We start from the raw sequence: 144,179 nt of genomic DNA, 5'->3' as shown, positions 1-144,179 counted from the left end.
TCTATCTTTATTTTTAAATTGATTTTAAAAGTTTGGCTCTGAGGAAAATTAAGGAAAATGCGGTTAAGTATTTCTTTCTGTCATGGCGTGTTGAATTTTTTTGGTGGTGTATAAATAGTAAAAAAAAATATTCTCCACTGCATCTCTTTCATTAAGATAAACAATTTTTATCATAAGGGTACATATTGACATAATTTAGCAAAGTATGGACAATGTTTTTAAATTAATACATATTTTGTGAATCTAAATGTAAATGTATGCTTATAGCAGCAAGAGACGAAAATTGAAGTTATGGGGTATGCTTGTATGTTGGACTGTAACAGTAAAAATAATTTGATTACATCAAGTTTTCTTGTGTTTTTCTGTTTAATGAGATGTTTGTTTGTAGATTAAAAACCGTTTTAACTGAATTGCACAGATATAATCAAAAGCAGGGATGTACCTTAAGTTACGATAATTGTCTGTCTTACTAAACTTCGTATCGGAGCTACTTTAAGTAAAGATTTTATGTTTTACGCACTTCTAGATATAGAAGAGGGAGGTTCACTAGAGTTTTGTACGTGGTGTCCAAGTACTCAACCACTCCTCATAATACAGCATGCTTTCAAAGACCGTAGCTCGATTTATGCCATTCTCTCGTTTATTTATTTGTATTCAGTTTATTCTTAAAATAGCAAAAATATGTACATGTTAATTGGGCATATAGCTCGTGAAATAAGCGTTGCCTATGTTCCGACATCTATCCTTATTATATAAATGTAACTGCATAACCTGTGTTTTATAACGTATGCAAAAAAACAATTTAATCAAATCGGCCGCTAACATATTTAGCATGTCAAAAAGTACTTTTACAACTCAAAGCATTCATGCAAGGAAAGCACAGGATAATCAAAGCTGAAATAGTGATTTTTTTATATTTCAGGCCGTCTTCAAAGCAAAATAAATAAATATTTTTGAAAATTTAATAGGGGGGGGGGGGCTGGGGTAGGTAAACTTTTTTTCAGTGTCGACTACTTTTAGTACCAATTCTTATACTACATTTTCGGTACATTTCTAACAGTGGGGGGGGCCAAACAGGCTTTGAATTAACATTTCCTATAGTGTGTGTAAGGTTGGGGAAAAAAGTGGGGGGGCCAGGCCCCCCCTGGCCCCCCCGGATACTACGCCCCTGTTATGAATTGATGTTTGTGAGAACCCCATAACTCTTTTATCGATGTTGCGATGTCTTCCCTCCTCTCAACGCTTTAGGGTTTGCAATGTTAAATGCATAAATGCTCGCAATTAAGCCAAATAACACTTGGGAAAATTTTCCACCAAAAACTTTTTTCATTGTTTCTTGAAGGATTGACGTAAATTGAGAAAAAAAAAAATGAACATTGGAATACAATTTTTTTTTTATTTCAGAGAATGGAATTGATCTTTATTTCAAAAGAAAAAGATAAAATAACAGTCCTAAATAAAACGTCAACAGGCTGGCATCTTTCCCAATAGCACCACTCGCATTTTCTGCAATTAAAAAATAGTGATTGGATTGACAACAAGTGTGTGAAATAGGACAGTTGTCGAAATATTTATTTCTTTTATGTCCTTAATTTTATCACGTGATATTCATTTGACATTTGTCATTATGGGATGCGCGTTTATCATTTTTAGCTCTACTGGTCAGAGACCAGAAGAGCTTATGCGATAGTCATGCGTCCGGCGTCCGTCCGTCTGTCTGTCTGTCCGTCTGTCTGTAAACAATTTTTCAAAATGCTACTCCTCCTACAGTTTTGGTCTAATTTCAATATAACTTGGCACACAAGTAGACTACACTAAGATACATAATTCTGTATATCGGTTTTTGATTTCATCGAACGGTGTTGCCGTGGTTACTAAAAATAGAAATTTCTGTGAAATTCTTTCAAAATGCTACTCTTCCTACAGTTTTGGTCTGATTTCAGTATAACTTGACACACAAGTAGAATACACTAAGATACATAATTCTGTGTATCGGTTTTGGATTTCGATGAACGGTGTTGCCTTGGTTACTAAAAATAGAAATTTCTGTGAAATTCTTTCAAAATGCTACTCCTCCTACAGTTAAGGTCTGATTTCAGTATAACTTGACACACAAGTAGACTACACTAAGATACATAATTCTGTGTATCGGTTTTTGATTTCGATGAACGGTGTTGCCTTGGTTACTAAAAATAGAAATTTCTGTGAAATTCTTTCAAAATGCTACTCCTCCTACAGTTTTGGTCTGATTTCAGTATAACTTGGCAAACAAGTAGAATACACTAAGATACATAATTCTGTTTATCCGTTTTTGATTTCAATGAACGGTGTTGCCGTGGTTACTAAAAATAGAAATTTCTGTGAAATTCTTTCAAAATGCTTCTCCTCCTACAGTTAAGGTCTGATTTCAGTATATTTTGGCACACAAGTAGACTACACTAAGATACATAATTCTGTGTATTGAATTTTAATTTTGATGAACGGGTTGCCGTGGTTACTAAAAATAGAAATGTCTGTAAAATTGTTTCAAAATGCTACTCCTCCTACAGTTTTGGTCTGATTTCAGTATAACTTGGCACACAAGTAGACTACACTAAGAACATAAAGAGACTTTATCAACGATCATTATTCTATTTATTGCTGTTGTAAAGTTTCAAATCCCAGCTGCTTAAGTACTTTTCTCTTCCTTTGCTATAAGTTCAAACCAGTAGAGCTTCAGTCTCGACAGAGACTTCTAGTTCATTACATATTTGTGATGTTCATCTGTCGTGCAACTTACATCTGACATCATCCATTGTTCAGGAAGATGATAAGAAAGACTTAAACGTTATTTTCACGGTAAAGAATGCACATCACGAAAAGATGTGTGTACCACAATTTTGATTGATTGATTGTTGTTTTACGTCTCATTCGGTAATTTTTCACTCTTATAGAGACTTACCATATACCGGTGAGGGGCTTCTAATTTTGACCTTTACTCGGCATGCAAGGCCATTGAGCAGTGAGGAATCTTGATCGTGCCAACGCCTGCTGTGACACGGGACCTCGTTTTAAAGGCCCGCAAATTCCACCTCAGTTGCCGAGAGCATGGCGAAAGACCAGTTGCTGCCCTTTTTTATCGACTTTGGTCAGTCGCGGCCGAGAATGAAACTCACGACCTCCCGATCACGAAGCGAGCGCTCTACCGTCTGAGCTACCATAAACGGTTCAAGGCTTTTGAACATGAGGTAATGGCTATTGAAAATACATGATCTAATGAAATATGCATTTAAAATAATGAAAGAAACACACCACATAATGACAAAGGGCAAATCTGGTTACAAAAATATCAATGATAAAATCAAGCAACATGAATAATAATGCACACCACTTGTTGACAAAAGCACATCTCATACCGATAAAAACGCATTGTATCATGGATGCGGTATTTTTCCTTTGAAGTTGCCTAAATGTTAAATCCAGTTAAAATGAAAGGGGGTGGAGCTTAAGCATGCGTTAACTTCCAATGTGATAACTTGTTATTGCACACTTTTAAAATAAAGACAAAGTGCTAAAAAACATTTTATTTTTTTTCACAAACCAACAAAAAAAAAAAGTTGACACATGTACTGTCATGTACACAGGAAAAATGTCCACATGTGTTGAACATATGTTAAACATGTGTTTAACATATATTTTTTACACATGTAAAACACATAAAAGGAGCACACATGTATAGGGTGTTTATTTTTACACATGTTAAACATATGTTTCACATGTGTTTAACATGTGTAAAAATAAACACATTGTATATTTATACATATGAAACATGTGTTAAACATGTGTTTTATATATGTTATACTTTATATGTGAATTATACGTGTATAATATTACTGTTGTACTTTTTATCATTTTTATACTTTTTTCATGTCTGTCCACATATGTGAATCATATGAAAAGGGCAGCATATGTAAATCATATGAAATAGTTACATGTGTTCTCTTTCAATATTTATCACAAGGAAAAACACATTCTTGTACACATTTAAAAATCAGATATTTCTGCTTTAGATGAAAATCCATTACATTCCAATGATCTATCTTCATGGGTTAAATATTTGAAAATTAATATCTTAAAATTCTTACACAACTTTTTTGATAAATAATTTTCATCAAGAGAAATAACTTATTTTTCAGTGTACTTTCTAAACAGGAAAGTATACAAACAAGTCAGTAGCATTTGTCGATACATATATTTTACATATTCTAAGTTGAGTACAATTAAAAGATTTCCACAAAATGATTAAATAGTTAAACATGCATACATGTACAAATGAATAACATAATTAGTCCATGTACTTTTTTATAATTTATATGATTTGACATGAAAGTGTCCAAAGCAAAATTGAAATATCACATATAACATTTCCCATGTATTATCTATTGTAAATTTATGAACCAGAAGTCTCTGTCGAGACTGAAGCTCTACTGGTTTGAACTTATAGCAAAGGAAGAGAAAAGTACTTAAGCAGCTGGGATTTGAAACTAAATAGAATAATGATCATTGATAAAGTCTCTTTATGTTCTTAGTGTAGTCTACTTGTGTGCCAAGTTATACTTAAATCAGACCAAAACTGTAGGAGGAGTAGCATTTTGAAAGAATTTCACAGACATTTCTATTTTTAGTAACCACAGCAACACCGTTCATCGAAATCAAAAACCGATATACAGAATTATGTATATTAGTGTAGTCTACTTGTGTGCCAAGTTATAATGAAATCAAACCAAAACTGTAGGAGGAGTAGCATTTTGAAAGAATTTCACAGAAATTTCTATTTTTAGTAACCACGGCAACACCATTCATCAAAATCAAAAACCGATACACAGAATTATGTATCTTAGTGTATTCTACTTGTTTGCCAAGTAATACTGAAATCAGACCAAAACTGTAGGAGGAGTAGCATTTTGAAAGAATTTCACAGAAATTTCTATTTTTAGTAACCACGGCAACACCGTTCATCGAAATCAAAAACCGATACACAGAATTATGTATCTTAGTGTAGTCTACTTGTGTGCCAAGTTATATTGAAATTAGACCAAAACTGTAGGAGGAGTAGCATTTTGAAAAATTGTTTACAGACAGACGGACAGACGGACAGACAGACAGACAGACGGACGGACGGACGCCGGACGCATTACTATCGCATAAGCTCTTCTGGTCTCTGACCAGTAGAGCTAAAAATCAAGTTATTTGATATTACAGCATACAAATAAGAATGGGAATTAAATCTTTACAGGTCAAATACAGACAAGATTGTGTACATCCTCCCAATTTCATAATTATTTCATATATTTTCTTTCATATATGTTCTTTTTCCTTCTGTATCTTTCAGTTTTCTTCAGTTGTCCTCCCTCTGATCTTCCATGAGCTTGACCATTTTGAACTATCTTTGAACTGTACCCAAAATGCAAATCCACCATTTCTCCCTTTCCAGAACAATTTCTTTGTGGCACAGAATGGTCTCTACAAAAATTTCAAAAGTAAAAATAAAACAATTCTTAAATTACAAAATCAATTCTACAAGTAATATTAAAGTTCAGCAAACAAATGTGTGCCCAATTCACTAACAGAGATATGATAAGAGATAAAACTAATGTTAAATATGTTATACTAGGTGTTTTGTGGAATCCTATGATGTAATTTTCAAGACAATTACACTGTTGAAAGATATGCTTCACAATAAATTCATAAAAAGCATTTATTTTTTTGACAATTGATTTTGACAATTAAATTTGGAATGTTCAAACAGTATTACTAATTCATATTGACAAAAATTAAGAAGATTCTGACACAAATATTTTATTTTTGGACAAAAAAATACTACAGAGAAGTAGACAGGCAGAAAAACAGACAGTGTGATTCCAGGATATCCCAAACGTTGTTGGGAAGAATATAACAAAGTTTATTTAACAGTGTGTAGTTACCTTAATTAAGCTTTTAAGCAAGTCTTGGATCTTGGGATTTATTCTTGTGAGACGCTGACTGTATATTGAACCTGTAAAACAAATATTCACGCAGTAGATATCTTCTTTGCATAACTAAAACTTAATTAAACTACAAAACTACAACTACAACCAGAAGTCTCTGTCGAGACTGAAGCTCTACTGGTTTGTACTTATAGCAAAGGAAGAGAAAAGTACTTAAGCAGTTGGAAATTGAAACTTTTCAACAGCAATAAATAGAATAATGATCCTTGATTAAGTCTCTTTATGTTCTTAGTGTAGTCTACTTGCATGCCACATTATATTATAACCAGACTAAAACTGTTATTTGGAGTAGCATTTTGAGAGTATTTAACAGAAATTTCTATTTTTAGTAACCACGGCAACACCGTTCATCGAAATCAAAAACCGATACACAGATTTATGTATCTTAGTGTAGCCTACTTGTGTGCCAAGTTATATTGAAATCAGACCAAAACTGTAGGAGGAGTAGCATTTTGAAAGAATTTCACAGAAATTTCTATTTTTAGTAACTGCGGCAACACCGTTCATCGAAATCAAAAACTGATACACAGATTTATGTATCTTAGTGTAGTCTACTTGTGTGCCAAGTTATATTGAAATCAGACCAAAACTGTAGGAGGAGTAGCATTTTGAAAGAATTTCACAGAAATTTCTATTTTTAGTAACCACGGCAACACCGTTCGTCGAAATCAAAAACCGATACACAGATTTATGTATCTTAGTGTAGTCTACTTGTGTGCCAAGTTATATTGAAATCAGACCAAAACTGTAGGAGGAGTAGCATTTTGAAAGAATTTCACAGAAATTTCTATTTTTAGTAACCACGGCAACACCGTTCATCGAAATCAAAAACCGATACACAGAATTATGTATCTTAGTGTAGTCTACTTGTGTGCCAAGTTATATTGTAATCAGACCAAAACTGTAGGAGGAGTAGCATTTTGAAAGAATTTCACAGAAATTTCTATTTTTAGTAACCACGGCAACACCGTTCATCGAAATCAAAAACCGATACACAGAATTATGTATCTTAGTGTAGTCTACTTGTGTGCCTAGTTATATTGAAATCAGACCAAAACTGTAGGAGGAGTAGCATTTTGAAAAATTGTTTACAGACAGACAGACGGACAGACAGACAGACAGACAGACAGACAGACGGACGGACGACGGACGCATTACCATCACATAAGCTCTTCTGGTCTCTGACCAGTAGAGCTAAAAAAGAGAGAGTACATGTTTGTAGGTTCTTAATAGTCTTAATTAATATCTTACATTTTACCAGAAACTATGTTCTCTAGTGTTGGAAAAAAATAATAAATGTCACGTAATGAATACCGGTACATAATAGATGTAAATATCCAATGGATTAGCTAACTGATGTACTTTCAACAGTCAACACATATGCACATGTACTTGTACCTTGAAAGTTGGATGTCACTGTTATTATTAATTTTTAACTGAAATTCAAAAATTCAATAACCCCCCCCCCCCCTCCCCCCTGAAGTCATTTACAGTACATGTACCAGTTTCATAGCTTTTAAAGCCAGCAAATTCTATTCATACTTTCCATATCTTAAAAGTGCACTGGATTAAAACTGTTTTATAATATAGAATAAAATTATTGTAGTACTGAGTTGACTTATTATTTATGAAGTGGTGCAAACAATATAATGTAGAATTATAAATTTAAGGAACAAAAAGAAATTACAATGTATCAAGAAATATTTTGTCATGAAGGAGTCATTGCAGATGTTTACTTTGATTTTTTATTGCAAGTATTTATTTTTACCTTTAACATGTTTAATATTGTGAAGATGCAGTCTTCTGTCAAATCAGCTTTAGGATCAATCGCCAGTCTTATCAGCTTTGGGCTTTTTAGACGCAGCAATGTGACACGTACTGAACTCAAGTTACTGCATGCATCTATAGGCCATGAAAACAAACACTTGTTATTAAGTTGAAAGAATCGACTTGACAGCCATCTCAACATACATAAACACCAACTGACAGTCACAATGGTTTCAAGGTTTCTACTTTCACTTTCATATCAGTACGTAACAAAAGGAAAACCAATAATGCCTTTAAAAATAGCCTAACATGTAATGTTTACGTTCATTCAGAAACAAATTTATCCAAAATTACTTTAATACCTGTATACAAATTATAAAAAATAGTAATGCCTTTAGCCTAACATGTAACCGCTTACATTCACGGGCACTGGAAGTTAATATAAATAATATAGTATGTGTATGTATAAAAAAAGAAGGGTCTTTTTTATACATACACATACTATATATTTACATTAACTTCCAGTGCCCGTGCTTACATTCAGTCAGAAACATTTTTCACCAAATTTACTTACAGATCACTATCGTTAGGTTTACGAAATGCATGACAAGTCACAATGATAAGAGTATTACATGTATAATATATAGAAGTTCATACGCATGCACCTGTAATTATAATGAAATGATATTTTAACAATATGAATTAGGCTAAAAGTCTTTTAAAAAATGTTTGGAGATCACTTACCTTTCCAATACACCCAGGACGTCTGCTGCAGCAGTGACGTCAAAAATGACGTACATTTTCATCCGATAGAAGACAAAACCGGTCCGGAGACAAATACGGAATTATTTTAATTTTACTCAAGAAGTAAGCCAAGCCCAAAAGATTTAAAATGAAAAGAAAATGAATTCATTCTTTATCAATTTTGTCTGATAAATGCATTATTACAGAAAAAAAATTGTGAAACTTTTTTTTTTTTAGAAGGGAAAGGGGGGGGGGGGATAAACAAAGTAAAACTTTACATGAGTAAACTTTTACTAACATTTACAAATTCTTTTGAATTAATGTACACACACATATGAGATAAAACTTAACATGTGTATAACATGTGTATATGAATACACATATATTTTATATAAATTAAACATGTATAATTCATCTGTATTTTCGCACACATATATTACATATATATAATACGTGTTATACATGTGTGGTGAAAAACATGTGTTTAACATATATATTATCTCACAGGTGTATAACATGTGTATATTATATATGTTTTACATATAAATGAAACACATATTTTACATGTGTTTATTTACACGCATGTATTACATGTATAAAACATGTGTTGAACACATGTGAAACCAAACATATGTTTAACACATGTGGACATTTTTCCTGTGTATGATTTAAACCAAATTTTCAAATTGTTCTGCATTAAGCCATGTCACAAGCGTTTGTCTCAAAAATTGAACGAAATTTTACAGTTTTCAAACTGAAACTTGTTGGTCAAATCCGCCATTGCCCTGTTGTCGATTTGTTTAGACGAATTGCTGCTAGAGGCCATAGACTGCAAACTCTCACAGACTTTTTCCAGCGTTTTTCAGCACACATAGGTTCTTGGTTATCATTTTCGTCATACGGTGTTTCCATTTTCATTGCTTTTGGCGCCGGTGGATCAAGTATTTTGCTGACATTCTCTGCTACCTCTGGACATGATCGTTTGTACTTCCGCACTGCTCGCTCTGACCTATGTCCGGTTCGCTCCATGATCGCCTGTTCATCCATTCCAGCGCTGTACAACTGGCTAGCACAGGTGCGCTTTCCACTGTGGTTAGTAAAGTTTCCAACGAGACCCCCCTTTTTGCAGATGATTTTCATGAAGGTTTTAATCTTATTAACACCAACAACTTGTGCACCATATCGAATAGGGTTCCCTGCAATTGGACGTCTGTAAAACTCCCCCTCGTTTCCAAGTGCATCAAGGTACTGATGAAAATAGTCGGCTATGCATCGATCTCCTTTAAAAAAAAGTAACAAAAATAAATTTATATTCATCAATTTGTAGTTTTAAATGTAAAAAAATCAATCTAAAGGAAAAATACCGTACCTGGTTGACAATAGTGCCGAATGTCTTTACTTTGCAGAGATGGGTGGGCAAGTCCTCCCTTAAGGGGGACCTATGTCCGAAAAGTCTTTGTGTGAAATTTTCAAAACTTTGACATTTCTTTCCTGACCACTTGATCTTAATTTTTAGGTATTAAAAACAATACCTTTATATGCTTATTTTTACACAGGAGCACGTGCAAAAACAGTGTGAAATGCTAAAAATAGATTATTTTTCAGACGTTATTGTTCTACTCCAAATATGCGCTAAAAAGAACCAAAAATGTCAAATCACATTCGAAATCAACATGTATTTAATTTATATGACTTGTATCTTTAAAATGAAGGCAAATTCATTGTAATTCATCTCGCATGAAAAATTATACAGGAGCACAATGTAAGTATCACCCCGTTTTTCTTGTGGTATTTTTTACAATTCCGACATGCATAACAGGTTATATCTTAAAAAGTCTTTGTGTGAAAATGTGGTAATTCATATTTTTTGAAAGAAATTACCCCTTTCTTTATCTTAACAAGGAAAAAAGTATACCTTTATGATAAAATAAACGAGAAATATAACGTTTTCTTTTATTTTCGTACTCTATTGTCATAAATTTTGACCTTTTTGCACTAAAAAAAAGGTAAGTTAGCACTGACAAACATCTGAATGTAAAACTATTTTGCAAAACACGTGTATTTTGTTTTGATAAGAAATAATTTAAACAGATATACTCTTTTTTTTCTTCATTCTAATCATTCTGCCCCCCCCTCCCCGTCAACAACCAACACCTAATAGGAATGACTTTATACAATAAAATCTACATACACTATAAATCAATAAGTAAATATAGGTACAAGTACATTTCTTTATTTTCCTTAGTTTTATCCAGAAAATACAATTAATGGTAATCATAAAATTAAACATATTTCCCTAATTTAAGCCGCTGTCTTTGCTGAATTTTATCTTATATTTTTTGCATTTATATATCAGCATATCATAGAGGTACTTCTTCACAACTGAAATTGCTATGAATTATCAACCAAAGGAAGAGAATTCTGATATTATCAAACTCCATAAATCAAATAAAACTGTTTTAAATGTTGAAAAAAATTTCTTTTTGAAAATGTGCACGTTTTTGATTAAGAACAATGTTATGCATATAATCACAGTTGCAAAAGTCAGCGGGAAAAAAAAACAAACGTCGCTATTGTGACGTCACATAACGCTGCTTTGACGTCGAACGACATAGGTCCCCCCTTAAAAGTCTTGTTTGAACCGCCGCAAAAGTGGATGTATTTACCTCGCCCATCCTCACCAATCGTGACGTTTGCACATGTCAAGTCTCTATGCTCATCAAATCCCCGCAACCCGAATAATTTACACATGTAAAAAAAACACTGTATACTGTAGCGTCTCCGCGGACTTGTTTCCCAGTACTTCTCTTTCCCAAAGCAGTTCTTCGTCTTCTTGAGTTATTGGATCTGCCTGTTTGACTTTAGTTCCCAGTCCTTTAGACAAGAGGGATTTCATTTGAGCATCCAGCGTTTTTCTAAACTCTGCAAATTTCAAGTCTGAAAAGAAATTAATGTCATGTCTCTTGTTGTCTCGCAAATACCTTAACAATCCACAAACAAGATAGTAGACCGACTTAGGTGGGTATTCACTTCCGTCCTTCTTCCGTGCGTCGCATACAAAATGTGTCAATGAATAACTCATAGTAGAAACATCCATGTGTAGAAGTTCCGGTACTGCAAGTTCAAAAGGCAGATTCTTGTTTTTTTTCTTGGCGCCACTTTTCGAAAACCCCAAATGCCCAACGAGTATTTCTCTTTGTATTTTGATTTTCTTGACTAGAAATCAACTTCTCAATTTCGGAATCAGAAATTCCCCCGAAACGCTTGGTCGACTCATCGCTGTTCGTTTCACTGAATCTATCGGTGGCACCTCCGTCCATGCCGTCCAAATTAAAATCTCCAAACAGATCGAGGTTCAGCGCATTCGCGCCTGTCGGGTTAATGTCAAAGTGATTCATACCATCAATCAGTTCCTCTTCTTTTTCAATGGCATCACATATCTGTGATAGAGTGAAATCATCCTCGGTTATTGCTAAAAAGTCAATCTCATCAAAATTGATGGTGCCGATTTTGTCGTCCATTTTCTCTCGCTGTTATACTGGAAATGTTCGTCTGCACACGAGTTGCGCTATACCACAATGCTTTGCGACGGTGGGCGGAGTTTATCAAGAAAATTCTAGACTTTTCTAGATATTAACTTGTTTCCGCTGCACTAACGCTATATAAGGAATGTAGGCGGAGTTATGCATGATACAAGTTATTTATAGAACAGTTACTCGTAATAACTTAATTTATCGTACATCCACATTGGCCGAGACTCGTTGCTGCGCAACTCGTCCCGCCCTAATGTGGATGTACGATAAATTAAGTTATTACTCGTTAACTGTTCTCTAAATATCACTCATGTAATAACAAAAGTGTATCACAATGACAAAATGCACACCATATAATGGTAAATATTCATCATATATTTAATTCTGCTGTGAAAAGACGACCCATGTGTTCCATACCCTAATATAAATATGTTTTTTTAAGGATAGACTTGTGTTAAGAAACTTACCATATCCATTCCTTGATCGTATTTGCTTTAGCTTATTAATGGTCGATTTCGCTTGCATGATAATCAGCATTGCGTTAGGTGCATGTGGGTTAGTCTTACAGTCAGATATTTGTTGTTGTGCACAAATATCCTGGATTTTGTCACACTGTTAATAAAAAAAGGAATGATTGAATGATAAAAAAATGCTATAAATAGAGCAAGTAAAAATTAATTAGAAGGAAGGGGATACGATTTTGAAAAGTCATTTTTTAAATCAACAAGCAAGAAATAAATGAAATGAATCGAATTTTTCTGATCATTAATAAACCTTCTTTTATGCAATTATATTGAGGTTCGCCCAATGAAAGATTATACCTTTTATTGCATTTAATATATAAGATTAATACTAATTAGGACTTGATTACCTCAAAATATTTTGATAATACTATATATACTGAAAGGATTAAGTAACGCAAATTAAACTTTTGAGTTAAATTAAAGCGATTATTTCAAATATGTTTTCCACCATTGTTATCATACATTTTAATCCATCTTTATTCAACAAGTTACCAAAATTTTGTGTGATTTTGAGTGATAATTCCTGAGATATTGATATCAATATGTCGACACCCCCCAAAAATAAAACTAAAAATTCTCATAATCTCCCTTTCGCATCAGTAACAAACTTGATTTTCCTGTGCATTGAGTTCACCAAAGTAGTTATCTTTTTCAGAGCATTATTATTCAACCCTTCCGACGGTAGTCTTAATGAGTGAGATAAGCTGTATTATTCCAAAGCCAACAAATCCCCACGCCCATTCGAATACGAATTTTTGATTAAGGATAGAATGTACAGAACCCAGTAGGTTTGGTACACGTGAATGTTTGTAAAAAAGTCTCGGCAAACACTAGCTAAATTTTTCCAGTGTAAACATGCTAAAAAAAAAATCACGCAAAAGACGCGTACGTGCGCGTTTGAGACTAAAATAGACGTAAATTGGCCAAGCTCGCCCCCAAAATTAGAGCAGAAAGTTTCTGTCAATTTAGGATGAAAAAAATGAGTATGATCGTCTGCTGTATAAATATCAGTTTCAGTGATAATGCCTTGACAATAACCGAGGTGGCATGATGAAAATCCCTTTCTTGTTGTGACGTTGTTACGCGCCAACATCGCCGTCATGGTTGGTTGGAAACAATTTAAATTAACTCTCTGACAACAAAAAAAACAACTTTTATTGGGTTTGAGAAGTTGAAAACAATCTGTACAGCAGCATGTTTTTGCCTTTTAATTCACTTATGCAATATTGAATTCAATTACTAGACCCACATTAGCTTCCGTCAGCCATACCACGATTGCAAGAAATTTATACTGACTGCAAATATGCAAAAATGATGTCTAAAACTCTATTGCATCGTATGGCACTACAAAATTTTATCACAAAATTATCATCATCAACATGCACGTGTTTTTGACTTTTTATCATTTCCCCTACGTGACACCATACATTTCATGGTTGAGTAGTTTTGACTAGCGATTTTAGTGCAAAGTAACCAAAATACACATCTGACCAATTTTCAGATTTTTCGGCCACATAGTCAAAAAATTTTCCCATATTATGTTCTTATGCGTTTCTTTTTCCTTTCAGTATATTAAACAGGACATTTTCTAGAGTCTTTCAAAGCAGGTCGAGATATTAAATTGAAGGGTTTTTAAGCTTGAGAATCGTATGTACTATAGCTATCTATGTGTGAAAAAGTTGACGTACCTGCAGACATGTCCTTTAGAATCCGCTCGTATTAAATGATCCACTACGTCTGCCTCGCATGGTCTGGAGAGGGAACACTGGGCATCACATCCTACAATACCGAAAACCGTACATTATTGATCTCACTGATTCAGTTTACGTATACATTTAACTTAAAAGCCTTTATATTAAGTCGTTTTATCTACCTTTAGGGAAAATGTTGGCGAACACAAAACATGTCAGAAAGAAAATTATTGATTATTTGTTCATATTCATGGTTTTCCTTCAAGGAGAAATATATCTTTTCTTAATACTGCTAAAATAGTCCTGTACAGTTTGAAATAAGTTTTCTGTTACATTTTTATTTTTCAGAGTAGACAATGAACATATTTATTGATTTGAAAAAACAAAATGTCTTTTTTCAAAAATAAACAAGAATCGTTTACTTACTAAATCCCTCATACATACGTATGTAATGCTATTTTTGAAATCCTTACGTTCGCCGTAGCTGACAGATCAAGTGTTCCCTCCACAACCCTCCAGAAAAGTTTAATGATGTTTAAAGAAGATATGTAAGTTTCTAACTGATTGTATAATCTGTCTTTATAATTATCTTTATATTTTGTGTAGAGACTTAAAATTTCAAAAGATTTTTTATCTCTCTTAATACATAAACTTCTGTCTAGGTTACAAAAACAACATCATAAAAGAAAAAGATATATATTTATAAAAAGTTGCAATGAACACATAAAAATGTAAATTATGATAATCATGAAAGTACATACAAGTAATCACCGAACATTGTATACTTTTTTGTTTTTTAAAGTTCATGTTACCCTTTAAGAACTTGTTTTCTTTGGATAATTTTCAGAAGACAGAAAAATTATGCAGGTTTAAGATAATTCTTTTTCGTAATACTCGTAATAAATTCATAAACAATTTTACCGAGAAAAAAAATATCTGAAAAAAAATCCTATTGCAATTTCAAAAGAAAAAGTACAGTTTTCCTAAGTTATTTCTGTTGACAACGACAACACTTGCAATGATCAATATTAATCAGTTAAACACGTCAGGTAGCTCATGGTTGTAGGAAAATGAAGAGGTTACTCTTTGATCCCTTTACTTAGTACACATTGTGAAATCGAAATCGAGTTCCGAAAGAGTCATCATAGATTCTCGGCAATAAAGATAATAAACGAATGTAATATTCAAAGTTTACTTTATTCTTAAATATGCCTTTGATAAAGTGAATATTTGACACAAATTAGCAGACTTTCCTTCAAATTATATGTTTAGTATGTTTTAAACTCAATTTCGAGCAAGTTAGCAAATAATACAATTTCAAAATATTTGATTTCTAAACATTTCAACATCGCAAAATATATATGTGTTTCTAGCAAAAATCGTGAAGTCTATCCTTTTCTTTATATTTCTTTTTATAGTTCTTAGTCTTCAAAACTGCAGTTCTCAAACTAATTAGAGTCAGTTTGAGAAGGTTATATTTATATGTACAGTTTGAGAAGCAGGAAAGAAAATCCAAGTCCCGTCGTCAACAGGCTGGTTGCACCTCCTCTAGCTCCGCTTGTTTGTTGCGTTGTTGTTTCATGTACTGATACATCTGTAAAATTAAAATATTTATCTAAGAAATACGTCTGTTATACATCATTTTTTTCATTAATTTTTCTTTTATAAAATTTAGAAAGATTTGTGTATTTTAACAGATTGAATGATGTAAAAAGTGCATGAATATTCAGGCTTATTCAGTAATCGTGCAGGTTGTAGATTGGATTGTTTCCTGTTGAATGCATTTTTACCTCAATGTCTAAATTAAATCAAATTCATTGTGTTAATTATTCATTATAATTCAGCTTTTTTTTTTTAAACTTAATGTTTGTTTTGTTAGGTTTTGACAAAAACGTACATGTATTTGAAAAAATAAGTTATCATTTTTAAACATATATGTGTTAAGACAACATGCCATCATCACCTTTCATGTGCATGCACGTGCATTTGCTTGCAACACGTTAAATGACAAAAAGTTGATATCATTGTAGCATTTAAAATTCTTTTAAGAAATCCTGCGATATTGAGCATATACTAAAAAAATGTTCTAAGGGAAATTGGCACAAAAAGGGATTTGGGGCGCGTTTGGGGAACATCTGTAACGGTCCCCATTACAATTAGAACTAGTGCTAATTGTAACGGGGACCGTTACAGATGTTCCCCAAAGCTCCCCAACTCCTTTTTGGTGCCATATTCCCTGTAAGCTTCATTAAATAAGACAAACTCTCTGCATTTTAACTTTAACAACGTTTTTCTCAGAAGGATACCAATTATATTCAAATTTTAGCATTGCACCCGTGCGCATGTGAATGCATGTGCGTTATGATCATATCATCTTGTGTACACTATCTATATATTTTAATATACAATATATCAAAGCATTCAGTCCAAAAGTATGAAAAATCACTCTTTCAAGTGTATTTTTCATTTCAGTCGTTCCAAATGCATGCACGTGCGTGCACGTGCATGATGACCATACCTTCTTGTAGGAGTCCCTTACATCTATCTATATTCTAAATCCCATTCTGTTTGGTTGAAAAACAAGGGAGTTATAGCCATTTCAAGTTTAAGCCAATCAGATTGCAGCACACGTGCATGCGCGTGATTTCATTACTTTTTTCTATATCATATTGTAGAATGTCCTAATGCATGACAATGTTTTAAATTTCAAAGCATTTCGTCAAAAAACAAAGTAGATATAGCCATTTAAAGTTTCAGCCAATCAGATTTCAGCACACGGGCATGCGCATGCTTTCATTAAAATTCTTATATATCATGCTGTAGATCTTCATAATGTAGGTTTATGTTCAAAATTTCAAAGGATTATGACAAGAAACAAGAAAGATATTGAGACTTTAGTTTCAGCCAATCAGAGCGAAGCACACGTGCATGCGCGTGAGATCTTGCTATTTTGACCATGTCATCTTGTGCATACTACTAATATATACTTATAAAATGAGTTTCAAAGCATTTCATCAATGATTTTAATAGTTACGTCTGTATCAATTATATTGGACATTTCTCGTGTTGCACGTGCGAGCTCTTGCAAGCACATGTGCATGCACATGCTTTCATGATAAATCTTATATTACAGGCTGTAGATCTCCCTAATGTATGACTATGTTCAAAATTTCAAATGATTTTATCAAAAAACAAAAAAGATATTGAGACTTTAGTTTCAGCCAATCAGAGCAAAGCACACGTGCATGCGCGTGCGATCTTGCTATTTTGACCATGTCATCTTGTGCATACTACTAATATATCCTTACATTATAAGTTTCAAAACATTTCGTCACAAAATAGAGAAGTTACGGTTATATCCATTATATATTGGTCATTTTAAGTTTTGCACGTGCGCGCTCTTGCAAGCACGTGCGCGCGAAATGACCTTGATTCCGCAAATCTACATAACATGCCTTCTTACCCTAAAAAGGTTTCACCTAAGTCGGATGTGTAGTTTACAAGATCACTCGCGGACAAAATTTTCCCAGGAAGAAAAATAATAATAATAAGAATAATAATAACTAGTGCTAATTGTAACGGGGACCGTTACAGATGTTCCCCAAACGCTCCCCAACTCCCTTTTATAATCATATTCCCTGTAGGCGTAATTAAATAAGACAAACTCTATGCATTTGAGACTTTAACAACGTTTACCAAGAAGTGTACCATGTTCATTCAAATTTTATTATTGCACACTTGCGCTTGTGAATGCATGTGCGTAATGACCATATCATATTGTCTACACAATCTATATATTTTAATATGTTCAATATAATCCAAAAGTATATAAAAAAAAACGGTCATTCAAGTGTATTTTTGATTTTACCCATTTCACGTGCACGCACGTGCATACATGAGCATGGTGACCATGCATTCTTGTAGAAGTCCATTACATCTATCTATGTTCTAAATCCCACCCCGTTTGGTTGAAAACCAAGGGAGTTATACCTGTTTAAAGTTTCAGCCAATCAGATTGCAGCGCATGTACACGCACTTGTATGCATGTGCATAGTGACCATACCTTCTTGTAGAAGTCCAGTATATATATCTATGTTCCAAATCCCATCCTGTTTGGTTGAAAACCAAGGGAGTTATGGCTGTTTAAAGTTTCAGCCAATCAGATTGCAGCGCACGTATACGCACGTGTATGCCTGTGCATGGTGATCATACCTTCTTGTAGAAGTCGATTATATATATCTATGTTCCAAATCTTATCCTGTTTGGTTGAAAACCAAGGGAGTTATAGCAATTTAAAGTTTCAGCCAATCAGATTGCAGCGCACGTGCATGCACGTGTTTTCATGATAATTGCTATATACCTTGTTATAGGATATCCTTATGCATGGCTATGTTCAAAGTTTCAAAGGATTTCGTCAAAAAACAAGAAAGATATAGAGACTTTAGTTTCAGCCAATCAGAGCAAAGCGCACGTGCATGCGCGTGAGATCTTGCTATTTTGACCATGTCATCTTGTCTATAGTACTAATATATCTTTACACTATGAGTTTCAAAGCATTTCATCAAAAAATAGAAAAGTTAAGGCAATATACATTATATTGGTCATTTCACTTGATGCACGTGCGCGCTCTTGCAAGCACGTGCGCGCAAAATGACCTTGATTCCGCAAATCTACATAACATTTCTACTGACCCTAAAAAGGTTTTACCTACATCGGATCAACAGTTTACAAGATCACTCCCGGACAAAAAAGTACCCAGGAAGAAGAAGAAGAAGAAGAAAAATAATAATAATAATAAGAAACAGAGTAAAAACAATATGTTCCCCAACTTCGTTTGGGGAACATAATAAGAAACAGAGTAAAAACAATATGTTCCCCAACTTCGTTTGGGGAACATAACTAGTTATTATTTTTCTTCCTGGGAGAATTTTGTCCACGAGTGATCTTGTCAACTAAACATCCGACTTAGGTGAAACCTTTTTAGGGTCAGTAGGCATGTTATGTAGATTTGCCGAACGAAGGTTATTTTGCGCGCACGAGCTTGCAAGAGCGCGCACGTGCAACACGTGAAATGACTAATATAATGTATATTGCCGTAACTTTTCTATTTTTTGATGAAATGTTTTGAAACTCAGAACGTAAAGATATATTAGCAGTATAAACAAGATGACACGGTCAATATAGCAAGATCTCACGCGCCTGCACGCGCACTTCGCTCTGATTGGCTGAAACTAAAGTCTCAATATCTTTCTTGTTTTACGTCATAATCATTTGAAATTTTGAACTTATTCACACATTATAAAGATCTACAGCATGATATATAAGAATTTTCATGAAAGCACGTACATGCACGTGTGCTAGCAAGAGCACGCACGTGCAACATGTGAAATTACCAATATAATGGATTAAGCCTTTACTTTTCTATTTCTGGATAGAATTTTTTGAAAGTCACAATGCATGGATATACTGTAAATTGGCAAATATTCACGATGGTTTTAATTTCGCTATGTTCGCGATTTATTAATTTTCCACGAAATTAAACCCATCGTGAATGTTATTATTAGTTTTTAATAATGTTAAATTGCTAATAGAAAATTTTGAATTAATTTATTGCAGCGTGAAATTAAAGCCATCGCAAATGGTACTTTTTGAGATATCGTGAAATTTTAACACCGTGGAATTAAAACAATTTACAGTATTGGTAGTATTAACAAGACGACTTGGTCAAAATAGCAAGATCTCACGCGCATGCACGTGCACTTCGCTCTGATTGGCTGAAACTAAAGTCTCAATATCTTTCTTGTTTTATGTTATAATCCTTTGAAATTTTGAACATAGTCATGCATTATGAAGATCTACAGCATGATATATAAGAATTATCATGAAAGCACGTAAATCCACGTGTGCTGCAATCTGATTGGCTGAAACTTTAAATGCCTATAACTTTCTTGTTTCTCAAAAAAATAGGATGAAATTTAGAATATGAATAGGTATCATGGATTCCCTCATGATACTGCTATCAAAATTGAATGCAAGGACGTGTTTGCATGTACCTGCGCAAGCGCAATGCGTGAAATGAACAATATATTAGAAAAACAGTTATTGTAACATTTACATTTTTATGACTTTTTATTGATTCTTGGAATATAATGATATGTTAATAGTTAAGACAACATGCCATGATCACCTTGCATGTGCATGCACGTGCATTTGCGTGCAATGCATTAAATGACAAAAAGTTGATATCATTGTAACTTTTAAAATTCTTTATGAAATCCTGCGATACTGAGCATATTAAATTTTTTTTAAAAGGAAATTTGCACAAAAAGGGAGTTGGGGAGCGTTTGGGGAACATCTGTAACGGTCCCCGTTACAATTAGAACTAGTTGTTAATTGACAATACGTCGTCGATGTATCTAAATGTCGAGTTGCAGGCCACAGCAAGAGTTCTCATTTTTATTAAATAAGCAGCTGTCGATATCAAAAGCCCAGACTTTAATTTATCATGGGGAATGGTATAAAGTTGAGAAGTCATAAGTTTTTAAGCTGTTAATTTTGGTAATTAAGATCTTGTGATTGTCAAATTGTCCAAATTTCCTTGGAATTTTTAAGTATCCACATCTGATATACATTTACACCATTTCTTGAATATAGTGTTGTACAGTCCTCTTGAAGTTTTACCTTCATACAATTATAACCTTATGTGAATTTCAACACCGTTTTACAAATATTATGTGTTAAACCTCAGATGTCATAACAAATACAAATAATAAATTTGCATGCAATAAATAATTTTAAATAGTCAATTCGAAATTTTCAAGAAATTGATTAATGAGGTCATATTATTTTAACACGAGCAAAAAAGGGTTTTTTTGTTTTTCGATTAAAACTGGTTAAAAAATAACAATGACGGGAAAAAATTCGAACTTGAATATTAAGAACTTCTATCAAATTCCAATCGTTTTATCTGAATTAAGCAAATCAAGTCTATTATACACTAATAATTTAGTGAATCAAAACTTTATTATTATTTGTAATATATTGTAATATATTGTAATATATTGTTAATATATTGTTAATTTAAAAATGATGCTTGAAATTGAGGTATTTTTCATGCTACAAGCCTAATAATAAAAACAAAATAATAAATCAACAAAAAACAATAAGTTTTTTTCCAAGTTTGTCATTGCATGACTGTAATTTAAGCAAATCCATCCTTCTAAATATCATTTAAATATTAGGAATTTTTCAAAAGAAGTGTAAAATTCAACTTTGAAATGAAATTGTTTAAAAAGAACTGATAAATATAATTGGACTACTCCCATTTTTAAAAAAAGGTATTCTTATTAAAGACTTGCTTATTTAAGTATTTAGAATTAAAAGAAAAATAATGAAGTTGAGACAAGAATTTTCCATTTATCACATGTATTATCACTTTATAATACTAAGACATTGAAACATTGCGTTATAATAATGGTTACACCTGACAGTTGTGTAATATCAACTTTTAACGTTAGTATTTTTAATATTTACAAGCTCTGTAATAATAAATCAAAATACTACATAAAATGAAAATGGCAACAGAGAAAATGTGATCTTTTGCACTGAGAAGAATGTTTGACATAGTTATACCACAGTTGTTTCAAAAAGTATGACATCTCCTTATGTTATAATTACTCAAAGACAGTTTATCTGTCATGGATACATGTAAATGATATGGTAAAAAAAAGACATATCTTAAAGTATAACATGAATTGTGACTTTTCTGCACTTTCAAATATGAACATAAATAAAGAAAATTCTGAAATTCCCGGACACTTTTCACACATAACGTACGTGTTGAGTGATCTTGAATTTGCGCAGACACTACACATTTCGTACACTTTTCTTTTTAGGTGTTATATGTCAGTGATTTTTATTAAATCATTGATAATTTAATAGATGGATCATCCATGCAAGTTTTTTCAATATAGTGGATACAGTTAGTCGGAAATAAAACCTGCAGAAATAACTTTTATCTCCTCACTCATTTGAAAAATGTAGGTCAGACTCAGCATCTGAAGCTGGACTAGTAGTTAATATGCATTCTTAGATGTATCAGTCATGAAAACTTGGTCAACATATTTACGAATCATCCGTGAAATGTAGGTCAGATCCAGAATCTGAAACAAGCCTGGTAGTATGCATCTTTAGATGTAGAACCAGTCAAGTTTGGTCAACAAAGGGCTTATAGTTACTCAGAAATAATACCTATACCAAAATCTTGAACCTACCGGTATTTTCTCATCCGGAAAATGTATGTCAGATCCATCATCTAAAGCAAGTTTGGTAACATGCATCCTTAGATGTATCACCCAGTCCCAGTCAAGTTTGGTCAACATAAGTCTTATATGCACATGTACATGGAAACGAGGCCTGCAACAAAAACCTTAACATGCTCAAAAAGCATTAACCTGGTTATTCCTCATCTGAAACCTTAACTGGTACAATGAAACACATTGTAGAAGCATCTTGCATGCATCTCTGATCAATATACATGTAGGTCATAGAAAAACTTAAAGAGAGAACTGCACCAAATACTTAAACATCGGACGCCGACGTTATCACATAAGCTCTCCTCAACTTCGTTGAGGTGAGCTTAAAATCTAAATTGGCAATAAAATTATTTTGAAAAATTTAAAAAAAAAATTGGGGTCAGTGATGCAAATTTTGAAATATTGGTCAAAATATGCGATTTTCAGGCAAAAAAGTGTAAATGTTAATCTTATCTTGACTTCATTAATATATCTTCATTTTTATGCAAAGTTTGTTGAGGGAAGGTGTAAAGTTGAATATAAAAATATGATTGAGACCTATACTTATATAAAAAAAATGTTTAATGGTTTAATTAAAGGTATGATAAAGTTTACAATTTTTTTTTGATAATTTCACAAACTTATAACTCTATCTGTGAAATGGTATTTACCTTATGTGCAACTTGCTAAATTAGCTGAAAGCCGTAAAAGATTTATACAGAGGTATCAAAAGGGAGAGCACCAAGGACAATCAGTTATTTGCTTTTTGCAAATGATACTAGTAGATACTTATCAATGCGCTGCGGCGTGCATTTATTCCACGCTCCTGTTCCTTTGCTAAGTGTGACTCCCACCACAACATTTGATCAACCAAGGCGTTAACTATGATACACTCTGAACCACGTGGTATAGTCCGCTCAAGGCACTAGTTTACGACTAGGAAGATTCCACTAGCGAATGAATTTTCTAAGATGTACTGGGTTCGTTATGCAGAGTTCAGGTCCTTATGAAATGCTTGAAAATATCTATGCCTCTAGTTCAACAGTACAAATGTTGACGGGAAAATCTTTCTCAAGATCTTTACGAGGTCAGATGATGGTTGACTGTGCTTTACATATTCTTTATATCTCAAGGATCTAAAATTTTCCTACACCGTGTAATCTTGACAATAACACCAAAGAAACCAATGAGGACGATACACAAGATAACAAGCACCGTTGAAAGCAAATTTTGAGAGGGCGATATCGTCAGTTGCTGTGCGAGTCAGTATGTCTTGATACTCTAGTAAACGCTCAACTTCTGGAAATGGAGCAAAGTATTAAGGAAGAAAAAGACAGACGTTCCGAATGGATACAGTATATGGATATGGTCTACATTATTAAACGCTTTATTAGAGCAGATTGAACAAGGAAGCGGCAAATGCATTTAAAAAAGAAAAATGCTACCTTTTGCAGCAAAGGACACAATTTGTACAATTATTGGAAGCTCATACTTGGTACGGGATTGTTGCAGCTGCTTGTTCAAGATAAGCGATATTAAAAGTATACTAACAGGAAAAAGAAACGCATAAGAACATTATATGCGTACATTTTTTACTATGTGCACGAAAATTATGAAAATAGGTCATATGTGTATTTTTGTTACTTTGCACTAAGGTCGCTGGTTAAAACTACTCAACCATGAAATATATGACGTCACGTAGGGGAAGTGATAAAAAGCCAAAAGCACGTGCATGTTGATGATGACAATTTTAGGATCACATTTAATAGTGCCAAGCGGTTCATTTGAGTTATAGACATCGTTTTCCACATTTGCAGTCAGCATAAATTTCTTGCAATCATGATATGGCTGACAGAAGTTACACTAGGTCCAGTAATTGAATTGCGTAAGTGAATAAAAAGGCAACAGCATGTTGCTGTGCAGTTTGTTCTAAACTTTTCAACAAAAAAACATTTTCAGTAGTCAGAGAGTAACTTAATGACGTTGGCGAGTAACAACGTTACACCAAGATAGGGCTTTTTCATCATGCCACCTCGGTTTTTGTCAAGGCATTATCACCAAAAAATCATACCCGTATTTTCCACCCTACAATTAACAGAAACTGTTCTTATTTGGCCCGTGAGTTTGGCAACTTTACGTCGATTTTACTCTCACACGCGCACGTACGCCTCGTATGCGTAATGTTTTTAGCATGTTCATCACACTGGAGAAATGTAGCTAGTGTGTGTCGAGACTTTCTCACAAAAACTCACGTGTACCAAACCAGCTTAATTCAGCAAATTTTATCTTAAAACAAACATTCGTGGGATTCACTTGGCGGGGGAATTTGTTGGCTTAGGAATAATACAGCTACTCTCAACCATTAAGACTATCGTCGGAAGGGTTGAATAATTATCCTTTGAGAAAGATAAATGCTTGATTAAAGTTGAATTGATCATGAAATGTTTGATAACAATACTGGAAAACGATTTCGAAATATGAGTTTTAATTTAATTTAAAAGCTTAATATGCGTTTTTTTCCTTCAGTATATAATATTATACAATTATGGACTTCAGTATAGGTCGATATATGGTTATAAGGACTCATGGCAATTGATACTGACCGAAGACAAAGAAAGTGATAGCGACCGAGCCTGCCTTCTGTGTCTGGGTCAATATCAATTGCAATGAGTCCTCATAACCACATATTGACCGTTCACTGAAGTTTATAATACTTATATAATATAATCACTCAAAGTGAATGCACTGACGTACACAAAAGGAGGAATAACACGTGACGTCCTTTCAGCCAATGAAAAGTACGAAAATAATCTTATAATATTATTTTATAACAGAGTTTACTATTCTAGAGAAATACCACTTCTGTTCACAAAAATTAAAACACAATTTGCTATCACATCGACAGCTTGTTTTATTTATTTACTGACATCGTAATATATAAATTTATCTTCAGTATTCTTTGCATGTACTGTAGATCACTTAATTTTCGCGACACCTTATTTTAGCAAGAGAGTCATTGACTCTTTATTAGCGAGACATAATTTTCACGAATTGTGGTCATTGCTCTATATAAGCTTAAGGAATTCAATTATACACGAGAATGAAATTTTCGCGAGCATACCCTCGCATAATTACGCGAAAAAAAAGTTCTCGTGAATAAAAAGTGATTTACAGTATTTAGAAGTTGATACAGGTGAACTTCGGTTCCTCGAACTGGCATGGCTCAAATATCCAGATCTGTCAAAACTTTTACGTGATTTGTACAGTAAATCAGAGCACTTTTATACATGTATATGTCACTCTCAACATCTCGAATTCTAAGACATCTCCATTTTTATCGGTAATAAGAAGATCGAGATAACAAGGTCTGTATCTTTTTCCCTTTGGTCATATTCTTTCATTTATGAAAGAATGAGTGGACTTAACTGGCCAAAAAAAATGCTAAAATTTAAGTTTCATATAATATTTATTTTTTTCATCATATAGACCCCCGATATCTTAACCGTGTATTCATGGTACGGATCTGAATTTAAAACACTCTTTTCGAGGTAAACTAAATAAATATCGAAGGCATGGTACCTGAAGATTTCTTGAATATCAATAGATAATCAGGGTCACGCGTTTTTCGTCGTCTGAATACATAGTCAGCACATGTTTGTCGGCTGTTCTTAAGAAAACTTTAGTTGTATATTGAACAAAATAATGTTATATTAAAAGGAGGAGAGCTGACAAATGTGTGCTCATACTTAATTTAACAAAAACATGTTCAAAACAAACTTCTCGCTTCCATTGTTATGTCTTCGATTGACCTGTTAAATATTACAATTCATCACATGATGTCCACCTGCGAGTGTACTCGTGAAAACAGTTACATTGTATTCTTCAACCTGACCTCGATCTAAATCATGTCTTTGAGCGTGTTTTGTTGCGATTTTCAGAATTTAGGAAATTAAATATTGTTTTTAATTTTTCGTGTCATCACATTTTCAAAATAATTTCATATTGACATCGCTGTAGTATGCTAAACACGTATCCGAATTTTTCGAGAGAGAGAGAGGGATAGAAAGATAGATGTCAACAATGACGTCGATCGATAGCCTCGCCTCCTATAAATATTGATTGTGTGGCATAAAAACCACTCCGGGTACATGTCGAATTCCGGTAGACGACACTCATGTATTGTTGCTTTAATTTTGATACATGACAACAGGACATTGTTTTGCACAAATGTTCCACCTAATATAACCAAGTATATGTAGCTCTTTCTATTGCTCGTGATATATTTTTGATTCACTTCATTTACAGCTTGATAGAGGAGTCGCAAAAAAGTCCAAAATAGGGCGATAAGTCCACCCATTCTTCGTTTTATTTCAAACCAAGTTAACAATTAACTCAGAATTCTTAAATCAACAACTCAGAGGTTCTTCTTTCATATTAAAAAGCATTTATTTTTATTTTGAAAGCATTTAATCACAATTTTAGGTTTATGCTTTACACAATACACAGTTTTAAAAGTACAATAGTGTTATCCATTATTTGAAATGAAGAACTTATTTCCTTTTTAGTACATATGCATGAAAAAAGTCTTAAATAAAAGTTAAAATATAAAAAGTTTGGAACAGAATAACAAGAGACAAATTACCATCAAATATAGGAAGTCACACAGATTATGCTTTATACGTACACTTTTGCACAAAGATCAAGGTCATAAACAGATAATAGACATACGTCAAAAACTATATTTCAAATATCTCGTACTAAAATAAACATAGTTAAGTGCTTAAACGACTTGAGCATTTTGAGTGTCATCAAAATACTCTTACATGATGAACATTTTGATTAGTTTTTTTAACTGTGCAAAATTTCTACTTAAATTCGTTCTCAGTTTATGGTCAAGTGCTATGATTTAACTATATCTGCAAAAGAGGGCCCTGAATAACCAATCGGAATGAACAAGATCTTTCGATTCTGAAGTTTTTAAAATTTTGTAAAATATTTCTTTAATACAAAATATCGTGATAGATAGCAATCTTAATAAAATCAAAAATTCTTAAGGACAGATTATACAATCAAACTTTTGTCAAAGAATTTGAAAATAACAATTTGGGTCATGTTTAAATGAATAAAATGAATAACTTTCACCGCGTAGTTTTTCATTTTTTATTCAAATTTTCACAAAAATGGAATTTAAAGTGAAAAAATATTTCTATAAATTAATAAGGATGGTTTCAGAAGGACACATTTTGGAACATCACAGAAGGTTTACAATTTCTTTATATTTTAGAAATTTATTATTTGCATCATTTGCAATGAAATAAGGCCAAGAAATATATACCAATCCAGGCATCCTTTTTTGTTTGTATCATGTGAAAAAAAAAAAATCATGAACATAATAATATAAAATGGGTCAGCAATTCTAAGGCATGCCTTATTACTAGTGATGGGAATCGGTAAGAATTTAATAATTTAGGATTGGGTTACTGTAACTAATTTTCGATTACAACCGGACAGTTGAAGTCTATCAATTTGAACAAGTAAAGGTTAGAATGGACAAATGACTTCTTTCAACGGTGGTTCAGCTGGTCCTCCATTTATTTTATAAAACTTAAAGTACGCCTATACCCGGGAAATTGATTTGTTATCCGGGTATAAATACAATTTCGTGTTTATCTGCACCATTACGTTACATAAATAGTTAATGGTTATGTGGTAGATTTTCAAGTATTTTATCATTTTAAGAAACCTGAATGAAGAAAATATACACTATCATATTTGTCCAGTCACTTTAAGATCTAACATGCATTGAGCTCTATTATGCATTAAGATTAAAGAGTATTTTTAAAACATGTATGTCCAAATAGTATCTTTAAACCATATAAAAATAACTTTTTTAATCACACATATTTAAAATAAGCCTACTTAAGATGTTAACATCCAAATATTCATGAAATATGTCTTAGTCACTTTTTCTTCTCTCCCTCTCTTCAGTTTTCATTTTTCTTTGGGATTACTTGTTAAATATCGCGTATATTTCTCAACAAAAAATTCATGTTTTTTCAGCGGGTGCTCCATACTTTCCCAGTTTGTTTTGAATGAGTCTGCAAATCTTTTCACTAAGAACTTGCCAATTTTTCTATATTTAGTGTTGCCTTTTTCTGGATAAGGAAAACAACAGCTGAATTCAGTATTGCCGCTCCCAGCAGGTCTCATCAGTTGCAGTAAGAATTCTAGCTCACATTTCTGAACAACTGGCAAGAAATCTGCATCAACATGTGAAGTAGCTTTGAGTAAAGCTATATTCAGCACTTCATGACGAAGTGTTACACTACCATTTTCAAATCGTATGAACCCAGGAAAGTTTGAAGCAGTTTTCTGCAAATACTCTTTTGATACAAATGCATTAATTGAAATTGCCCATTCGGCCAATTCATTTCCATATTCGTGTTTTTTTCTAACACACATCAAGTAAACAAGGATGTAATAGTCTATCGCTGAATCACTTTTCATTTTCAGAAATCGTTGTGTTAATGTCTGAAGAGGGGCTTTGGTGAAAGCTACATCAGAAAATAAATCATGATGATGGCAGTACATCAAACTAAGAAAAGGACTTCCAATATGGCCCTGGTTTTCTCTAAGTTTATCCAGAACATTGGTGGTATCAACTGTTTTAAACCAACAATTTGGATCTGTTTTACAGTGACCATCATTTTGTTGCTCTCTCATAATAAGCAGCAATTCTGATTTTGTTAGTTTGTCCAAATCAACAGTTATGTTTTTATTTTGAAGGAGTTTTAGATTATGATTTTTTTTTATTTCATCAAATACATGTTGGTGGATTCCAACAGCAACTTTAGTATTCCTTGATTTTTCACGCATACACTCCAGTAAATTTTCAAAACTTAATAATCTACTTGAGGAAAATATATTACAACCAAAACTTCCAAAAAGATTGTCACAAATCAGAATTGTTTTATCTTCCATATTTTCCTCTAGAGGAAGTAAGTTTTCCTCCATCCATCTTACTTTCCATCTTTTCTCTGTATATTTGTTCTTGATTGCTTTTAAAGCATGAGTTTTACCACATCCTATGGCCCCTTTAAAGATTACGACATTCCCTGTTTCCAAAAGCTGAATTGCTGACTTTATCCCTCCAGTCACCACAATGCCTTTCTCAACATAACAGTCTGGATTCAGCTTAATACCTAGGCAAATATATACACAAACAGACTACAAATAATCTGCATTTTCTCATCAACATCAACAATTAAAATGTCACTTCTACAAAATTGAGGAGCAATTTTTTTTAAAACATTATTTTTAGAAAAAGAAAGAAGAAAACTTGTCTCCATTTCATACTTACTGTGTATCTTTTCTTTTATCTCCGAAAAACCTCCCAACGCATCTTGTGCCTTATTTTGTGATTCTATATCATTCTGAACAGCTACAGTTCCGTATTTATTCCTCATTCTGTTGAAAACATCATCTAAATTCTTAAAGTCATAGTCATTATCACAGTATTTATTCCACATAGATCGTATCCTTTCAATGTCAGCACCAACTGTCCGTTCATCCTCTGGAGGTTCATAGTCCCAGCCTTTCGTCGGTGGTTTAAAATTTACACAAAAGTTTCTTAGTAAAGCAAATACCAGGGACATGTCTAGCTTATTGTAATCATCAGACTTCTCAACTCCGTAAAGATCCTGCAAAACCGGTTCTGTGAAATGTTCTCCAAGGGATTTAGAATGAATGATGGATTTTTCCTTTAGATCCTTAACATCTATTTCCCTCCTTAAGATGTGAACCAGGTACTCTTGAAGAATGTTGAGTTTTTTAATTTTCATTTTCATTTCCTCTGTAAAAGATTCAATCAATAAGAGGTGTTTAAATTTTAAGAAGCATTAAAATAAAGTTCTCGCGATTAAAAAGTGATTTACAGTACTATGAAAAACGTTTCAGTGAAAATAACAGCCAACACATTTTATATGTTTTTCCTGGTATACAGAAAAAAAGAAACCAGTTATATTTAAATTATTTAAATTTATCCATATCAGACAAAGAAACACTTAATCCGAACTGCCCACATGCAGTGTTTCAGAAAATTAATAACCTAGACATAAAAAATGTAATTGAATATTGATAAATAAGGCATGTTTTAATTAAATATTGCTAAAAATTATCAAGTTTAAATTATGTTATATTGAAATAATTATTTCAAGGTGGTTATTAATGCATTTCAAAGTCAAATAAGATACATGTAGAAACCATGTTTTAAGTAAATATTGATAACAGTTTTCAAGTTTTGATTATGTTACATTGAAATAATTATTTCAATGGTGGTTGATAATGCATTTCAGTACTAACATGATGTTGAAACCATTATAAAGTTCATTAATAATATAGTTACATATAAATAGTTATTAAAATGTTTTTCTAATATGAATATACACAAGTACAGTTACAAAGATTTTGTTAAACAGATGCATGAATAAAGAACATAGGCGTCGGACCCGGGGGTGGGATCTTAGCCCCTCCCCTCTTTTTTACTTTTTTTGCTAAGTTAAATATAACATATGTATTGAAATTTGAACTTACTTTTTTTACTTTTAATTACCCACCCCACTTTCAATTTGCTTCCGAGGCCTACATGTAGTTGTTGGGAAACTGCAACCGTTTACAAAAATTTGTTATGGACAGACAGACAGAAACACACACTCTCACACACACAAAAATAATCATTTCAAGTAAGGTTTAAAGTGCATTTCAAAATTAAAACCGTGTTTCCAAACAGTATTGAAATAATCACTTCTAAAATAATTATTTAAAAAGTTTTTTTCCCTTTAATTTAAGGGGTCTATACTTTAAACTGTATTATTTCCAATATTAGTATTGTTTATAGATTTTTTTAATCCATCACTGTTCGGTATCAGAAAAAGAAATCCTTATTCTCACCTTTTATCATATTGTATATCAATAATTTGTGTAACATTAAAATAAAACCTACTTGTACTTTTTTCTTCATGAATAATTTCCTTTTACATACATGTGAAATAATAAATTTGTTAAGATAAATGATAATCACAACAAACAAGCCACAATCAGTGTAAAATAATTCTTACTTAATCCTTTTTTGACAATTATTGCAGCCCGGAGGACCGGGCTGCTCTATGCACATCTTCCCTAGCAAAATACAAATCTAAAGCTTCAATACAGGTTCTTAATCACATATTTTGAAGATACTGGATGACACCATATCTATTCATAGAATGGCACGTTACCTTACCGATCTTTGTTTACTTGCGTTTTTCATTCCTTAGATTAAAGAGTCAAGATATACGCCGAACGCAGATATCGTCAAATACAATAAACAATTGCTATCATATCTTGATAAAAAAAACCCAACTTTTTTTAACACCATATGCCAAGGGTTCATGAGGAGAGTACGTAGCGTATCAGAAACCCTTGGCTAGCGAAGATGCTCTATACATATAAGTTTAAGTGTTGGTTTATAGGGATTGAGCTTGGAGAAGTTATTCAGAATTAAAGGTTTCCTAAACATTATAAAGATTGTTAATCACAATGTTCTTCCCTTTTATAAATTACGATATATATAATATATTTACTTCCATAAAGAGAATCTGTAAAAATAATTATGTTTTTTCTCATTTGATATATAAAGTTGCTTATCATTTACTATCGAAAAAACGACAGGTCCCTTTTTATAGAACATGTCGCAAAAAAACGTACTCTACACAGTTCGTGTTTTATATAATTAAAGTGATATACATTTTTTAATTTCTAGGTGATGCATGTGCTACACAGTTCGTGTTTTATATAATTAAAGTGATATACATTTTTTTTAATTTCTGGGTGATGCATGTGTCTAGTTTGAACTTATATTTATGCAGCCAACATTTACTTGAGGAATTGATAAAGTTTTATAGGGTATCGTTTTTGTTCGATCTTCATCCGACTATCTGTTTTCAAAATAGTCTCGACTATTGTCTCCATCATTACACGCATGCCTTTTTCACATATATCGAAGCGGTTTGATGATCAAAACTCATTTCCATTGTTTACATTATTTATTTCCCGGGCGACAATTGATGCTTGCATCAATGTTTTCTTGTTTGTACAGATACAACTATAAACAATTAAATGTCATTCTTTGTTAGTATGGATGTTAACACTGTAGCTTTATCAGAAAAATATGATGATAACAAATTTGGCTTATCAACTGATTGATTGTATATTGTATAACATCCCCCTCGAGAATTTTTCACTCATGTGGAGATGCCACCACTTGCCGGTGGGGAGCTACAAATTTTGTCCTATACTCGGCACTCAGGGCCATAGAGCAGGAAGGGATCTTTTTGTGCCAGCACCTACAGCGACATGGGACCTTAGTTTAAAGGACGTGGTGTCCACGTCCAACATTGGGATTCGAACCTGCGACATAAGGATTAAACTTATAACGTTAGAACTCTAGACACACTTTGGCTTAAGATTTCAATTTAAACAAGAGGCCCATTGGCCACATATCTCAACTGAGTAACTTTGGCCATAGTGATCTTTAACAGATTTCACCATTGTAGTATCTATTGTGACCCCAACCTACTCCCGGGGGTCATGATGCTTCCACATAAGTTTAAGCTTTTCTGGCCCAGTGGTTCTTGAAAAGAATTTTTAAAAGATTTTTCCGTTATATTTCAATGTAAAAATTGGATTCCCTTTTGTGGCCCCGCCCTACCCTCGGGGGTCATGATTTTTACAATTTTAAATCTAGACTTCACAAGAATGCTTCCATGTAAGTTTTCAGTTTTTGTGGCCCAGTGGTTCTTGAGAAGAAGATTTTTTAATGACCCCGCCCTATTTTTGTCTTTTCTTAATTATTTCCCCTTGGAAGGGGAGTTGACCCTTTATTTTCATAATTTAATTCCCCCTTCACATAATAATGCTTTGTACTAAGTTTGGCCAAAATTGGCCCAAGGGTTCTAGAGAAAAGGCTGAAAATGTGCAAAGTTTAAAGATAGACGCACGACGGACAAAAGGTGATCAGAAAAGCTTTCAGCTCAGGTGAGCTAATAAGCATTTTATTGAAGAAATAAATTAACTGCAATTCTTATTTCAATATAGGGTGTTGATTAATTGTGGTTTACTGAAAAAATGATCATCATAATTGAAATAATCATTTCATTTGTGAATTTCAACTTTCAGTGGTTCTTGATATGATCTTGTTTTGGATTTGAAATGCATTCTAAACCACAACTGAAATAATCATTTATAATTAGGTTGTCCTAATACTATAACTATCGATAGAATATAACATGATTGATGTAATACACCAGAATCTGGAGGGGAAAGTAAGTTAAGCAGGGATGAAACAAATGCCTGTAAGTCACACAGGGATTTAAATAACAGGCCCATGTGCCACATTGCTCATCTGAGCATTGTGGCTAAGAAAAAAAAAAGCAAAGATCATTTTGACACATTTTGCATATTTTGACAGCAAAGACAGTTTACAATCTATTTATTATTTGGGATTTATCACCGGTTTTTACCTCATTTGTATTCAGAATCCCTAAAAATATATAAAAATCCATGCAACATTTTTTGTTACAGTTATCTACCCTCAATATGCAAAGGATTTAAAGACTGCCTTGCTTTTAATGATTATGGTAAAAGAAATTTAGGTGTTAGCATTGAAGTGATGCAGAAGAAGGAGGAAGAGTGAGTAAGCACTTTAACTTTGTTTTACAAGCATTAAACTTTATCAGCTTTATCACCCTATTTAAAGTGAGTTAGATAAAGGTATTTATGCAGTTTGGCATAAAAGTATGGTTTTAATTATAAAATATGAAAATAATGTACCCTCATTCCATTCATTTTGTTCATTTGAATCACCAGCTGTTACATCTTTTTTATCTTTCCTCGTATCTAAGTTGAAATAAAATGTTTTGCATACGTTTTATGTATTCTATTAATTTAACTTTAAATTTATAAAGTCCAAAGCACAATCCCAATATACATGTATCTAATTTTTACCTTTCTCCCTTGATCTGTCCTTGTTTACTGTAGCATACATCGCTTTATCTACTAATTAAAGATACACAGTAGGTTTCACACAGTAATTAGCATTTCAATAGTTAATGTTTAATTTAAAATAATTTGTAATATATATACTAATAATTAAAGCAATTACCAGTTCAAACTTGTCCACATACTGATAGTATTTTAAGTATTAATGCTTAAAATAATGCTTAATTAAAAAGCATCTAAATTTAAAAACTGAAAATCCAGGGGAGGTCACTGATCCTCCAACCCATCCCGCGCAACCCCCTACTTAATCTGCATTTGTTGATGACTATTTGTTTTTGTTTTTAATTGATAATTTATCCATTGTATTACTTTCAATGTAGATTTTATTTATAGTACTGAAAGTACATAAAATCTAACAGAAAGCCAATTTTCCATGACTGTACTTAATTCATTAAATTAACGCACTTGAATTTCAAAGATATATATAGTAATCCATTTTCCCTAAACTTGTTCATTTGAAAATAAAATATTAATATAGAAGAGACTGGTTTAATGTTGCTATACTAGCAGTCTTGAACTTTTTTTTTATTTTATAAAGTAAAGATGATGTTTTTGTCAAAAGAAATCCCTGCTAAAGAATAAGTGCACTTAAGTACGTCATTTGCAACCTTTTCGGCTACCAATTTTAAGCTTTACATTACAATATATGCTAAATTAATCTATGATTATTGTGCAAGCATATGGTTTTGATATTTATTTATAGAATTTTTTGTCATACATATTTCTATAATTACAGACATTGTAACTGAGAAGAACATGTAAAAGCCCTAAATTCCGGAAATTTGAACGGAACCACTTTCGAATCTAAAGTATCCGCCTAAAGGCGGAGACATTTAATTCGCATTGATGTGGAATGTAAACATTAGCACATATGAATTTTTCGCAATCAGATTTTCACTACGATTTAAAATGGAGAAGAGAGATATTGTGTTGTTTTATGGTGCACAATTAATAAATGATTCTAATGTATAGGGAAAGATGTCTTGCCCTGCAGATCATAATACAGAAGCGACATGAGCGTATACATGTACTCACTAATTACACTGTCATTACCAGAATTCTTTCAAAACACCCCTAATGAAAATTATTAAGTTAAGTAAAAGACATTATTTTCAAACCCTTTTAAAATCTGCACAAAACTTTTTCCATAGTTTGAAGTTGGAAGTACGATAGATACTGTCACAACAGAAACTTAAACACAATGGAATGTTCAATGAAAGCATTAGCGTATCGAACAGTAGAATGTCACATGAGTAAGGTCATTATAATATCAATCGTTGATACTCGGTGACCAGTTAATTTAGTAGCTATCTCGACCCTAGTTTGGGGACATTTTTTTTTAATTAGATATGAGCCGCAACTTGACCGACATTGTCCTCTGGATATGTATAAGTTTATATCAAAGTACACATTCTGTGCAAATGAGACCAAAGGCCAAGTTGTGGCTCAATGTAAACAATGTTGTTGAAAACTAGTATGTATACTAAAAAAAAAGAAAAAGAAACGCATAATGTTTTACTCATTAAAGAAATTTTAAGAAAGTATATTTTATCCTTGGATACCTGTGATCTATTTAAAGGACATGAATTATTTCCCTTAATTAATCATGTTTATTAAAATAGTGTTTTTCATGATTTCTCGTAAATCGGGGGTCTATTTTCAATGATATTTTGCATTTAGAGAAACAATAAACACTCCTGTTTAGCCCATATTTAAGATTTGATTGCAGTGTTGATGCTGCAATGTCACGCCTTAACAAAGATGAAGACGAGGTAACTATGAGGATACCCGGAGCTATGCAATAGGAAGTTGCAAGTGTATTTACTGTACATCAATCGGCTTTGCAGTGGTTAAACTACGTCTTCACCAGCTAAGAACACAGATGACAGACTAAGAACCGGCCGTCAACGGGTTAACACACCAAGACTGGACCGTCAGATCCCCCCATCAGCAATCGATTGAGAACTGCCACACAAACTGCTGCTACTATTACTGGTTGAAGAAATCAGCATAAAAGTGCACAAATTGTACACAAGCGGCTGAGAGGAGCTGGTATTCGTCCACGACATCCGTACATAGGAAACCCACTAGCGTTGAGACGTCCTAAAGTACATATTGTTATGCCCCTTGAATTTGGGGGCGATGAAAATGACATTAACCTAACTTTTCAATTCGCAACATAGGACGTTTGATTTTTATCACAACACACTCTAAAATCACTTTTGAAAAATAGGGTTTAAACTGTAAACTTAAATTACCATGTTTCATCTGAATATGCGTTTCTTTTTTTTTTGTTGAGTATATATGAATTACAAAAGAAACATGACAAAAATGTAAGACCCCCGTCTCAAAAGCTAGTGTTGCTCGGCATTATTCAATATTTTCATGTAATACTTTAAACCAACTTTTATTCGCGCGCGAGAAAGTTTCGCAAGATTCGCAATTAGAGTTTTGTCATTGCGAATATTTCTTGCCGCGAACGGGTCCTTAAATTCTCTATGTCTATTATCAACAGATCCAAAAAGGCTTGAACGCGAAAATTAATCGTCGCGAACTTGTTTACCCCTTGTAAAACGAGAAATAAAATTGTCGCGAATTAAAGCTGGTTTACAGTATAAACAAAAACCTGCACTTAAGACATTGTTTAATACCTATAAAACATAAATTTAATGAATTTTGGAATTTTATTTTGTGCAAAATATCGGAATCCAACTCTCAAAGCTTAAGTGCACTCATTCTTTGGACCATTGTATTGGTATAGGATATAGAGCAGAGTGGAGAATTCAATGAACATGCTAAACATGCTAACCATGCAATTTTGGGGCTCTCGGTGCATTCAATTATCTTCCTTGATGAAAAATGAACCAAAACTAATTATTCAAAATTTCATATCTTCAAAATTTCAGATTCATGCAAAATTTACCGAATTACCTTGTTTCTGTTTTTCTGAGCCATTTACAGGAGCCTCATTACCTGTTATACAGTGAATAAAAGATATTGAAACAATTTTTATTCATTTGTAAAGATTAGAACTGTATATACATCTAAAAATAGAGTCTTCATCTAATTTGTATCAATCTTATTAAATAACCAGCAATTTAAGATTTTAATCGCAGTTTAAGATTTAAATAAAAATTTTAGTCATTCATAAAATGAATATTTACATTTGACTGTAAGTATAAGGTACACTAGCATTTAAAAATAGAAACTAAGAATTTCAACATATTGACAAGGATAATGAATTCAAAATATAAAATTAATATTATGTGTATAAATAATATTGAATCAATTTTGTGTTAAATGTCTGACTTTAAGTCTAATTATTAAGTGCTTCATGATTCACATGATTCACATGGATTTATTATTGTACAGTGAAACCTGTCTAATCTGACAAGCTATGCATTGGAGACATTTTTATTTATGGAATATCAGGATGTAGGTTTAAAATAACAAGAGGCCCATGGGCCTTATAGGTCACCTGAGCATCATGCAACAACTTTACAACGATTGACTTTTGCTCATGTTTTAAACTAGTGTCATAAACAATTTTGAATAATCATAATTATACACTTATCATTTTAGTTTGGTTACAATACCCATAGAGAGAATGTTAAATGTAATATTCAGCAATAATCAGTCTAGTGCCACTACCACACACGAACCCCTGACCCTTGGTCCACGCATTTCACAATTTTGGAAAAGGCACCCTTGCTTATCAAAAATATTTGATTCATACAAAGGACAAGATTTCAATCAATTAATTCATTTCCAGTATATAAGTAGAGTCCCCCCTCCCCACCTATGGTACCCCTGACCCAGGGGCGTTGAAATTCACAATTCAGGAAGAATGGCCCTTGCTCATCTTAGCTATATAGGTAGTTCATCTGTTTAATACCCAGGAGCAGAGAAGATTTTCAAAAAATTTCTGCATTTTCTATATGACCAATAGAGCCCCGTCCTAACAACAGAACCTCTGACCCTGGGGTCTTAAAATTCACAATTCAGGAAGAATGGCTCTTGCTCATCTTAGCTGTATAGGTAGTTCATCTGCTTAATACCCGGGAGCAGAGAAAAAGATTTTCAAACAATTTCTGCAATTTCTCAATATAACCAATAGAGCCCCGCCCTGACAACAGAACCCCTGACCCTGGGGTCTTAAAATTTACAAAGGTATTCTTCCACATCATAACTATATACTAACTTAGTTTAATTAATACCCAATAACAGTGAAGATTTTTAAAGAAATAATATATTTTCACTATACAATCAATAGAGCCCTGCCCTAACACCAGAACCCCTGACCCTGGGGCTATAAAAATTGACAATTTTGGAAGAGGCATTCTTGCTTATCATAACTATATACTTTAAGTTAGTCTATTTAATACTCAGGAGCAGAGAAGAAGATTTTCAAAGAATTAATGTATTTTCACTATATAATCAATAGAGCCCCACCCTAACACCTGAACCCCTGACCCTGGGGCCATAAAATTCACAATCTTGGAACAAGCATTCTTGCTCATCATAGCTATATACTTAGTTAATTCGTTGAATACCCAGGAGCAGAGGAGAAGATTTTCAAACAATTTCTGCATTTCCTCTTTATAATCAATAGAGTCCCGCCCTAACACCAGAACCCCTGACCCTGGGGCCATTAACTTCACAATTTTGGAAGAAGCATTCTTGCTCATCATAACTATATACCTAGTTAGTTTGTTGAATACCAAGCAGCAGAGAAGAAGATTTTCCTACAAATTCTGCATTTTCTCTATCCATTGTATAATTAATAGAACCTCGCCCTATCACCATAACCCCTGACCCTGGGGTCATGAAATTCAAAATTTTGCAAGAGGCATTTTTCCTCATCATAAATATATACTTGGTTAGTTTATTTAATTTACAGGAGCAGAGAAGATTTTTAAAGAAATAATGCATTTTCACTATATAATCAATAGAGCCCCACCCTAGCACTAGAACCCCTGAACCTGGGGCCATGAATTTCACAATTTTGGTAAAGGACTCAATGGTCATTACATTCATCTTAACGGTTTGACTGCTTGATGCCCAGGAGTAAAGAAGAAAATTTTAAAAGATTGCACTAATTTTAGTGGTTTTAGCCCCACTTCTCAAGCCCCAGGGGGACAGGGACCATGAAATTCACAATTTTTGTTCCCCTTCACCCATAGATGCTTCATGTAAAATTTAGTGGAAATTGGTTGAGGAATTGCAGAGAAGAAGCTGAAAATGTTCAAATGTTAACACACACGAACCCGAAAACAGATAGCAATAGGTCACCTGAGTTTACTCAGGTGATCTAAAAAGGAAATGAAAATAAAGATTTTCATTCACAGAGAAGAGAATTGCACAGCTGTTTGGTTAAGAGTTTTTTAATACATATTAAGTTAGCATGTTTGTTTAAGGAACAAGTCTCAATAAGGCTTATCTGTGGTTAATGGTCCCTCATCAAATTTTGAACAATTATTAAAAAACTTAAACAATTCAAATTTTATTATAAACTAGTATCTTTTTCAAGTCATCTTCAAAACTGCTAAACAGTAGATATATAAGGCATATGAAGCTGTTGAAGATGGGTCCTTTGATTTTCATGAATATCAAAAGAAATCACTTGCAGATACACACTTTGTGTTTAAAGCTATCATAAAACAGAGCACAGGTTTTGTTCAGAGTCAAGTTTGAAACATAGTGTGTAAATTATGTGTAAATTATACATGTATGTGTAAAAGTTAAGTGAAAATATCTTTGTTGAACAACCTTGTTCTCTTTATTTTCTAATTAAAAGTATTGTGAATTTGAATCTTTTCATCCACTTCATTTACATGCAATTTAAACTCTTTATGACTTGTTTGGAATCTTAACAAGCCACATTGATTAGTATCGGGGCAAGTGCCCCCCCCCCTTCCTAGAATAATCCTTTGACAAACTGCAACCTGCTGCTGGTTAATCTGTCATACCAATCAGCTGTTCCTTTAAAGTACTTTCAAGCTTTTTACGTCTCATGACGGCATCTCATTTAATTATTAAATGAGTTGATTGGAACCCAGGTCTTCAAAATTTGTATATCCCCAGGCAATAAACGCTTTCAATTACATAAAATTTTAAAACTATAATCAAAACGTTTCTAATTCAAAAAGACCATGAAATCAGGGAATTGTGTTAGTATACATTTATAAACAATATACATGTAACATTTATTTTCTGTATATTTATTACTTTGTAAAATTGATTTCATTCTAAAAACCGAATAGCAATTTTACATACCAATACAACGTTTGATGATTAACTGGTTAACCAGGTACTTATTGACAACACTAATAAAAAAAAACATTTATTAAATAGTTTTCATCTTTGGGGTAGATTCTTACCTGAAAGTAAAGGCTTTCCAGTATCATCTGATACTCCAGCCTCCAAATCTATGTGAAAAATATAAGAATAGTTTGAATCTCTATCTTAAAAAAAAAAACAATTGAAATTTAATATTAATTCTATGCAAGTAAATTCAATTCATGTTTAAATTCTTTTATTTTCTACATTTAAAACTTTCTCACTTTACATCTTTCTGTAAAGTAAATCAATTCATCAAAAAAGTAGTACAGTTGTAGTTGTAATATTGTGCTTTGCACTCATGAAAAAAATCAAAATTCAGAATTCTGTTCCTCTTGTGAAATAACATCATACCCAAACACAAAACACTGAATATCCTATATGTGTTACGTATATTAGTAAGAGTGTGATATTTAGTTTCAAGGTTTTCAACCCATTGTAAATTTCATGAAGGATAGATTCAATTTTAATCATTTAATTTTGTTGAATCCATAAAATTAAAAATAGTTGTGTTATTTGTAATCATCATTTAAATGTATGTTTCTACAAATATGCATTATAACACTGTATTGGTAATATTTGTTTTTATGAAACAAAAATATATTAACATTTGATGAGTAAACAGTTTTTTTGATTCCTAATATTTGGGTGTGAAATATGAACATAAACAAAAAACTGTCCAAATTAACTTACCAGTTCTACCTGAGGGTCTTGTTTCACCCTCTCTGTTCCCCAGAAGATGATTTCTGATATCTATAAGGAGTGAAAACATTCAATTAATTCTTGTCATAAATTCTCATTTTAAATCAGAATTAAAAATTCTTGGTTATGCAGCAAAATCCCATCAGTGATGTTTGCACTACTTTCTGTATGATGTTTTTGACACCTTTGAATACATACCATCAAATAATTGATGCATTTTATCCTTGAAACCAAACATGTTTCTGCAGTAAAACACGACTGACACCACTATAGCCACAGAGATCAGGACAGCAAACACAACTTCTCCTAATCCACCATCGTCGTCTTTTGGTCTGTTAAAATGAATGTCAATCTTAGCAAAGAAAGTCAATCTCTGTTAATTGATCAATCCACATCTTGTAACTAAAAGCAAAAACTACTACACAAAATGTGACGTGACATATATAATGAAAAAATACTTTTACTTCCGGTTTTATCTAGTTTTTACATGTAGGATTTGGTCAGGCACCGCTTATTAGAGAGTCTTACAAAGGTTTTAAAGATATAGTTTTTGCTAAGAGAAAAGCCTGCTGTACACTGAGAGCGACACCCTAAATAAATCATAAACAATGAACACATGGCATGATCACGGAGTGACCGATGGAAAAAGATGTGCGGTTTTTGTTAAATAAAACAACAACAGACGTCTGGGGTTATGTTACATAATAATTCGTAAACAACGGGTGACTGTATGACGAGAAACGTTTAGGTTATTTATACTTTCAGGCTAATCAATCGAGTCTGTTTTGATAGTTGAAATTTTTGCACACTAACTTGAGCGTTTCAGTAATACATTTTCTCATTGTGTATTTATAAATATTGATAAAATAGTGAGCGTTTCTAGTTTTCCTCTTTTATATCTGTCAAGTTCAGTAGCCAATATTGAGTAAACATAGTATGATGACTTATGCGGAGACTTACCAAAGTGTTTAAGTCTCGGGCAACAGTAAAGATAACTCCATAAAGGAACTTTGATACCAACGATTTTGAAAATATTTTTTTTACATCAGTGCATTTAATTTTAATTCAATTTTTTTATGTAATCTAATTCATTGTTTCTTCTTTACAATAGGAGTCTTTATTGATTTTTCTCGAGATGTATTTTTGAGAAAATGAGTTTATATACTTTTTATCAAAAAAAATAAATTTCTGTAAAAAAAAAATGTTGATCGATAAAATTCAGTTTTTATGGTTATTCTGTGAGCTTAAAAATATACGACAGGGTAAGACAACATTTCTTGTGCTAGATATAAAAATGCCTTGGGGAACATTTCTTGAAACTTGTGAAATCTATTATTTAAAAAAATCAGTATAAACTAGAAAAAAATCAGCTTATGGAATGATTAAAAAATATATGAAGAAATAAGCAACAGCAACTGTATTCTTAAAATTTTCAACATAATTCCTGAATATCCAAAAACCTGTAAATAATATCCTTGTATATTTACATTAGGCAATGGCAGTAAAGAACAACCTTTGAAATATATAAACAATAATGAAGTTTGTGTTTGTGTTATATAAAATGCCAGTCTTCAATGAATTACAAATGAAGGCTTGAAACTTCAAAACAAACAGCAGTTGCAGACAAAGTTTTTCATTAATCTTAAAATGACGGATAAAGATAGGCATAAATTTTCTTCAGCAGGCTAGATAATTAATCCTGAGGGATTAATTGTGTTACAATAAGAACTTTTTCAGTGTTAATATTAGAATGGCTTAATCCAACTACCTTAAAAATTAATATTATTCTTGAATTTACATAAAGGGAAAAAAGTAAATATAAAAGATATGTCTTCTTTAATCTATTTCTTGTTTTTAGAATTCAATGAAATCATAACTCATTGTGTAGGTATTTTAACCAAAATAAAGTATAAACATTTATATCTAAATCCACATTTCAGAGTGTTCATAGCATTCCAAATTGACTGAACTTCAAAACAAACTTCATTTGCAGACAGAGGTGGTAATTAATCTCAATGTGACAGATTAATGCTTTGGATTTTCTTCAGGAGGAAAGCTAATTAATCCCAAGGGACTCATTGCAGCATTCAGTTTACAATGGAAACATCTTCAGCAGTTATCTCTCTTTGCCAAAGCATTCTTATATAAAGTTAATATAACCACCCCAGCTCCAAACCAAGGGACATAGAGAAACAAACTTAGCATCAAAATATGTCTTTTTGCCTATTGAACTACCATACCAAATTTGATCTTAATTGGGCAACCATAAAAAAAGTTATTAAGAAAAAACAGGAAATTTGTGGACGGAAAAAAGACAGACGGACAGATGGACAGACAGAGTGATTACTATAGGGCACCCGCAAATCCTTGCGGGGCCCTAATTACATTTTTATCCCTGGACAGTTTTTAAAGGTTGATATGCTTGTTAAAAGTAATGCTCAATAATATTAGAACATAAGCTGTGAGTGTGTGGAAGACCCTTAATGCAGACGTGAACTTTTTATGAAGTTTCATTATCAAGTTGATTCACCTGTCTCAGGTAAGTTCTTTTATGAGGCTCATTTGTAATTGAATACCACTAAAATAAATTTTAAGCCAATATCAATAAATAATAAGATTGTACTAGTTTATGATAATGAATGTCTTTGTCGTTTTTTTTTTCTATAAAATTATCTCTCAAAAATATCAACAGGAAGTTTGTGATAAGGTGGGATTTAAATTAGTAATTATGATATATTAAATACAAGTAATGTAAGACAAATCCAAGTAGAAAACTTCATTTTATGGGTTTTTAAGACTACAAGTATAAAGTTTGCAGTTCATGAGAGACTAATGAGACTTACGTGGAGACATGAAAAATAAATACATGTATTTTACTTACTATTTAATAACTTAATATAATTCTAACGATTATAATTTTCTGTGTGAACTACTAGTGCAGTAAATGTCATTTAAACATTAAACATTAAACCTACAGTGTATCTATTCCAATATTAAAGGGTTATTGCACTTGCATATTGGTGAATATTGGCACAAGTTGGCTGCATGTACAAATGCACAAGCTTGCAAGTGCATTTATACAGCCAAGGAGTGCCAATAATGAACAATATAAGTTCAATAACTCTTTTAATACACAGTATATAAATTTATAATAATTATGCATTCCAACTTAAAACTCAAAAAAATTATTTTTTAGTATCAGTATTCAAATTAAAAGTGTTCAATTTTGCATCATTTCAATTACTCTATCAAGCATTATGATTTGCTTATTTAGGTTTTAATGGGACTGTCTAATAGATACATTTTTACTAAATAGTTTCATTTTTGTGCAAAAAAAACCCCCCACATCTTACCTAGTTGCCACTTCCTTTCTTTTATTTGCCTTTGAGGGACTGACCAAACGACAGGTTTTGTTTGCAATGGGGCATTTGATATGGAACCCTCATATTCGGTCATACTTATTTACATGATATAAACAAATAAAACTAGCGACTTTAATTCTTTTTTAAAAGAGATTAATTATTAGTTACATTGTATATAATACTGAAATATCTTCCGTCTCCAACATAAAAATTATTATTTTTTTTTTTTCGTCCAAATTTTGTGCAGACGATTTCTAGAGATGTGTGGACGGATTTTAAATTTTCAAGATGATTAATTATTTTTTTTAATTTTTGACACTGTATATAATAATTTTTAGTGACCATTTTGTAAATTATTTTATTTTCTTAGATGCATGTTGTAGTTTTGCTTTTTCAAATTTTCGAGTGCATAATTTAAAAAAAATTTTTCAACTTTTTTGTTTTCCAATATTTTTCTTTGATGTGTTAAATACACATATACATTTTCAATTAATTTTTTAAAAATAATTTCTTTTTTAAACTGTAAAATCAAATCTTTTCCCTTCATATAATTTTAGCAGCTTTTAATTGATTGACACATGTTAAATACACATATACATTTTAAATTAATTCTTTTAAAATAATTTTTTTTCATGGTGCAACACAACAGTGCTCCCCATGTAACACAATGTGCTACACTGTATTTCTAATTTATGCTCCCATGCTACATATTTCTTTAACACTGCGAAAAAACACATTTTTTCTACTGTGCAATGGAGAATTATACTCTTGACCTGGGTTGTATTTCAAATGAAACAAGAAAGAAAACTAGCATTAAAAGCAATACACCCATATTGAGGGTTTTATCAAGTCAATGTGACATTGCAATAATTCTGCTGACATAATCTGTTGATAATGTGATAGAACCATTATATTGCCTACACTGAAAACTTTTTTTTCTTTTGAAGTAAATTATAAATGCTTATGAAATACTTGATGTATAAATACAAGAGGCCCATGGGCCTTATAGGTCACCTGAGCATTATGCAACAACTTTTCAGTGATTGAATTTGATTCATGTTTTAAGCCAGATGCTATGGCATTCACAATTTTCAAAGAGACACCATTGATCATCATAACTATACACTTAGCAGTTGCTTAGTTAGGTTACTTAATACCCATAGGCAGGGTAGGGGAACAAAAAATGCATTTCAGCTAATTAGTAATATTCAGCAATAATCAGTAGTGTCCCTACCACACAAAAACCCCGGACCCTTAGGCCTAGATCCACACATGGCACAATTTTTGAAAAGGCATTCTTGCTTTTCAAAAATATTTGATAAATACTAAGGAGTAAATTTCAAACAATTCATTCATTTTCTATATATAAGTACAGCCCCCCCCCCCTCTTTGGTACCCCTGACCCTGGGGCCTTGAAATTCACAATTCTCGAAGATTAGGGCCCTTCCTAATAACTGTATAGGTAGTTTATCTGCTTAACACCCGGGAACAGAGAAGAAAACTTTCAAAGATTTAATGTATTTTCACTATATAATCAATAGATCCCTGCTCTAACACCAGAACCCCTCACCCTTGGGCCATAAAATTCATAATTTTGGTAGAGACACTCTTGTTCATCATAACTATGCACTTAGTTAGTTAATATAATACCCAGGAGCAGAGAAGAAGATTTTCAAAGAATTCATGTTTTTTTCACTATATAATCAATAGATCCCCGCCCTAACACCTGAACCCCTGACCTCAGGGCCATGAATTTCACAATTTTGGTAGAGGCACTCTTGCTCATCATAACTATGTACTTAGTTGGTTTATTTAATCCCAGGAGCAGAGAAAAAGATTTTCAAAGAAATAATGCATTTTTACTATATACTTATTTAGCACCGCCTTAGCACTAGAACCCCTGACCCCAGGGCCATGAATTTCACAATTTTGGAAGAGGATTCAATGCTGATTACAATCATGCAAACAGTTTGACTGCTTGATGTCCAGGAGTAAAGAAGAAGATTTTTAAAGATTGCATTAATTTCAGTGGTTTTGGCCCCACCCCTCAGGCTCCAGGGGGGCAGGGATCATGAAATTCACAATTTTTGTTCCCTTCACCCATAGATGATTTGTGCCAAATTTGGTTGAAATTGGTTCAGTGGTTGCAGAGAAGAAGCTAAAAATGTTCAAATGTTAACGCAAGACGACGGACGAAAACGGATAGCAATAGGTCACCTGAGTTTACTCAGGTGACCTAAAAATCAATCAATCTGATTAAATTCAGGTGTTCTGATACGCTACCACTTGTGAACATGGTAGCACATCAGAACACCTGATTATATTGAAATTGCAAATCAACGACAATTTTTTTTTTTGAGAAGCCTTTCAGATTCCTTTCTCAAATATCAATTATCATCTTTTCTCATATACAGAATCAGCAAAATTATGGACAACTTCACATTAATCAATTACAGCTGCATACAGAAAAACAGATTGTGAGAAATATAGGCTCTATTAGATGTTTTGCATCATAGAATGAGTTAACAAATGCAAAATTCTACCTCTCTTTTTCTGTTTTATTTCTACAAATGATTACAATACATCCAAATCTATAAATTCCATGCTTCATACATGTAACATGATTACTGTTGTATCTCTTAATTTCATGGGGTCAATTTTTTTCTGGTAGGAGGAAAAATATTAGTAATTGGTAAAGGGGATTTAATTTTGTGGTTAAAATCAGAAATCATACAGCAGTGTACTGTCCTCACATTTCCTGGGAAATATGAATTTGGGTCTTTTCATACCATGAAAAAACAAAAATAAATAAACCCCACAAAAAATGATTTCTCAGTCACTCTCAGAGACTACTCATTAACTGTTTAGTAGTATGAAATATTAGAGATTGATGCTCAAAAATCAGTTCATTTGATAAAACAATCTTACAAACAAATTAAAAAGTAACTAGAATGCAATTCTCAGCTCATTAACATGATGAAGATATTGCAAATCTTTGAATTGTTGCATCTTTCGTAAAAAAAAATGTGTTAATTATTAGTCTTAGAATTTCACTTCAAACATGCATCACAACATCACCAAAACTATTGAACCAAAGACCTGAGATGCATTCAAACAAACTAGCAATGAAAAAATGCCATTTATATTATTGAACTTCTTTACAAACCACACAAAAAACATCTTTGCCATCTATGGACTCTGTCTATTGTTCAGAATTTTTTGTAAAATTTGAGTAGAACGAGCTGAAAAATTATCTAGATTTTACAAATATTGTTAAACTGCTTGATAACTTTGTCGAACAAAAAGGCATCAACTCTGGAAAAAATTTAATATCACCCAATGTGAAGCCTTTCTATGTCTTGAAAAACACTAGCAACAAGCTAATTCAGAGAATTTGTGTCCCCCGCTTTAAGTAAAGGTAAACCATGCGCAGTTCGGGGGGAGGAGTCGGATCCTCCAGACTGAAATTGTAGAATTATCAAATGTATACATGTATACTGAAGTAAATAAAATATGTTAGTATGGATATAAAGATCTGATTGCTTATTCTTAATTATGTGTATAGAAGATTCTTTTTGTATTTATTTATCACACTTATAAAGAACTATATGATGATTATTATCAAATTTTGAAAACTTCCTGTGTGCTGTTCAATAAATTGTATGGGAAATATAAATTAACAGAAAATATTATAGTGTCAAAGCAGTGTATTCACAATTTTTGTTTTTATGACGTCACAAACTACGTTTTAATACTTTCCATTTCACAATTTTAGCTTTCAAATTTACAGGAATACTATCATTTATTGATTTAAAAAAAAAAATATTGGAACACAGATTTTGGAAAAAAAAAATTCATAAAAAACTTAAATTTACGTCATGTTCGTGACGTCATTACGTACATATGGCGTCATTACTTATGAAATCATTCACTGCTTTGAAGTCAGCATATACTCCCCTGTTTAAGAACTCTAATTAAATATATCTCACAAAGTTTGATGAAGTTATTACCGAATAAAGTTCTTTATCATTTCACATGCTGAATACTATCATTTAGTTTAAAAAAAAGGATTTCTACACCATGGAACCGCTATATATTGATGAAATTATATGCAGATATGAAGTCACATACATGTATATGTTCACGTTCAACATTGTCAAAATTTTACGCAATGCATGGTGTCTAATTTAACCTTTATTAAACAGTTTTAATAAATGTATACGAATATAAAGTCCGCCTAGAACCTGTTTTATACGTAATAACTCTCCTCATGCACCTGTGCTAAAAATAGCGACATTTAATACAATAAATACTAATAAAACAAACGGGGCGGGACACTTTGAGAGGAGAGAGAGAGAGATCCTAGGGAGTTTTGGTATAAAATTACATTGCAAAAGCTCAAAATCCTCTTGAAATATCGCCCGGAAAGGATAGTGTTACACACAGATATAATGTATAAATTTACGACCTTGAACTTTGACCTTTTGACCTCAAAGTCAATAGAGGTCTTCCTTTGGCCACAGGGAGTTGTTATGCAAAATTTCATTGCAAAAGCTCAAAGGGTTCTCAAGATATCGTGCGGAAACGAAAGTGTTATAACAGACAGAATTTGCAACTTTATGACCTTGACCTTAGACCTTTTGACCTCAAAATCGATAGGCTTCTTTTTTAGTCCACAGGGAGTTGCTATGCAAAACTTCATTGCAATAGCTCTAAGGGTTCTCGAGATATCGTGTGGAAACTAAAGAGTTACAGACAGACAGAATGACGGACAGCTATACGGACGGACGGATGGACAGACCCAAATTAATATCCCCCACTTTTCAAGCGGGGGACAAAAATTATCCAGACTATATGACCATACAGAGAACTACATGTGTTCATTGAAAAGTACAAAAAATTCAACTGCTGCGAGACTGTCGTGGATATTTTGTGGCTGACTAAATTATTTCTTGCCAAATCATAGCAACTTCTTAATTTTGTGATATATTTTGAGCCCTTTTTTTAAATCTTAAACTTCTTATACTTTTCTTTAAGGTTGAAATCTGAATAACTAGAATCCTTTATTTCAAAATGTTAAAATTTCCTTAAAATTTTTATATGGTTAATGAGGAAGAAATGTCACACAAAGCAACAGGGATGTATTTATTAGCCCTGACAAACACCTGAATAATACATAGATGTATAGAAGCATTTATCAACATTAATTTAACATTACAATGACTCAGATTCATTTGTATTGTAGCAAATGACACTGACACATACCCTGACACTTGAGGAGCAGTTGTCTGGACTGTGGTAGTGGTGTGAGGAGCTCGTGTTCTATAGAAACATCATTTACAACTATGATTAACACTGGATCTTTTAATATAACTTAAAAATAAAACTTCAAGCTTAAAACATGTTATTTCACTTAAATCAGTCACATTTTGAATCCCACAATTTTTTGAAAGGTTGAATTTTTACATCTTTGAAAATTGAAGCCCAAATTAAATGCATAGGATTATACATGCATATATTATACTTACGTTCCATAAAAATCTGCATAGCATATGGGATCTAGTTAAAGAGAAATTGTGCAAATATTATTAAACACACAACATTATTTGAATTAATGTTACCTGGATATGTCACAATATGGATAATTTATTGAATTGATAGGACATTTAATTTGAAAATTTTGAACCCTTTCACAAAAAAAATTATGGATGTTTCAGAAGATGATTTTTTAAATATTGTTTGCAGAAATGTGCATTATATATTGGATGTGCATGATTCTTAATTAGCAGAAAATTCAGTAAAATTTATGCATGCTTATTTCTCATCAGATATCCTGTTTCATGCTGAGCATCAGGGTGCAAAAGAATGAGAATAGACTGAAATTAAAAGAACACTCAGTTTGAATACCAAATTAATTTGCAATTTTTCATAAAACATCTAAAACAAGAGGCCCAAGGGCCACATCGCTCACCTGAGCAAATTGGCTAGGAAAAGCACAAATAGATCAGAACTGAAAAGTTTAAAGGGGGGAGGGGCTTGAATTTTAATACTACTTGAGAATGCCTTCATATCAATACAGCATTATGACTTTTTTAATTTTTAAAAACATTTTCATCCGGGGAAAGAGCACTGGGCCACAATGGCCGGTAACAGTTTTACATAAAAACAAATGGGGAAGTTCTTTAAAAATCTTCTTCTCAAGAAAGCAGAGCCATGAATGATCATATTTATATGGAAGCATCCTTAGGTAGTGTAGATTCACATTTGTTCAAACCATGACCCCTGGGGGGTAGGGTGGGGCCACAACATGGAATCCAAATTTTACTTAAAAATAAGCAGAGAAATTCTATTAAAATCTTCTTTTCAAGAATGGCAAAGCCATGATTAGTCATATTCATATGGAAGCATTTTCAGGTAGTGTAGATTCAAATTTGTTCAAGTCATGACCCCTGGCGGTAGGGTGAGGCCACAGTGTAAGTTCAAATGTAAAGGGCAATAAATGCCACAGGTAGTCTAAGAAATATGCAAGTATCCCTAGTTTGTGTAGATTCCAGTTTGTTCATATCATACCCTACTCCCCTTTAAGGATTGGTTGGAACCTGCACTTTTGGGTTTAAACTATTCAATAATTAACCGATTTCTGCTTTTTTCCAAGCTACAGTGCTCAGGTGAGCGATGTGGCCCCTGGGCCTCTTGTTTGTTTTTGGGATTTTCCCCTTTATTTTTCTACGTAAAACTTTGATCCTTCATTATGGCCCCACCCTACCCTTGGGGGTTATGATTTGAACAAATTTAATTCTACACTACCTGAAAATGCTTCCATTATAAATACTAGTATCACTAATCATGGCTTCTTGAGAAAAAGATTTTTTAAACATATTTTAATGTAAAACGTGGATCTCCCATTGTGGCCCCACCCTATCCCTGGGGGTTATGATTTGAACAAACTAGAATCTACACTACGTCTACCTGAGGATGATTCCATATACATATCACTTAATAATGGCTTTGAAGTACTTGAGGAGATTTTAAAAGATTTCTCTATATACTCTTATATAAAACTTTGATCGGCCATTGTGGCCCCACCCTACCCCCGGGGGTCATGATTTGAACAAATGTGAATTTACGCTACCTGAGGATGATTCCACATGAGTTTCATCTTTCCTGGCCCAGTGGTTCTTGAGAAGAAGATTTTTTTTTTAAATGCCATTAATTTTTCACTAATTCATAACTATCTCCCCTTGAAAGAGGGGCGTTGCCATTCATTTGAACAAACTTGAATCCTCTCACCTAAGGATGCTTTGTGGCAAGTTTGGTTGAAATTGGTCCAGTGGTTCTTGAAAAGAAGTTGAAAATGTGAAAAGTTTATGACGACGACAATGACAACAGACAATGGTCAAATTTTGATCAGAAAAGCTCACTTGAGCCTTTGGCACAGGAGAGCTAAAAAGCAGGGTCTGGTTTCTGTGTTCGATCAATTATACATGTACCAACTTCTCATGAATAAGAGTCGTTTTGGTTTTACCTCTGCCATTGTAGCCTTTGTTAGGATAGATAACTTTGTAAATAATTGGTTAATATTTGTTGAATTTTCATTAATTTGAAAATATCTGCTTAACGGGTCATTTATTCAAACATTTTGAAATTCCGGGAAACTGTCTTTTGCCTATAAAAGGTCACACTAACCAGAACCAATGCCAGCTAGCTACATGGTGTCTTAGCTGTTTTACAAAAGAATTAACTAATACGACCAAAACCAAAACTGCAATTCACTATATTAACTTTTGCAAAATTATTGAAATGTTTAAAATTGCTGAAATTTTTTCAATGTTCCTTCTAAAGAGATTCAAACCTGCATTTCAATTCAATGAAAATTAAAAAGAAAGAAAAAATAAAATTTCATAACTTCTGTGAAACAGGCCCTATAGTTTCTGAAAAGGCAAGTGCCAAGAGGGTGCAGGAAGGATATCCCTACTTCTAAACAAAATTTCTTTATACATGCAAATGACATTTAAATGGGTACCATTTTGAGGGTCCTTGTGCATTAATGAAGGTTTTTTTTTTAATATATCTTAAATAAAATTATTTTTTGAAAAAAGAAAGCAAGATAAATAACGTTTTTGCATGTAAATCTCAGAAAAAACTTGCAAAACTGTTAATTTAAGTACTAAATGTAAATTTTTGGACATTTTGACAATATCTGATCAGAAGTTATATAAGCTGAATCATTAAATATGACTCAATCTAATTACTCACCAATTATAGAAACTTATTTCTTAGCTTGTTATGTTTACTAATATAAAAAGTATATTTATAGCAATTTTTAATAAATCTTTTTCAGTTCCGAAATAGAAAATCATATAGGCCAATTGAACTTCTATAGAAATAAGAAACGAACATTGTTGAAAACTAGAAGTGCATATGAAGTGTACGATGAAAGACTTGGAGATGTGTATAAAAGGAATATTTTTTTTCAATACTTCAAATTACATATGTCTCTGAATGGGCATGCCATATATCTTTTGAAAATGATACTGCTACATTTACCTCTTTGTTAGCGGAATTTTTCTACGTGTGATAGGAACTTTATACAAATGAGCCATGCCCTACAACAATTTACATTTCTTAAAGAATAATTGTGTCTATTTTTCAGTACTATTTATAAGTTTATGTCTATAAAAAAAGGATATATATTTTAAACATGTTAAACAATGCAATATATATAATGCATTTTATTATGATCTTAATTAATTTAAATGCATTGTACAGGTATACATGCATTTAAATATTTTACCCTGGCACCCTAGGGTAAATGTTTGAAATTTTTGTGTAAATCATAAATTGTTCATTTTCAATTAGTATATAATAGTACACTTGTAATACATTATTTGTTTCTTTTTTTTCTACTTTAATTAGCAAGTTTTAAAGCAAAAAAGAAACTAGAACTTCATGTTCTAATACTCAAAATAAGAACAGATACACATGTATTTCAATGTAAAATTTTGACTCTATTTTGTGGCCCCTCCAAAACTGAGGAGTCTGTGATTTTCACAATAGCTAAAGATGCTTCTCTGTAAGTTTCTGTTTTTCTAGTCCAGTGTTCTTCCGCAGAAGTTTTTTTTAATTACTCAATCCTATTTTTGCTTTTGCTTTTCCTCACATGTAATTATCTCCCCTTGGAAGGGGTGTAGTTCTTTGATCATTTTAACAAATAATAAAAATTCCAATTAACCAAGATTGCTTTGTACCAACTTTGGTTAAAATTGGTTTAGTTATACTTGAGAATGTGAAATGTTTTCAGACAGACAGCTAAACAGCCTGGCGTCAATTGCTGGGTGATTTGATTAGAAAAACACAAGCTTTCAGTCCTCTTTGTAAAGGGGGAGGGGGTGGCTATATTATGATTGCTTTTGTTTCATTAAAATATAAGTATTTATTACTGCTATTTAAGTTGAAAATAAAAACCACTCTCATTCAAATTATTAATATATAACAAAGATGTTTGTTAAACATTTATGCCCCCTTCCCCCCAAATTTAGATTTCTAAGTCAAAAGGACATAACTCTGTCAAAAATGGTGGGATCGTATCCAAAACAGAAGTTGACCTGGATATTTATCTGATTAATCTGTATACCAAATTTCATTTCAGTATGTGCAACCTCTACAAAGAAAATGAACGGAAACTGCAAATAATTGGAATTTTTCTAAGTCGAAGGGGCATAACTCTTTCAAATTTGCGCAATCGTACCCAAAACAAAACTTGAACTAGATATCAATCTGATATGTCTGCTTACCAAAGTTTCATTTCATTATATTAATGTGCAATGGTTGTGAAGAAAATGATTGGAAACTAAGGGGAAATAAATATCAAATATTATGAAGAACATAATGACTCAATCCGCGTTTGCATATATCATCAATCAGATAATAATATATATCATTACCTCTAGCCTTAGGCACCTTCAAGAATCTGATTGCTTTATATATCTGTATTTATGTATCAAGTAAAAATAAATAACATAAAAGCAGAAAGTCAATTATTACAAATCCTGACCAAGACCTCTAACTAGCTAGGAGCAATAGCTAAAATTAAACTAGCTGTTCCCTTCTTTGGGTTCAGAAAACAATGACTGTTATAACAGTTGAGTCATCATGGATATATGTTTGCCATGACTTCTTTTGTTTTAAGAAATCAAAACTTAACAGTTAACCTTTCACTATGATTGTGTTATACTTAAAGGTACTTGGACACAGATTTGAAGTCAATATTTTCTCTATAATATTACGACATATATATTTTAATAGCATTTCACACAAAAATTAATTAAAAATCTTATTTCCTTTATTAGTTATTAAAACTTCAAATTTTTTGGCGGGTTTGATTGACACATGCTTGCACTTTCACAAATTTTAACCTTATTCTTACTCCTTAGGAAAAGTGGCAATCTTGTTGTGTATTAATGAGAAATATTAAAACTTTTATCCAGAAAAATAATTTTATTCAGAGTAGAAATGTTAGAAAGTAAAACTCCTTCACAAGTATCGGCATTCCGAACAAAGAGTTGCGTAAAGGGTTTAGCAAATCGAGCACACTCGTGTTATGTACACAGTTTTTGTAAACAGGACTCGAGTTCTGTTTTTGTTGATGTTTACATTTCACCGGGTGCGTTCAATCGTCACAGTCTGCTTACCACAACTGCACGGAATGACAATATATTGTGTGTTTTTCTTCCTTTCGAACATGTCTACTCTGAATTTTCTGGATTGTAGTATTAACGTTTTTCATTTATACACAACGAGATTGCCACTTTTTCTAAGGATTAAAAATAAAATTAATTTGTGAAAGCGCAAGGATGTGTCAATCAAACCCGCCAAAAAATTTGAAATTTTAATCTTTTATATGAAATAAGATTTTTAATTAATTTTTGTGTGAAATGCTATTAAAATATATAAGTCGTAATATTGTAGAGAGAATAATAACTTCAAATCTGTGTCCAAGTACCTTTACAAGGAAGTATTCAACTTCCTATCCTCCTTACTTTAATCCTCATAATCAACTAAAATAATCGATGATTCAGCTGTAACCAAATTAAAACATGATGATAACACTAAAACATGTCTAGTGAAAAGTAATATTACAGCTGTTCAAATTCTACATTCAATGTACCTACTTATGTGTACATGTTTACAAATCAAATTTTGGATAAAAAGTTCAAAACATAGGTAATCAGAGATTACAGAGCTCACCTCAACGAATGTTGTCTTAAAGTAAGGCAAAGTCACACAATTAACCAACAATAAGTGTACATTCCAAAAATGAAAATATTTATGCAATTTTGATTTGATACTTTGAAACAGACCTATATAAAAAATTCAAACTTAAGTTCTTCTTCATGAAAATGTAATTAAAATCCAGCATCTGAAGCAAATTTGAGAGTTTTCATCCCTTGATGCATCATTTGTGCAAGTTTGGTTCATACAATGTTATATAAGTCTTATAGTTTTTTGGTAATAGACCTGTACCCATAACATTTACCTGGTCAATTATCTGAAAAATGTACAGACCGTGAAATGTTCTACTTTCCCACCTGAACGGTAACGAACGCTGAACAAACGGTGAACAAACGGTGAACGCAGAGGGAATGTTGAGTGAACGATATGCGAACGCTGAACGCAAGTTTGTGAACGATGTGTGAACGGTGAGTGAACGCAGAACGCGAACGGAGCGCAATGAGAGCGCAAAGTCAACGGTGAACGAACGGTGAACGCAAGATGAACAATTTATTCCGAATGCCTCCGATCTTTTCCTTGCTTTGAATTTATTCTATTATTCTATAATTTTAATTTCAGGTGCTTAAATATAAATAAACAATAGATAAATAAATAAATATATAAATATATAAATAAATAAATAAATAATAATTTTAAAAAGATTTTTAATCTGTACATTTATGTACCTATGTTTTAAATCGATATTTTTATTACACGATTTTAATTGCCGTAAAACATGATTGTGTATTTGTTACCGAACGCGTGAAGTTTAAATATAAAATTAATCTATTCATTTAGTAAATATGCTTATTCTTTTCACTAATAAAAAATGTGGACGTTAGAAGATAAAACTACTACTTATAGAATGAATTAATTACATTGTACGCGGTTGAAACAACTATACATGTATTTCCGTGCCAAGGCGATTCTAGGTAAAAAAAAAAAACGTGTTTTTTTTTTGTGAATTCACAAATGACTCTGTTGACATATCGCATAAAACTCCCGTTTTTTAAACTTCTAATGCAAAATATTCTATATTTATGTGTCTTTTGTATTCTTTTATGATGATTATTTTAGCTAACTTCTACATGTATCTGTAGACATTTCCCGGCCGTGGTTATACTTGATCAAGAATGGAAAGAGGCATTTATGGAACGCCGTCACTGCCTTATAGCAGAACACTACTATTGCATTGTGTCAACCTGCCATTACATTATGTCAACTCTTTATGACATTAACCCACACTGCTATTGCATTGTGTCAGCCTTCCATTACATTATGTCAACTCTTTATGACATTAACCCACACTACTATTGCATTGTGTCAACCTTCGATTACATTACATTGTATGTCAACTTTTTATGACATTAACCCACACTACTATTGCATTGTGTCAACCTTCGATTACATTATGTGAACTTTTTATGACCTTAACCCACACTACTATTGCATTGTGTCAACCTTCCATTACGTTATGTCAACTCTTTATGACCTTAACCCACACTAATATTGCATCGTGTTATCTTTCCTTTACATTATGTCAACTCTGACATTTACACATACTACAATTTTATTTCGTTAACTTGCATTTCGTTTTGTTGACTTTTTATGACAATCTTAGTTTTTATTAACTAATGTGAAAAGCTCGTGCGATACTGTGCACACTCTTCTACATTATGTCGATTCACTATTACGTTATGCGAACACGGGTATCCTCGGCCTTTATATGAGCATAACGTATTTTCCCATTCCGCAAGCACTAAAAATGGCCGGAGAGAAAACTGTCGTAGTAGAGATTCTCAGCGATTTCGGAATGACATCTTTAAATGAAAACTTTAAGCGACAAATGATTGACAATCTTGAAACATGCAAAGCCTTAACACTGCGACTGTGAATTAAAGTCACGTCGAAAATCAATGGTGTTTACTTTAATCTGATAATTAAATAGATCAAATATTATGAGTCGTGCAGCAATCATTTTTTTTCTTTTTATTTTGAATTGTTTTTTTTTATATACATTGTATAAAAGTCTTAAACTTTGTAGGACATTGCATTAGTTTCACATTAAGTTTAGCTGAATTAAGTTGAAAACTTTTTCCTATAAAACTATAAAGCCTGAGAGCTTCTCCGCTTTCCGCCCTTGGTCTCCAACCATATACCGGCCCCTTCCTTGTTCAAGATTCCCATATCTGCCACTGATATGTGCCCATGCATGCTTACGTAGGCATATTCAATTGATTTAGATGAGCGATTGGTAGATTTTATAATAGAATTCTGGCCCTGGAATGATTAAAAAAATTTACTAACTCCAGTGACGTAGCATCTTTTTTGAAAGAGGAGGTCAGCCAGAAAAAAAATCATTTACCCGAAAAAACTTGACAAGCCAAGAAAAAAAAATTCCAAACCCGAAAATCCTATTTCGTGGAGAGGGGTCCAACTTCGATCAGTCCCATTTTTTCCCAGATATATTATATTACCCTTAATGGACTATCTATACTTCAACAAGAAGTGGGGGTGGGGGCTGTACAGTTTCAATGAACATTACATTTCTATAGTAAAGTCATGTCTGGGAAAAGAGGGGGTTTGATATTATGTGCCTGTAATTTGTCCTAATCAATCAGGACCCCTCCCCCCTTCTTACCAGTCATTAAAACACGGTCGTCAACATTCATTATATACTAGATATACAGCTTTGAGATAATGTAAATGTATTTTAAAATCAGGTAATGAACTTTTGGAATCAACATGATAAAGAGTTAACACAATATAAAGATATTTTTAAATCACATAAGAAAGAGTTGACATAACGTAATTATATATCCACATTATGGAATAGAGTTTTGACATAATGTAATAAAGTATTGATATAATATAAAGATATGTTCACATTATGTTATACACTTTTTACACCACGTAATAAAGCACTGACATAAAGATAAGATGAGTTCACCTCATATCATGATGCTATAAATCCATATCACGTAATAATGCTTTGATATAATAGAAATAAACACTCTCAAAAAGGAGTGGGCTTTTGACTTCATGCAATGATAAGTTTAATTATAAAACACAATTTACTTGACGTAATGCATTTTTGACCTCACATATTAAAGAAATGAAATGATGTAAAGAAACATTCATTTCACGTAATAAAGTTTTAACACAATGTTAACACATTATCACTTCACATAATGAATTTTTTACTTCAAGTTATGAAGTGCTGACATAATGAAAGGATGTATTGACTTCATGTAATGCAGCATTGACATGATGTTAAGATATATTTACATCACCTCATAAAAAATGGACATAACGTAAAGATATGTTCACATCACGTAATGATAAATTGACATAATAAATGCATAGTTGTATGCTATAAGGCAGTGATGGCGTTCCATAGGCATTCAAATTATTTGTTATAGATTAAATTTTCAAAACTAAATAAGTAATGTGCTGTCATAGTTTTTTTTTTTGAACAGAGAAATGTATGAGAGAGAGAGAGAAAGATACCCTCAGTTCTCAGAAATCTGTTGTATCAAATAAAAATTCTTGTATTTCTTAAATATTCCAAGCAGTAAAGGTAATCATTTTTTTAGATTAACAAATCCATTTTACAGTAATCATTGCGTGGACCCTGAGGTCCACGCAGTAAATATATAAGCGAGGTTAAACCGGATGCCATGGGCAAACGACAAGCTACGCATGCGCGGGAATGCTAGAGAGTTCGCCCCCTTCGGCAACTTGCCCGTAGAATAATTCGCCCTTTTCGAATCAGAATATGCCATTCAATGGCAAATCGCGCTTTTAAATCCGCATATCGTATTTATGTACTCATTGGCGGATCCGAGTTTCTCTCTTATACATATACTTTTAATAAAAAAGTAAGAAGATCTTGCAGTTTATAGATACATGTAACTTAACAACATTAATAAAAACGTCATTCAACGACTAGTTCTAGCATTTAGAAGATAGAACAAGAATTCACCGGCATTAGTTTTGTGCATCAATGCTCGCAAAATAATTTGATATTTCAGCAATCCAAAAATCCAAATACTGTTTGATACAGGTCTGTAGCAACGGTTTTTAATGTGAGGGAGGGGGTTAGACAAAATAATCTGCGTACTACAGAGCTATGCTACACGTGTACCATCAGATCTATTTTTTCCATGATAGATTTTTTACGTATAATTCCAGAACAGGTGGGTTACATGTATCAAAATACCCGATTTTTTAAACTGACAAAACTAAAGGCTTAATCGGAGATACAATTTAACAATTTTGCTTTGAGACTACAATCAGTCATAAGTTGGCAGATCATTCGACCCATTGAAGAAAATGTGAACAAACCCACATGAATATTCACTACACCTAGAAATTTTCTTAAATTGAATTTCGGTTAGAAACACATGCATATGGTCCACGTATTGCAGTCCTTTTTTAAAGGACAGCAACTTGTTGGCTTTTATTTTCCTTTATCAAGTTCACACGGTTCACAGGACGTCCACGTGCTTGTCCTGTCAATCAAATCATTCGACACAGTGGAGGTGTGGAAATTGCGTTTCACCGAACATGCCGAAGGCAAAGAGTCACTTAATATTTCCAAGAAGTTTTAATATTTTTCCTTATCATTTCTAGATCTGATTTTTGCAATCTTACAGAAAAAATAAAAAAAAAAATAGTGGGAATATATACTTGGAAGGATTAAGTTTTAAATTGAATTTGAAACATATTCCCTGCCAATTTAAAATACTACTGTTGGCACAAGTGTATTCTAAAATACTATTGTTTGATGACTGTTTGATGTTGATTTAAAGACTGATTTTCTTGTGTTACAATGCACATTAAATATTAATTAAAATATACTGAAAATACTCACAAAGAATTTTATTTCGGGAGAAAAGGCACCGGGGGGTCTTAATTATACTAAATAACAAACATATATTTAGGTACGGTGAAGGAAGGAATTTTCCTTCTCTAATAATAGACTATTTTAAACAGTTGGTCTTTTCTAAAATCTCAAAATACTATCAATTTTATTAGTTCAAAAGATATTTAATTAATATTTGCAGTACTGTTCATAATTCTCAGACGTACGTGTAGTTTAATTAAAATACGTGATACTGTAGAATTAATTTTTTATGCATTCTTGCCTTGTAAAAGACTTGGTTTAATTATTATACATCCATTAATGATTTATCGTCTTAAACATTACAACAAATTCTTGCCGTGCGTGAAGCATTTGTAAATTGCCCTTTTTTTAAATTAAATATTTCAGCATCGTTCTACATACCTGTAGGTATTTAATGTATTATTGTCCAGGGAAATTTCATGAATAAAGTAACAGCTGAGTTATAATAATAGAAATATAAATATCATAGATAATTTTTGCAATGAAATAATTATTCTTAAAACACGATATCTAAGTTATTCAATTAAAACACGTATAAATCCTTACCATCAAAAAGATAAGTCCTTTCACTTCGGAGTTCCGAATAACAATGAAGACTGAACAATAAGTGAACGGTGAACGCAAGGTGAACGCAAAGTAAACGGAACGAAGAGCGAACGGTGAACGTTTTGTGAACGGTGAACGCGAGCGCACGGTGAACGGTGAACGCAATACTGTGAACGGAGAGCGAACGTTGAACGCAAACTGAACGAACGGTGAACGAATGCAGAGGGAACGGTGAACGAACAGTGAATGAATGGAAAAATGGGAAAGAAGAACGTTTCAGGGACTGTATGTCGAATTCAGCATCCGAAGCAAGTCCATTATGTACATAATGGCATGTATTGCCCATGCAAGTTTGCTCATTATAGGGCTCATAGTTAATTGGAAATGAGACCTGCATCAAAAACTAACCTTTTCACTCATCCACGAAATGTAGGTCAGATTCAGCATCCGAAGCAAGCCTGGTATTATACATCCTTATATGTATCATCCATACAAAATTGGTCATTGAAGAACTCATTGTTACTTGGAAATGAATCATGCACCAAAAACTTTAACCTGTTCACTCAACCAGAAAATGTAGGTCAGATTCAGCATCCAAAGCAAGCCTGGTAGTATGCATCCTTAGATGTATCATCCATGCAAGTTAAGTCATTATAGGGCTCATAGTATCTTAGAAATGAGACCTTCACCAAAACCTTTAACATGTTAACTCGACCTGAAAATGTAGGTCATGATCAGATTCAGCATCCGAAGCAAGCCTGTTAGTATGCATCGTTAGATGTATCATCCATGCAAGTTTGGTCATTATAGTGCTCATAGTTACTTGGAAATGAGACCTGCACCAAAAACTTTAACCTGTTAACTCAACCGGAAAATGTAGGTCATGATCAAATTCAGCATCCAAAGCAAGCCTGGTAGTATGCATCGTTAGATGTATCATCCGTGCAAGTTTGGTCATTATAGTGCTCATAGTTACTTGGAAATAAGACCTGCACCAAAAACATACACCTGTTCACTTAACCGGAAAATGTAGGTCAGATTCAGCATCTGAAGCAAGCCTGGTAGTGTGCATCCTTAGATGTATCATCCATGCAAGTTTGGTTAATATAGGGCTTATAGTTCCTTGGAAATGAGACCTACACCCAAAACTGCACCAAACATGTTAAAATGCTCCAAAAACATTTACCTGGTGATTCCTTTGCTGAAATTGCAGCATCTGAAACTTTGATTGGTACAATGAAACACACTAGAAGCATCTTCCATGCATGTCCAATCAATATAGGACATAGTACTTAAAAAGGAAAAACTGCTCCAAAAAACTTAACCTTAACCTGGGACGCTGACGCCGACACCGACGCTGACGCCGAGGGTATTACATAAACTCCCCCAACTTCGTTGAGGTGAGCTAAAAAGGTACTTTTGTGTGGAGCAAAAGAGTACATATTAATCCATCCGATGTATATTATTTCTTACATTGGTTATGCACATACAAACTCGCTCATTCACAAGCACATTACTATATCCCCTCCAACCTCATTCGGAGGGGAAAATGAATTACTTACATTTCCACAACTCCGAGGGATAGTAGGGGTTTCTTGGACATCCTGCGGCTGCTTTACAGTCTACAGAGTCCAGATTATGGGTTTGGTTGTTCAACACAGCACATTTTCCTGTAAAATGGAAAGTTATCTGACAAAATAAAACAACATTTGCTCCAAACAGAAAAAAATAATTTTGTTCTGTTTTCAAAATTAATGTATTTTTTTTTAGAGTTTATGCATGTACTTCAATCTACAGCTTTTGTGAAAATTAAAAAGCACGTCACAAATTATTTAGACTGTGATTATTGAATGAGCAGATATAAATCTTAAACCCATTGCTCTGACATGTAATTCCAATTAAGAATATTGGCAATTGATTCTTTGGATATTAAAATGAAACTGTATTTGATCTGCATATCCTGGAAAAAAGTAGGATTGGCAGAGTATGACCAAACTACTATGAGTAAATCCATTGTAAGACGAGCCAAATTCCATTTTCTTTACAATTCTGAAACTTTTTTTTAAACGTTCTGAAACCATTTATATGGTAACCACCACTACTATATAAATGGTGCCTGTTTTGGACAGTACAGTACCGACCGCACACAACCTAACAGAAAGCGAACCCGGAGCGCACCCCGGGTTCGCTCTCTGGGTCTGCTTCGGGTTTGCTCGGGGTCCGCTAGGGCTGACCCCGAGCGAACCCGGAGCGTACCCAAAGCGAACCTGTAGCGGACCCCAAGCGAACCCGAAGCGGACCCGGAGAGCGAACCCCAAAATCAGTAGCGGTCCCAGGTATTTCTTTACAAAGCAATCAGGATTATCGATTAACCAATCAGCGCGTCAACCAATCAAAATAGTATATTGATCTGTCGATTGGGATAAAAGATCGAACGTGTTGATTTAATTCGGTATAAATCTAAACATTGTACATACAAAAAAACATGTGAATGTACAGAGTAAATCTATTATGAAAATTAAAATATTATTTTATATTTATTTGTTTTAATTCCCCGGGTTGTATTTTATATTTATATATTTATTTTCTTTTTTTAATTAAAGCAAATAATAAATTTTATATTTTAATTTTCCACGTAGAATGATACATAAATATTTACGCTTTTATTTTCTTTAGTTTTTTATACCAGTATTTAAAGTCAATGGGTAAATACATCAGTCAATGCGCAAAAAAGGAAATCAATAATAAGTATTACAATTTTTACTGACAAAAAGAGGAGAGAAGAAACATAGTTGGTCTTTGACAATTAATGTAAAATTTCATCATCTAAAGATACTTAAGGAACGCGAAATTCACAAAAATGAGATAAACATAGTTTCACAGTCGATAAACTAGGTTTATTGGTTGTAAACTATAGTTTACGGACTGTACATGTAAACTATAGTTAACAACGTTAATCTATATTTTACATCCGTAAACCATAGTTAACGCGATAATCTATGTTTCACAACCGTAAACTATACTTAACACTGAAAACAAACATTTGCGATTGCAAAACATAGATTATCTGATAAATACAGTTTCACGATTTGTAAACTATAGTTTACAAACCGTTAACTATAGTTAACGATCGTATAAATATAATTTCACGATTTGTGAAACTATGATTAACAACTCTTAACTATAGTTTACGATTGTAAACTATAGTTTACAAACGTGAATCCACGTTTATCAACAAAATCTATTGTTAACGCTTATTACAGACAGATAAACTTAGATTATCATTCGTAAACTATAGAAAACTATTGTAAACAACCGTTAAATATAGTTTTAAAGATGAAAACTATACTTAACGACTCGTTAACTATAGATTACGGTTTGTAAACTATAGTTTACAGTCGATAAACCTAGTTTATCAAATGTGAAACTAGGATTATCTCATTTTTTGTGAATTTGGCGTGCCATAGATACTAACAGTACAAGAATAATTACGTGTTCATTATTTAATTATTTTATTTTCATTTTCTCAATTTACGTGTTCTTTAAAATTATTCAAAAGTCACAACAAAATTATTGATCTTCATGAAAACATTACATGTTCATGCACATTTGCCTGTATATTAAAAAAAATAGCTGCAACAGGCTTATAGAAAACAATTCAAGTACAGAATTAGGAGGACGACTCATAGAAATTTAAGAAAAAGTCATCAGGCTCTATCATTAAAATCTAATCTTACAGTGTATGAGAGTTTACAGTTATGATCTCTCTCTCTCTGGTCTTGATGTTTCCTGTATTTACTAAGTATTTAAATATTTTTAAGATGATTTTTAATTTCATTTAAATGTGTGTGAAGTAGGGGGAATATATGTATATCAATATATTCTAATCGGGCCGGGAGAACAATTATTATTTGTCATTTTTTTTCATTCTGATTAAAATCACACTCGTTCAATAATTCTGAGCGTGAAAAAGATCTGATATAATTTTTTTTTAGAAACTGTCCGGTAAATATTTATTACGAATAAATTAATTTTAATATGTAACTACTATAAATGAAATTAAATATATCACGTGTAGAAGAGGTTATTTAAAGATGCGATATCATAATTCACGTGTTTGACAAACATTTAAACTACGATTTAGCAAAACTTAAGGAATAACAAATATAATTTTAACCTAGTTATCAACTATATAACGCATGAATTTGAAAGGTATTTTGTTTAGATGCTTTCGTCAGTTTCACTTGTACACCATTCGATACATTGAAAGTCAATTCAACACATAACTAAAGAAAAATAAATCCTAAATAACTCGCTGTTAAAAAACTTCGAGTTTCTCGGGATCGAAATTCCGAGATCGGAGAAATCAACGTAAACAATTATACATGTAAATCTACGTCGAATGTACAGTTGAATTTGGACAATTTATCAATGTTCTCCATAATGTCACTGTTTACATGTACAGTGTACATGTATCGATCGCCGCATAAATAACAATGATCGATCCACAATCCAATTACTGTAAAATACAAGGGGCGGGGCTTACTGGCGGCGAGATTAAAGCGGGGTCCGCTTCACGCATCAGTACGTAAAGCGGTCCCAGAAAGCAAACGCCGGGTTCGCTCTAGCGGACCCAGAGCTGACCAAGAGCGAACGCGGAGCGAACCCGGAGCGCACCCAGAGCGGTCCCAAAATTTCTGAAAGAGAACCCGAAGCGGACCCCGAGCGAACCCGGGGTCCGCTTCCGGTTCGCTCTAGTGTTAGGTTGTGTTCGGTCGGTACTGTAGATGTACTTTTATCCACAGGGTCATAATTCCACGGAATCTCTATTTCTGTTGAATCCGCGTGTAGAAATTACGCGGATTTCCTGGACTGTTTCTATTTGCCTTACATTTATATTAAGTATGCGTGGACAAATTTTTGTGGAAAATTTGTGACCGCGTACGTAGCGTAAATTAATACCACATGGAAAAAAAGTACTTCTACAGTAATTACAAATATTAGTATAGTGCATGTGTTTAATAATTTTATTTTTTTTATATTAAGAGAGAATTATTTTTTTTCAATGATTTAAAGTTTAAAATTGACCACCTTTTCCAAAAAAAATTAATTGAAACCAGGTTAAAACATCCGAGCATTTATTTGAAATTTTCATCTACGAGGGTTGTTCAAAAATTACAAGGACTTGTTGCACAGAAAAAATATTTTACGACATATTAATCGGGCAAAATGTCACACATAATATAAAGGATCTTTACGTATATGGTTTTCAAAATTTCATATCAAAATATTGTAAATTGGTATCAATTTTGGGTGATTTATAAGGACATATCATTAAGTCATGGAGCAGCAAAATCTTCGACGTCACGCACTTTATAAAAAAAAAGCACGAGCTTTCATTTTCTCAACATTTTCCCAAGAGGTCCTGTTCAGACAAGCCATCGAAAGCACGTGTTGAAGACTCAACTATTTATTAAGAACACATAATACGTGACGTCATACACAAGACTACACATAAAGGTCACATGGTACACAAACAGCTGATAATGAATGAATGAATGAATGAAACATGAATCCGAAACAGTTCATGTACAGACAGTTTCATAGACAGATAATTACATTGTCTGTATCTATATGTTTGTATAGTACATGTGTACTGTGTCAGCCATTACTCAGAGGAATTTTATTCTGTTTTTTTTTTACTCTTTGGCTCTATAAATCTCAAACTTCTTTTTATTGTCATTGATAAAATTTTATTGATGAAATAAAATGGGATGATCTGATGATTGTTGCACGACATAATACCAAGCAGCACATTTGTATTTGTGTATAGCTCATATAGCTCGAAAAAGATTGACAGAGTGGAAAGCTACAAAATCACCAATAGAAAAGTTTATTGTATTATTCCTGTGCACTGTGAAGAATATTCACTCAAGGAATGACTCTAATTCTTTGGCCATGGGTATAACGTTTTCCAGGTATAACTTTTTTGTATCTAAAATTTTCATAACTGTATAATAGGCCGGAATACCCAGGTAACGTTTTTTTTAAGCTATAACTTTTTAAGGTATAACTTTTCATGGGTACAACTTTTTTGTAACTTTTTCAAAACTTTCCTCAGGTATACATTTTTTGTAACTTTTTCCACTGTTTTTTTTTTTGGGGGTATAACTAAAGTGTAACTTTGTAATTTATATTTATAACTTTTTGTGTAACTTTTAATAAATAAAACCTTTTGTAGTTATTACTTTTTTTGTAACTTCAATGCACTTGTTGTATTTATGTTGAATAAAAGGTGAAAAGTTAAAACAAGAGGTCCATGGGCCACATCGCTCACCTGAGCAATGTGGATAGGTAAAAAGCAGAAATCAGTTTATTATTGAAAAGTTTAAACCTAATAGTGGTCTAAACCAATCCTTAAAAGGGAGAGGATATAATTTGAATAAACTTGAATCTTCTCTAACTAAGGATGCTTGCATATTTCTTTGACTACCTGCGGCTTTACTGCCCTTCACATTTGAACTTACATTGTGGCCCCGCCCTATACCCCCAGGGGTCATGGCTTGAACAAAATTGAATCTACATTACCCAAGAATGTTTCATATGAACAGGATTAATTATGGCTTTGCTTTTCTTGAAAAGAAGAATTTTAAAGATTTTTTTTTCTACATGTTTATATGTAAAAGTTGGATTCCATGTTGCGGCCCCGCCCTACCCCTTGGAGTCATGATTTGAACAAAAATTGAATGTCCACTACCTGAGGATGCTCCCATAAAAATATGATCACTCATGCCTTTACTATTCTTGAGATTAAGATTTTTAAAGAATTTTCCTATATATTTCAATGTAAAACTTTGATTGGCCATTGAAGCCTCGCCCTACCCCCAGGGGTCATGATTTGAACAAACTTGAATCTACACTACCTGAGGATGCTTCCATATAAATATGATGATATATGGGTTTGTTATTCTTGAGAAGAAGATTTTTAAAGAATTTTCCTATATATTTCAGTGTAAAACTTTGATCGGCCATGGTGGCCCCGCCCTACCCCCGGGAGTCATGATTTGTACAAACATGAATCTACACTACCTGAGGATGCTTCATTATAAGTTTCATCTTTCCTGGCAGTGTTTCTTAAGAAGAAGATTTTTAAAGAATTTTCCTATATATTTGTATGTAAAACTTTGATACATGTAAGCCATTGTGGCCCCGCCCTACCCCGGGGGGTCATGATTTGAACAAACTTGAATCTACACTACCTGAAGATGCTTACCTATAAGTTTCATTTTTCCTGGCACAGTGGTTCTTGAAAAGAAGATTTTTAAAACATACAATCAAATTTTCATTATTTCTTAATCATCTCCCCTTGAATAATGTCGTGGCCCTTCATTTGAACAAACTTAAATCCCCTTCACCTAAGGATACTTTGTGCCAAGTTTGGTTGAAATTGGCCCAGTGGTATGAAGAAGTCGAAAATGTGAAAAGTTTACAACGACGACGACAACGAAGACAACGACAGACAACGGACAAATTTTGATCAGAAAAGCTCACTTCAGACTTTGGCTCTGGTGAGCTAAAAAGTTATAACTTTTTTGTACCTAAGTTACATATGTATAACTAAATTATACCTCACTTAAAACAAGCCGTTCCAAGCTCCGATAACTTTTTAAACTTTTTTGGTTATGGAATGATTTGTCACAAAAGCTTAGCCATGCCTGTAACGCGTCCTTCTAAAAATTATTTTTTAATTTATTCATTTTTATTGACAACATACTCTTGCCCACAACATACAATTCTTTTAATATCAATATTTAACAAGAGGCGCATCCGCAACATCGCTCACCTGAGCACTGTGGATAGGAAAAAGTAGAAATTGATTTATTATTAAAAAGTTTAAATCCAAAAGTAGTCCCATGACAAATCATGGCTTTGTTATTCTCGAGAAGAAGATTTTTAAAAAGTTTTCCTATATATTTCTATGTAAAACTTTAGTCGGCCATTTTGGCCCCGCCCTACCCCCGGGGGTCATGATTTGAACAAACTTAAATCTACACTACCTGAAGATGCTTCCATATAAATAAGATGAATTATGGCTTTGCAATTCTTGAAAAGAAGAGTTTTAAAGAATTCTCCTATATATTTCTATGTAAAACTTGGGTCAGCCATTTTGGCCCCGCCCTACCCCCAGGGGGCTTGATTTGAACAAACTTGAATCTACACTACCTGAGGGTGCTTCCATAAAAATATGATGAAATATGGCTTTGTTATTCTTGAGAAGAGGATTTTTAAAGAATTTTCCTATATATTTTTATGTAAAACTTTGGTTGGTTTTTCATTGTGGTCCCGCTCTACCCCCGGGGGTAATGATTTGAACAAACCTGAATCTACACTACATGAGGATGCTTACATATAAATATTGCTTTGTCATTCTTGAGAAGAAGATTTTTAAAGAATTTTCCTATATATTTCTATGTAAAACTTTGGTTTTCCATTGTGGTCCCGCTCTACCCCCGGGGGTAATGATTTGAACAAACCTGAATCTACACTACATGAGGATGCTTACATATAAATATTGCTTTGTCATTCTTGAGAAGAAGATTTTTAAAGAATTTTCCTATATATTTCTATGTAAAACTTTGATCGGGCAATGTGGCTCCGCCCTATCCCCGGGGGTCATGATTTTAACAAACTTAAATCTACACTACCTTGGCATGCTTCCATATAAATATGATGAAATATGGCTTTATCATTCTTGAGAAGGAGATTTTTGAAGAATTTTCCTATATATTCCTATGTAAAACTTTGGTCGGCCATTTTAGCCCCGCCCCACCGCCGGGAGCTTCATTTGAAAAAACTTGAATCTACACAACCTGAGGATGCTCCCATATAGATAAGATGAAATATGGCTTTGTCATTCTTGAGAAGAAGATTTTTAAAGAATTTTCCTATATATTTCTATGTAAAACTTTGGTCGGCCATTTTGGCCCCGCCCTAACCCATGGGGGCTTCATTTGAACAAACTTGAATCTACACAACCTGAGGATGCTTCCATATAAATATCATGAATTACGGCTTTGCTATTCTTGAGAAGAAGATTTTTAAAGAATTTTCCTATATATTTCTATGTAAAACTTTGGTCGGCCATTTTGGCCCCGCCCTACCCCCGGGGGTCATGATTTGAACAAACTTGAATCTACTTTACCTGAGGATGCTTCCCAATAAGTTTCATCTTTCCTGGCACAGTGGTTCTTGAGAAGATTTTTAAAACATGCCACCAAATTTTCATTAATTTCCAATTATCTCCCCTTGAATGAGAGCGTGGCCCTTCGTTTGAACAAACTTGAATTCCCTTTACCCAAGGATGCTTTGTGGCAAGTTTGGTTGAAATTTGCCCAGCGGTTCTTGAGAAGAAGTCGAAAATGTGAAAAGTTTACAGACAGACAGATGGACGCCGGACAAAATATGATCAAAAAAGCTCACTTGAGCCTTCGGCTCAGGTGAGCTAAAAAGGAATCCAACCCATTGTCCTGCAGTAACAATTTTTTCATCCAAACTAGTTTTAAGGACATAATGAACTCTCTTATACTAATCATCTTAAAGCCCCCTTCTTTGTAATTCATTACACAATTTTTCTTTTTAGTCTTGAAATATTACTTCCCATTACAAATGTATACAATAGATTTTCTAATTCTTTCATTTGAATTTCAGAGGGACTTGGGAGAGATGCAAAAACATGATTTAATGTTGGCAATAAAAGAGTTTTTAGAACCGTTAGACGACCAAGAGGAGTAAAATTTCTCTTGTTCCAGTGTTGTATTGATTTTTTTATATTACTTATTTTTGATGCATAATTAAGCATGAATATATTTTTTAGATCTGTGTCAAAGTTAATGCCTAATAATTTAAAGGTTACTTTTCCCCACTTTAACATATGATCTGTACTCAGCGTATCGTTGCTGCCTTTTTTAGACCCAATCCAGACTACTTGAGTTTAACTGTAATTTATATGCAAGCCTGACATATTCGCAAATCTTTTAAGAGTATTGAGACTTGTTTGGAGTGATCTTTCACTTCCATCTAATATTATTGGATTATTGAATCCCCTTTATATCCTTATTGTTTCGAATACTGATTGCAAGGATTTCTGCACAAATGAGAAATAGATATGGAGACAAAGGGTCTCCTTGACGGCAGCCTCTGTGTAGGTTAAAAGATTTCGACAAATTTCCTCGATTAATGGAAGCTGTAATATTTGTGTAAAAATATGAACCCATTTTCTAATAGAATTGCTAAAATTAAAAAATTGAGGGATTTCCATAAAAAAAATTAACCATTAATAAAAAGCCATTCTTCTATAAAAGATGGTTTTCTCATAACATTTTATGTATTAATGACATACTCAATGAAGATGGGACATTTTTGAGTTTGAATGACCTACATATGAAATATGGGATAAAAACACATTTTCTTGAATATAGTGGCAATAAGGCATCAATATTAGAATGGCTGAGAAAGATAAAGAGAGATCAAAATAACTTATCAAAAATAGCTTACCCATATATCCAAGATGTTTATTTGCTTCTGAATGCCAAATCAAAGTACTCAGAAGTACAGAGAGCCGGGCTCATTTACAGAGTCGAATGAATTTCTTACATGAATCACGTTTATATTCTGATGAAAAAAATATTTTAAAACTATCAATATAAATGATAAGACACTGACAGACGTTTTCAATCCTAATACCACGGTCCGATTTTGTCAGAATCAGAATTAATCTGTTCCCGCAGCTGAATGTAAACAAACAGGCCAGTCTGGTTCCCTCTCCTGCTTTACCTTGTACATGTAGAGAACTACGATAACACTGATTATCAAAAATCCTTACGCTAATGAACTATGTTCTTTGACTTAGGACTGAAGTTTTCAAAGTCATTACTGCTAATGTTTATTTATTTAGATAAAACTTCGTTTTATTTATGTTGCTTTATTTAGCGTTTGTATTATCTCAGAAGCGGTTGAGAGTAAGAACTATATTTTTGCACGTAACTTTAAAATGGCGACTATGGGGTTGACTTCCTGCCTTGAACAGGATGACATAAGCCGGCAATTGCTCTTTGAGCAATAAGCCCGGCTAAAAATCACATGATTTACATGAAATACTAATTCGACAAAAAATTGAATAGAATATTTGACTTGAGCAATGGTGAATGGGAGATCATATTTACTTCCATTCAAAATTACAAAAAAACTTCAGTGGTTTCAATTTAGAATAAAGCATAAAATACTAGCGACAAATTCCTTCCTGCACAAAATTAATAAAACTGATAATAAAACATGTACCTTCTGTAAAATGGAAACTGAAACAATAGAACATTTGTTGTGGGAATGTGAACATGTTCAATCTCTTTTAGAGAATTTTGCAAACTACTGTTTCAATAAAATCAATATTACTATAACTTATTCTAAAAAAGAATTTTTATTAGAAAACTGACAAGCTTAAAATTATTATTGCCTTACAAATAAAACATTATATTTATCTGTACAAATGTACAAACAGAAACATCTCCTTAGATGGGTTGATATCCTCCATTAAGACAATGTATGAATTACAAAAAATATATATCTTATAAAAATAATGAAAAAGAATCTTTTGATGAAAGCTGGAGGCCATTGACTGATTTATTTTCTTAACCATCTCTCTCTCTTTCTCTGTCCTTCTCTCTCTGTTTCTGTCCTTCTCTCTCTGCCTCTGCAGTTCTTTCTCTCTCTCTCTCTGTCTCTCATTCTCCTTTCTCTCTCTCTCTCAATGTTTTCCTATTGTAAAAAGTTTTTCAAAAAGCAATAAATTATATAAAAAAAATTAGTTTAATTTTTAAAAACTTTTTTTATTTATTATTGTTACAAAAGTTATAACTATTGAGTTATAACTTTTTTCGGTATAGGAATTTGTATATGTTATCCTTCTCTCAACCCTAGTCATTTCTGCAGGGGATAAAATGGCTTGATTTGCATTGTCAGGAGGATTTTGGAAAATTTTAATTCAAGTAAGTTGATCGTTTGTAGAGATGACTTAACAAAAGGGTTTTGAGGTGCATGGATAAAATATACAGATACCGATTGGTTAAAGAATGTGTCTAGAATTATGGAGGGAAAGGTAGACGATTTGCTAATGTTGGAAAGTGGAGAAAAAGGTCCAAAGCAACTTAAAAGTTGAGACAGATTGGAAATCCATTTCATGACCTATTTTTATCATAACAGGCAATCAAAGTTGTGTTTTATTTCCTGAATCACTTAAAGTAAATTTAAGTGGCACTGATCTAAGATTTGCAAGAAACGTATCTAAAGTCTAAAATTTTTATTCTTGACAAAATCAAGCTGAGATGTTTAGACACAAAAAAATTTCTTTGTGGAAAAGTGATTAGGCCTAAATGTTGCAAGTACTCCATCTGGCACTCATCAAACAATATTTTGTTAATGATTAATTAAATTCTCAACTTATAAGACTAGTATCATTAATTAAATAATTTTAATGCATAAGAACACTTTAATTTTTATGCATATTGTCAAAATTATTTCAGTCTCCCCTGAGCATGTGCAGACGAAATCCACAGGCACTTCTTTGATACTATATGCTTTGTATATATTACATACTAGAAAACGATAGTGTACCGTATGAAACAATTAAGCGCCTGTGACGAAATCCCATTGACATTGCCATGATTGTGTAGCACTGTAAACTGGAATATATATTAAACCTTATTATTTTAATTATTGTTTAACCTGAAGTAAAGAAGCGGATCCAGCCATTTTTGAAAGGGGGCGGGGTCCATGCTTGTGTCCCTCTAACACACGTATGGAATGATCTAAGGTTGTGGTAAATAAAAACTTTGTTTAATGTCTCTTTTTTCTTTGAAAAGGTACCCCCAGTCCAAATAAAAAACAAACTGAAGCCTTGAATTTGAATGGACTTGCAGGATTTCCGAAGACAAAAAAGAATTCTCGTTTAGAATTTGAAAAAAATTTGGGGGGTGGGGTGCGGGTTGGGTTCAAAACAAAGCGTTACGTGTTAGTTCCATCAAAAGATATGATTAAAAAAATGGTGCATATATAGCCAACACGGCCAAAGATAGCGGGAATATCAAATGAAACCTCGCATGTTACATATCATATATAAGATACATAAAAATAAGTACCATTCTCTCATAAAAAAGTAATAGTGAAGGTGAATGGAGGAAACTAAATGTGTGAGAATCTATCTATTCAATACATAAGTTAGTCGTACAAATATTTATTCTCTGAAAATGTTTTATCCTCCCTCTCTCTCTCTCTCCACACTTGGCAAAAAATAAGGGGGGTTCCAATCCCTGAAACCCCCCTCTGGATCCGCCAATGATGTGTGAGAATCTATCTTGTACATGTATTTAATACGTAAGTTAGACTTACAATTATTTATTCTCGGAAAACGTTTTATTCTCTCTCTCTCTCTCTCCACTTGGCAAAAAATCCGCCAATGAAGTATAAAGCTTATTGACATACAATCTTCCTGTCCAGTGCTGCCCTTGATGTCGAGTGTAATAGAAAATATTTATTTATTCATTATTTATTTGGCTATATCCTGTTATTTGCAACGCGTTGCATTTAAGTTTTTACCACAGAAAATAATTGAAATAACATACCCGATCCTTATCAAATTAAATTGTGCTATATTTGAGAAAATAAAGCAAATGATGATATTTTTAAGTCGAATAATTAAAATTACAAGTATGAAACAGTTCATCATATTAATTCTCTGAAAATATTTAGTAAAATGATTATTTCTCCATTTGCAAATAACAGGAGTATATATAGGGCGACGAGTTTTATTTTTCTGTTATTGAAACTATATAAGTGTACATAAAGCTTTCTCCGGGAAGAGGGTTTTCTTGGGGGGGGGGGGGGGGGGGGGGTCATATGGCTTGGCTTTTTTGGGGGGCATCAAGATAAAAATATAGACATTTGACAATAAAGCGCTATTTTATTTTGCATGAGTTGCAATCGCTCCATAGTAAAATGTCCGATTTCTCCATAGAGCGTAACAAATAACGAATATATAGGGCTAATTGAAATATACATACCCGATCCTTGTCAAATTATATTCATGCAGGTATATTTGAGAAATATATAAGCAAATATATAGGAAATATTTTTTTCTTGAATAATTAAAAAAAATGGGACTTGGCTTTTTTGGGGGAAATTAAGATAAAAATGTAGACATTTGACGGAATAAAGTGCTATTTTATTTTGCATGCGTTGCACGCAACGCTCCATAGTAAAGTGATCTATTTCTCCATAGAGCGTTGCAAATAACAGGCGTATAAGGCGACAAATTTCAATGTTATGTTGTTTAAACTTCTGTTTTAAACAACTATTTTCCTGGAAGATGGTTTTTATAGTCGAATATTGAAAACAATTGTTTTATTCAATTCACGTGTTCATTATTTCAACTGAATATAAACAAAATAAAATGCATGTATTTTCTTGTAAGGAATTTTTAAACCGCTAAAAAGTTATTGATCAACTATATAAGTGTATTTTATAATAACTCTCGGTCATATTTTTTTTTTACAAATAGATGAAAGTGATCATATAGGGCCTTTTCTGAGGAAGATTATTAAAACAAAATATAAAAATTTCGAAATAAACTACAGCCATATTGTGTTATAAAAAAATTAAAGTGATGAAAATATATATATATATATATAAATTATGTATATATATATGATTGGCCCCATGAGAAAAGGTCCTTATGGCAATTTTTACACATTTTTAGTTTTCCATGGATTCTAATAGAACAAGGTTAGAAGTTACCAAATATGAATTTTTATGACCCTACGTCAACCCTAAAATTTATATTACTAATACTTTAACAGGTAAATAATGACGTCCTGTTACTTTCGCACTAACGTCAAACGTCAAAAGTTTTCTGAACACGTTTTTAACCTTTCGTGCATAATGAATGTATATCACTGAGTATTCCTAGAATATTTTTTTTTACTTATTAAATCTTTTATTTTAATTATTGTATACAATACAATAATAATTTAGTAGTACTTAGTAATAACTGTTTAGTATTTTTCCACCAATGAAAGTAACTGGTTGTTTTATATTTCACAGTGAAATATAAAACAAACAGTTACTTTCATTGATGGAAAATTGCTGGGAGAAGCAAACGACTTCTGTTCAATATCAATTATCTTTGTAATATAAAGCATACTTTCACAATACTAAAATATTTCTTCGTGTAAAGATTTGCAATTGAAAATCTTATAGAAACTATGGCCCTCGATGCACGTAGGCCAAGCTGTCAACTTTCTTGTTTTAATACAGAATAACGATAAATCTTTCCAAATGTGAAAGAAATTGCTCCCAAATATTTCAAAAAAAGTCGTCGGCAACAACAATGAACAAGATACAACTGGGTTGTGAAAATTTGTGAATTCTTTTTTTTTCTTTCTAAATATAAAGACAGAAAAAAATTGTGAAATACAATTAATTACTGTATACTCTGTACAACAATTAAAGTGAGGTTTTTTTTTGTAAAAATCAAAGAGTTTTAGAAGAACATATATACCAAGTATATACAAATAGCGGGTAATTTATTACTGATTTATTAAAGCCATTCTACATGTACCTTCTAGGGTTTATTTTCATTTTTTTTATAACATTAATCCAAATTTCAAATGAAATATATTAATTTTGTCTTTTTTTAAATTTTGATATGGAATAGAATTTTTGATTAAATCATGAATAACTGTCTAAATTTTGGTTTTATATTTGATCAATTTTGCGTGTTATTTTGCAGAATTACACCGCATAAAATTTTCACACTAGGCAGTTGATTGTTCAATAAAAAATATTATTTTTTCCTTATACATGTATACAGTCATGTACATGATCTTGATTCCGCAAATCCATGTGCTACTGTAAGTCCCGCTTCTGCAATTTGTCCCGCCGCGCATATATAGGTGAAACAATAGATTTATGTAGAAATAAAGTATTTCAACTCTTTGTAATTTTATTGGACAAAGACATTAAATATAAATAGTAAATATCAATAGAAGTACTGTGAACACTGAGCTCACTAAATTCCCCCTCCCCCATACCATGCATTATGGCAAACCATGAAATAAGTGTTAAACCAAAAAATATATTTGAAAATGGTTTATTTATAATAAATAATAAATGAAAGTACTTCATTTAATTTTATTCTATGGTATAGGAGGAGTTGCGGGTTAGTTCAATATTATAAAAAAATGGCGTTGTCCGTGTTTTGTTCAAGGGAAATCCGGTAACCGATAAAATAGGACCAGAGATGTACAATCTTAACTACGTAAAAAAATCTGTGGATTTTCATGAAAATTTATTCAGTGGTATAAGAGGAGTTGGGGATAAGCGGTGTGTATTTTTTTCAAGCGGGGTATAATAATTATGCATGTAAACGCCTTGTTGTTTTGAATCATATACTAAGTAAATTAATTAATACAGAAATTTTCCGTAAGGGGGAAAAGTTAAAGCGGAAATTTGATATTCATTCAATCAGTTAAATGCGATCTAGTTTCGCAATATTTCGACTGCAAAATAACAGAATTTAGCGATCGAGGTGGCATGCATGAAAAATATTTGTTAGCGATGAAGTGTTTAGAATCCTCTTCTTCTCACGTTTTTTCTTAAATATCATTGTTTTAGTCCTCTAATTTAATGTTTATCACGGGAATTATTTTACCAATAAATCATAAAATAAAATCATTTCGCTTACATTATTCAACGGCAGGTTGGGCAATTATATTATATCTAACCAATATCTGATATTATTATAATTTCAATAATAAAACGAGTAATAGATTGATAATAGCACAGAAGTCTGGTTTTTATTGTAAAAAAATATTTAGTTGAGGATGGAATTTTTTCCGGATTTTTTTTTTTTTTGGACGATAAACCTTCAGACTCCTGTGGAAATAGAACTGTACCGCGTTCATTGCTTTGATACTATATAAGACACGGATTGTATATGTTTTGACTTACACGTATGCTATGTATACGACTTAAATCTGCAGATGTTTAAAGCTATAACTAATACTTTTAAACTTTTATTTAATATTCCCGAAAATAAATAGGTACAGGTACACCTAAAACAGTAGAGATACATTATATATTCTGTTGCTTAAATAATTCGATTCTTATTATTGAAGTTTCATTTCTACATACATAAACTGGATTAAATGTAAGCTCTCTCTCTCTCTCTCTCTCTCTCTCTCTCTCTCTCTCTCTCTCTCTCTCTCTCTCATCAAATTAAGACACGAATGTAAACTTGATCTATCTTTTTAATTTTGAACAGTTTTATTTCAAAAGGTAGTTTTTGCTTGTTATCACTATAATATTAATTTGAAGAAAAACAACAAAGAGTTAAACATTTTTTTTTATCGAAAAAATAATTTTAAAATTAAAGTCATTTAAATGTTTTCATATCAAAAGGAGTAGAACTCACGTAACAGATTTTTTGAATTAAAAAATTCGGTTCAATGTTGCATCTAATTCTTATTCTACAATTAATCTTGTAAAAAATATGTTTTTCAAATACTTACAACTGCTGATAAATAAGATTTTTAAAAAGTCTTTTAAATATATAATTCGGGAGCAAATTTCTATGAAGATGTCAGTTAATGTAAAGAATGCCCCTCTCTGGTACCCCTTTAAAAAGTATTTCGATTGTCAGTTATCTCTCCTGTTTTTATTTACAGTTCTGACTGTTATTTGCTGATTATTTTGCAAGATTCGGGAAACTTATAAAAGTTGTAAGAAATATGTTCATTTCAAATTTGTTTTAGCATTAAAGCACTTTACAACAAAAAATTATAAGATGCAATGATGCCATGTTTACATAGATCTAGATTGATGTTTACAAATGTTGAGAATGCTGGAGCGGATCTCATACAGGAAAACAATTTTCTTTCCAGAATTTTAATTAAATGCCCGTGCCTAACACCTAACTTTAATTTTACTATACTAGTATAAAAAAATTGCATTTATTCATCCGCATTATTTAGAAAAACACTTTGTCTAAGCTTCTATATAAACATGTGTAGATATAAAAAAACCTCAAATAAAATTCTAAATAGGCCTACATTTGAATTAATACCAGAAAATATATATATATATATAAAATTATATATATATATATATATATATATATATATATATATATATATATATATATATATATATATATATATATATATATGTATATGTAATGTATATATATATATATATATATATATATATATATATATATATATATGTGTGTGTGTGTGTGTTTCATCATGAACAGACCTGGGGTTAATTACTTTGAAATGTAATGCATTAAGTAACAATTACTTTGGAATTTTTATCATTACAATTACAATTACCATTACTCCCATTCAGAAAAGTAATTAATTAAATTACAATTACTTTGTTAAAGTAATGAATTACATTACACATTACATTTTATAAGAGAAAAACACAAAACGTATGACCACACAATTTATACCTAAAATTAACTTTCACATTTTTTGTTTGATTAATATGCTTTCCTTCAGATCTGTAAATCAGAGCGGAATTTGGATTTTGGATTCATGTATCATGTACATGTAGTTTACCATGGTTTACCAATCGAATCTTCAGTTGACAAAGAAAGTGGATCAGAACATTTTCAATGTTGTAGTTTTGTTCAATATCTGATGTTAGTTTCTCTGTTGTTTTTTTTTTTTTTTTGGATAAATGATTCATTAAACATTTCGTACTATATTTTTTCTGTAAACTAATATTTAATTAACAGAAAATACTATAAAAGTAAAACAGGATTAAAAAGTTAATGAATTAATTAGCACTTTTAATTAGTTAAACAGGTATAATCAATGAAGCTATAAATTAAACACAACCAAAGGTGATAATTACAAGTACCTAAATATAGGATTTGAATTTTGAGGCCTTAAGCTACCAAAAATGAATGATCAATATATCAGTCTATAATTATATTTTGCCTTATGGTTTCCCTTTGTGTCTACAATAAATCACACTGATGTTGTATCATGTTTACCAAGTCTATTTCACCAGAATGAAAAGGGGAAAAAGCGAATATTTTTCTCTGGTTCTCTTCAATTGGTTTTACAATTATCTTGTCAAGAAGTTTTCTATTATAAGAATTATTCAGTTTGTCTATCAATCACCATTTAATAATATATATAAAAAAAATTGTAGGATATAAGATTTTAATTTTAAGACTCTTAACATTAGTATTAAAAAATAACCTCTCAGTGATATTTATTTGTTTCAGATTCAAAAATAAAAAGAGACTAATATACAAAATGTAAATGAAAGGTAATTGAAAAGTAATTGGCCATTACTGAATTTTTTTTAAAGTAATGCATTACATTACAATTACATGCAATTGAAAGATGGATCCATTACACATTACACCCCATTACTTTCAAAAATGTAATGATTACAATGCATTACCATTACTCATTACCATTACCCCAGGTCTGATCATGAATATTAACAAAATACTTAATTTTATACAGTTGGGAGTAATTCCTCTAGGAGTTTATCAACATTAATACCATGTGTTTCACGATTTTCTCTGCTAACTTTCGTTTTTGTGTGAGTGTGTTTGTTTTTCTGGTTAATTTTGTGGTTAATTGTTAATTTTATGCTTTCCTGGTACTTTTTCTTTGCAAACTACATTTTAGGGTTTTGTTTTATTGAATTCGTGTTGTGTGTTTAGGATGGTTTAAAATCATGCGGCTTGTCCCGTAAAAGCGTAAAGAACGATAATTTGCGTTTTCGTGGTACTTTTTCTTTCCTAAGTATAATTGCATTTAAGGGTTTTGATTTCTTTTGTGTGCGTTTGTTTTAGGAGTTATAATATCATGCGGCTTATTCCGTAAAAGCGCAAAATACGATAATATGCGACTTCCTGGTACTTTTTATTAGCTAACTACATTTCTTTTTCCTTGTTTTTTGTGAGTGAGTTTGTTTGTTATTAAAATAGTTAAAAATCATGCGGCTCATTCCGTAAAAGCGTAAAGATCGATAATTTGCCTTTTTTTTGATAATGTTGGACCACCATTCATCTTTTCAAATACAGTTGAAGTGCCCCAAAACCCATATACAACGCGTTGCAGATAACAGGATATAACCATTTATTTATTAAAATCATGGACAAATCAATATTATATTAAAAACAAATAGGCCTTATTCAGTTAAATCTCTGCCTCCTCCTGACTTATAACACAGTGGCCTACTTACTTCCAGGGGAGAGTCCATATTTCGTGCATATTTCCCCGAATTTCCCAACATTGTTTTCTATCGCTGCACACAGATAGTCGGGCGTGTACTCCTGACAATTTTTCTTGTCCGATTCTATTTTCCATGTGTCTGCATTCCGTGGACAATCAGATACTTCCTGAAAATTTTGAGCTGCATCGACCAAGCTCAAGCAGAGATAAAATAGCACCAGAAAAGATGCCATTTCATCTGAAACACAAAAAAGACAGGCTAATGTCATGAGTCACATCTATAGATCTAACGTTACAGTGTTTTAATATAATACACAGGCCTATTTAAAAGCATGAATGGTAATAGTATTTATAAAATAAGAATAATAAAATCGATAAACATACCTAATTTGATGGAAACTACAATTTACTTTTTTTGTGCAACTTTCGGTTTCTGTGCCCTTCTCATTCTGCGGCACCGTGTAATTCATGGACTGGAGGCTTGGAGTGGAGTTATTAAGCGGGATTTGTGTCAAATTTTGGAGTCTATATAAATTTTTTTAACATGAAAGGAAGAACCAGGGGCGTAGCCACGGGGGGGGGGGGGGCCGCCCCGCCCCCCCCCCCCCACTTTTTTACCTACTATAGGAAATGTTAATAGAAAGCCTGAATGGCCCCCCACTTTAAGTGATGTACCGAAACTGAAGTAATCTGTATTATTAGAATTGGTACTAAAAGTAGTTGAAACTGAGAAAAAGTTTACCCCCCCCCCCCCCCCCCCCGAAATAGGATTTTCGACTTTGGGCAACCTTTTTTTTTTAAAATAATTTTCAATAGTATAGAAGGTTTTTATTCTGCATACTTGTTGACCATTTCATGCCTTGTAATTAAAAAGATTGGCAATCATCCTACGACCTAATTAAAATTTGTAAGTCTATGACATGCAGTGATGTACATATATATATATTTGGAAATTGAGAAATTTACAGTAGAAGTAAATAGACAGACATGATACTGACAAAATGACCCCTGCTCTTTCAAAATGTTTGGAAACTGTTGAACACCATATTAATCTATAAATGTTTCCATTTCCAATTGTTTCCTCTATGATAAACACTACAAAAGTGAATCGTGTTAATTTCAAGGTAATACCTGTAGTATGTATATTTCTAATACTACTGAAAGGTCAAAATGTTAACATTCATGTATATCACTGGCGTATAAATACACTAGAGAAAAATGTTTTGTTTAATTGTTTACTAAGTAATTAGATATGATATATCTTTTAAAAAACAAAATAAATAATGAAATTTTTCCGGATCAAAAGAAAGTCACTAGCGCAACTGTCCACTATCAACAAATCGCTAGACCGAGAATTCCACTTCCGTAAACATGGTAAACAGCACATCTGAACCACGTGGAGGAGTCGGGATTGCCACATAGATCTGCACTCCATCATCTAATACAGGCATCGTCCCTCAGTCATTACCATCTGACTTCTTAAGCAACTCAGCTTTCTCTGATATTTTTACATCCACACAAACCTGTTTCCTGACCATGCTGACCAATTCCCGTTTTATCAACTGCAACATTGCATGCAATATGGCGGCGGAGAAGTGACATACTCCTACACGTGTTCATGCTTCCGACAACTTAAATCTAGGTCACATATATAATTAAAGTTAACAATGCAAGATTGCTTTGATCATAGTTTAAAATTCTTTTGTTGTTTGTTTTGTAAATGTTGATATTTGACTACAGTAACTAAATAATCAATGAATTTGTTTCGTGTTCTTAATGGGAGTTTTTTTTTATAGTAAGATTTGACGTCATGGGGCCTCCTGCATTTCAAATCTACAAAATAGACGGGTTTTCGATTTATTTTAAGATTGTTATTTCAAGTAAAAATGGAAATATAAGGAATCACTGTCTAGTTGGGAGACTATGCCAGGGACATCAACAATGGTTGGAAACATGGGATAATTTAAGCATAACGGGCGAAGCCCGTTATGCAAATTATCCCATGTTTCCCACTATTGTTAATGCACTGGCATAGTCCCTAACTAGACAGGGATTCCTTAAATATAGCCAGGTTGTTTAAATACAGTGTAATTGGATGTGTCAACAAACCTGTCAAGAGCTATAAGGTTAAGAATTTATGGAAATTAATAAGTAGGTAGTTTTTTTTAAATGATATACTCACCTATTCATTATCTACCATGTAAAATTAAAAAAAAAACAGTCAGGTTTTAAAAGTTTAATGTTCTAAATTTTGACCTTAAATGTTAAAAATTCAAATTTCCAAAAACAATATTTGGATTTTAAGCTTTTGAGTTTTTAATGTACCGTTTGTTCAGGAAATTAACGCTTAACAATCCAAACTTCAGTTACATAATTTGCTAGTTACATGCTTCTAAATTTCAACTTTGAAACGTTTCAATTTTTTAGAAATTCAGATCTTCGACTCAAACACTCAAATTTCAAATTTTTATCAAAAATTTAATTAGGTTTTTAGTCTTTTACCTCAAATATCCGAAATATCAAATTCCAAAACTGGTTTGAATTTTGAAACTTCTTTGGTTAAGAGCTTTTAGATAGTTAGAATATTGAACTAATATTCAAAATTCTAATCGGGTTTGGAAATTAGATATTTTGGATATTTAAAGTAAATTTCTAAAAACTCAGAAGTGTAAGCGTAAACTATCTGAACAAACGGTAGATTAAAAACTCAAAAGTTTAAAATCCAAAAACTGTTTTTCGGTATTTGAATTTTGTACGTTGGATCATCCGGGATTCGAACCCGGACCTCTCACATGTGAAGCGAGAGACATACCACTAGACCTCGGTTCAGCTGTAAACTGGCGAAAAATATATGCAAAGATGAAGTCACATACATGTATATATTCACGTTCGATATTGTTAAAATTTTACACAATGTGTCAAATTTAACCTTTATTAAACAGTTCTAATAGATGTAATAAGAATATAAAGTCCGCCGAGAACCTGTTTTATACGAAATTACTCGCCTCATGCCCCTGTGCTAAAAAAAGCGACATGTAATACAATAAATATTCTTAAAACAAACGGGTCGGGACACTTTTAGAGGGGTGAGGGAGGTCCTATGGGAGTTTTGGTATAAACGTACATTGCAAAAGCTCAAAATCTTGAAATATCGCCCGGAAAGGATAGTGTTTCAAACAGACAGAATGTATAAATATACGACCTTGAACTTTGACCTTTTGACCTCAAAATCAATAGGGGTCTTCCTTATGCCACAGGTAGTTATGTAAAATGTCATTGCAAAAGCTCAAAGGGTTCTCGAGATATCGCACGGAAACGAAAGTGTTATAACAGACAGAATTTGCAAATTCATTACCTTTACCTTTGATCTATTGACCTCAAAATCAAAAGGGTTTTTCTTTAGTCCATAGGGAGTTGCTATGCAAAATTTCATTGCCAAAGCTCAAAGAATTCTCGAGATATCATGTGGAAACGAAAGCATTACAGACAGATAGGAAGACGGACAGACGGACGAACAGGCCCAAATTAATACCCCCCACTTTTAAGGGGGGGGGACAAAAAAAAAGAAATAGACTACAAACCCTATTCCAAACTCCACTCCATAACTCCACTCTAAGCATCCAGTCCATAAATTACAAGGTGCCTCATTCGCCTGGGTGTACTGGGTGTTTTGGGACCCCGACGTTTCGGCCCTAACTAATATGACTTTTGGGGACTAGGGATTGATTGATTGACTGTGGTACTGTTTAACGTCCTTCTGCAGAATATTTCACTGATATGGAGACGTCACCATTGCCGGTGAAGGGTTGCAAATTTAGGCCTATGCTCGGCACTTCGGCCTTTGAGCAGGGAGGGATCTTTATCGTGCCACACCTGCTGTGACACGGGGCCTCGGTTTATACGGTCTCATCCGAAGGACCGCCCCATTTAGTCGCCTTTTACGACAAGCAAGGAAGTACTGAGGACCTATTCTAACCCGGATCCCCACGGGGCTGGGGACTAGGGACAAGATGGCTCAGGACTTGGGTAAATAATTTTATTATGGTTATATACAGTCGTTTCCTGAATCGTTTCAGTTCCTGATTTTGACCATGCAGTTCCGAATAATTTATAATTTATGATAATTAAAAAATTCAGAAGTGTAAAAATAAATTAATACCTATATGGCAAGAAGGCTTATTTATGAACTTGTTTGAATTATGTGAAGATTTGATTTTTTGCCGTCAGTTTGTGTTCCTTGTACCAAAGGACTGGCGGTCAAATCAGATTTTACTTTGATGTTGCTGTGGTGTGAGGTATTTATAGTCCCAGTTATTGGGATTTAACCGAACTGAAAAAAATCCCGGTTACTGATCTAAAGTGCAAAATGCGCATGCGCTAATGCAGCACCGCAGTCGATATCATCGTCATGGCTGATTCCTCCAAGGACAACACGGTTCAGACAACAGATACCTCCAAATTTGTATGAAAATTGTTCTATTCTCATTCATATCGTACATATTCACATTTTCAACCTTTATTTTTCTTATTTTATTAGTATTTTTGCCATCATAACTTAAAAACTAATGCATTTCCAAGAATTTCATCTTACAACTGAGAAAATTCGAAATGTGCATAGAACTTATGTTTTTCAAGTTGAATATTTTAGGGCAAGTCGCAAATCCTCAAAAATATCTATTGTACATGTATCCTTTACTTCAAACCCATCATAACTTGAACCTTTATATAACCAATGATTTATGGTATTTGCAGTATTTTAACCTTTTAACTTTTGAAAACGAACAGATCCAGTACAATCTCTTGATTTAGCTCTGTGGCTATATAGCTTAATTTAGCTATTTTACTACACTTAATTATTAAAGGTGTAATTTTCACAGTATGTACAAAAAAGCGCATCTTGGTCCAGTGATCACCTCTAGTACAATCTAGTACAATCTCTTGTACTAGAAATCCACAGTCCTGACCTAAAATTTTAGAAATAAAAAGACAAAAGTATACATGGTATAACAATAATTCTTTCTCTCAATAATATGTTGACGGTGCGAACGTTATGCAGAACGCATATATTTATTTTGTTATGATTTAGATCGGGCTCGTCAAACTGCACGTGACATTTAGTACCTCTTGACTCTGACGTCACTTCACATCGTATGTAAGTTACATTTTCCAAAAAGAAGCCTGAACAGTGCTGAAAGTAAATGAAGAACCTTCTGTTTACTATTTATCTTCAATATTTATCCATTAAATCAGGACATGGTTACTGTTAGTTGAACTTTTGCTGCTATTCTCGCGAGAACGTAGCTTTAACAAGTGATGCATTGTGGGTCCAAATTACTGCATCAAAGAAAACTATAAATGAATGTGCCGTAGTCCGAATTTTCTCTTTGGACAGGCTTTGCTTTAGGAGCTCACAGTTACGAACGTCACTTTGCGACACTTGCTGCGCTCGCTATAATTCCTCTGGAAGTTGACTATCTAGAATAATGGTGTTCAGTTGAACACTGCCCTACTTAGCTCTGCAGCGTTTTGGTTTTATACAGGATATTAGTCTTTGACCATATAGCTACATATCCCGTAATGCAAAAATTCTGCAAGTTACGGCGCAAGATTTTTTTGCGCACTGTTTGGAAGAATTTTCCCCTTTCCAACATTGGTAAATTATTAAATTAATACATACATGACTGCACCCATACCAAAAGGAAAGATTATGCAGTGGTCCAAAATTTGCAACTCCACCAAACTCAGTGGTTTTATTTTGCATTTGTTCTATAGTTTCTTGTTAAATAACATGCTTTTAACACCTTTAAGGACTCATCCATATCATTTATATTGCATTTGAAATATTCATCTTCAGGAAATATGTGCTTTGTTATATCCACAAATCTAAGTTATACAGGTCAAAAAGAGGAAGAAAAAATAAAGAGAAGGAGAAGAGGAAAAATGCAGAGATTGTCAAATAAGGTATTAATAAATCATTGATCAATCTCTAGATACATGTATAATATATACTCAATTTTATAAAAATTATCTAAGAAATATGGCATGACTTTTTAAGTACGTATTAAAAGTGCCAAAAATCCTCATATTGATTTTAGATCCGTGAATTTATCTAGGAGGAACCAGAAATTCCTGTTGTCTTCCTCTTCACTTTAAATGGCAAGACTGAGGGACAGGGTAAAGTGATTTTTTTGCCCCACCATTAGGTGCCTGAAATGACCTTGAACCGTGGAACATTTAAACCAGGTCAGGTTTTAATTTGTACATTAGACCTAGAGCAATCTAATTAAAATTAGATGTTCCGAAACCGCGAGAAGGGATAGCAGATTCGGAACATCTTATTTTAATAAGATTGGACCTAGAGTAGGTTTAACCATAAAAATGGTATTTAAAGCGTAAGGTTTATTTAGTATATTACCATTATAATGTGATTTGAATTAATATTGGTTCAATTATTTTTGTAGTTAGGAAACTTCTTTAAAGCAGTCATTATGTTGCTCTTACTTCAGATTTAAAAAAAAAAATGGAAAAAAAATTGTTGAATATAATTCAAATAATGAAATTTTATTCTTCTATAAACCCGAACCAAAAACCCCAAAACCGAACCTAAAAGATTTAGAACCGACCGGATTCGCAAACTTATGGAACCATGACAATCCTACCCGCCATGAATGTTTTGGACCTTGACCTTTCCTTTGACCTTGACCTCACTGTTCTTTAATTAATGTTACTTCAGTTTTAAAGAAACCATCCAAGATAGTGTTGTCAAACGTCATCTGTTAGTACATACTGAAGGAAGCTTTTCAACTACTTCACCATTTTGTTGACCTTGACCTTTCCTAAGACCTTGTCCACACTTCTCTTAAATTAGTGTTTAGCTCACTTTTCAAGAAAAAATATTTTTTATCAAACTTCATTTGCTGATACACTATTAAACAAAGTTTAGTTTACAGGTTCACTTAGAGTTATTATGCATGCCCATAACCTGGACATGAAATTATCAGGACATATAATGTTACCCCTTTTTCATCTATCCCTCCTTCTTTCTGTCACTATTATTCCAATGATTTCATAATAATTTTCTGAATTTTTTCGCTGTGTACAATATTTGGAGATAACAAACACTAATTAAGCTGAAAAGTCCATTCAAACTATTCAAATCAGGACCACAGCAAACACGAATCTTCAAAACATCACAGCAAAGACTAGGTGCTATGTAGGAGCAAGCATCCCTTGTCAACCAGTCACACCCACCGCGCACTCTCTGCCATGACCCATAACTCAAAAATTTGTTTACAAAAAGTCTTTGTAAATAAAAGCCTAGTAATGTAGTATGAAAAATGTCAGTCAGTACATGACTCATTGTACAGTACTGCAAATGTATTTCATCTAGTGTGTACTATATTTGGCGGATATTGAGTTTTTGAACGAGTTAGCGTGTATTTTGATTTTGCGCATTTCGTTATATTCTTATTTATGTGTTATGTGCAAGACATAAAGCGTTGTACTTAACTTAGTGGACATTGCTTTCCTCCAAGGGAAAAAAGAATACTCAACGTTTTCTGTATTTCCTGACAAGGTCATTGTATTCGACCATATTCAACCAATGAAATTTGATATAGAGATATATCACATGAATATATCTAAGACAAGTTCTGTTTTGGGTACGATCCCACCATTTTTGACAAAGTTATGCCCCCTGGACTTAGAAAAATTTCAATTATTTGCAGTTTCCGTTCATTTTCTATGCAAACGTTGCACATACTGAAATGAAATTTAGCGTACAGATATATCAGATGAATATCTAAAGCAAGTTTTGAGTACGATTGCACCATTTTTGACAGAGTTATGCCCCTTGGACCTAGAAAAAATTCCAATAATATTCAGTTTCCTTTCATTTTCTTTGCAGAGTTTGCACGTACTGAGATGAAAATTTATTGGTATACAGAATTATTAGATAAATATCTTGCTCAAGTTCTGTGTTGTTTATAATTGCACCATTTTTGACAAAGTTATGCCCTTTTGGACTAAAAAAAATTCAATTTGGGGGAAGTGGGGCATAAGTGTTTTACATACATATCTTGTTAAAATTTGTTCATACGTAGAGCATGCTTTTGACTCAAACATATAAGCCCTATACAAAGAAGCACACTTAGTGGAAAGTTTTGGCGTTTCTTATTGAATATCAATTGCTATATAATGACAAGACCATTGCTTTAGAAACCAGAAAGAAATATTTGTCATAACACTTTAGGTCACCTTACTCTCTGCAACTAGGAACATGAGTTACATTTAAACTATCAACTTACAAGATAGATTTATAGACCCCACTTCTTCAAGACAGGTATTGCAATGAATATGTACATAATTATGAATTTAACATGTTTACTGAAGTTACCACAACACTTATCGGTCAGACATGCATTTGCTCTGTGTTTATGTGAACTTTTGATTATATATTTTATTATATTAATTTATGGAATACCTGTTTTATAGGTATTCAAATGAATACACCATTTAACCTTTGTTTTTCCTATTTAAAAAAATAGGATGTCATAAGATGACATTTAACTTTTTTTTTAAGAAAAGCTCAAAACATTAAATAAATATGCAGAATTTTACCATTTCAATTTACTTCATTGTATGCAGATGATAAGAGTATTTTAGTGCATAAGTAAGGGAAGTTATACACCAATTACAACAAGTAGCATATCACCTTTATAGAAGTCATTCATATTCTATTGTTTTACCTTTAAAAATTTGTTCCTATACAAATCTATATGAAAAATTCTAACATTTCTAATGCTTTGCCGAGCGGGCATTAAAAAAATCGATGTTGGACCCCTGAATGAGATTTTGGACCGCTGAGTGAGATGTTGGACCGCTTACGTAACAGTGTAAATTTCATTTTCATTTGTTAGTGTTCAAAAGTGACGGCCCTGTTGTTACATCACGAAAGACAGTACAAAATACATGTTTGTAGAAAAAAATAAATAAATAAAATAAAAGGTACAACAAAACATTTATTGACAGAGTACTCGGGCAAAATGCATTTTGTCGACCCTCAAACAAAGCTGTCTGCCTGAGGCCAGACAGTTTGGTTCTTGGGTCCGACAAAACGCATGTTGCCCTCCAACTCAGTCAATAAATTTATAATGTGTTTTGTTTAAATTTTATATCACTCATGCATATTCTAATGTGTTTTTATTGAATTTTATATCGTTTGAAAGTTTCTTTAACTTATAATGACATTGATATTTGGACATTTTTAAGTGTCACCATTGCTCAGGGATTCATCCCATGTCTTTGCAGAGAAGATGTCAGTATGGAACACCATGCTGATATGCTTTTGTCAGCAAAGGGTACGTGTTGATTGATTGATTGATTGTATATTGTTTAACGTCCCTCTCGATAATTTTTCACTCATATGAAGACGTCACCGTATGCCGGTGAAGGGCTTCAAATTTTGACCTTTACTCGGCACTCAGGGCCATTGAGCAGTGAGGGATCTTTATCGTGCCAACGCCTGCTGCTGACACGGGGCCTCGGTTTTTAAGGTCTCATCCGAAGGACCCGCAACTTTCACTTCAAAGTGCCGAGCGCATGGCGAAGGAACAGTTGCTACCAATTTTAACGACTAGGTCAGTCGCGGCCGAGATAAGAACTCACGACCTCCCATCACGGAGCGAGCGCTCTACCTACTGAGCTTCCGTGAACTTTCTGGGTACTTGTTGATACAGTTATGTATTATTTTTTAGGGATACATTTCATATTCATTTGTTTATCTCAGCTGTAATTAGATCCCCACACGAAAGTGCTTGAGCCCTGTAGGAATCACTGTCTGTCCTTCCATCTTTCTATCATTCATCTTTCATAACACTTTTGTTGTGACACAATAATTAAGACAGTTTTCAATGTTAATTTAAATATTGAACAAAAGCACTGTACTATAATGTGTAAATTACTATTATTCATGAGAACATCATGATATATCTTATACCCCGTCATTGGGGTTGGCATCTGCGTCCTGGTTCAAGTTTTTGGAACAGGTCTATTCCAAAGTAACTAGAAGCCCTACCTGGACCAAACTTGAATGAATGATGCATCTAGGGATGGACACTACTTGACTTGCTTCGGATACTTTATCTGACCTACATTTCCAGACGAGTGACCAGTTAAAGGTTTATACAGCAGGTCCATTCCCAAGTAACTGTAATGTTAATCCTTGACACTTTTTTCTTGCCTGATAACTAGGACAGTTATTTACATAACATTTTCAATTATTACATATAAAACTTTTCTATATGAGCCTATTTATTAATTCAAGGGTCATATTATTTTTTTCTATATGTATTTTTGTCTTCTTGGTCCTTTAAACAGCCCTTAGTGAAGCCCTGTATGATATGACTTTCAGTTTTCAAGTTCTAGTTAACTTTTATCACATGCACACTATGTTTATTTGACCCATTTTTATCTTTATACCATTCACAGAATATCAAGTTCCTGCCTCAATGCCAGAAGATTGGAGGCAGATGCTTTCCCTTCAAGCAAGGGAAACGCCAGAAGCTGTACTTCGAAGGCTATTGCCTTTGATAGTTAGGGGCATTGTAAAAGGTGTATTAATTTAAATCCTGAATTGTATTATTAATATCAAACAACCTTTTTATTTATCATTTTGTTGAACATGAAATAAGAGAAATTCAAGATAGATTTTACTTTTTGTATGCATGCATGCATTTATCTTGTGTTAATTAGGAAAGAACGTATGGAAAGGTGAGAAGCCGGAGGGGTGGCCTCAGGAAATTCCAGTAAGACTGCCATCAAATGTAAAATGTGTCATGTTCGGATCTACAGGGGATGAGGTTTGGGGTGTTCAGTCCCCCTTGGAATTTGCATAGTTTTAAATTGTATATATTAATCCAACTAAAAGTTACTTTTTTTACCCTCCTCTTGGAAAAAATTCCTGGATCCGCACCTGTGTGTTACATCAATTATTTTGAAAATTTCAACACATTTCAATTTGTTTTGTAGTCAAAAATAAGAAACTTTCATCGGACAATCTTCGAAAGGTGTTTGTAGGTCTCCAGGCAGCCTACCACATTGTGAGTAATAGTTATTATACCCCACGCAACAAGTTGTGTGAGGTATAATGTTTTTGACCCGTCCGACAGTCAGAGTGTCAGTTAGTCCTGTTTTTTGTCAGCGCAACTCCTCTTAAACCACTGCACAGAATTTCGTCAAACTTAGCACATATTCAGGACACAATGTTTAGATGTGCATATTACCAGGAAATTCCGAATACTTAAGTTTAAGTTTTCAGTACTTTTCAACTTCCATTATTGGGGATATCTTGAATATAGCTATGAATAGTTTGTCATTGCAACTCCTCAAAACCCCCTGCACATATTTTCATCAAACTTTGCAGATATTTATGACACAATGTGTAGATGTGCAGGAAATTTCAATTCCTAATTTTTTTCCCAGATTTCAGCACAGTTTTGGGGGACCGTGGGGTATGTGAGCTTGCTCACTTTTTCTTTCATTAATTCAAAGTACCGGTAATTAATACCGGTACATCAAATAAATATATCTATTAATGGTAAGCTATTACTTAAACAATATTAATTCTTCAATATGTAATCCTAGGGTATACCCAACCCTAACAGGAAATAATATTTTTTTTGTGTTATCCCTGTAATTTGGTTGCCTAGCAACACATCGAACTTAACAACCATGATTTGAATTAAAGTCAATTTCAAGAACATTTATTGACAGAATTGTGTAAGTGGTCCATATTTTTAAACCAACACATAATAAAAATCATTGTATTCTTTTAAAAAAGTAAAATAAAGATGAAAAAAGAATTTTATTGCTATGGCAACCAAAAACGCCCCTAGTAACAACTTAAAATGCAAACAAATATTGCGAGAGAGGGATGTTTATGTACAATGAAAGGGAATTTATAAGGATCAATGTTGGCATCTCAGGATAAAAAGCTGTTTGGCTTTAGAAATCAAAATTTAATCCTCCAGACATTAGAGAAAGCCTTAGCAACAGCATTAGTCATGCAAATATGCGTATTAATTAAGGATATTAAGATTTTTCAACATTTATGTAACTACTGTGAGCATCAGAATAACAAGTATTAATGTAACGATATTTATTTGTATGTACACTGTATATATATATACATAAAGTATTATGTATAGAGTAAAAATTGAACTTTCAGTTACCAAATAAACCCATATTAAACAGAAAAATCCCTAGTAACCATATAAAATATCAAAATTAAAGAACTATGCACGATAACTCTCGATTCCCGCCTCTTTTTACATTTGTTTGATAAAATATTAATGGCAACTTAGCTTATGGCTATATTTAAGTTTTACAAATATTATAAAGTTATATATATCATTATATTGCCTAATATATTTTGCAAAAATTCATATAATTATCTACTAGCATATACACATGAAAATATATATGTTTATATAATTACTTCTATAAATTGACTATAGGGGTAGGCAGTTGAGCAATCATTTGTAGTTATTTTATTTATAAAATTAATATACGTTAGATTTTTTTTAAAAAATAGGGAAATCATAAGCATCTGTACTTGTACCAAATATTTTTCTGTTTTGATATAAACCAGCAATAACTTCTCATTTTTATTTTAAAGTATTCCTTTCTCTTCTGCAATGATTGCATTTTACATAATCACTCTGTATTTGATTTCATACACTTAATTTTACTTATTGTAATGAATAACAGAATATTAGTTTTATGATGAAATATATTTTAATATGCGTACATTACATTTGATATCTTGCTGAAATACAGAATTTCATCTCAAAAGAGTAAGAAATATATATACATATATAATCAATTTTTCAACTACACGGAAATCATGAGCATCAGAATATGTACAATATTTTGAGGGTTTTATACCACTTATACATTGAAGCAGTTTAAGACTTAGAAAAGAAAGGGCTTATCTGATAAGAGATATATTGGTGATTACAATGGAAATAATTTAAAAGTAATTGTTTGTTCAAGAAAAGTCTATGCCATTCTTAAAGCAACATACATGTAGCATGTAGTACAAACAATATTAAGTAACAATTTGACAACATCAATAAAAGAATTAACTTCCTCTTTCTATTTACATATATAATTTTTTGCAGGAAACATATATCACATGACAAATCACAACTCTATTACTTTCTTAAAATTTAATCATTAAAAGCACCCTTTTCTCTTGCAAATTTTAAGGTGCCTCCATACTTATGTACTTATGTATTTTATTTCCAAGTTACCCAGCAAAATAAAATCAATTATCACAAAAATTGTATTAGCATAACTTTTTTTGCAAATTCGAAACATATATTAACAGAAGTGCATGTTTATAAATGCTTCAGAGCAAGTTTAATTAAACTCGATAAAATACCCGGTAGTTAAAGTATGAATTTAAAAAAAACTGTGTATGCTATGGAAAAGCACAAGACTAAAAATAAATTCATTGAGCTTAAATACCTAAATTATCAACTACAATGTCTGTAATAGATCTTGAATATTATGAAAAAAGATCTGATAAATGTTTAAATCAGAATGTACAATTGATCGGGATATTGTACATGTAAAAATACAATAACTTTAAGCTACTCCTCTACAGATGAACTGCACTCAGAATCAGAAATATCACAAGCATCTAATACAGAGTTACAGAAATCAAACTTTTCTGGGCTGTGCTGTTGGAATCTCTGGTACCCTAGGTACCAGATAATACTTGCAATGTGCGCACAGCAGCCTACCACCCTGGCACCTACTTTACAGGTACAATACCATCCACTTATCTGCCCATCTGTAGTGTACTGTATGAAAGAAGTGTGTGAAATATTGTTACAGTGGCGAGATTGAATTCGTACTTTCAGAAGGTTTTCTTTTATTTTACACACTTGGAGCTGGTATTCATTATCATTATTTATGTGTTCTTTGGCATAACGTGGTGCCTGTTTCAGCTGGTAAACCCCAAGTGTTATCTTTCTCAGTTTTTCCTCTGTTAACACTGGAAAGTCCTTTAAAAGGTGAGATAAGATATCTGTATAAATAGTTCTTTTCCTCAACAGCCCCTCATTCTCTACCATGGTTTGAACAAGGTTTCCTTGCCTGCTCTTCTCCAACATTTCTTCAGCAAGCTGGATATCACACTGGTTACTAGCAGGTGGAGAATGGTATTTGTTGCAAATTGCAGCTACTATTTGAAGAAACTCTCCAAGATGTGGTAAATAAAGGTTTGGCACTACTTTATCAAAAAATCGCCACTGTTTCAATTTTCCATTAATGCTTTCAACTATCCACCTAATTTTTGTAATGGTGTTGGCCTCCTCAGTAGTATGCTGCTTAGAACCTTTTTTCAAAAATACTGGCATTTCAACACATAGACCTTTTTCTTCAAGAAACTGAACTACATCACGAAAGCCCCTGTCTACAATGCACAAATCCTTGTCCTGAAGCCAGTCATTCATTCCTTCAGAGTTTACAGTCACCATATGCTTTGTTATTGCTGCATCACTGTTTCTTGCATTTGACAAGTAAGGGCCTTGGACAGATAAAATGTATCCATCTGTCCCCACCACAACCATTGGCTTTACAAGTGGCCGATGTTTATGAAGGTTGTAGGACTGCCGCTGGAACTTGTAATCGGAACTCTTTTGAATAAAAATGTAAGTCCCATCTAAGACTATGATTGCAGTATTATCTTCATTCTCACAAAAAAGTTTTTTTGCAATGGGAGTCGTGTGCTTGTTAACAAAATCTTCATGACTAATGTGATTGAATCCAACATTTTGAGAGACGAAATCTCTGAGAGACATTCTGGCACTGTGAATGCTCCTCTGAATCTGACATTTTTTCAAAGAAAATATAGTTCCAAGGATATGGTTAGGTAGTCCTGTTCGTAATTTGGTCAGCAAAATGGCCAAACATGTATTCACTGATCGAACAGCTGATGGGCGAATTGATTTTGCATAGCATGTTAAATCTTGAAATTGTTCTTTTGTCAAGCCTGTTAGATTGTAGTACTCATCTGTAGATAAGTGGTCGGAATTGTCAAAGTCCAAAATAGATGATCTTTTCAAAGTTAGACGAACATTCTCCAGAAGATTGAATAAATCAGTGCGATTGAAGAATGAGTTTGCATACTTTGCTTGCAATTTTGTTAGAGAGCTTTGCAGCAGATTTTTTCCCTCTAAATGTGAAGAACAACATCGTGCTGATTGTTTGATGAAAATTCCATTGTGGATGAAAGCTTGTGTTCTGGCATTCAGTGGAATTGTGCAAAATTTTACACGTTTACTGCTCTTCTTCCTACATACTACACAGAATTTGTGTGAGGAATGTGTAGAAGGGATGTTCAAATGAATATTTTTTGGACTAACTTCTTTAGAATTGTTGTCTAAATGTTCATCTGCAGACAAGCAAAAATCACTGTCATTGTCGTTATCTAATGTTACGGAAGCAGATGAATGTTTCTTTATTGAATTATAATAATCCTTTCTGCATTTATTGCAGATAACGTCATCATTTCCAGGATCTTGTCCTGCGAGTTTTGAAGCATATTTTCTTAAAGGGGACTGCCTAATTGGACGTCTGATTTTTATGTGATGTTTCCCACATAAAAAGCACTTGTATTCTTTTGGCATCTGTAAAAAGATATTAGAGACAAACAAAATATTTTTAAACATTATATTTTCATTTGTATTTTTTAAATAACTATATTCACTTTCCTTGTTTCCGAGCTTGCTTTAATTAAATACTAGTAATTAACTGGCAAAGCACAAATATCTGATTTAAGAGGGAAAGGGGAGAAACATTGAGAAAAAGATTGACCTGCAAAAAACACATTATAAATAAAGCCTATGGACCAAAATGCCCCCTCGACCCCAATAACTCCCCTTGGCCTTCTTTTCCTACATCACAATATAAAACAAGATGTGTTTGCGAAATACTGATCCCCCCGTTTGGAAGCCTATGGGTTAGATTAAAGTTTCTGAAATGTTTTAAACTCAAAGGTCAGGAGATAGAAAATGTTGTTACTCAAGACAGGTCTTGTCTAAGGAAATATAACAATGATAAGCAAAGAAAAGATCCTGTTACAATACATTAGAGAAATATAAAAGCCATAGCACCAACCGTTCAAAACTTATCATGTGGCCAAGGATAAAGTTTTACAAAAGTTTTACAAAAAGATGTAAAACTGTCATGATCAATTTCTGCATAGTTGACAATTTTTCCAATCTGATGTGTAAAGAAATAGCCATGTAGCATTTTTTTTAAAGTGGGGGGGGGGGGGAAGCCAGAGAAAAAAAATCACTTACCAGAAAAAGTTGACAGGCAAAATAAAAATAAAGAAAATTGTCGAAATTCGAAAATCCTACGTACTTCGGGGCAAGGGGGGGTTAGAGGCCAACTTCTTTCAGTAACTTTTTTTGGACCTACAGTACTACATTTTCCTTATATCACAAGAAGTTTCAAGACTTTCAAGAAACATTTTCTACAGTATAAGCATAATTCAATGTTGGGAAAAAGGGGGGAGGCTCCCCTGTCGCTATGTGCAAGTTAACTGTTAAAAAAGGTACACACAGTCTTTTAAAATAGAAAAAAATATAATGTTGTTATATGCTTTTTTTTTTACATACACTGTATAAGTACTTGTATAGGCGGCCGCTTACCTTGCATTTTCAGTCAGTTGAGCTAGTTTACTAAGTACATAATTTAAGTGCATAGATCCGATATAAAAAGAAAAAAAATAAACTAATAAGGTTATTATTACCATAAAAGTTAGACTGCGGCATGTATTTCATTTCTTTTCTCCTTTTTTTGTGCCTTTAATAATTTTATTCAATCTGAATTGCTAGTATAATGTGTATGTATGCAATACGTAAACAATATAGGTGGGTTTTTCCGTGGATCTAAAAATAGATATCAACAAATGTAGAAAGAATTTAGGAAGGTTTAATCGAAATTTACGGGGATATGCCATAATTATTTCTTTACAGATACAAAAAAGATAGATGAAATTTCTTACAATAGAATTTTAGCTAAATTGTTGAGCGTTGCTCTGCAGCTACATGTACATTGTATGTTAACGTTCGGGTACACTTGTACCACAGCAGGCGACAGTTGTCGATGAAATGAACTAATTACGAGCATGAATTGCGAGCAAGGACAAAAATATCAATGATTTTTTTTAATATAGGCCTAATAATTATCAAACAAATGATTATTTTAATTAGATCATAAATTCTACGAAATGTGACTAGGATATGAAGCGATTCAACGCCTTTCAGCGTCATTCTTTCAGTTTACATTACAGGTTATAGATCATAGTAATATTGTGAGCATAGGCTACAATCTTCAACAATAACACTGCAGAAAAATCATATTTACAGATTTATGCATATCTAATGATATTTTTTAAAAAGACAAGTATATATACATGTACTTACTTGCAATATCTGTGTTATCAGCAAACCCGTCACGTTGGTAACGACTTGGACACCCGGAAAAAATTACGCTTATCGAGTCGGTTTGATTTTATAAATTTTGACTCGATTTTTTTTCCTGTTTTGTTAAAATTTAACATGAGCGACTAAGAGTACCACAAAGATTTTTTAAATAGTATATACCTATAGTCCACAAATGGCGAAATATCTTTGTGGTACTGTTTTTGAGCGCTCATAGTTTTTAGAATGCAAGAATGCTGGAAATACCCTGTTTTCTGACTGTTTTCAGCGATGGTACCGATTCTAAGTCAACTAAAATTTATTTTACAAACAGATGAGAAGAAATCCAATAGGTTAAAAATAAGTACTTGTTCTCAACCGTCAGAAAAACAAGTGTATTTTTTGTTTACTTGTAATTTACTTTTTAATTACGTTAATTGTCCTATCTTGTTCTTTCCACCAAAAACTCTTTTCATTGTTTCTTGAAGGATTGACATAAATTGAAAAAAAAAACTGAACACTGGAATACAAAAAAAAAATATCTTTTTATTTCAGAGCATTGAAATGATCTTTATTTCAAAAAGAAAAAGATAAAATAACACTCCTAAATAAAACGGCAACAGGCTGGTATCTTTCCCAATAGCACCACTCGCATATTCTGCAATTAAAAAATAGTGATTGGATTGACAAAAAGTGTGTGAAATAGGACAGTTGTCGAAATATTTTTCTTTTATGTCGTTGGTTCTACCAAGCATGCCTCATTCTCAAAGAGAATTCATAATACAACAAGAGATGTTTGTAAAACACTTATGCCCCCCTTCACCCAAACTGGAATTTTTTCCAAGTCCAAAAGGGCATAACTCTGTCAAAAATGGTGCGATCGTACTCAAAACAGAACTTGACCTAGATATTCATGTGATATATATGTATACCAATTTTCATTTCAGTATGTGCAACAGTTGCTAAGAAAATGAACGGCAACTGCAAATAATCGAAATTATTCTAAGTCCAAGGGGCATTACTCTGTTGAAAATGGTGCGATCAAACCCAAAACAGAACTTGACCTAGATATTCATGTGATGTATACCAAATTTCATTTCAGTTTGTGCAACGGTTGCTAAGAAAATAGATGAAAACTAAGTGGACCGACAGACAGCAGCGAAGAAGGGGGGCATAATAATTGGATTTTTTTTTAAGTCCAAGGGGCATAACTCTGTCAAAAATGGTGCAATTGTACCCAAAACAGAACTTGACCTAGATATTTACTGTCCCTGAAACGTTCTCCTTTCCCACCTGAACGGTGAACGAACGCAGAGCGAACAGTGAGTGAACGATGTACGAACGCTGGACGCAACTTGGTGAACGATGTGTGAACGGTGAGTGAAGGCAGAAAGCGAGCGGAGCGCGAACGCGAGCCCAAAGTGCACATTAAAAGAACAGTTAACGTAAGATGAACGATTTATTCGGAATGCCTCCGATCTTTTTCTTGCATTGAAATTATTCTATTATTCTATAATTATAATTTCAGGTGCTAAAATATAAATAAACAATAGATAAATAAATAAATAAACATTTTTTTTCTGCACATACATATGTTTTAAATCGATATTTTAATAACACGATTTTAATTGCCGTAAAACATGTGTATTTGTTACCGAACGCGTGTAGTATAAATATAAAATTAATCTACTTATATAGTAAATATGCTAAGTCTTTTAACTAATAAAATAATGTGTACTGTAGAAGATAAAACTACTACTTATAGAATGAATTAATTACATTGTACCCGGTTGAAACAACCATACATGTATTTCCGTGCCAAGGCAATTCTGAGTGAAATAATGATTTTTTTTTTATTTACAAATGTCTGTTGACGTATTGCTTAAATACACCCGTATTTTAAAATTCTAATGCAAAATATTAAAGATTTACATGTATCTGTAGATATTTCCCGGCCGTTATTATACTCGGACAAGATGATGGAAAGAGGCCACAAAATTATTTGTTATAGATTAAATTTTCAAAGTTAAATAAGTAATGTGCTGTCATAGATTTTATTGAACAGAGAAATGTACGAAAGAGAGAGAGAGAGATACCCCTTCATTCTCAGATATCTGTTGTATCAAATAAAAATTCTTATTATTTTTCCTAAATTTTCCAAGCAGTAAAAGTAATCAATTTTTTAAGATTAACTTTCCATTTGACAGTATTCATCGGCTTTTATTTTCCATTTTCAAGTTCACACGGTTCACAGGAAGTCCATGTGCTAATGCTGTCAATCAAAATCATTCGACACAGTGGAGGTGTGGAAATATCGTTTCACTTTTCTTAATTTTGTGCACGAACAAGCCGATAGCAAAGAGTCACATAGTATTTCCAAGAAGTTTAATATTTTTTCCCTATCATTTATAGATCTGATTTTAGCATTTCTGCATAAAAAATAAGTAAAAAATGGGAATATGTATTTGGAAGGATTAAGTTTGAAATTGATTTTGAAACATATTCCTTGCCAATTAAAAATACTACTGTCGACACATGTATATTTTGAAATACTATTGTTAAATAACTGTTTTGATGTTCATTTTAAGACTGATTTTCTTGTGTTACAATACACATTAAATACTAATTAAAATATACTGAAAATGCTAACTAAGAATTTGATTACGGGAGAAAAGCCCCCCCCCCCTCCGGGGGGTGGGGGTGGGGGGTGGGGGGGCTCTTAATCAAACATATATTTAGGCATGTTGAAGGAATTTTCCCTCTTTATTAATAGACTTAACGTAAAGTAGAAAAAAAATTCTAATGTATTACATTTTGGTCTTTTCCAAAATTTAAAACCTAACTATCAATTTAATTAGCTATAAAGATATTTAATTAACTGAATATCTGCAGCACTGTTCATAATTTTCAGACCTACATGTACTTCTAATATGTTTTCGTGCAATTTTTTTTAAATACGTGTTAGAAATATATTTTTTGTATGTATTCTTGTCTTGTATAAGACTTGGATTATTATCCATCCATTAACGATTTGTTGTCTTTTACATTACAAAATGTTGCCGTGCTTGAAGCATTTGTACATTGCCCTTATTTAAAGAACAAAGTACGGTATTGGCCAAAATATGCCGGCTATCAGACCTGCTCCGTTCAAAACATTTTAAATAGCTTGGAATTTTTAGAATTAAATGATTTATAATTTATATACCTGACTCAAAAGTATGCATTGGAAAAATAACGCTCAATACTGTACAGTGTACCTTTTAAAGCAGAACGTCGAGATTTTGCGAAGAATTTTGACGCGACGTCATACGTTAAACGTGTAGTAAGCGTAATCTGAAAATCCAAACTTACTCGCTATGACACAGTTTATATTAAATATAAATTCAAGAAATTAAGTTGTTGATTAATAAATACGTCATTGTTGTTTTATTTTTTGCTTTTTTTTTCATTTATTTATTATCATTATTACTTACAATGTAATCATCCACGTAAGTGTCCCGCTTTAGTTGATGAGAGTTATTAAAAGTCCAACAGAAGAACGTGGAGAAAAAGAAATACACTGTCTTTTCTCTTTGATATTTGCTTTCATTTTATTGCAGTGATTATACGGTTTATACGATTTAAATAATAAAAAAATAGCTATTTCTCTTAAATAAATTGATAAAAATTTCTACATCAAATCTAGTAAAAAAATGTACTGATGAAAAAAAAATCGATGTTTCCCCGGCACCATAAAAAGTTCAATTCTCAAGAATATGGTATACAAGATGCAAGAACAGAAAACGCGAATGTCAAGATAATATAATTTATAGTTATAATTATTGGATTATAGTATAGAAGACTATGGTTATATTTAATGTACAGTAGAACCCCCCCCCCCTCTAATGGTCAATTTTTCTAATTAAACTTACATAAAGACATTTCAAATCATATAAATAGGAATGCGAGGGATTTCGATCCCGATTTAAAAAAATATGAGCGCAGAACTAACTTTTTAAAATCAGATAATGGGTACATGAAAACCGATTGTTTTCTGAGATATTATTAGTTATCCAGGTTCAATCAAGGGTGTACGGGGATTTACACCGGTTTTTATTCCATACACCCTGAGGCCGAAGGCCAAAGGGTGTATGGAAAAACCCGTGAAATCCCCGTAAAATACCCTTTGAATTGGACCTGGATAACGAATTTATTTCCTTTGTACCAATAAAAAAAGCTTTGTAAACATCAGAGTGTGTCTCAATCTATCGATTAGATAACTACGTACCGAGAATGTATGCATTGTGACGTCACGTTTTATTTACACCCGGCTCAAGTCGGGTGCACGGATATTTACACCCGACTTTGTAACCAATCAAAGCTCGTGTTACAAGCTAGGTAGGAAATAAATTCATTTATATCCTGCTTGATGACAGAGGAATACTTTAAATTTAAATGTAACATACCCCAACCCCCCTCCCCCATTCGAGTTTAATGAGTAATTCTTATCATTTATATATGCCTTACACAAACATCTTTGTTTTGATAAGACATGTAGATAATATTTGATAAGACTGAAAATGGATAATCAGTGAATCTTTTGATTCAAAAGTGTTTTTTTTTGGGGGGGGGGGGGGTTATAAATCAGACTTTCAGTTCAGACTGAATAACATAACAGGCACTCTTTCAATTCGCTTAAAAAGTTTTAAAAAACTTTTCGGAAATTATAATTGTCTTAGTATTCGACTGATTACTCTACTCGTTTCTCACTTGAAAGGCTCTCTTCTGGTCTGTTATTAATTGGTCCATGACAGCCCCCTCCCCCATAAATATATATTTCCGTTTTTGAGAGCGTTGCAGTGACGTAGCATCATTTTTGAGCGTGAGGGGGGACGGGCTGCCAAAGAGAAAAAATTAACTTACCGGAAAAAAGTTCACAAGAAAAAAAATAATGATAATTTTTTTAAAAAAAAAACCAAAATGGGGTAGGGGGGGGGGATTGCCCACACTCGGAAGTCAAATTTCGGGAAGGGGGGGTTGTAGAGGCCAACTTCTTTCAGTACTTTACCCTTATTTCACTGTATTTCAAAGTTGGAAACTGGGGGCAATCGGCCTTTCAATGAACATTTCTAATAGTAAAATGTTTGGAAAAAAGTGCCCCCTCCCCCTGTTGCTACGTGCCTATCTTGAATTTTTCTTTATTTTGAAAGAGTCGCTAGCGTTTCTTTTGCAGTAACTTGTAGATTGGTTTTTCTTATTGTACATATGTAATTTCTTGTATTTCCCAATATACGTCATACGGTTTCTGTTTCTATAGTACAAAATTTAATGCATAATGTTACTTGTATGGAGTGGTGGTATTTTATCTCCATAAACATGCATTAATATGGTCTCAATATAAAGATAAGTGCAAAATATAAAAAAAATAGATGCCAGTTTTTCTACATGAACTTCATGATCACAAATTACAAACTGTATTGTCTATGCAATCGGAATTACCAATATACCTGGATTTACGTCACGTGCGAAATGCATTTGTAAGCATGTATCTGTGTATATAAATGACGTACTTTTTACGGATATGTACGGTGGCTGGTATAGGACATGGTATGAGAATTTTTTTTTATTAATTCGTGGCCACGAAATAAAAATTCGTGGGAACGAAATAAAATTCGTGGCCATGAAATAAAATTCGTGGGAACGAAAAAAAATTCGTGGGAACAAAATAAAATTCGTGGCCACGAAATAAAAATTCGTTGGAACGAAATAAAATTCGTGGCCATTCGTGGCCACGAATTAATAAAAAAAAATTCTCATACCATGTCCTATACCAGCCACCGTAGATATGACTAATTTTACAGCACACTCAGATTTTTTGTCACAGGGAAAAACTAAATAGCAAAGGTGTCCAAACACTTATTTCATTGCTGACAACTTTCAAAGACGACGTGCTTTCCTTCGTAACAAAAATCACGTGGGATCTGTCTCATCTGTTTGACTCTCTACTGTTAACCTTTAAAAAATCTGAAAATCCATGGATGAAAGGGGGGAGGGAGGGAAGCCCTTAGCTTGATCACAAGTCTAAAGCTGCTGAATATCGCTGACCATTGCAATAAATTTCAGAATTCCACTAACATGTACATGTACATGTATACATTGTATGTCTTTCTTTTTTTTATTAACCAAATAAGCACCACCCATTCCCGATATACCACTGGTTACTAAATACCGGTATACACATATTTGTGTTACAAACATGTAATTTAAGACGATTCTGCACGAAATATTTGCAAACTAATACAATACATCAACATTTCAGTTTGTATACGCTGCGGCTATTTCGGACTATTAATGTGCATATATACTATCTAGCATTCGGGAACTTTTTTACTTGGATTGTTTTTTTTTTTTTCAACTGATATCAACTACACAAGATTTACATTATGTATATAATATTTATTTTTCACAATTAAAGGCTAAATAACAATGATTGATCTGGCATATCAAAAGGTAATCGAAAAGTTTATTCAAAGTATTTACATTTTATTGTATTTTTATATGGTTGTCATATGACTGTTCGGAGCCCACACTATGATTAGTAAGACTACATACATTGAGGAAGATTCGTAGAAGAAAATATAATTATACTGAGGTACATGTATCACAAGTTTTTTAATTACTTTTGTAATAATTAAATTAAAAAAAATATTATTGTGCTTTTTAGTGACTTGAATTGAGGCTTATAGGATATTTTAGTACTATTTTTCAATAATGCATGCACAGCCGGCGGACACTAGTATATGAACTTACAAGTGCGTACGATGTACAAACAGCATAAGCACAATCGGCATCTTTAACTACAATTTATTCTTTGTTTTCAAAATATTTTATTTATATTTATAGGTATTTATATAGTTTACTATGTCCAGTGATGAGACTTGAAATAAAAAATATCATTCTGTGTAAATTAAGTGTCATTGGCATCGAATCAGGGACATTGCGTCGGTAGAATATATTGATCCCTATGCTAACTTTTGTAAAATTTATATTGATCACAGGTGACAACCAACACTATTTTAATAGTGTAACTAAGATATGTAATGACGAACTTATATGCGGAGTATAAAAGTGGTTGTTGCATGTGAAAGGGTCTAATTTCAGCAAAGATTACTCATTTTTCAGCATAATTTAACGATTTTGCATGACCATTCGATGTTTAGCGCGTTCAGTGACGTCATAATTAAAAATTACGTCATTTTTGTACCTGTAGAATTTACTTCGCATCTTCCTTACTTCAATGCATAACATCAGAAAATGATACAAAGATAATTAAAATATCGTATTGTTTGCGGCGAATTACAGCGAATACCGTACTTTGTTCTTTAATATTTTAGCATCGTTCTACATACATGTATGTACTTAATGGATTATTTTCTAGGGAAATTTCCTGTATAAAGTAACTTCTAAGTTATAATAATAGAAATATGAATATAGTAGATACTTTTTGCAATGAAATAACTATTCTTCAAACACGATATCTTAGTTTTTTAATTAAAAACCGTGTAAATCCTTACCATCAAAAAGATAAGTCCTTTCACTTCGGAGTGACAACGAAGACTGAACGATAAGTGAACGGTAAACGCAAGGTGAACGCAAAATAAACGTAACGAAGAGCAAACGGTGAACGTTTTGTGAACGATGAACGCAAAACTGTGAACGGAGAGCGAACGGCGAACACACGCTGAACGAACGGAATGAACGCTGAACGAACGGTGAGCGAACGGAAAAATGGGAAAGTAGAACGTTTCAGGGACTGTATGTGATATATCTGTATACTACATTTCATTTCAGTATGCTAAAGGGTTGCGAAAAAAATGAATAGAAACTGCAAATAATTGAACTTTTTCTTAGTCCAAGGGACATAACTCTGTCAAAAATGGAGCGATTGTACCCAAAACAGAACTTGACCTAGATATTCATGTGATATATTTGTATACCAAATTTTATTTCAGTATGTGCAATGGTTGCGAAGAAAATCAACGGAAACTAAAAGGACCGACAGACCCACAGACAGCAGCAACGCAATATGCCCTCCCTTCTTCGAAGGGGGGCATAAAAATAAAATGCATGAACTGTCACATTAAAGCAAAATTAAATTCATGATGTGCTTTTATCACGTGATATTCATTTGACATTTGTCATTATGGGATGCGCGTTTATCATTTTTCATTACATATTTGTGATGTTCATCTGTCGTGCAACTTATATCTGACATCATCCATTGTTCCGGAAGATGACAAGGAGGACTTAAACGTTATTTTCGCGGTAAACAATGCACATCACGAAAAGATATGTGCACCACAATTTTGATTGATTGATTGTTGTTTTGCGTCTCATTCGAGAATTTTTCACTCTTATAGAGACTAACCATATACCGGTGAGGGGCTTCAAATATTGACCTTTACTCGGCACCCAAGGCCATTGAGCAGTGAGGAATCTTGATCGTGCCAACGCCTGCTTTGACACGGGACCTCGTTTTAAAGGCCCGCAAATTCCACCTCAGTTGCCGAGAGCATGGCGGAAGGCCAGTTGTTGCCCTTTTTTATCGACTTGGGTCAGTCCCGGCCGAGATTAAAACTCACGACCTCCCGATCACGGAGCGAGCGCTCTACCGTCTGAGCCAACGTAAACGGTTCAAGGCTTTTGAACATGAGGTAATGGCTATTGAAAGTACATGATCTAATGAAATATGCATTTAAAATAATGAAAGAAACACACCACATAATGACAAAGAGACTTAAGGGCAAATCTGGTAACAAAAATATCAATGATAAAATCAAGCAACATGAATAATAATGCACACTACTTGTTGACAAAAGCACATCTCATAACGATAAAAACGCATTATGTAATAACAAAAGTGTATCACAATGACAAAATGCACACCATATAATGATAAATATTCATCATATATTTAATTCTGCTGTAAAAAGACGACCCATGCATGTGTTCCATACCCTAATATAAATATGTTTTTTTTTAAGGATAGACTTGTTTTAAGAAACTTACCACATCCATTCCTTGATCGTATTTGCTTTAGCTTATTAATGGTCGATTTCGCTTGCATGATAATCAGCATTGCGTTAGGTGCATGTGGGTTAGTCTTACAGTCAGATATTTGTTGTTGTGCACAATTCATCCTGGATTTTGTCACACTGTTTATAAAAAAAGGAATGATTGAATGATTAAAAAAAATGATATAAATAGCGCAAGTAAAAATTAATTTGAAGGAAGGGGATAAGATTTTAAAAAGTCATTTTTTAAATCAACCAGCAAGAAATAAATGAAATGAATCAAATTTTTCTGATCATTAATAAAACTTCTTTTATATGCAATTATATTGAGGTTCGTTCAATGAAAGATTATACCTATTATTGCATTTAATATATAACATTAATTCTAATTAGGACTAGTTGATTACCTCAAAATATTTTGATAATACTATATATTAAACAGACATTTTCTAGAGTCTTTTTACTAAAAGCAGGTCGAATATTAAATTGAAGGGTTTTTAAACTTGAGAATCGTATGTACTATAGCTATCCATGTGTTAAAAAGTTGACGTACCTGCAGATATGTCCTTTAGAATCCGCTCGTATTTTCAATGCTATATAGCTACGTCTGCCTCGCATGGTCTGGAGAAGGAACACTGGGCATCACATCCTACAATACCGAAAACCGTACATTATTGATCTCACTGATTCAGGTTACGTATACATTTAACTTAAGAGCCTTTATATTAAGTCGTTTTACCTACCTTTAGGGAAAGTGTTGGCGAACACAAAACATGTCAGAAAGAAAATTATCGATGATTTGTTCATATTCATAGTTTTCCTACAATGAGAAATGTATCTTTAAAAAGTCTTTTTTAAAGGGCATACGCAGCAGGAAATAAATGAAATGAATAATTTTTCTGATCATTTCTTCTTTAATTTAAATTGAGGTTCTTATAAAGATTACCATTACATTTAATGTATATAATTAATTCTAATTAGGACTTTATCACCTTAAAATATTTTGAAAATACTATATTTATAAACAAATTTCTATCTTTAAAAGCAAAATTTAAATTGAAGGGTTTTTAAGCAAAGAAAAATACACAAAAATTACGAAACATAAATTCCAGATTTTTTTCCATCAAAATTTGTTTTAGAAGAGGTTACAAATCCATATATAGACATAAACAGTATTGCAAACAAGTCCTTCATTTAGTGGAACTCTTCAACTCCAGGGAAGAACCCAGTAAAGTCCAAACTATGCTGTGTATGACCTTAATACTGTTAAAACAGTCCTGTACAGTTTGAAATAAGTTTTCTGTAAAATTTATATTTTCCAGAGTAAACAATGAACATATTTATTGATTTCAAAGAACAAAATTTCTTTTTCAAAAAACAACAAATATCGTTTACTTACTAAATCCCTCATACATATGTATGTAATGATATTTTTGAAATCCTGAAGTTCGCCGTAGCTGACAGATCAAGTGTTCCCTCCACCACCCTCCAGAAAAGTTTAATGATGTTTAAATAAGATATGTAAGTTTCTAACTGATTGTATGATCTGTCTGTATATTTTGTGCAGGGACTTAAAATTTTAAAAGATTTTTTTATCTCTCTTAATAAATAAAGTTCTGTCTGGGTTACAAAAACAACATCAAAGAAGAAAAAAGTATTTACTAAAGTTGCAATGAACACATAAAAATGTAAATTATGATAATCATGAAAGTACATACAAGTAATCACCGAACTTTGTATACTATTTTGTTTTTGAAAGTGCAACTTTTATTTCCGTTCATGTTACCCTTTAAAAACTTGTTTTCTTTGGGTAATTTTCAGAAGAGAGAAAAATTATGCAGGCTTAAGATAATTCTTTTTCGTAATACCTGTAATAAATTCATAAAGAAGTTGACTGAAAAAATATCTAAAAAATAAAGTCCTATTGCAATTTCAAAAGAAAGAGTACAGTTTTCCTATGTTATTTCTGTTGACAACGACAACACAATGATCAATATTAATCAGATACACATATCATGTAGCTCATGGTTGTAGGAAAATGGACAGGTTTATTTTTTATCCCTTTACTTAGTACACATTTTGAAATCGAAATCGAGTTCCGAAAGAGTCATCATAGATTCACGGCAATAAAGATAATAAACGAATGTTATATTCAAAGATTACTTTATTCTTAAATATGCATTTGCTAAAGTGAGTATTTGACACAAATAAGCAGACTGTCCCACAGATTATATATATTTCGTATTTTTAAACTCAATTTCGAGCAATTTAGCAAACAATAAAAATTTCAAAATACTTTATTTCTAAGCATTTACATCGAGAAATATATATATTTCTAGCCATATTGTGAAGTCTAGCCCTTTCTTTGTATTTTTTTGTTTTGTTTTGTTTTGCTTTTTTTTTTGTTGATACAATGCAGTTCGTAGTCTTCAAAACTTAATTTCTCAGACTAATTGGGTTAAGTTGGTGAAGGCCACATTTAAATGTACAGTTTGAGAAGCAAGAAAGTAAATCCTAGTCCCGTCGTCAACAGGCTGGTAGCACCTCCTCTAACTCCGCTTGTTTGTTGCGTTGTTGTTTCATGTACTGATACGTCTGTAAAATTAAAATATTTATCTAAGAAATACGTCTGTAATACATCATTATTTCCATTCATTTTGAATTAAAAATTTAGAAAGATTTGTGTATTTTAACAAACTTAATGATGTAAAAGTGCATGAATATTCAGGCTGATTCAATAATCGTGCAGGTTGTAGATTGGTTGTTTCCTGTTGAATGCATTTTTACCACAATGTCTAAATTAAATTAAATTCAATGTGTTAATTATTCATTATAATTCAGCTTATTTTTTCTTTTAAATTTAATGTTTAAGTTTTGTTAGGTTTCGACAAAAACGTACATGAATTTGAAAAATAAGTTATCATTTTTAAACTTTTGTCGGGATAATGTATATTTAAGAAAAAGGTTTTAATTTTTAAACATCTCTCGCGATGTACAGGAATGACATGAAATCTGAACCCAATCAATTCTTTTTATTACGTAAGACAAACATCTTATTGTATACGGCATTTTTTTTTTTTTACAGTCAGCATAATAATTATACAATCATGATGATGGAGAATGCACAAACCATATTTTAAAATTTGTTTATAAGGCAGTATGACATTCATTACGTAAGTTAAAAGCATGGTACAAAAACTTCAGAAGGTGCTAATAAGGAAATGAGCAACAATTTTAATCTCATACCAACCCGTATTTATATCCAGATTTGGGTTTAAATTGATACATTGTTACTTATATATTATATTTACATTCGATACCTACTCAATGACATTTTTTATTTAAATTCGTATGATATGACGTTTAATGCCTGAAATGTGTTATTTTTCAAACAAAGGCATATATTTTATCCATGGAATTTGTTTCGACCCTTTATGACCTCACTGATAAAGTACGAACCTTTTATATATTCGAGGAACCTGTATTTATACGGTAATAAATGCAATGCTTTCAGTAGTGTTACATAAAGGTAACATTTAGAAATGTAAATATATTAAAATACACAAGTTCACCCAGAATAAAAATGTTTTACTTCCCCCAACGGACTGGCTCTACAACTTTCAAAACTTTTTTTTACATCCTGGGAAAGAGGTTTTCCCCCACCAATAAATATGTTAAAATTCTCAAAAAAAAATCTATCCTTCCAATGTAGTGATTTTGGGAGAGAGAAAAAAAATTAATCTCTAGTAAATGATGTTATTTCACTATAATATGATAATAATTAATAAAGTTATGCCGAGGTTTTACACAAGCAGAACATCATCAGACATTTAATTCGTTAAATTTATTAAACAAAAGCCTGTATTAAAGAAACAACCTTTTGAAAATATTATATTTGAAATGTCATCTACCCGGTAAATATATATATTTATATAATATATTTGAATTGACCAACCGCAGCCATGCTTGGATCCGTCTTCTATCAGAGTGTTTAGCTGAGACTCGGTTTGCTTGATTATCTCCTCTGCATTTGGAACATTTGGGCTCGCTTTACAGTCAGAAATTAGTTGCGCTGCACAAGTGATTTTTTGTTCAGTAACGCTTTGAAAAAATGAATTTTTTTCTCAATGCTTGGATTACTATAGCAAACAGTGAACTTGAAAGTGTATAACTGTCAAAGTTAATGAACAAAGATAAAGAACTGCTTATATTACACCAGTACAGATACTTCTTTTCGTGCAGTATTGACATTTCGTTTTGTTTTTCTTTTAATAAAACAAGCATTCTGAGAGTACATGTTCCCTACCGGGATCCACTTTTCATCTAAAACTCATTAAATTTAAGTCACATTCCAAAAGTTGACAAACGTTAAGAATAAAATTGAGGAAAATCCTAAAAAATTGCAAAAAGGTGATAATTCCGTCAAAACTTTTTAAAGCTTGATCTGTAACTCGTCAAGATACACTCGGGTACCAAAAATCAGCTCAATATCTGCAAGCCCTTAGAACAAAAAGTGCAGAAAAACCAAGTAAAACGGACTAACAGACTCAGAGGAAACCCATAGTTCCCTCCAGTTTTACTGGTAGATCGTCACAATCAGACGACTAGACTGATATTATTGATAGCTTAATACAAACCTACAAAAAGAGTGCACAGTGTATGGTGGTATAAACCGCACATTGGTGACATGCGCACCACAGGGCCTATCGGGCACACAGGCAAGTGCATCAGACCCTAAAACAAGAATTTAATTTATGGATTGATCATAAAATATTTTTAATGTTGATACAAAAACTTTAAAAACGTATAATAATTTTTTTGCTCTTACCTCGAGGAAAGATGCCAAAAAAAGCAAATACAAGGGAAATAATTACTGAAGATTTGCGCATTTTTTCTGTCTGCTGTAATAAAGTAAACAATAATAGCATGAAGGCTGTTTATTTATGTGATAGTAAATTTGTATAATAAATTTTCACTACATTCTTAAGTAATTTAATTTAACTTGTAACACGTCATTTTATCCATTTTGTATACCATAACTTGCCTACGTCACAATGACTTACTTCAAAAATGTTTTACTCCGCTTGACTTTACTTTTAAAATTTAATCAATGTGAAGTCTTATTTCTGGGGGGAAAATATCTCATTGTCTGCACTGAAATTAAATTATAAGGAATGAAGCTTATTTTAACTTATGTTATCCGATATAACATAACTTGGGGCAGTTTACGCTTTATAAACCGGGAAGCGGTTTATAAAAAAGCGTAAACTGCCATGTTATATCGGATAACATAAGTTGAAATAAGCTTCATTCCTTAAATAATTTGGACAATTGAAGAAACAGTTTTGTTTTTTTTTTCGTTAAGAATAAACGCACACACACACACACACACTCACACACCCTTTCTAACACATACATACACAGGGATCAGAGTAATTTACCCCAGCCTATAGTTTTCATTAATATATTTTCAGAAAATTTGGATTTTTCTTTGAAATACGTTTGGCAATATTCTAGAAAATCAATCTGTTTATTTTGAATGCTATGTACACTTTTATCAGTAATGTGATACATCATTTGATTTATGAATAAATGTATTTTATTGTCACTCTCAGATTTTCATGATAGATTTTATGTTTCTTAATTTAAGAAAATTATATGAAAATACAGGTTATAGATTATCATAGCTGCAGAACTGTAGCTCTCTGCTTAAGAAAATTCGTACAGATAAAGCAGAGAGCTACAGATCCAAGCGTTGTAAAAGCCTTCGATATACGCTGACGATTTTTTGTCGCTCACTGTGGGTATTTTTTCGTGTATTTTATACTTTCCCCAGCTTTGAAAATAATTTTAAATGGTATTTAATAATTAATCATTCATTCAACTTCAATTCCCGATCACTTACTTACCTCTCAACGCTAAAAAGTGGCTGTTTGTGGTTATGGACGTAGAAATAAAACTCTTTCAAACCGACATTACAAAACTATATACAGGACTGTTTCGGACCGTTAAAAGGTAAACAAAGTATCAAATTTAAGAGTTAAAAATATGAATTATTATCATTCTAAAAGCCAGAGAAAGCTCAAACTACACGAAATAAATACCTAAGTAGTGACAAAAAAGCGCAAGTCGAAGGTTTTTACAACGCTTGGATCTGTAGCTCTCTGCTTTATCTGTCCGAATTTCTCAAGCACAGAGTTACAGTTCTGCAGCTTAGATTATCAAATTACCTTAAAATCTGAAAAAAAAAATCTTGTATTTTACATATTTAAGAGGCCACCATGAACATATGATCACTTTTACAAAAAAAATTATCTGATTGTAATATCACATATCGTACCAATGATGAAAATCTGAGTTATTTGAATTTCAATTTTTGTCTTATTCTACAATACAACAGAAAAAAAATGAATTCGGGGCTAAAATGGATACTTCAACCAGGACTCTATAAAAGTCGCTAAAGAGCAATGTATGTTTTATAAACAAAACCGAAAGAATAAATACTAGGTACTTTTCTTAAACGTCCTCATTTTAATGTCTCATCTAAAAGTGGCATATTATGAAACAAAGTAACATACCTTTTTATAAGGAGGTGGTGCTTTTCGTGATTCTGTGGCTTTTTAAAATGTTCAGATTCCATTTTTTTGTCTTTTATAATAAAGTACAAGATATTGAGATTTTATTATTTATTAAAAATGTACTTTAAATCATATTATTTCTATTAAAAAAAATCAAATTATTGCAAAAAAAGTTGTTTATCTAATCAATTATTCAATACATGTCATTTTTATTAGAATTTGACTTTGGTTTAAGATAGATTAACCAAGACTGTTAGTACGAGGGTTGTCCGTAAAGTTCGTGGACAAGCTCAGAATTGAATAAAAGTTGCGTCATTGATATTCATTATTAGCATATTTTCAATCCTTTACTAAATGTAAAGCGAGAAATGTAAAATCTGATTCAATTTCAAACGTTTAATTAAAATTATGACTTCATAATAAGATCTGGTATGGAGACCCGGAGCACCGCAAAACTTTAATTAAAAAGAAATTTATCATTTTATAAATTTCATTTGTATTTTAGAAAATAATGCAGAAATTCGGACGACTTTTACATTATGACGTTGACAAAAGTTATCACTTCAAACCTGCAAAATTTGAACATTCAAAGTTGTAAAATGGCTGAGCAATCAAAGTTAGAACATATTAAGATGGATCGGAATTGTTCAAAAAAGGGACGTATTCGGAATAGGTGGAGCAGTGAGCAGTGATAAAATTTTGCGTAGACATAGGATAAATACATACAGAGACCAATACATTTTGTAAACAACCAGGAAAACTTAGTAAAAGAGGCCGTACATTAGTATTTAAGTGATATATAATATTTTTGGACGGAAGGAACAGTTTATAGGATGACATGCGTGAAGGAAAACCATCATTCCGAGATTGCAGTGCTGTAGAAAATACACTTCGTAACGTGACCTTACATTATTTCCATTAATAAAACCGTTTTAAAATTTTACGCGGAGAGAGATTAAACGATTGCAGGATATGAGACGGGCATTATTAAATATTATTTTACGTATGAAATCTGAGCATTTTGTGCACACTGGTTAAAGCGACATAAGAAATGTATTGAATGAAACGGTGACTATATTGAGAAAAGTTACATGTACTCATATTATGCTTTTGACGTCAGGTAACGTCAAAAATTTTCAGTTTAGTGCTCCGGGTATGGGTGTGTGTCTTTTTTAATCTGATAAAAATATAACTATTTGTGCTTAGATTTTGTTGAAAACTTGCATGTTAATAAAATGAAACATGAATTTAATGAAAATAATAATTTCATATATTTTATCAATGTTTGTCAGTAATTATCAATGTTGTCCACTAACTTTACGGACAACCCTCGTATATTGCAGAATATATACAAGCATTTCATTCAGATATCTAGAAATAAGATATTTGTTTATAATAAAGATACATATGACGATCACAAACATGCTTAGATAATTGTGCGACAGCTGATGATATAATATTCTACATTATGCTTAAATGCTCGTAGAGATTGAAGGAGTCTAATGTGTTGGCCGGGAAGTTTATTCCATAGATGTACACTTGAGTACTGAAAAGAGGTCTTGAATAAGTTTGTACGAAATTTTGGTAATTTAAGATCGTAATTAGTTTCAAAACGCAAGTTATAGGAAGTTGAAGAATGAAATTCAAATAATAATAATAATAACATTTGTATAGCGCCCTATTTAAAATAAATTACTCTAAGGCGCTGAACAGACAGTGTTTCAGATATACAAGTAGTTGAATACAACATAATAATCATAAAAACATAAAACCTAAAAATCATTGTACGAGATCATTACTAACATAAGAGTAAGCTAAAATTATAAGCTGCTGCACAAAGATCAACTTGAGATCAACTTAAAATTTTCACACAATACAGGTTGTGCCCAAATAAATAGTCTGAGGATAATAAAACTCGATAACTTGTTCTAAAAAATAAAAAAATTACACGTCGTATGCTATCTTAAAAAGATGAGTCTTAACATTCTGTTTAAAAGCTAAAAGTGACGTCTGAAACCGGAGAGCATCCGGTAAACCATTCCACAAAGTTGCTGCTGCATGGTCAAATCGACGCGTTCCGTATGTCTCCGTGCGAACACGAGGTTTCACAAGATGTTTGGAGTCATACGAACGTAGAGTCCTTGACGGTTTATAGACTGTTATGAGTTCCTTTAGGTATGATGGTGATGTCCCCTGGAGTACTTTGAAAGTGTATAAAAGGATCTTATAATATGTTCTTTTAACTGGTAGCCAGTGAAGAGATATCAGGACCGGAGATATGATCATGCTTCTTAGTTCGGGTGACAATCCTTGCTGCCGTATTTTGTACTCTCTGTAGCCGTGATATATTTATCTCTGTAATTCCATAGAGTCGTGCATTTCCATAATCAAGTCTTGATGTAACTAGAGCGACAACTAGAGTCTTATAAGCATCTTCTGTTATGAATGGACGAATTCGAGTAATATTTCGTAGGTGGTAAAAACAGGATTTGGACACTGCGCAAATCTGATTCTCCATGGTAAGTGATTTGTTGAAAAACACTCCCAAATTCTTCACACAATCTGATTCACAGATGACAGAACCATCAAAATCGAGTTGGTGTGTAAAAAAAACTTTAAGCTGACTCTTTGGTGTAAAAACAATAAACTCAGTTTTATCCTGGATCAATTTTAGTAGAATTGCGCAAATCCAGCTTCTCACATTAGCTAAACAAGTTTCTAGTCGACTTTTTAAGTCTGGCCGTGTTTCGTTCGGTTTTATAACAAGGTATATTTGTGTGTCATCTGCATAACAGTGAAACAGCATGCCATGATCACGACAAATGTTACCGATAGGTTTAGAGAAAAGCAGACCTGTTTACCCAAATCGTTCTTTCTCAGTATTTTTAATTAGATTTCTCCGTGAGATTTGGCATTTGCCAGTAAGATTTAACTCTCCATCGATTTGTCACATATTAAAAGAGAACAAATGCTTTTCCGATTACAAAAACTTGGTTCAACAACTAGGACTTTTGTCATTTTATAATACTATAGCGTTTACGCGACCAGGCATCACTTAAGTGTTTTAAATCGTTCTTTTTTTAGGGATTCAAAAGCGTGAAACGAAGACAGATCATAACAAAAACTAACTGCTAAATTCAAAGAAGATAGTTTTTCCGATTTCCGTATTTTCATAATAGCAAAACGTGAGACGTATTTTTAACTAAAAATCCGTACAAAATACGGCGAAATCGTAAGAGTAAACAGGTCTGCATCAAACGCAGCAGACAAGTCTAGCATCACTAAGGCCATACAGGAATTGTTATCAAGCGCTGATACAATGTCATGATGGACTCGGAGGATTGCTGTCTCTGTAGAGTGGCATGCTCGATATGCTGACTGCAGTGGTTCCTATAGATTGTTCACTTCCAGATGATGCTTGAGTCTTGTTGATACTACCCTTTTCGAGTATTTTTGAAATAAATGGTAAGTTGGAAACTGGTCTATAATTTTTCAGTTCATTACAGTCAAGTTCCGGTTTCTTCAGAATAGGGCGAATTATAGCCCCTTTGAAGGTTGTCGGTACTGAAGATCCAGATAATGATTTGTTTATTATCACTGTTATTAAGGGAAGCAACTCTTCAATGCAGAGTTTCACTGTTATGCAGATGACTTCAAATAAATTATGAAGATATTCGGGAGTCATTCCGCTGAAAACTTTGTATAATTAAACAATAAAATGCTTTCTTTGTTTGTTATTACTGGAATTAACGGAAGCAGCTGTTGCAGAAAAAATATATAACCCGCTTACGCGGGTTATGTAATTTTTTTCAAATTTCTATCGAAGTTTTCTCAGCAACTACTACCCTCAGCTGCTTGAAATTCTTTCCTGAGGCATGCCATATGATGAGATTCAGTGCATGTTTGTTTATTTAAATCGGATGTGAACTTTCTGTTCGTCAGTGCATCCGTCAGTTTGAACATAACAAGGTTTGTAAAGTTACTCATCACAGATTCTTAAAATGTTAGCAAACTTTTTGATTAGGCATTTCATATAGTAGATTCAATTTTGTACAAATCCGATGTCAACTTCGTGTTTATCCGTGCGTCTGTCCGTTTCAAACATAAAAAGTACAGATTAGTACATAATCTATTGAGGTATGCCATGTGGTGGGATTCATTTTTGTTCACTTATGATGTCAATTTATCTGTGCGTCCGTACGTACAACTGTGATACATAATATTTTTTGTCTCAGTTCTCTCAGCAACTTCTCGTTACAGATACTTGACATACTTTGTCGATAGTATACACGACGCTAAAACTTGCGCCATTTTAAATACGATTGGAAATTTATATATTTTGTTAACCAATTAAACGCGTTATAAAGTTATCATATTGTAATTATTTATATTCCTGCAAGGAGAGAAATGGCTATTTTTAAATAAATCTATCTCGTGACGCCGTCGCTACTTTTAGATTGATAAACAAACAATGGCGTCAAGAAAATGAGTAAGGCCGTTTTAGATACATCTCACTTTTGACGTGGATGGCAAGCGTTGTACTCTTAATGATACTTATCTTTTACTGTAATTAGTATCAACCATCTACTCTGTTATGACACATATTAACCTTTTATTAATTATTATTGTCAAAATACAACATATCTCGTTGTCTATGATTTCCCATGGACATGTGTTTCTATATATAGGCCTACTGTTTACGCACTTCCTTCATGAAAAGGCTGAATTCCTAATTGTCAGATATTGATTAATTGTTTTGTAATTACTACACTTCTTGTGTTTCAAATCATTTAATCATTTTGTTTCACGCAACATTCTGCGTTCGTATAGCGTGTATTACTTTAATTGTTATATTTATTGCATATTCATAATATCGTTCGTTGTTATAGATCATTATGATGTGGAAAATTTAGTTCATCTTTAAAAAGATATTTATTCAGAAAATCTTAACATGTAAACAACAAGCTAATTCAGAGAATTCGTGTCCCCTGCTTAGGGAAAAAGTCGGATCCCCCTGATTGAATTTGTAGAATTATGAAATGTATACATGAATACTGAAGCATATAAAATACATGTATGTCAATATGCATATAAAGATTTGATTGCTTATTCTTTATTATGTGTATAGAAGATTCTTTTTATATGGAAAATTTATCATACTGTAATGACGATTTTATAACCTCATAAATTTTTCATTTCACATGCTGAATACTATCATTAAGTAAAAAAAGAAAAGTATTTTAAAAAAAAGGATCGTCCAATAAAATTTTTATTTTTTTACCTCTCACATGTGAAGCGAGAAACATACCACTAGACCATGGAACCGCTTATTATGAAGGCAAGTATATGCAGAACTAAAGTCACATACATGTGTATATTCATGATCGGTATTGTCAGAATTTTACACAATCCATGGTGTTTGATTTATTTAGCCTTTATTAAACAGTTCCAAAAGATGTAATAAGAACATAAAGTCCGCCGAGAACCTGTTTTATACGCAATAACTCTCCTCATGCCCCTGTGCTAAAATTAGCGACATGTAATACTATAAATACTAATAAAACAAACGGGGTAGGGCACTTTGAGAGGGGTGAGAGAGGTCCTAGGGAGTTTTGGTATAAAATTACATTGATAAGCTCAAAATCTTCTTGAAATATCGCCCGGAAATTATAGTGTTACACACAGACAGAATGTATAGATTTACGACCTTGAACTTTGACCTTTTGACCTCAAGATCAATAGGGGTCTTCATTAGGCCACAGGGAGTTATGTAAAATTTCATTGCAATAGCTCAAATGGTTCTAGAGATATGGTGTGGAAACGAAAATGTTATAACAGAAAATTTGCTTATTTATGACCTTGACCTTTGACCTCAAAATCAATAGGGTTCTTCTTTAGTCCACAGGGAGTTGCTATGCTAAATTTCATTGCAAAAACTCAAAGGGTTCTCGAGATACCGTGTGGAAACGAAAGCATTACAGACAGACAGAAAGACGGACGGACGGACGGACAAACCCAAATTAATATCCCCCACTTTTAAAGCGGGGAACAAAAAATGGGGTAGAAGTGTGGTAGATTTCACTTTTGGCAAATAGAATTAAAAACATTCAGTTTAAAGCTTAACAAGTTTAGTAAGAATGTTCCCGCCATTAACGATCGAACTCTCACTATTTCTGAGGACCCCTATATAAAGCGACTGAAGTGTGACTGATAGTGTAATCAGTGTAAAATGCTAACTATCTGCAAATAAAAATATTGTATATGTGTTGTATATATGATGTACATGTAGGAATAAAACTTGTTTTCGAAAACAATTTCCGATTATGATTATGTATCTTGTGTACTTTCCTTAATTACGTCCTTTTTATTATTTGATTTGAAAGTCTAATCATTGACAATAAAATTTTTAAGTTTTTTATTCATATATGCATGCTAGTTATATTTATCTGTACATTGTTTATCAGAATTTAGTTTTCATGGACAAGAAATTTTAGTTTAAACTCAATAAACGCCTTATCTTTGATGTTAGGATTTTAAATTTGATAAACGCAAAACTTCTACTTCGTAAAGAAATTTATATGCTTGATGTATTTTTTTAAAATGTATTCAGAGTTTAGTTGTTTGCTTTTATTATGTTTTAAGGTTTGCAGCTCGTAAACCACATGCGTTTGCAGTCTTAATAATATTCTTTTTTTTGAAAGGAAAGAAATTCCTTTTCAATTTTATTTTGATCAAGGCCTTAAAAAGATTTGGAAAATGTACGATCTCTTTCTGATATCTATATCAACGATTTCTTCTATGGGATATGGTAAGTATCATTTGTAACATACATATTCTACGACAGAAATTGACCCTTACGTTTCGGGTTCGAATCCCACTGTGGAACGTAGAGATTGGTCCTTCGGATGAGACTGTAAATGTATGAATATAGGTCCCGTGTCGTGATAGGTGCTGGGATGAAAAAGATATCTCACTGCTTAATTTCCTCGAGTGCATAGTATAACTCTCTTGTCCGAAATTCAAATGCATAACTATTGCGCAATCAAGGGTAAGTGGTTACCACTTCAGTTTACGTCCCACTCCAGAATTGCGTTACCATCGTATTTGACAAGCATATCTTCAATACTCCCTGTTATATCTCAGTCTACTCTTGTCTTATTTTTGTCTAGAAAATGTAGCCCTTAAAAGGCCGACTTGGCAACAGCACCCTCTACCTAATGATGCCTATGGATCCGATAATGCTGTGGACGGGGAATACAGCGATCGGTCAACAACAGGGGATCAGTGCGTACTTTCGGACAACTTCCAGACAACAGCAACCTGGTGGGTGGATCTAGGGAGGGTGTATAGTATAAGCCACATCAACATCATGTACAAGACGGATAATCTACCTCGTATGTTGTTTGTTACTCTCTTTTCAGAATAAAATTAAATTTTCTGTGCATTAACATTATATTTACTTTTAATTATACCGTATAAGTGGACGCAAAAGTAGCGATTTACCTCGTACATTGTTTGTTACTTTTTTCAGTATAAAATTACATTTTATATCTTATATTTACTGTTAATTATGCTTCTCTCACTTTGTTCGTCCGAATATAAATTAATTCTATTCTAAGTTTTAACAAGAAAAGACCAAAGTAGGTGTGCTACTCGCTATAACCTTTCATCAATTAACGTACAAAATTATGATAATTATTTACTTCAGTTTACTAAATACATGTACGTATTAATTGGTATTCCACAGGAGTTCGCGTACCTTTCAATTTTGCTGAAAATTTCGGTAAATAAAAAAAGATACGTAATACCTATAATAATAACACAAGGAGTGCAACCGTTGTCCACGACGCCATGACGTGACGTCACGGGCGGTCCATTTACCCAAAAGGAACAAAAAAAAAACCAATCATACACAATTAACTAGAGATAAAGATATTACGTTTAGATACGAGTACAAGTACTTGTACCTCCCCGTTTTAAAGTTTTCTTGAATGTCTACTAACTTGTCTCTGGTTTCTTTTCGCATATGACCTCAATCATCTAGATTAGCATTTCAGGCAGTTCTGTTCCTTTTTGGGTAAATGACGCGCCCGTGACGTCACGTCATGGCGTCGCGGACAACGGATATTTGAGCGAAGTTGTGGAAAAATGTCACCGCTGCTGCTGTAAAACATGCGTTTGAAATCATATGCATAAAGAGCCATAAAGAATGATCCCTTCCAAAAAGATCGGTTTGCATTTATTAATTTTCGATTGAAGATTAATTGTGCGACAGCCTTGATATTAAGCGAGGGGTTACCAGGTGACCTAAAATGCGTTGCACTCCTTTGTGTTATTATTATACGTATTACGTATTCTTTTTTAATTTCATGAAAATTTCGGTATAATTGATTGGTACGCGAACTCCTGTGCTAGCAAGTAAACAACGAATTGAATTTTATATAATATACATGTACTTACTGTTTGAGAAAAATATAAAATTTGCTAAGGGGCTTCAATCTTTCTTTTGAAAACCAAATTCACAATCTCATGAACACGAAGGTCTCCTATAGGTCAACTGAATGAAAATGGAATTTAAGCGTATATATATCATAATGTAAACTTGATAACAAGACACTCTCGTGTTTCACAGGTCCCAGTCCCTTTGTTGGTCGTCTTGCCGGCTTTTCTCTTTATGTATCAAACACATCGTGCAAAGACGATGGTCATCTTTGTTTCCATGAAATACAGAATAAGGAGGGAACCCCATCAGAAGACCAAAGGATAAATTGTCCTGTTCATGGCCGATTTGTTATATTTTACAACGAGCGAGTACCTGGCGTCGAGTATCCTTATTACTATTCTCCATATGCATACAATGATTTGTGTGAAGTACAAGTTCATGGTAAGGCACTACAAAATGGCAAAATACGTTGAGTATAAAAATTTTAAAAGAGGCTGATTAATAATCAAATAAGGAAAGAAATGAAAAAAAGAGTTGGAATTCTAAGAGAACTAGATTAAATAGATTCGAACAATCCCCGATAATGAGAAGGGGCACACGTACCGTGGGTGTGACCGCTAGGCAGGGGATGCTCAAATCTCCATGGCACCCGAACACACTTCTGATATATTGGAGGTCCGTGTTTGCTTTGCTTCAAATTGTATTGCTACACAAATAACAAAAAGATCATCATGCTAAATAAATCGTCGAATACTAAGTTGGATCAGGTGCCTCGAAGACGTATGTGTCCCCTGGCGACTAATCTCAACCGTATCCTTGCTCAGTCATTATCCGACAAAACGGAGAGATTCCTAGACAATTCAATTTTCAATAATGACCCAGTACTTTGTATGAAATTCGTTGACCAGTCAACATTCCACTAACGATGAATTTGTTCAGAATTTCATTGTACCTACCAAAGACATAAAATTTTGACATAAAACTGTATTGATAATGAAACTGTATATGATTTGCTTTATAAAAAATATGTTACTATATTTCTAGGATGCCTAATTCGTGCATTTTATGGAGAAGATTGCAATCGATCATGCCCATATACCTGTCAGAATCATTTATGTCACATACACACGGGCGAATGTTTTAGTTGTCTGCCGGGTTATCAGGGGCCTCGATGTGAGCAAAGTAAGTATATGCCTGTACATGTATTAATGCACAGGCACGTAGCATCGTTTTTGACAGTGGGGGGTGCCAACCAGTAAATTTTTTTAACTTATCCGTAAAAGTTGAGAAGCAAAAAAAAAAGCCCAAACTCGAAAACCTTATTTGGTGGGTGTGGGTGTGTGTGTGTGTGTGGGGGGGGGGGGGGGGTGGGGATTGGCCAACTTTTATCAAGGCTTTCTTTCACTTTCAATTTTTTTTTGTATAAAATACTAAATTTCCTTGACATCACTATACTGTGGTAAGAAGTGGGGGGGGGAGGGGAGGGGGCAACCAACCTTTCAATGGACATTTTCAATAGTGAAGGTAATGTTGGCAAAAAAAGTGGGGGGGGGGGGGGGGCTGGCCAGGCCTACCCCATTTACTACGTCCCTGATGCACACTATAACATTTTTCTGTAAAAAAAAAAAACATATGAGCGACTAAAAGCGCTTTGATAGTGTGATTGCTTTTACACAAGTTGTACAGAGTTGTCTAAAACAATTTAACGCAAGGCATTACGAAAAAAAACATGTCAAAAAATATAAAATGGCTCTTTTTGGAAACCAAAGAATATTTTGCATATGTTTTATTATTGATTAATGTCATTTTGATTACGTGATTGATGTGATATAAAAGTGTTAATTTAACTGATTGATTTACAACTTTCTTTTATTTAATTTGTTAAAGATAAAACATTAATTATAATCTACTAAAGAGATAAATTTAAACAGAGAACGAGTGGACATGTATGTAAAGGTTTCCAATTAAGAGAAGTTTTGTTTTTAGTTTCTACATTTTGAATAAGCAAGTCCTTATACAAAATTTCCATTTCAGGAGTTATCTTTCCGAACAACACCGATATGAACACAAGAATTATCATCAATTCTGTAATCACCTTATCCATTGTCCTTATTGGCGCCGCCATCATATACCTAATATGGAGGAAAAAATAAAGTGAGTAGAATATGTTTTCTAAATCAAAAAAATTGGGATAAGATTTTTTTATTTATAGCAAGTGAAAACCCTTTTTTACATCGATATAAAATTTAAATAATACCTTATCATGGCTTATGATAACCTTTATTGTCACAGATTTATAACGAGTAGCTAGAAATTATACTGATTACGTATGAAGCAACAATGAAACAATGTAGACTGTTAATGGCTAAAGAATCAATTTTTTCTCACATGACGAACTTCTTTCACACACGTATAAAACGACTTATTTAATTAGTGTTATTTAAAACTATATATGACGAATCTGAGCTACAGAATAAGAATACGACATAAAATATGTGTAAATTTACATATTTGTGATATGTTAAAATTAAAAATTTCATTGATTATTATCTTAAAGATCACAACATTTCTTGAGTTAATTAAATTGTCTTTAAGGCGTGTCTGATATTTTAATACAGAGTCGGTAAATAAATCCGTTATTGTTTTAAATTTCTGATATCTATCTATGAAGAGAGATTGTTTTCAATTGTGTAGTTAACAGATAAGTTCTATCTTTATAGTCTCCCGCGCGACTCAGTGGTTTATATATAAAAACAATACAAATAGAAAGATTTATTTAATTCAAGACTTAACTTATAAAAAATACGCAATATTTGACTTTAAAAAAAAACATTTTCAAATGTATATGTAATACTATTAATTTTTTTTTGTCTCTGAAAAATCAGATATTTTATCCGTGAAAATGAAAGCAGAGGTTTTGACTTTTGAATATAGTTATCGTAGGAAATATGCTATAACACTGCTTTTCCAATGATTTAAGCCCTGATGGAGAGAAGTTTGTTTAAGTTCTATTAACAGATGCATTCTTTATCACAAGTTTCAGAACACCATACGACCTGGTATAGAGCAAAGATTGAGAACGTCTACTTCACAGAACCTATGTGTTATTTCCCATCTTTGATGATTACAATAATAAATTTTTGCAAGGAACTTTGATTTTCACCCAATGAAATGATTTTAATGTATTTTATTTTCTACAAAACATAATTTCTGTTTGTTATATTTTTTTATGTTGTGTATGTAATCCGGAACTGAGCATGCACGTTTATCTCATGAAATAATTTATGTTTACTACGTCATAATTGTGTGTATTTTGTGTGTGTGTGTGTAATATAATGTCTCAATATTTAGATTCAACATAAATTGTGTAATTAATTGTAAACAGCCATTCTTTTGTACTTTACTTCAAAGGCTGAACACTCTAACGGCATAAAAATACTCGCCAATTCTTTGGTGTGCAGTGTTTAGAGCTGCCGTAATTCATTCCTCATAATTTAACATTAAGTATAGAAAACCAGACAATTTCTTCCCCCCCCCCAAAAAAGTCTTTTAATTGTTCATATTTAAAGCCTAAAGTCAAGAAGATTGAAACGTTTTTGACGTGTCATTGTGACGTAAGCAACCCAGGTTATGCAAATAAGATTTATTTTTCATCAAATCAAATGACGCGTTACAACCAAAAATTGTTTATACACATATACAAAATTTCTATCATTTTTTATTTAATTACAAAAAATTTCGAAGTGTATGTTTTAGCATCATTAACATTCCCGATCATCAAATGTTCCTTTATTTTATTTTTAGCTCTTCTGAGCCAAAGGCTCAAAGGGCTAAATTAGTGCTATGGCCTTTTGTGCGGTATGTGTTTACTTTTTAGAATATGGGCTATAACTCAAGAACCCCTTGGCCAATCTTTTGTCAAATTCGTCAGTGGGTATCCTTGGCCCAAGGGCTACCATTTATACTAAAACTAGGGGGTGGGACCCTAAAACAAGGGGAGATAATCAGGAAAATAAAAGCAAACGTACTGGTTGCTAAAAAACCTCCTCCAGGATCACCAGGCAGATTTTCACCAAACTTACATACAAGGGTCAAGATATGTCGAAGATTTAACATTGTTCAAGGCATGGCCTTTGGGCAATGGGCGTGGTCTTAAGGTCAATTCAAAATTGACCAAAATTTACACTTGCAATAAATGTTACTTTGCTTACTATAAAGACTAGGATAAAAATATCTTGTAAATTGATGCATCTTAAGAATTCACATCATTTTAACACAAAAAAAGTTCACGGTGTCCTACTTTTTAAAAATTTTACGGGCTTTCGTTTTCAAATTGATTTTGACGCATATTTTAGACACTTTAAGGCCTAAGATCATCAAACTTTGTCAGTTGATGCATCCTGGGTCCTCGAACAACGTCAGCTTAAAAGTACATGTAGGTCTCCGTGACCTACTTTTAGAATTTTGATGGCATATGTTTTTAAATTGTTTAAAAGGCATATTTTGAATACTTTCAGACCTATGATCATCAAACTTTGTCAGTTGATGCATTTTGGGTCTTCGGAAAATGTCGATCAAAAAGTAGGTCACGGAGCCCTACGTTTGACATTTTATTGCTTTATTTAAATAGGTACTTACTGGCTTAGAATCATCAAACTTTGTCAGTTGATGCATCTTGGGTCTTCGGAAAATGTCGACCTAAAAGTAGGTCACAGTGACCTTCTTTTCACATTTTATGGCTATACTTAAGCCATATCATTAGCTTAGAATCATCAAACGTTGTCAGTTGATGCAACTTGGGTTTTTAGAGAATGTCGACCAAAGAGTAGGTCACTGTGACCTAGTTTTGAATTGTAAGGCTATACTTAAGTATCCTTGGCACTTTTTGGGCCTAGAATTGTTAAACTTTGTCTGTTGAGGCATCTGGAAAACGTTCGACCATAAAGTAGGTCTCAGTGACCTACTTTTGAATTTCTCAGGTAGTTAATGGCTTAGAATTGTTAAATTTTGTCAGTTGAGGCATCTTGGATTTTCGGAGAATGTCGACCAAAAAGTAGGCCAGAAGGACCTAATTTTTATCATGTCAGATACTTAATGGCTTAGAATCATCAATCTTGGTCAGTTGAAGCATCTTAGGTCTTTAGAAAATGTAAACCAAAAAGTAGGTCACGGTGACCTACTTTTGACATTTTATAGCTAAACCTAAATACCTTCAGTCCTCAATTGGCTAAGAATCATCAAACTTTGTCAGTTCATGCATCTTGGGATACTCAAGAGTTACAGGCTTCAAATGGAAGTGATAGATTGTACAACTTATCAGAAGAGCGGTTCAAGTCCCTTGGGTCTCTTGTTTTTGCTGTGAAAAACAAATTGCTTATAATTGTCACAATAAGCATCAATTTTTATCAAAATTGATTATAGTTGGTAGAATGCAATTTTCAACTCTGAAGTTGCAGGGCGTATTTCATGTCTCCTCAATCTATGGAATGGATATGAAAATAATTTACCACTTTCACTCTATATATATATATACTGACACGCAAAAGAAACGCAACACCCTATTTTAGGGGGAAATAATTATGTAAAGTAAAGAATTCTATATCTTAAAATTATGAATATCTTCACTTTGGTGAACATCAGTAAATTAACGGTTGAACGATTTCCATACCATAACCGGAAGTTAAGTTTTAGTCTGCTTAACAGAAATAAAAAATTGCATGTTTAACAAAACATTTGGCAATATTATGGAGTTTTAAGGGTTTTTTTACTGCTCATCATAAGTAATGCAGCAATATTTCAAAAAATAAACTCTACTTTCGTTTCCCGAAACAATGCTAAGGCTACTTCAAAATGTCTTATGTACGCATTTCCATTGCTCTAGCTGGGAAATTTCAATGTAAAGGTGATGGAGAGTTGCTGATGCGAAATTTCACTACATTTCGCCTCAACAGGGTCTTACGTATCATATGCATTAAGGACAGTCTTTGTACCGGAAGTCCAAGGGTGACTACACTGCTCTAAGTTAGAGAAAATTCGACCTAATTATCTAAAAAACGGGCATTTAAAAATGTCAAAGAATAATTCCTTCGCTGAGATCTCGATATTAAAGAACCTATTGCATCGTAGAAATTAAGCTGCAATTGTTGTTTAGGGCAGTCTTGCACGTTTTACTTGAATCGCTGGGAGGGGGGTGTTTTAACAGTCATATTTTACTTAGTAAAGTAAACAGATCAACATTTTACATTTTTATCAAATCTCTGATGTTCTGAAAAGTGAATTTAGCCTTACTTTATTCGCTTTTAAAAAATCAAACATTTGTAAATTACTGCATGTTGCGTTTCTTTTGCGTGTCAGTATATAAATCTCAGATATTTATATAGCAAGAAAAAACAACAACAGAGAAAAAAAAAAAAGGAAAATGATTCAACAGATTGACAAAATGTTACGTCAAATTTTAGTTTTTCATTAAAATAAAATTTACGAAATAATTGAATATCTTATTATCCACTATAACGTTATGTGACAATGACGTCAAATAAGTCCTGTTTCTATCATCCAGCAACAAAATGGAGAATGTAAACAGACCTTGTCAAGTTTTTAATTTCTTTCCCCACATTAAAAGGAGGAATTGAGTCGATGTATATATTGACACAGCTGAAATTGGATCATCTCAAGTTCCCCAAGCTACTACTGCTAGCAAAGGGGTTTTCACGAGAAGTGTATTGAATAGAATTAGAAAAAATTAAGAAGAAATCCGGTTCATTTACAGCAACAGGAATCCTCTAAATTTTTCCCGACTGAGACAGAAGAAAGCTCATCTCGGTTTTCAGTAACTAAATTTATTTTATCTTTAGCTAAAACTCCCTTTCTGATATCCATTGTTTTATGGATCCTCTACTAGTATAACACATACCTTATGAGCTTACTGTCAGAGTCCTTATAGTATCTACATTTATATCACAAGTACTATTTATTGTGTCATTATTAAAATCTTGAAATTTATTTTCTAAGTCATTCTGTATCGAATGTTTATCACTCTGCTTTGATACAATTTACTGTCGATATCAATTTTTTAACCTCAGTATTTCTGTTTAAAAAAATTTTTTTTATTCTGTTGTGTACATTTTTAAATTCTAGACATAATTATAAATTCACATTTGCAGACCTTCAAACCATTTTCATTTATATAAATCAATTTTGTACATTGAATTATGAGATTCATTCATAATTTTTGACTTGCAAAAAAGATTAAAAAAAAAAGTGTTCAAATAATTGAAGGGAAAAGTGTTTTGACTTTTCTAATGTATATTGTGTAATTATAAATATTTTCTCTTTCAAAATGTTAATGTTCCATGGTAAAAGCTTGTTGCAAATGACATTATGAACTTGAACGTTTATTTTTACAAAAAGACCAATTGTAATTTTTTTAATAACACTCTGACCAATAAGTTTTATTATTTAATATTCTTAAATTTTATATAAAGATTACAATATAAAAGTAATTTTTGTGTCATTATTATGGAATAAACTTCTTAGATACCAATTTATGTGATTTTCCTTAGATTTTAGTTTTCATCAAGAGTTATCTTCCTTAAATGAGTTGTTGCCCCTGATGACCCAATTTTTTAATTTGTCATGACCCATACTTTGATTTTAGAACATAAATCATAGGGTTTACAGGCATAAAATTTTACCCATTTGTACAATGGATACCTTAATCAAATATGCTCACTAAAAGTCGCCCCGTGGGGATCCGGGTCTAGAATAGGTCCTCAGTACCCCCCTTGCTTGTCGTAAAAGGCGACTAAATGGGGCGGTCCTTCGGATGAGACCGTATAAACCGAGGCCCCGTGTCACAGCAGGTGTGGCACGATAAAGATCCCTCCCTGCTCAAAGGCCGTAAGTGCCGAGCATAGGCCTAAATTTGCAGCCCTTCACCGGCAATGGTGACGTCTCCATATCAGTGAAATATTCTGGAGAAACAAACAGTATACAATCAATCAATCAATCACTAAAAAGAATTCTGTCTGGATATCACAAAGAAAGCTGTCAATATTAATATGAAAATGACAAAGATTAGGAAAAAAGAATTCACTACAGTTAATTCACAACTTTATTTAAAATTTGTGTTGATCAATCTTTAAAATACATGATATCAAATTTCGGTATCAATCAATAATTGTCTGTATTCAGTCTAAATTATCCGTGCTTCTTGGACAAGTTGAGGGTTAAGTTTATCCAGACATCTGCTACTACCGGCGAGTACCATAATCATGATGGAATGATTCTCTCATTTTCCCAAAGTCTGACTGTTTACACTCACTGAAAAAAAAAATAACCACAAAGTATCATGTTTACAAAGAAAATTATAAATAATTTTATAGGGCCTACAAGAACTTCGGGCTATTTATTTATTATAAGTACATTATATGTACTTCAGAATCCAGAGGAAATCCAGGCCACAGAATCAAATTTGTACTTTTATATCAGGGACCGTTAGTATATTATAAGGTCCCTGTTTATGTGTAGTACATTGTAGGAAATGATAATATTTTTCATAGATTTTTTTTCCAATAAGTCGATCCTAATATTATTTAATCTCACATTTCTATTTTCTCTTGTGGTTTTACGATACAAAAGTGTGCATGAATTTAAAGGTACATAGAAACTGTTCAAAAGTTGCGTCGGGGTGACGACTTTTGATTGGAATCCGGGTGAATTATTTTCCGAAATTATTACAGAACCACAATATTCAGATAGGAAATTTTCTCAGGTTTCTAACAGTGTATGTTGCATAAAAATATTTCGATTACTTACCGTAGTAATATTGACCTCTTTCCTTTGAGACGAAAATACATAAACTTCTGCACATTGCATTGAGATGCAACATTAATAATGTTGATCTTCAAAATGAAAGCTTTCCTGTGATAGGTCAATGTCGTTAATTCCTTAAAAATCGCCTCCCGGAAAGCCAATCAAAATGACGCTATCAACGCCGCGGAGACAAAATTACAGTGCCATGCATCAAAGGGGAAACCCCGAATCCAATTTTAGCACAACTTCAACCGGGTTAATTTTTAATGCAAACTTTTCAGAATGACATAACACACACATCATACGAAAGTTAAAACAATGCAGAAAAAAATCATTATATTTAATTTCTAGATAAATATGAATAATAAGGCAAAAATTATATATAAACATCGATAAATAGTGAGTAAATGGCACGATTACACAGGTAAGTCGGGTCACCTGAACCCCCTAAATATTCTAATTTTTTTCCGACTGAGACAGAAGAAAGCTCGTCTCGGTTTTCAGTAACCAAATTCATTTTATCATAAGATAAAACACCCTTCCTTATATCCGTTAATGAAAGCCTGGCCAAGCCTCGCCTTTTATCCTCTGAAAAAGATTCGAACAATGTTTTGATAGCGTGCTTTGATCGGTAACCGACTTGGAGGTTATAATAGTTCTTACTTATATTTTTTAATAGTCTAATACACGGAAGCCGTTGATGCCAGATAGAGAAAATATCGTATCTTGTGGCCGTCATAAAATTATCTGGGGTCAGCAACATAAGTACTTGGCGGCCGCCAGAAAATTATCTAGCGACCGCCTCAAAAATAGATCTGGCGGCCGCCAAAAATTTTCTGGAGACCGAAAGATCTTTAATCTAGCAGCCGCCAGATAAAATATTTTTCTACCTGGCACCTGCCAAATTCCTTGCTAACATATATTTCAATCAACATTTAAAATACATGTATACATATAAAACTCTTCTTTTTCAGCGTCTCGCAAAACAGTTATTCTTCCAAGAAAGGAGCACGTTTTACGCATGTAACACATGAGCTGTCTTAGCGTTGTCTTGGGAAGTTAAAAAGATGAGTGTAAACTGATGAGCTATGGGACTCTGAATCTCAACCTTACATTATAACGTGTATATAAAAAATTATTTCTACATAAAGTATACATGTAGCTTTACCATGTAAAGTTATAGTTTATGTAGGAAAAACTTTATACATATTACTACATACATTACGTAATAATTTATAACATACAGATATATGGCTTTGCTTTTTCTTTAATAATTTAGTAATTCATAAATTTATCCATTTTTGCCTTGTTGTTTGTTTGTTTTGAAATTATATCATTAAAAAATGCAAGACCTAATAATGCTATTTTCTTTCTGTATTGGGGTCGCCCAAGTGGGGCAGTAAAACTTTGCTCCAAGAGTTGCTATGGAAGGAGTCAATTCTTACATCGCGGGATCGAATCCCACTGTAGGACGTGGAGACCGGTCCTTTGGATGAGACCGTATTAACCGAGGACTTTCGCAGTTGTTGCTGGCACGGATATCAGTTCAATTGCTCTCAGTGCCGAACAAAATTTGCAGTTCTCCACCGGCCAGTGGTGGCATCACCAATTCTTAATGAATCGGCACAATATTGTGTTCGGAACACAGAGTGGACAGAGAGGTGATGTCAACAATGATGTTGTGAGGGCTTGGGTTGAGAAGTTACCAGGGAAGACACAAGGATAAAACCCAGAAAATATTTTCAACACGGTCGAGACGAGATTCTTTTATTTTTCACATTTTTTGCCTTTACTATATTTTTTCTTCCCTTTTTAAAAGCTTTGCAGTTGCATTCTCTTTTTCCATTTATTTTTTACTTTTTTTCTTGTTAGAGACATAAGGCACACCTTTCATGTTAAAGGGGATGACTGTGCAGGAGGAAAGCGCTCCAAGAAGATGATTACAGTGGCCTTACTGTGCAAGCATGACTGCAGAGAAGCTACCCCCTTTAGTCATTGAGAAGTCTGAAAACCCGTCCTAGATGTTTTAGCAAAATATTGATCCAAATTCTCTTCCTATCACATATCGATTTCATAAGAAAGCGTGGATGACATAATCAACTAAGGAAAATTGGTTGATATCTGTTAACTGTTTCGTTATCTGCAACAATGACATCCGGGTAACATTTTATCATGCATTCTTCAGGGTGAGGAAGTCAAAAGAAATAGATGTCTGGTATAAAAAGGAATTATTGTCAAATATAGTAATTTTTTTCTGACCGTTTTAATGAAACACAATTAAGACTTAAATAATTTAAACTTTGATTATTTTATTACCTTTTAATTGAGGCCAGCAGGAGGTAGAAAACGAAAGATTTTCATTATTTGAAATCCGAAGATCTAGATGATTAGTTAGAAGAAGACCAGGGAAGTGGTGTTTCAATATTCTTTATTCATTTGTAAAAAGCGCTTACCTGCAACCTCCCAGTAAGTTAACAATTGATATGAGTGTCTTTTTTATCGATATGAGTATTAATATTTTATATTGTTCGCCGGCGTGACACAGTGGTTAGAGCGTCTGCCTGCTCGAGTCGCGATCGCACGAGCTGCTGGCATGAAAAAGAACCCTCACTGCTCAATGTCCCTGATTTTGTATTTTGTTTACCGTTCCTTTCCAGAGTTCTTCACTCATATGGAGACGCCACCAATTGCCTGTTGAGAGCTGCAAAGTTTGTCCTTTACCCGGAACTCAGGGCCATTGAGAAGGGAGGGATTTTTTGTGCCAGCAGCTACTGCGACACGATACCTCTGTTGATACGGTCTCATCCGAAGTCTCCATGTCACATAGTAGGATTCCCCATGGCCCTGACTGCCACTATAGGACAAAATTTGTAGCTATCTACCGGTAAGTGATGGCGTCTCCATATGAGTGAAAAATTCTCGAGAGGGACGTTTAACAATAAAGAAGCAATGTTTTCTGTTATAAACAAGTTTAACTATCCCTTAACTTGAGACACTGCTGTAGGTATAGAATGTCTCAGCATTTTGTTGAAGAGAGATAAGAATCGAAAAGTGGACACTGAAAACATTAATTACAATTGGGTAAATGTTTTAAGAAGGTTATAGGCCTCAAACTGTCCATTCTGTGAAAAGAAATAAACCCTTACTTATTCTACTTATGTGCACATCGGCAATATTGGAGCTATAATGTTGGAAGATTCCAGAAAGGTTTCTTTTGGGGAAACTTCTAAACATCGAGCCCCGTGGGGATCCGGGTTAGAATAGGTCCTCAGTACCCCCTTGCTTGTCGTAAAAGGCGACTAAATGGGGCGGTCCTTTGGATGAGACCGTATAAACCGAGGCCCCGTGTCACAGCAGGTGTGGCACGATAAAGATCCCTCCCTGCTCAAAGGCCGTAAGTGCCGAGCATAGACCAAAATTTGCAGCCCTTCACCGGCAATGGTGACGTCTCCATATCAGTGAAATATTCTGGAGAGGGATGTTAAACAGTATATAATCTAAACATCGTAACTTTATGGATAATGTTCTTTCGCCGATGGTTTGTTTTTTTCTTGTCGATGATAATCACAGGAAGAAACAAGACCTTTCAGTTAAAACTGAAAGGCGGCTTTCAGTAACTTTTCAGTGGCCATTCAGCCACTGAATGGCACATACATTTCAGTGACCTTTCAGTTGCCGTTCAGTCACATTTCAGATACCTTTCATTCACCATTCAGCGGACACATTTCCCTCAACATTCAGTGGGCTTTCCATCAACTCTCAGTAACCTTTCCATCAGCTTTCAGTGACCTTTCCGTCGTCTTTCAGTGACCTTTCCGCCGACTTTCAGTGACCTTTCTGTCGTCTTCAGTGACCATTCAGTCGATTTTCAGTGACCTTTCTGTCGTCTTTCAGTGACCTTTCCGCCACCTTTCAGTGATATTTGAGTCTCAGTTTAGCAATTTTTTCACTAGCGTATTATTTTATAATCAGACATTTTTCCTTAAGAAGGAAGTAATATTTTGAATAAAGATTTATTATTTAATCTTAATTGTGTTTTTTTTTACTTATCGTGATCAAATTCGGGTACCTTAAAATATGTCTAGGTAATAATGATTTTTAATTACAAGAATAAATAAATCGTTTGTACATGCCTCTTGTAGACAAAAATATATAGGAGATTTTAGCTTTCTAAATGATATTGCTTTAATAAAATCATTCTACTAAGTTTCTAGATAGAGAATTTAAAACGATCTTAAATCTTTGACACAGGAACAAGTGGCCGTCTCTGATAATTGTCATTTTCCCGATAGGAGATGTGTAATAAATTAGTCTGTCCCCCCCCCCCCCCAAAAAAAAAAAAATATGTGAGACTTATTCAAAATGATTTTTAATTTTCTAGTTACATTTAGAAAACAAAAATTCTTCAAGTGATAAAAAATGATGATCCGATAACCAATTCAAATTTTAAATAAATGCATAACATTCTATAGTCAACATTTTCTTAATCTTTGCTAATACGTGTATTTTTTCATGGAAATATATAGTTTTGATTAATGAGACAAAATTAATATTATTTTAACCATTTCTGGAAGATCGCAAGTGCATGTTACTGATCAATTTCGTTTCTTAATTATGTCATTGTCAAAACTGCAGGATATTTAGTTTTTGAAAGAAATTATTTTAAATTCATTTTTAATTACAAGAATAAATAAATCGTTTATACATGCCTCTTGTAGAAAAAAAAATATATAGGAGATTTTAGCTTTCTAAATGATATTGCTTTAATAATATCATTCTACTAAGTTTCTAGATAGAGAATTTACAACGATCTTAAATCTTGGACACAGGAACAGGTGCCCGTCTCTGATAATTATCATCATCCCGATATGAGATGTGTAATTAATTAGTCTGTCCCAAAAATCCGCGCAACTAACATAAAATATACAAAAGATATACAAGATATATATACACATCGCAGCTACTCGATACAACAGGTGAACTGATTGTTCCATCGATTTCTATAAATTAATTGATTTTAAATCTTTATTTCTCAACAAGAAGTCGTAGCGTAAATGATAAGGTCGCTGACACCTACGCAGGAGACCAGGGTTCGATTCTGGGCATGGGAGCAATTTTTTTTTCTTGTATTAATTTTCTTCCTATTTTTTTTATTCGGAATTAGATACATTTTGTGCTATTATACCAGGAAAAAGTGAAAAAAAAATTTTAGGTAAAAAAATAAGCCGATTATTCAATAAAAAGATTCAACTGAATGATCACGGAAAGGTCACTGAAATGTATGTGCCATTCAGTCGACTGAATGGTAACTGAATGATCACGGAAAGGTCACGGGAAAGGATCTTTTCAGTGACCTTTCAGTGACCATTCAGTGGCCATTCAGCCACCATTTAGTCTACTGAATGGTGGATTTTCATCCTGTGAATCTTACTAATTGCAACGTTTAAGTGCATGTGACAAAAAGGAATACTCCTCAAATGACGTCATCAAAATTATGACGTCATCGTAACGTCAATGTAAAGCTGTTTGAATAGATCAAGTCAATGTCTGAAGACATGCAGGTATTCTTACTCTATCTGACAGAAGTGAATAACCGCCATACATAATTGGTTATAACTTTGTGTGATAAACAAATGATACTAAACCAAGAAATTGCCGTTTTCAAATTATAAATGAGGTCGTCACTCTGCATAAAATTATTAATCATGTGTATATTTATTTTTAGTCAGAAAGACTTTCTTCTGCGCCTACTATTGGCAAGACTCTTTTAAATTGCAATAAACGCGCATTTTATCAATAATCATGAAAGACGCAAGTTTAGTGCTATGTCCTTAAATAAAAACAATTTACTAGTACTCTCAAACCAGAAAGGCGGTCGTAACTCTTTACTTCGGTATCGACAAAGATATCAGAAGAAATATAAGAAATATCGTGAAAAATTTGACTCGCTTATAATATGTATAAAGGGACATTAACTTTCTTGAAGTCGCGAATAAAGTGATTTACAATAATTTTGAAAAGGTTACTCATCGTGTACCTGAATGTGGGCGATTCCCCGAATAATTTTTTGTCCGAAGGAAGAGAGGGCATATTTCAGCCTTTTTTTATTTAATTTACCCAACCTTCTTCCTTAACGGCCACTTATAAATGTGATCAACTTCAGTTATTTGAAATTCATTCATCATTGCTTGTATGTTGTTCAACGTCCCTCTCGAGAATTTTTCACTCATTTGGATAGCTTTAAAGTCAACATTATCTTAATCTTTGGCAAATTTTCATGCTTTTTTCTTTTAGGAGGGGACCTGACACATTAATCTGAAGGGACACTGCATCACGGAACCTTCAAGTTAATTCATAAATTTCCTCATTGCCAGTTTTGTGTCTCTTACGTTTCTGGTCTCCTTGTGCATTATTTTCAATTTCACTAACAATTTCAGTTTTCCTTTTTAAAATATTTGTAACTTTTGTTTTTCCAAAACCTAACGATGTAGCAACACTGAACAGCGCCGGCACTTACACCCTATTCCATAAGTTTATGTGCCCCATATCGTTCATTTAGCGTAATTGTTTTCCTGTTTACTTTTTCAGCCATTCTGTTTTAAAGGAATGGAAATAAACACCCTTGCTACAGTTTGTAAAAACAACTCATTACCTGTCCAAATTAATTTGTTCCACGGTTTATTTGCTTGTCCAACCATTTAAATTTGGTGTTAAAAATTGGTGTAATTATACCGATTAATTTATCTGGATCTCGCCACGCTCGAGTAAGTTTTTACATTAGTAACGAAACATTCGGAAGTCCCCTGACTCGGCGATAATCCCCGGATGAGGGTCTTGTGATCTGCCAAAATGGCCGCTATAGACGAGGTGAAATGGCGATTTCGTTTGAAATTTGATGACCGCTGACGGCGTTACGCAGTTGACGGCTTAATAGAGTTACTTTATATAGGTAATTTCATTGGGAGACAATAAAATGACCGCATAATACAAATGACAGCTGGACAGAGGTGCCCGCTATGACAAGTTTGACTTCTTGCAACCGAATATGAAGCTCGATTTCGATTTATATCATCGCCATGCTTCTGACACCATAAACAGATGCCATTCGTTGTGTCTGCCAGACACGGTCTATCGTCGCACCATTTTCCGGAAAAATAATCTTAATCTTTAAGGAGAATCATATTCGTAATTCTCTCTTTGGTTTTCTTTTTTTTTGTGGGTTAAAATCCCGTCGATAAATCGCCACATCGTGTGAAGTATAGGTCACCTACATATTTGAGGTACAATTCGAACGTATCTTAAGCTTACGCTTTTAACACGGTACTAGTTATCTAGGTCAGTTTAGCGTTTTATTAAAAATGAAAGTGTATAATGAAATACAAAACAAATAATATCGTGTTCCGAAAAAAAAACTGTTCGCCATGTGGTCAACCAGAATTTGAACTAATTGCCCGCACATTTTTTTACTCCCATTGGCGAGTGGGTTTCCACAACTCTGAACTTGCTTTCATAAGGGCCATAGCATATATCACCTTCATCCACATCAGCAACAACATTACGATACTATTTCCATTTTAACTTCATGTAGTTTAACAATTGACAAAATTCCATTTTCTGTAAATTTCATCAGCAGCCACGCTACTGCAATTTTTCAAAAGATTCATGAAGAATTTTTTTTGTGACAAAATCTAAATCACACAAAATACTCATTGACATTTATAGTGCAAAAGCCCAAATTTTGTTACGAGAAAAAAAAACATTTTTTAAAAATGTAAAACCAAGTGTATTTCAAAATACCTAAACCAATTTTCAAGTATTGTCGGAACCTTATTAAAAAAAAAACATGTATGGTTGGTATTTCTACCTCCTTTACAGGATATCGAAAACAAAGATAACTCTATTTCCGAGAATAAAAATAATCTATCAGTAACTTGTTTTAAAAATTAAAATAAAGTACATGTAGCATCAGACGCAACACTTGTACCTTTGAATTGGAAGAAAAACACATTCTTCTTTGTTTTTCTTCAGCCTGCATCTTCCCAGCACATAAAACTTAGAGGACCTCGCTCTAAAATGGTGATGTAAGCCATCTTGAATTACAACTAACAAGTAGTCACAAACCGGAGGGAAAAAAACAGTTGCTGGATCATCGCTGGCAGAGCTAACGATCTCCTGGTTGGATGGTCTATACCGTCCCCAATGGTGCCGAAAAGAGATATTAGTGTAGGGCTACGAAAACGATACCTCTCAAACAACTCGTCATCCGTTCTGAATTCCAGGAGGTTCAATCGATCCCTGAAAAGCTTGAGCCGAGGAAGATACCGTCTTTGGTGCACAGTATTATCATTTTCACCTTGAATTCTTCTCTAAAACCAAACAATAGCAGCCATTTTGAAAGAACTTAAGATCGATATAAAAACTTCATACTGCCTATAAGCAGTCTTAAAATTTAGGACACAATTCCAATCTGAACTCTTTAAGACATTTTTTTGTGATCCATTTTAAGAGGAGAAGAGTCCACAAATAATGAAAGAAATTCAAACTCAACTCTTGGAAGATATTAAGACTCATTATCATAACAAACATAAAGAAAATACAGGCAATCTTTACATTACTCAGTTAAAAATAGACAGATTTAGAATAGCCAAAAATTGGATGTTTGATTTAACTGGGTGCAGACAGGAAGATGTAGATCAAATCATTGGAAGTGATTATCAATACTTGATCTTACAAAAAGAAAGGCATCAAGAAACTGGAAAACTTCATCATGTGAGAAGATTCATTCAAATGAAATACAGCTGTCATGAGAGATATATGTACAAAAAGATTCATGGGTTAACTTGTTTTGATATATGTCTCACAGTACCCCAGAATTGGAAAGAACCTTTTATAGACAAGGTGACTATGAAGAATATGGGGTTCTTAAATCTGAAGTGAGAAACAGAGAATTAGTTCCAAGAGATTGTAGATTTACCTGAATATTTAAAAAAAAAAAAATATTGAATATACCCCACACTTATGACAAAATAGGTGTACATTCTTCATTCACATATGTATTAAGTGTATGTATATGTATGTGTTATTGTTTGATGGAAAAAAAAATTAAAAATGTGTGTTTTAATGTGAATTTATTTTTTAAAAAAGGGATTATTATTATTATTATTAAAAATTTTAAAAAAAGTTTAAAAGTTTAAAAAATTTATAAGTTTAAAAAATTGAAAGTTAATTTTTTAGAATTAAGTTTTTAAAAAAAGTGACCTGGTGTTATAACTTGAGAGAAACACAATGTTTCTTTTTAGACTGTATAAGGTACTCTTTTCTTTTTGAACACACACAAACGTTTCATTTCTTTGACTGTATTTTTAAAAAAGATCATCTTTTTTTTTTCTAAGATACAATCGTTTCTTTGACTGTATTTTGGGAAAAAAAAAGAAAATCTTTTTTTTTCTAAGACACACACAATACGTTTCTCATTTGACTGTACAGAAGGCATCTTTTCGAAACATTTGATTGGCCCTTAAAAGGGCCGGGGTAGATTTTTTTAGACAGGGTTTACGCCCTGTGTGTCCTCCTGCATGGGCCTCCAAACTCCCGTCTCTCAGAGAGGGGTGGGCGATGTCTGCCGGTCAACGGCGACATGAAGTCAGCGGGATCTGTGGGTGGTGGTCTTCTTAGTGGGCGAGGTCGCTACAATCTTACCCTGCGGGGGGCCCGGTAACCTCTGGGGATCCAGGGCTCTCGCTGGCGACATAGAGGGCAGCAGCAGGGGGGTGATCTCTGTCCCACCAGAACCTGGGAGCACTGGAGCCGGCCTGTTCCTACATCCCGCACAAACAAAGTTCGAGGGCACGTCCTCTTCCAGGCAGACGGGGCACTGCTGGATCCTGGAGATACCAACGGGGATTCCCCATACTGGAATGGGTCTTCGGGTGGAATTTCCCTGAGCCATCGTGGCGTATGCTGGATACTAACGAATGACGCCGACTACTGGAGAGCGTCTGTATTTATGCACAAAGCACGGACGTTAAAGAGAGCACCTGGATGGCGAGAGCCGAAATCTCATGGCGAACTGAAATTGTGTGTGATTTGTACTTTGGGAACTATACATTTTCATGGATTATTTAATATGTATTCTTAGTAGGATTCCAGCATGATACAGGTCTAAACAAGGTAAGTTTCCTGCTTCTTTTCATACTAGAATTGATACATGACATGCATCCGTCGGGAAGAAATGAGTAAAAAACCTCGAAGCGATGAGGTGAAATTCAGTGACCCGAGTGTATAAAATAAGCCTTTTCAGTCTTTTTAGAGGGTGAGACCCGGAAAACTCATGTGGGTTAGAGAGAAGGGACTTAGGGAAGAGTGCCGGTATAGTTTTTATTTCAAAAGAATCATGATCAGGGTAAAAAACAAGCTAATATAGGTTTACCTATAGACACAATGAGGGGTCAGAGGTCACAGATTTTCAGAAAATCATACTATGAGATACATAAGGATTCTTGGAATCTAGCTTTTATCTGATTGATATTTTAAGAAAAATAAATGTCATGAGATTCAAAACAATTCGTATCGACTTTTTAGATCCTTTACAAGTCTTGATGGTTTGTTTTTTTACCAAAATGAAACACTGTAGTGACACTGGGGTGTGAACAACGTAGGACATACACATCCCCTGATATTTTAAGTCACCCAATGTTTTATGAAAGAAAATTTGACATGAAAAGATTCGTACTGCTTTGAAAATCATTCGTATTTACTTTATAGATCATGATCCACTCAAAAGCTCATGGATTGAGGCAAAGTATTGCAGAGAAATTCCCACAAGCTAATCTCTATGCCACTCGCAGACCTCAAGGGTCTAGAAATTTAGCCGTAGAAGAAGATAGAGGAATTCCAGGCACTATTAAGGTGTTTACCTCCAGGCACTATTAAGGTGTTTACCTCACAAACCCCTGTGGTCATTTGTTTACTAGCTCAATGGGATTATGGAAAAGCAAGTCACCGACCAAAAAGAATTTCCACTTATCAGGATACCCCACAAAACAGAGAGCAATGGTTTCAAACTTGTTTACAAGAAATGGGGGAAAGTTTACCTTACCAGACTTATGCTTTTCCTTACAAGATTGCCTGTGGACTAGCCCAAGGAAATTGGAATCATTATAGACATTATATTGAACAATGTGTACACACTTATGAAAAACATGTGTACATTCTTCATCCACATTAAGTGTATGTATGTATGTGTTGTTATTGTTATTTGATAAAAAATAAATGTTAAAAATGTGTGTATATATGTGTGTGTGTTATTGTTTGATGAAAAAAAAAAATGAATTTAAAAATGTGTGTATGTATGTTGTGTGTGTGTGTTATTGTTTGATGAAAAAAAAAAAAAATTTAAAAATGTGTGTATGTATGTGTCTGTGTAAATTGTTTTGATGAAAAAAAAAATAAATGTTAAAAATGTGTGTTTTGATGTGAATTTATTTTTAAAAAAAAGGGACTTTCCTTTTGATTATCATTATTATTATTAAAAAGTTTTAAAAAATTAAAAGAAAATAATTTATAAGTTTTAAAAAGTTATAAAAATTTAAAAGTGACCTGGTGTTATAACTTGAGAGAAACACACACAATGTTTCTTTTTTGTCTGTATAAGGTAATCTTTTCTTTTTTTGAA

The 144,179-nt window shown here is 33.0% G+C and overlaps 3 protein-coding genes and 1 long non-coding RNA gene across 9 annotated transcripts; 1 reads left to right on the top strand and 3 right to left on the bottom strand.

Annotated features, from left to right (window-relative positions):
- Positions 1–1,449: 1,449 nt before the first annotated feature.
- Positions 1,450–14,368, bottom strand: LOC134243385 (uncharacterized). Its single transcript, XR_009987021.1, has 3 exons — positions 14,283–14,368; positions 12,538–12,682; positions 1,450–1,506 (listed from the first exon to the last, which is right to left on the bottom strand). It is a non-coding gene; the product is annotated as an uncharacterized LOC134243385 (long non-coding RNA).
- Positions 14,369–26,946: 12,578 nt separating this feature from the next.
- On the bottom strand, positions 26,947–82,552 carry LOC134243425 (uncharacterized). Of its 6 annotated transcripts, none has more exons than XM_062725673.1 (13): positions 82,501–82,552; positions 82,127–82,354; positions 63,367–63,474; positions 50,607–50,637; positions 50,344–50,400; positions 41,915–42,048; positions 41,708–41,767; positions 41,056–41,103; positions 37,607–37,648; positions 34,622–34,672; positions 34,448–34,513; positions 29,940–30,431; positions 26,947–29,781 (listed from the first exon to the last, which is right to left on the bottom strand). In XM_062725673.1, the coding sequence occupies exons 2-13, from the start codon at positions 82,347–82,349 to the stop codon at positions 28,571–28,573; spliced, it is 2,523 nt and encodes an 840-aa protein (XP_062581657.1). In that variant the 5' UTR covers positions 82,350–82,354; positions 82,501–82,552; the 3' UTR covers positions 26,947–28,570. The 6 variants fall into 6 exon arrangements, with proteins under 6 accessions (XP_062581657.1, XP_062581664.1, XP_062581677.1 ...); XM_062725680.1 differs by having other exon boundaries at positions 34,622–34,669; XM_062725693.1 differs by lacking the exon at positions 34,448–34,513 and having other exon boundaries at positions 26,948–29,781.
- A 13,219-nt stretch (positions 82,553–95,771) lies between these two features.
- Positions 95,772–97,814, bottom strand: LOC134243403 (uncharacterized). The gene has a single exon (XM_062725656.1). The coding sequence runs from the start codon at positions 97,812–97,814 to the stop codon at positions 95,772–95,774; it is 2,043 nt and encodes a 680-aa protein (XP_062581640.1).
- Positions 97,815–121,303: 23,489 nt separating this feature from the next.
- Positions 121,304–127,564, top strand: LOC134243391 (uncharacterized). The gene is made up of 6 exons (XM_062725647.1): positions 121,304–121,308; positions 122,392–122,642; positions 123,881–124,132; positions 124,736–124,873; positions 125,726–125,845; positions 126,729–127,564. Exons 1-5 carry the CDS (start codon positions 121,304–121,306, stop codon positions 125,842–125,844), a joined length of 765 nt encoding a protein of 254 aa, XP_062581631.1. The 3' UTR covers position 125,845; positions 126,729–127,564.
- The last annotated feature ends 16,615 nt before the right edge of the window (positions 127,565–144,179 follow it).

The sequence above is a fragment of the Saccostrea cucullata genome, unplaced genomic scaffold (genome assembly GCF_032062105.1).
Source record: "Saccostrea cucullata isolate Sc308-1 unplaced genomic scaffold, CSIRO_AGI_Scuc_v1 ctg1699, whole genome shotgun sequence".
NCBI classification, from domain to species: domain Eukaryota; kingdom Metazoa; phylum Mollusca; class Bivalvia; order Ostreida; family Ostreidae; genus Saccostrea; species Saccostrea cuccullata.
Note: the sequence above shows the minus strand (reverse complement) of the source record. Positions and strands in the feature narration are given on the sequence as shown.

What these genes read in the sequence shown, in the direction of transcription:
- LOC134243425 (XM_062725673.1), bottom strand. Translation starts at nt 82,349, where the DNA reads ATGGCATCTTTTCTGGTGCTATTTTATCTCTGCTTGAGCTTGGTCGAT. An exon ending in ATATGGACTCTCCCCTGGAA is followed by an intron (nt 63,475 to 82,126) that starts GTAAGTAGGCCA and finishes TCCATTTTACAG; the next exon opens with GAAAATGTGCTGTGTTGAAC. An exon ending in ACAAAATGAATGGAATGAGG is followed by an intron (nt 30,432 to 34,447) that starts GTACATTATTTT and finishes AATCTTTTACAG; the next exon opens with AGGAAATGAAAATGAAAATT.
- LOC134243391 (XM_062725647.1), top strand. An exon ending in CAAGACGGATAATCTACCTC is followed by an intron (nt 122,643 to 123,880) that starts GTATGTTGTTTG and finishes CGTGTTTCACAG; the next exon opens with GTCCCAGTCCCTTTGTTGGT. An exon ending in GGGGCCTCGATGTGAGCAAA is followed by an intron (nt 124,874 to 125,725) that starts GTAAGTATATGC and finishes TTTCCATTTCAG; the next exon opens with GAGTTATCTTTCCGAACAAC.
- LOC134243403 (XM_062725656.1), bottom strand. Translation starts at nt 97,814, where the DNA reads ATGCCAAAAGAATACAAGTGCTTTTTATGTGGGAAACATCACATAAAA.